Source organism: Monodon monoceros, unplaced genomic scaffold (genome assembly GCF_005190385.1).
Source record: "Monodon monoceros isolate NGI ecotype Baffin Bay Population unplaced genomic scaffold, NGI_Narwhal_1 Super_Scaffold_18, whole genome shotgun sequence".
Classification (NCBI taxonomy): domain Eukaryota; kingdom Metazoa; phylum Chordata; class Mammalia; order Artiodactyla; family Monodontidae; genus Monodon; species Monodon monoceros.
Window position 1 is genome coordinate 136,039,566 of NW_021703774.1, and position 143,365 is coordinate 136,182,930.

Consider the following 143,365-nt stretch of genomic DNA (forward strand, 5'->3'; position numbering starts at 1 on the left):
ACATTTTGTTTATCAGTTCCTCAGTTGGACGTTTGGGTTGTTGTTACTTTTGGGCTACTGTGAGTGATGCTGCTATGAACATTCATGTATGATTTTGTATGGATGAACATTTTAATTTCTCTAGGAGTGGGACTGCTGGGTCATATGGTAACTATGTTTAACCTTCTGAGGAAGTGCCAGATGGCTTTCTACAGTGGCTGCATCATATTACATTCCCACCAGTAGAGTATATACAAGGGTTCCAATTTCTCCACATCCTCACCAACACTTGCTATTGTTTCTTTCTGATTATAACCATCCTAGTGGATGTGAAGTGGTATCTCATTGTGGATTGTGATTTTGATTTGCATTTCCCTGATAATGATGTTGAGCATCTTTTTATGTGCTTATTGGCCATCTGTATATCTTGCTTAGAGAAATGTCTACTCAGATATTTTGTCCACTTGTTTTAGTAATTTAACTTTTATTGCTGAGTTGTAAGAATTCTTTATATATTCTGGATACTAGATCCTTATCAAATACATGCTTTGCAAATATTTTCTCCCATTCTGTAGGTTGTCTTTTCACTGCTGCCCATTGAAGCATAAAAGATTTTAGCTTTGATGTAGTCTAACCTGTCTTCTTTATCTTTTACTTTTGGTCGACTGTGCTTTTGGTGTCATACCTAAGAAGACTTTGCCTAACCCAAGGTCATGAAGATTTATGCCTATATACTCATCCAAGAGTTTTACAGTTTTAGCCCTTACATTAAGGTCTATGATCCATTTTTCATTAAATTTTGTATATGGTATGAGGAAAGATCTAACTTTCTTCTTTTGCTTGTGGCTATCCAGGTGCCTGACATCATTTGTAGAAAAGACTATTCTTTCCCCATTGGATTATTTTGGCACCCTTGTCAAAAATCAATTAACTGTAAATTGAGGATTTATTTCTAGACTATATATGGTAATTTTTTATTAGATACTAGACATTGTGAATTTTAATTTGCTGGGTGTTTGTTAGATATTTTTGATTTCCTATAAATATTCTTGATACTGCTCTTGGATGCAGTTAAGTTACTTGTAACACTTGATCCTTTAAGGTCTTGCTTTGAAGACTTCCTGGGCAGGACTAGAGCTGTTTAGTCTAGGCTAATTACTATTTATGACTAATTATTCTCCACTACTGAGGTAAGACTTCTCTGAATTCAATACCCATGGATAATGAGGCTCTCCAGTATTCCCAGCCCTGTGTGGCCATCAAGCACTGTTTTCTCTAATCCCTCCGGGTGGTTCTTCCCCTGGCCTGGGGTAGTTTCCTTACATGCGTGTGCTGATCAGTACCCCACTGAATACTGCAGGGGCACTCTCTGCGTATCTCCAGAGTTCTCTGTGTCTGCAGCTTTCTCCTCTCTACTACTCTGTCCTGTGAACTCTAGCTGCCTTGCTTTCCCTGAACTCTAAGTTCCAACTCCTCAACGCATGGATTCTGTTAGGCTCTGCCTGGACTCCCTGTCTTTGTGCTGCAGCCTGGGAACTCTCTCTAGGCAGTAAGCTGAAGCAGTCGTAGGGCTCACTTTGTTTCCTGTCTCTTGGGGATGACTGTCCTTTATTGCCTGATGCCCAGTGTTTTTAAACTGACGCTTCATATATTCTGCCTGGTTTTTCGGTTGTTCCAGGCAGAAAGGCAAAGCTGGTCGCATTACTGCATTGTGGCTGCTTTCTGAATCCTTTGAGCAAGGCAGAGGGAGACACTTTCCCAGAGTGTCCAGATTTGTTCTACGTCCTTCATTGAGAAGACAGAGTCCAACCATCATCATTTCATTTTAAAGGTTGGGAAACTTAGGCAATGACTCAAGTGGTGTTAAGTGGTATCTCATTGCAGATTCTATTCTCTTCTGATGGGAATGTGGGAGTGAATGAGATTAAGGCCTGCAAAACTCCATTTAGCCTGCTCAACGCCGTGGGGAAATACTGAACCTGAGAGTCAATCTGAGATTACATCTTGACTTTCCCAGCAAGCCCCAATACCTCTGAGACTAGTTTCCCATCTGCAAAGCACACTGAAATTACAGAGCACTTTACCTGGAGGATCCTTGTTACCCTCATTCCACACCTTCATTCAGTTTCTCAAAGACAGTCCTGGGATCTGCCACATCAGATTCTTGGGAGGGGTGGGGATGTGTTGCTTAATTAAAATGCATTATCTCAGTGGTTCATAATTGGCAGGGGGTGAGGGGGAAGCACACGTCTTCTCCCCTTTGAGACTGTCATGACGGCTATGGATCTACTTCACAGGGAGGGGGGAACCCACATGATCCAAACACACAGCATTTTTGCATACAATTCCAGGTTCTTAACCTGACGTCTGTTCTTCCTGTGTGACTTCATTCCCACCCCCAGCTTCTTCCCAATCTTTCTCCCAGGCCCAAAGCTCTCTTGCCCTGCAAAATAACAGATCAGTAGTCTCCTGGACAGTTTCATCTGGCTGTACCACCTCAAACTCTACAAGCTCCAAAACTGAACTCATCTGACCCACGAACTTCTTCCTGCTCCAATGCTCCCATCTCAGTGGTTACTTACTTCAGGCTAGAAACCTTGAAGTCCTCTTTGACCCCTCCTCTCCTGTAAGTCAATACCAAATCCTTTCAGTTCCACACCAAGCTCCACAGCAGCAGAGTCTGCGTCCATTATGGATCCCCATCGCCAGACCAAGTACCTGGCTCGGAACAGATGCTCAACAAGTATGTGTTGAGTGAATGATCACATCTCACGGCTGCATCCCTAACGCCTTGCCTTAGGTCTCCCTCGGCTACTCACTGGACTTCCCCTCCTGGTCAGCTTCCACCTAGTAGCCAGAGGCATCTTTCTAAAACACAGACCTCTGTCACCCTACTTTTTTTTTTTTTTTGCGGTACGCGGGCCTCTCACTGTTGTGGCCTCTCCCGTTGCGGAGCACAGGCTCCGGACGTGCAGGCTCAGCAGCCGTGGTTCACGGGCCCAGCCGCTCCGCGGCATGTGGGATCTTCCCGGACCGGCGCACGAACCCGTGTCCCCTGCATCGGCAGGCGGACTCTCAACCACTGCGCCACCAGGGAAGCCCTGTCACCCTACTTTAATCCCTGCATGGCTCCCTATGATTTTCAGGATCAAGGCTTTCCCCTAAATGGTTCCTGCTCACTGCTCTGGCTTCATCACTCAACTCTCTCCAACTCCCATTGCTCCAGCCACCCAGAACTCCTAAGGGACTCACACGTGGAAATGCTGTCACTCTTTTCCACACTCTATAGAGCCCGAAATGCCTGGTCCCTCTCTTTGATTTGCTAACTCATATTCATCCTTCAAAACTCACTCAAGCATCATTCAGGAAGCAACTCCTGCCTCACAGGTCTTGGTTACCCATTTGAGCATTCTTTCACTGTGGTCCCAAAGCTCCCAAAGCACGCCCAAATCGCAGTAATGATCACACTAAACTGTACTTGGGAAGTCACTAGTCTGCTCCCTACTTGAGGGCAGGGACCCTGTCTTATTTGCTCTAACAAAACCCACAGTAGATACCCAATAACTGTTTGCCATATGAATGAAAGAATGAATATATTAGTAAGAGTCCTCCAGAGAAACAGAACCAGTAGGGTGTGTATGTGTATATGTGTATTCCCAAACAGAGAGAGAGAGAGAGAAAATTTTATTCTAGGGAGCTCAGTCTTTTCTCTTAGGCCTACAACTCTTTGAATGAGGCTCATCCACATTATGGAGAGTGATCTCTTTTATTAAAAATCTACTGGTTTAAATGTTAATCATATCTATAAAGCACTTTCACAGTGACACCTGGACTGGTTTTGACCACACAACTTGGCATCACAGCCTAACCAACTTGACACATAAAATTAACCGCCATAATGAATAAGTTTCTTCTCTCTGAGCCCTAGCTTCCCTGTCTGTAACATGAAGAGCTGTGGTAATGTTTTAGGATTCTACAAAGAAATAAATAATTAGATAACATCTGAATTCGACTCTATAGTTTAAAGCACTTTCACTCACATTATATCATTTAATTCCTATAACAATCCTATCAAACAAGTAAGTTTATTACATTCTTTCACAGATGAGGAAATCAAGGCCCAGAGAAGGCAAGAGATTTGCTAGTAAGCGACAGAACATGGACTAGAGCCTGGGTTTTCTGACTCCTAGTCTAGAGCTGATCCTTCACAGCCCAAAGAACCATCTTTGAGAGTTGATAGAGAGAGGAAGTTGCCAGGAACAAGAGGCTGAAGCAGAAGCAGAGGGGAAATTTTTGCTACAGATACTGAGAGCAAGACCGTAACAGCAGGATGTCAAAATCATCCAGGTCAGGCCAATCTAGGAATTCCAGGATATAATTTCTCTTCTCCAATTGAGAGGATACAGGTATGGCCAGGGCTCAACACTGATATACCAAGAACTGACTTGGGTTTTAGGATAAATTTCAAAATATAAGGATGGCCAAAGACACATGGTTAAAGGTGGCCAGAAAAGCTGTGTCACTGCTCTTTACTACCCAGAAGTCATACTGCATTTAATGTTGCCAGAATATTCTCTTATAAATCTATTGCAAAGTTAGGCCTTCATGTTATCCCCAAAGGTATGGAAAAACCTTCAGTGGAAGGACTAGAAACAGAGCAAGGCCTTCTGGTAAGATGTTCTATTTATTTTGACATGGTATTACTTACAGGAATCTAGAAGATCAAAGCTAAGTTTAACACTAAAAGGCAGTGGGGAGAATCTCAAGACCAGAAAAAAAGCTGCAAGCTAACTCTGCAAGACTTGTCAGGAAGCTAAGTGTCCCAAGCACTTCCATTATTAGGAGAGCTAATTCCTTGCTCTTTAACACTCCTCACGCTTTCTCATTCTCATGTATTTTCCCTCCGTCTGGAGGCTTCAGGGGAGAATCCATTTCTCTGCCTTCTTCAGCATCTAGAGGCCACCTGTCTTCCTTGGTTTGTGACCCCTTCACTGTATCACTCCAACCTCCTGGATCCATCGTCACATCTCCTGCTTTTTACCCTGATCTTCCTGCCTCCCTCTTAGAAGGACCCCTGTGATTACATTGCCTATCTGGATGATCCAGGATAATCTCCCCATCTCCAGATCTTTAATTTGATCACATATGCAAAGTCCCCATTACCATGTAAAGTAACATATTTCCAGGGGTTATGACCTGGACATTTTTGGGGGGCTATTATACGCCTATCACAATGAGTAACAAGCATGCTCTATTCTCTCTACTTTTAAATGTTTGAATAAAAATCTACATAAGAAAATACTTCTTTGACCCCAAGACTCCAGTTACTACAAGAATTTGGAATTTATACTCCTTTACGTAGTACAGATAGAAAAGAGACATGGCCTGAGGAATTTTTTCTGTGGTTCTTATTTCCACTTCCTCATCTCCCATTCTCTTTAATCCACTCCGGTTGGGTTTTTAACGTTCACCTCTCCCCCAAACCTAATCAAAGCCACAAACAACCTCCAAATTGCCAAATCACTGTCCTCATCCAATGTGAAGTACTTGACACAACTCACCACTCCCTTCTTACCATAACATTTTCACTTCTAGGCTTATACTCTCCTGGTTTTACCTCTGTCTTCAACACCCATTCCTCTTTCGCATGATCTTAAGTGTGGGAAGGCCCCAGGCCCCGTATCTCTTTTCTATCTACACTCTCTCAAGGTGATCGTATACAGTCATGGGCTCCAAATATCAACTCTATACTGTGGAACCCCAACTTTATATCTTAGTCCTGATCACTCCCCTGACCTCGAGTCATGTGTCCAACTGCCTGTTTGTGCATCTCATTAGGCCTCTCAAACTTGTCTAAGACAGAAGTCTTGATTTCCCCACCTACCCCAAACCTACTCCTCTCCTGCATTTTACCATCCATTCAGTTGCTCAGGCAGAACCTTAAGAAGGAGTCACCTTTGATTTTACTCCCTCTGTTCCTTTACTCCCTGACACCAAATGCATCAATGGGACCTGTCAGCTCGACCTTCAAATTAGCCCCTGTATCCAACCTCTCATCATGACTACCATCGCTACTATCTAGTCCTAGCTGCCATCGTCTCTCACTTGGATTTCTTTAATGGTCCTGATTGGACCTCCCTGCTCTACTCTTGCCCCCACTGTGATCCATGCCCTACACGTTGGGCCCATAGAGCAGCAAAGGTTCACTCTTCAAAAGAGAAGTTAGATGACATGTTTTATGCTTAATCAGTGGCTTTCTGTTACACTAAGGTAAAATTCAAATGACCATGACCCACAAGGCCTAGATGATCTGCCGCTTGTCTCTCTCCTAAACTCATCTTTTACGACTTGTTCACTATGCACAACCCACCTGGCTTTCACTCTTTTTCTTCTTTCTATCCCTAGAATGTGTCAAGCGTTTCCCATCTCAGGCTTTGCACTGGTTCTTTCCTTTCCTCAGACCCAGATGTTTGCATGACTATCTCCTTCTTGTCATACTCTCAGCTCAACGTCTCTTCCTCAGAGAGGCCTTCTGCAACCCCCTAAATTAATTAAAAACCGAACTCTCCCCATCCCCGTCCCCCAGTATCTCATTACCAGCTCCACTTTTTCACTATGTGAACTTAGCTTGCTGACTTACTGTCCTGTTTACTTACATGTCTGTCTCACCTCCCTTGAATGGGAGCTCCTTGAAGGCATACATCACCTTTTGTCTTGTTCAGTGCTGAATCCCCAACACTTGGCACAGGTTAAATGTTCAATGGATACTTTTTCAAATGAACGGCTCAGCATTTTTTGGAATAAATGTATGAAAAGAAAATTTGGCTTAATGTCAGGTTATTACGTAATTCTAACAAACTAAAAGATTCTGATTCAGTAAATATGGGTGGCGTACAGGAATTTTCATTTTAACAAATACCCCAGGAGACTCTGGGGCAGGGGTCCACAGACCATACTTTTGAGTAACACTGATTTATTCATTCTTGCAAGCATTATGTAGGTAGGTGGCCTAGTTTTAAAGAGGTAAATTGAGTGTTAGCAGAACTGAGTCACTTGCCCAAAGTTCATAATGAGTCAGAAAGTGAATTCTAAGAAGAAACAAGAAATTCTAATTAAAAAAATAAAAAAGTTAATCTTACGTGTAAGTTAAACACACACACACACAGATTACCTCATCTATTTTGTACTAGTCATAATTTCTTGAACTTCATCGTTTGTTTCAATCATTAAAACAAAGACTAGACTTTCATAACTCCATCTGAATGACTACAATGAACTGTTCAGATCAAACAAGAAATATCTGCTTAAAGGACTCACCAGCAGAGGAAAATGAGAACCTTGAAAGAAAAAAAGGATTAAAGAAAATGAAATCTTAGCTTCAAAAGTATCCTGTGTTTATAAAAGAGAAGTAATCGTAAGTTGCTTTGAAGGAAGATTTGCCCTCCAAAATGATCAGAACAGGTGGGATGTTTGAAGAGTCATCAGATACCACTTTCTGACATAGCACTGCACCACAGCAACGAGGGGGTGGTGACAGTGGGGGGTGATCAAATTTGACTCAGGTTTGACTACCAATATATGCTAAGTTTGACAAGTAAGGCTGCCTGTACTAGGAATTTGGCAAGCTGTGCTCCTGTTCACCCAAATGACATTTTAAAGCTCAACCCTACTTCCACAACAAAAACCAATCTGCACTGAATCTGCTTTTTCATTGGATAAATTTCAAAAATCAGAACTTTTGAGATGATCCTGGGCAACAGGCCACACTTACAGAGTAGCACCTTGACTAGCTCTGAATAGCAAATAGAACACATATCAGATCCAAGATCTACTTTTACTAAAATCCTGGTTAAACTCCAGAGCATTTCCAGATGTCAAATCTACCACAATGATGCTCTCAATTCCTCGAGGCATTCTCTCCCTTCCTTTTACTTGCCAGTAAGTCTTGCTTTAAGTTCACCTTTTATGGATGGAATATGGTCTAGCGCAGCACTTCTCAACAGAAATATAATGCAAATCACGAATGCAAGCCATGTAAATATTGTAGTAGCCACATCAGAAAAATAAAAACAGATGAAGTTAATATTTTAACCCCCAAATTACCATTTTAACATGTAATCAATACTTAAAAATGCAAATTTTTTTGGGTTTCCCTGGTGGCGCAGTGGTTGAGAGTCTGCCTGCCGATGTAGGGGACACGGGTTCGTGCCCCGGTCCGGGAAGATCCCACATGCTGCGGAGCGGCTGGGCCCGTGAGCCATGGCCGCTGAGCCTGCGCGTCCGGGGCCTGTTGCTCCGCAATGGGAGAGGCCACAACGGTGAGAGGCCCGCGTACAGCAAAAAAAAAAAAAAAAAAAAAAAAAAAAAAAAGGAGATTTTTTTCATTCATACTTTTGGACTCTGGTATCTGATATCCAGTATGCATTTTACAGCACATCTCAATTTGGACTAGCCACATTTCATGTGTTCACGGGCCACATGTGAGTAGGGGCCACGGTACTGGACAATGAAGGTCTAGAGCCTTGCTACTCCAAATGTAGCCCACAAATTAGAAGCGCTAGCATCATCTGGAAACCTGTTAGAAATGTTCAATGTCAAGCCCAACTCCAGATTTACTGAATCAGAATCTACAGTTCAAAAAGATCACCAGGGGACTTCCCTGGGGGTCCAGTGGTTAAGACTCCTCACTTCCAATGAAGGGGGCGTGGGTTCAATCCCTGGTTGGGGAACTAAGATCCCACATGCCACGCAGCGTGGCCAAAAAAAAAAAAAAATCCCCAGGTGATCTGCATGCACAATAAAGCTTGAGAAGCACTGGTCTAAAGTGAGTCATTGGTCTCGGGTTCTTCATCTGATAAATGGAGGTGATAATCCTTACTTGGCAGGACTATCGTGAAGATTCTTGGTGGTTTACTTAATAGACCTAATATTTGAGATTTTAATGAATGGTAACTATTATTTAAGAAGGCCATGTAATAGAGTGGGCTTTACAGCTGGACAGAAAGAAATATAAATTCTGGTTCTTATAAGCTCCGGACCTTAAACAACTCACTTAACTTGAGGCTGGGCCAAACCGGAGTAGTAACAAATGACGCTAAGCTGCCCAAACTTAGGTTTGCAAACGAAGGTTTGCCCTTCGTCCCAAACCAAAGTGTTACTTCCTGTGGCTCCAGTCTATTTTTCACAAGGAGAACCTAAGGACAGCAAAAACGTTTATTTGAAAAAATTACTATGTATTGAAAATATACATTAGAAATTATTACATACTTCCATAGCATTCCCCTCCCCCACCACAAAAGCAGAACTATCCGCTTGCTATGCTAATGCCATAGGTAAATTCAAACGAAAAGGAAAACATCATCAGCCCCCTTTCCTCGTACATTAGAGCTGGAGGCGAAAATGGTCAACTTATATCCGCCAATCAATAGGAATTTAACAAGTCCCAGTCTTCCACAGCAAGACACACATATTTCTGCTTTGAAGACTGTGAAGAGTTGCTCTGTTCCTTCTCTGGCTCCTCGAAAGCTCTCTTCTTGCTCTTCTTTGACTCCTGGCCTGAGAGGGCTTCGTGTTTCAACAGTGGTCCATGGCAATCTGGGGCTTTCTCTTTATAGAACTGGAGCTTCTCAGAAGAATTCATGTGGGTGTCTGACAGGTGACACTTCACTGGGGCTTCTGTTCGAGCCCGCTTCCCATCTGTAAGGGTGACAAACGGAAGGGCAATGAGCTTTCCTATGCCACTGCTAACGGCTGCCTAAGTCCAGAAAGATGATGCAAGGGAAGTGATAAGAGGCCCAGACAGGGTGAGGTTTGGATTAATTTTATTCCCTATTGAGTGCCCTGTAAAGTAACTTACAGCAAATGCACCAGCACAGTTTGAAGGTATGTACTCACATGAGAGTATCACAGATTTGGATTTAAATCTCAGATCTGCCATTTGCTGCATAAATGACCTTGAGCAAGTGACTTGTCTGAGATTCAGTTTTCTCATCTTTAGAGGGATATAAAACCTATTTCATAAGGGTGATGTGAAGATAAAGTAACATAAGGTGCTTAGCACAATGCTTGGCACAATAGTAAAAGCTCGAAAAAACATCAGCTATTATTACTCAAAATCTGGACTTGACTCTGTCTCCTAAAAACAGCCAAGTTTGCGGCACAACTCTAGCAAATGATACAACCTTATCCTATATTTTTTGGTTTGCCCTGAATTTTTCTTATTTTTCTACCTTTATTTTTCCTTCACTTCGATTTCATCCTTTAACTCCTTACAGAAAAAAGTACGGTAAAATACACATAACATAAATTTAGCATTTTAACCATTTTTAAGTGTATAGTTCTGTGGCATTAAGTACATTCACATTGTTGTGCAAACATCACCACCATCCATCTCCAGAACTTTTTCAGCTTGGCGAAACTAAAACTTGGTATCCGGAAACTAAAACTTGGTATCTATTAAATAGTAACTCCCTACCACTCCTCACCTCAGTCCCCAGCAACCACCATTCTACTTTCTGTCTCTATGAACTTGACCACTCTAGGAATCTCATAAGAAGACTCATACAACATTCGTCTTTTTGACTGGCTTATTTCACTTAGCAGAATGTCTCTAAATTTCAGCAATGTTATAGCATGTGTTAAAACTTCCTTCCTCCTTAAGGCTGAATAATATTCCATTGTATGTAAATACTACATTTTGTTTATCCATTCATCTGTCAATGGACACTTGGGTTGCTTGTCCCTTTTGGTTACACTTTTAATTCCTTTTTAATGTTCTATATCCATCTACTTTTGTACCACTGCAAATTTTTTCTGGAACAAGATGGGATGTCAATAAGCACATATGTACATACATACATACATTTAATAAGTTATTTTCCTGGTGCTGGTACTCAAAGCTAAGTGTGAACTTATGTAAGCTGTGCTGACAGAATACAAGTCTCAGTGATCTAACTAAGTCAATACTATCGTAATTAATTTTCCCACTGAGCGAAGATGAGCTAAGTGCTTTAAGGGCAAATAACCTAAGGGCAAAACACTCCAAAAGAAAGGGAATTTCTCACAGAAATGCTGAGCAGCTGTTCCAGGCTCCGAGGTTTCTCGTGGCTTCACAGCTTCCGAAGTCACACGCTCCCACTGCAGAACAATCTAAAATGTATTTGGAAAGATTTGAATCCAAACAAAATCTCAAGCTTTCCTTGGTCCCCACCCCTCTCTTTCCATAAACACAAACCCCCACGGTAATCTTACTTCAGATGATGGGGATAAGAAAAAGAACCAAGTCAAGTCTGGATTTTCTGTTTTAAGGCATGAGTTGGTCAGAATACAAACATGCTGGATATACATACTTGCATGACTCGGAAAAAATCTACAAAGCTGACTCCCTATTTTCATCTCTATTCCAATCTAGAAATAAACTGCATATCCTTAAACTAAATACTAAAATTTAAAACCTTAGTCATAATACTTTTCACACATTCCTAGACTCACTTTCATGCCTTAAACTATACCAACTATAACCCACTCTTGTACGTGTGTGAAAGGACCATGTTTCCATATTCTCATGACACTTCATGATCAGTTTCCATTTTTTTAAACTGCTACAAATGTATTTTTATTACAAGCTACTATAAATTCTTTTGAAAATTTGGTTTAGTATAAACTACACATAAATAAAGTAAACAATTATTTCACATATAGCACAAGTAGCAAGAACTTTAAATTCAGCACTTCTCATGGTATGCAATGAAATGATCATAAAAGAAAGTCAAGACAAACATTTTCAGGTCACAGAGGCAGCACAACACATAGTTTAAGAATATTGTTCCAGAGTTAGCTAGTTCCACCACTTACTAGCCAGGGGACCCTTGGCAAGTGATTTAATTTCTGTCTTTCAATTTCTTCATCTGTAAAATCGGGATTAGTAATAGTACATAGCCCATTGGGCGGTTGTGAGGATTAAATGAGATTAACATACATGAAGGGTTTAGCAGTGTCTGGAATATAGGAAGCACTCAATAAATCTTAGTTGTCAGCCCCTCTATGATACCTCCCTGAGCATGGAAAATGGGGACAGATCTAAAAGAATGCTAAGATGAACTGAATTTGGTGGCTCAGGGGACAATAAGGAAAACTGTGCTTCTACTAACAGAAATAAGAATGTCAATTAGGAAGAGCTGTTTGGGGATGGGGAAGAAGAAGACAAGCCTGGTTCTGGACAAGCTGAATTTGAGGTGCCTGGCAGAGATTTATGGAGAATATTTAGGAACAGGTCTAACGTGTAAGAGAAGGTGATATCATTTCCGCAGGGACAGTAAAGGCTCTGAGAACAGTTCAGATCACCAGGAGAGTGGGTGGAGATAGAAGAGAAGAGGAGAAGAGGAAATGAGGAATCAGCAAGAGCTAAAGGGAGAAGCGAGAAAGTTAGGGGATACTGAGCAGGAAGGCCAGAGAGAAAAAGCATAAGGCATGCATGTTTATATCAGAGCTGCAGAAAAGCCAAGGAAGGTGAAGAATGAGATCACATGCCACCTTCAGGACGACACCTGCAGCAGAGCCGTGAGGGCCAGAACTAGCTTACAAGGGATTAAGAACTGAGTAGGCAGTGAGGACGTGGGAAGATAAGAAAAGAAAACAGCTCACAATCGCAATGGGGGATAAAGAACATGTGAGAATAGAAGTAACATGTTTATACACATAAAGAAAACGGCCAACAGAGAGTGAGATTGAAGATGTAGTGGTGGGGCAGTAGAGGGAAATAATTATTAGTAAAATATCACAGAGTAAGCTGGAGATCTCAGGGAACAGAGCTGAAAGGAAAAGAAGCCACTAAAGGGCTTATCGCTGGAATAAAGAGGCATACCTGTTCCCTTAGATAGGAGGGAAGTGGGGTATGTTGCAGAATTGTAGAAATTTTGAGACAGAGGGAAGTAAAGGAACTCCTGTTAGATGGCCTCATTTTTCTGTGTCACCTTCTGAGAATGAGGCAGGAGGAGGATGGAGTCAGCCTGAAACAGTTTCAATAAGGATCAACAAAAGATAGATAAAGCACTGCTGCCAAGTCCTAGGGCCCAGCTGAGACTGCATGGTGCTTTCAGTCCAGGCTGTTAGGTATTTTACTTCATCCTTAGCTCTGCAAGAAAGGTCCTGGTTTCTGCATTTTACAGATAAATAAACAGAGACTCAAAGTTGCCTTAAGTCATATCCCTATTGGGTTGCTGAGCCAGGATCCCATACTCAGGCCTCTGACCCTACAGCCTATGCTCTTTCCACCATGTCACCTGCTACCATAACCAAACTACATCAAGCCCTTGTAAGACCATCCCACACCTGCCCCAAGTCTACTGGATGTATCTAGGATTCTTCCAGCACTATAAACTTTGTCTGACAATGAACTGTTGTAATTATTTCAGCATGCATTTTCACAAACTTCAAAGTGCTTCTGAAACACCGATTCACCAGCACCCCTTCTTGCTTACTTATAGGGAGGTGATGCTACAATCAGGTGGTTGGATAGGTCCACAACCATGCGTTATTGCTTGGAGCCAAGGAGGGATCCAGATCAAAAAGTTTGGTGGGTCCTCTAGGCCTCCAGCAATAAACATTGGTTTAAAGTATCTGAAGGAGAAAGGCACCAGCCACAGGGAGGCTGGCATCTACTGGTGCTCTACTACTTGGTTACCTTCTGACTCTCTACTTAAGTCTGTACTTCACCAACTTAAGGAAGGCCATCAAAAAGACAAGAGAGCATCAAAGTTCAGCTAAGAAGCTGAAAATGGAAGGGCTCAGTGTGCTCAAACTAGCATAGTCTGATCTGGAAATATGGCCTCAATATGTGTCACCTGTGTTTCTGCCAGTACTTGGAGGATATCGGCTTCATTGAGTTGGACTAAGTGAACTTCCTCGAATGGTTCATCCAGGACATCTACCTTTCCAAACAGTCCTAGTTCTTTGTACATAAAATAAAAATTTTAAAACTTCAAAAAGAAAGAAGTTCTTTTTGAGAACTCAGGATAAAAAAAGATGTTTCTTCACTAAGGCTCTAAGAGTTAAGAAATTTGCCCCCAAAAAGGGAAAGAGTTAGATTTGAATTCTTATCAGTGTGACTTATTCTCTTTCCAGTATACACACACTGCTAAGAGAATCTGTCCTTGTGAAGTTGGGTCATACTGCTTTTTTGCATAGCAAGCAAGAATTCATTTATTTTCTGAGTCATTTATAAGAAGGCGTTTTCTTCCAGGTCCCATACGGATGAAGCACAATCTAGCAACCAGAGCATGAGATTTAAGGACTGGCATCTAACACCTTTTCTTAAGTAACTGGGTTAGTTACCAGGCCATCAGTATCTCGGATTCGACTGAAGATGACAATTCAGCCAAGGAATACCAAGAGGATTAACATTTGTTCAAGTGTTGTAAAAGACACTTGGAATTAAAATGAAGCCACGTTAACTGTAGGAGAAAATATCTGCCTTACCTGGTCAGCCCAGCCCTCTGTCTTGCAGTTACTGTGATCAAATTCCTTCAAAGGCACTTTGGAGTGAACGAGACCTATGTGGGTCTGAAGCTTGTGTTTGACAGCTTTGACGTCCTAGTAAGGGAAAACCAGAACACTAATGTACACACATCTGGTTAACTCCTACTTGCTTTCAGTAGGAAATAAACACCATCACAGATCCCAGTCCTTTCTAAATGCCAATTAGCAGAAGCAAAATATCAAATTGTAAGTCTGGAAAAGCAAGAGAAGGGAGTAGAAGTCTTACCTTGAGTCCCGTCCCAGAGATATCTAAGCAGTTTAGTTTTCTAAAAGAAAAGAGGTATCCAATTCCTGCATCTGTGATATCAGGGTTACCTAAATGTCAAAACATAGATAGTATTCTGTTATAGTTATAAGTATTGCTACAATGCCAACAATAAGCTCAGGAAAAAAGGCCAAACAATGATAAAATAGAAAATACTGAGTGAACAAGCTTTTCAGAGTAAACTGAATATAGAAATCTTATCTTTCCAATTGTAATGTGAAGGAGCCACGCTGGATGATCCTTAAGAGCCTTCACAGCTTTAACTTTCTAGGAGCTGGGGGTTAGCAGAAAAATTAATGAACCAGATAGTTATTCCAAAGGGTTTAATTTGGAACCACATGAAAACAACGTATGTAAACATGTATTAGAATGGTATATTAGACTTTGTTCACAGCCATTTTACCTCCAAGGTAAAAGATTTATTTTAAAAAGATTTTCAAGGATACTGAGGCACAGAGACTATTAATGTCTTACTAACCTGCATTTTAAAAAAAATCCTTTCTTACATATCACCTTCTCATATCAGAGAGTACTGCATTTAGCACTGAGTCCTAAAGACCATGAGCACAGTGCCTGGCACATTGTAGACACTCCAAAAATATTTGTTAAATGAATAGACTTCCCTGGGAGGAAGGGAGGGCATTCATTATTATCTTCGTTTCACACAAGCCAAAACCAAGGCTCAGAGAGGTTAAATAACTTGCACAAGGGCACACAGTAGCAGAGCAAGGAGTGTCCTCTGACCTCAAACCCCTGCTCCTTCTATTTTTTTGACACCATACCATCCTGCCACATATTTAATAAATGCTCAGTTAAATCATAAATGATCTTACCATCTTTCTACTACTGGAGTCAATAACTGGTTCATTCTGTGCAAGTTATCAAAACTGTGAATTTCATCCCGATTTTCACCAAGCAATTATTGATAAAAAATGACCTAGCTGACAGACACTATAGATCAGCAACTCAAAGAAAGTAAAAATGAGCCAAACGTCCTTCATATATGCTGTGAATATGATGAAAGGTTGCCCTGTCTGCAGAGAGTAAGTGGCATGGGTGAATCTGTAAGGGCTTTTACTACCTTACAGAGGTGGCACCATGCCAGGAAAGGTATTTGGCCAGGAGTCAAGAGCCTCTGGCTTTAGGTCCTGCTCTGCTATTAACTTGTGGCACCTAAGAAAGTCACCTCCCCTCAATTTTATCACCTCTCAAACAAAGAGGAAGAACTAAATGATTTCTAAGTCCATTCTTCCAACGTTAATCATCTATAACTTCTAATAAAACTTACAAGATAAATCTAATAATGTTAGATTTTCAAGGCCTCTTTTCATCACTCGAACTGGTGCCGTCATTTTCCGCACCCCGGCATCAGATAAACAATTATCCTTCAGGTGGAGTTGAGTTACACTAGAAAACAAAGTCCATAAGTAAATTACTTAAAGAGCATTTGAGAAAGTCTAGTCATGAGAACATACTTTCATAAATTTCATTCAAAAATATATCTTCTAACCTCTGCTATTTCACACATAATGCATTTAATAAAGTTAAAGATATTTTGGTGCTACTTCAGTTGCTAAGTGAGGGTTAACTTACAGATCAAAGTGTCATGTAGTACTAGTCTCAGATGGCAGAGGGCACTAAAGGTATATGATGGAATGAGGTAAACAGGGACTGCATTAAGGATATAAATACACTTGTTTATCACAAAAGCTGCATTCCTGACAAATGCCGTGTGAAAACCAAAACCACTCTAAATATACTGGGAAAGTCTGCTAAGAACTCCTATGAGAATTCTTTATGCAAAGCACAATTCTTTCATTCTAATTATTTTATAAATCCAATTCTCAGATTGGGTTTATAAGGTACAGACATAAGCCAATCCATTCAGCTAACCTGTAACTGGTGTTATTAATGTGTCCCACTGTCCCACACTCAAGAAATCCGAACCTTTACTAACCTTGTACAAAAATACCTTTGTACAAGATGAACCGGTTTGCAGGGCAGAAATAGAGACACAGATGTAGAGAAGAAACATACGGACACTGAGGCGGGGAAAGTGGCGGGGGTGCGAGTGTGGTGCTGATGCTGGGATGAATTGGGAGATGGCGACTGACATATATACACTAATATGTATAAAACAGATAACTAATAAGAACCTGTTGTATAAAAAAATAAAATTCCAAAAAAAAAAAAAACCTTTGTACAGGGCAGTAGGTAGGTGTCACTGTCCTAGGCAGGCCCCAAGAAACAGGTTAGACTCAGGTTTGTAGTACTGTTATCCTTCTGGGTGTTTATTAAACCACAAAGGAATCCATCTGGCCTTCTCTCTGCTGGCCATACTGAGATCAGTCGGACTATGTGTGAATGGTATGAACTGGATGATTTCTTTAAATTATGGTTCTTGAAAAGGATTTATTTGGCTGTCTTTTAATAGTTCACATTTTAAATAATTTATAGTTAATTAGCAGTTAAAACAGAAAATGATAATGATTGTAGAAATTGTATAACTTCTCATCTCTTGCTAGAATAAACCAGGGCAAAATCATTTTTCAACACAGGTAGCGTCAAGTATTATATGTTGAAATAAAGTTTATTTAGGTAAAGAACCTAGTGACTTACTTTCCTAAGAGTTGTCCAATCTATACTGCTTGTACCGAGTAAATGGAGATTGAATCGTTTTAGAAAAAAGAATTAGCAAATAAACACAGGATTGGGAAGTAATCAACATTCTTCAAGATGATCCCAACTGATCATCCTTTAAAAAAAGAAACAAAACAATTCATCTACAAATGGTGGCAGGTCAATACCTAGACAGGGCCTCATTGGTGAGATGTTCTAGAAGTTCATGCTCATCTCCAAGCTTGCAACAGGATAGATCCAGGCAGGTCAGCTCCCGGAAAGACTTAATCTCCTCGAGTTTTTCTGAAATCACCAGATATCTGTGGGGTGTGGAGAGCAATCAACAGCTTTTCTTTTCTTTCTTTTAAAACATCACCGTTTGTGGCTTTGTGACACATCAACATTCCATCAGGACAAGGTACTATGTAATAAGCAGACTTTACTGATTACTATGTAGGCACAGGTTGAATTTTTTAAGCTAAAAATCTTTTTAAGTGATGGTGGAATAAAAACTTTAAATAAATAAATACATACATATGAGCAAAGGCAGGACACGAGAGAAAAAATCTGCTTTGTTAGAAGTCAGACAGACCTTGGTGTCAATGCTGGGATTTTATCAGAGAGTTTCCAAACTTTAGAATACTCGAAATTTTAATCATTCATTCCTTTAAGGTTGCTTTTTATCTAATGCTCAGTATCTAGTGCTTTGAAAACTGGAACAGGCCAAGAATTCTGGGTTCTAACCAGCACATCCCCAAGAACATACCAAGATATATTTGACAGTCAGGTTTTATCTTTTCTATTCAAACACAAGTTTGAGTAGCTGCCCACGTCACTGTGCCACTGTTATCCCGCTAACTTTACTCCAAAAGTATGTGCAGCATGACTATTATAAGAACTCATTCTAAACTAGATGGTTATTAAGGCAAACCTGTGAGCACGAACACTTTAATTACACTGGGGCACCTTGCCAAACTGCTATCGGGAAGTATCAGGAGGCCTCTGGAGAGGAAAAGAAGATCAAAAAGACACTGCACAGCCCAGGCTATGGCCTCCACCCTGCTTTCTAGTTGTCCATCTATTTCATATGATGTCAGTGAGAAAAAATGAAAAGGGATTAGAAGTGACAGGAAACAGGAGAGGAGTCTAAGAGAACAGGGAAATGCTTGTGGGCAAGAGCATGCCTTTCTCATCCACTTTTCTCATGGATGCCTAGAAGTTTCCACAGCTAGATGGTAAGCTAGGATCAGTGGGGTTATACTTAAAAGTGTTCACATTTCTCTACTGTTGCCAGAATCATAATTACCAAAAACAGCACTGAATAATCCAAGGACAAGAAGGGGGTTAGATCTCTTTTCTTCCTACTTCCAATCAGAATAAGATATACTGAAGCTGATCGCTGGCCTGACTGCTGGGTACAGATGGCCTGGGGCACTGATACCCCCTCTAAGCTGCCTGGTGACTGAGCTCAGCTGGGTACACAAATGAGCCTTATTTACTCAGACATATTTTAACTGCATTGTAAATAAAGCTGCTGTTTTCCATCTTCCAATCACAGAGTTGAAGTGGGTTAATGGGAATTTGGGGAATTACTGGCAATTACAGAAAGGAAAACACACATCCTTTGATCAGTTAACCAAAAGATATTTAGTAATTCTGAAACAAGGGTTATCTGGGAAGGACACAAAAACATATAACATGATTAACAAACATTACAAAAATCAAAGCTGAGAAACAAACATGCAAAACCACAGACACTACTACATGCTTATCTAGGACGTAACTGAAGCTCTAGGGTCTCGCTCAAAATTAGTCTTACAACTTGCCCCTTAAAAAGTTCAGAAGAGTGTAGTGGAGAAGCAACAGAAACAGCACAGATATTTTAGTGTCAGACCTGAGTTTGGGTTCCAGCAATACTAATTACTTGTATGATTGTAAGAAACTTACTTAACCTCTGTGAGCCTCAATTTCTCCAGCTAGAAAATGGAGCTGATGATCACTTCCTTTAAGGACTATTAAGAAAATCAGAAAAAATGTTCCAAAAGTAAATGGCATCTCATAGGCCCTCATTAAATGGTAGCTATTATAATTACTTCGGTTACACAGGGTGATATTTTAAGGCAAATACTTGCCTCCCTGTGACCACCGGTGGGATTAAAAATCACAGGGAGGAGACAGTTTTGTAGGGTTGAAACCCAGTTGCAAAGACACTGGCTTCCCCTTTTGGCAGGCAGCTTTGTGACCCAACCCCACAAAGCAAGTGCCTGTACCTACACGATTATCTTATTTTTCAATTATTTTCTCAAGCTCTTTCCCCATGACCTGAACCCTTTCGTGCTGGTAAAACCTTTGCTGCTGCAGCTTCAGCTGAGAATTGCAAATGCAAACCCAAATCTCCTGCCTTCTTCCTATTTTCCTTTGAGGATTCAAAAGAGGGAAAGTTTTTGATCACAACTGAAAAATCTTACTCTTATATCTGAATAAGGCAGCATTGTCTTAGTTATTGTCTTATTTGTAATTGTTGCAATAAAATAGGAGCCAAAAGATTGCTAAAAATGTTTCTTATATTTTTCTGATTATAAAAGTAATACACATTCCTTGGAGAAAAAAATTAAGAAAATCTGGAAAACTATAAAGAAAATTAAAACCAATTTCAATCTCATTACCTAAATTACATTTCAGTGGCCTTCTCTTTTTTCTCCCCCCCATATATGCAATACATGTAAAATTTTCTATTTTTTTTACAAACAAAATTGGGATCATACATATAATTTTAATTCTTATTTTTTTCATTTATTCTATAATGAACATTTTACCACACCATTTTAAATGATCTTTGGATATTATCTTAAAAGTTATACACTATTTCATTATATGAATGTACCATAATTTATTTATTTAATTTCCTCTTGTTGGATATTCAGCTTTCAGATTTTCACTATTACAAATAGTACTACAATGAACACCCTTATGTAAAGTATTTGTTCTCATATCTGATTATTACATTAGAAATTAGAACAGACTCTTAATAAATGGAATTAATGGGTCAAACAAATGATATGAATATTTTTAAAGCTTTTGATACATAGTGCCAAGCTTCTTTCCAGAAATGCTACATTAATTTATGTGCTCATCAAATGTGAATGAAAGTGCTATTCTCATCCAATTTGACCACTGGAACAGTGTGCAGACATCACAAATGGATAAAAAGCATCTTCCCTATTGTGAGAAATACTTAAGGTATAATGGTACGTGGAGGAAAAAACAGAATACAATTTATAGATAGAGTATATTCCCAAATGTATAAAGATATATATAATGGTATACTATACTGCTATCTTAAAAATCTACACATATTGACGGTAAATGATTTTCAAAATATGTGAAGAAAGTAAAGTGCATACCAGTGTGAGCACTGTGTGTGTGTTGTTGTTTGTATAACAAAGGGGACAGCTATACATGCATGTATATGTACAGAATATCTCTGGAATTATGTAAAAGAAATTGATAACAGGAGTTGCCTCTGGGGAAGGGAAACAGGAGAGAGATGGGAGGGAGGCTTATGTTCCACGTTATACCTTTTTGTGCTTGTGTTTAAATTTTCTGTGTACTTTTTCAAGTTTTTCTTTTTAATTAGTAGATGCCCTGAAAGTCATTTTACACGATGGTGGTATAAAAATTTTAAATAAATCAATAAAAGTATATGAGCAAAGGCAGGTGATAAGAGAAAACATCTGCTTTGTTAGAAAATAGACAGACCTTGGTTCTGGTGTTGGGACCTTACTGAAAATTTCCAAACTTTAAGACACTTGAAATTTTAACCACTTATTCTTCTAAAGTTGCTTTTTATCTAATGCTCAATATCTAGTGGTCTGAAAACTGGAATAGAGACAGGAACTTTGGTTACTAATCTTCACATCCCCGAGAGCATACATACCAAGAGATATTTAGCAAATCACATTTTCTTTTCTATTTTCTCTTTCTAGAAAAGTTGGTAGAGGAGTATTTACTACCTAATGGAGGAGCTGTGGCAATCAACTAATCCTTGTAAAGCGTTTTCAAAATAAACCTAAGTGTTGTCTGGGAGGGTAAGGGAAGGGAGAAAGACAATGATTTTTCTCAAAATGGCCTACCACTTCGTGTATGGAAATTCTGAACTCAAGGGCTGTTTGATGGGGAAAGTGCCCAAGCCCACTAAGCCCCATAGCTTGACAGAATTCACACACCCAATAAACTACTCACTGAAGTGTAGTAAACTACGCACAGAACACCCACCTGTTTCGCAAACACAAGGAGCAAAGCACCAGGCTTCCATAGGCCTCTGTAAATTTCTGCAAAGCCCTCAGCCCTGCACCTGGCTCTGTGAATTTCTGTCTGGCTTCAGCAGCAGAGAACAGCTTTTCAGCAATCTGCTCAGGAAAGCCAATAAGGGAATCAACGTGATCAACATTGTCAGAGATGAAGCCCAGGACGAGGCTGAAGAGGGATTTGGCAGAGTACCGAAGATTCCCCTCCCGGGTGTATGTGAAGATGAAATGATCAGTCTTCTCTTTCTGTGCAGTATCATCTTCCCTGTTCATGCAAAGCTCCACCGAAAAGCCTTTGGGAAACAGTCTGAAAGGCCTTGGCTTCTGCAGGCTACTCCTGACACCATCCAAGGCCAGATTGACCATGTGCAGTTGCCCATTTTCTCGCACGTAGACGGGCCCTGGGTCCAGGTGGTTTTCTGAGTTGAGGTAGTAAGACATTGCCTTGGTCGCAACTGTAAAAGCAAGGCACAAGGAAATCAAATCCAATTAAAATGCCATTTGTAACGTGTAACTTCATCTTGCTGTGCCCAGAGCTTTATGAGCTTTCCAGGCAGGCCCTGTAGCTGATTTGGGGAACCAAAGCTTACCAGTTGCCTGTGAACTCTGGCACTGGAGGTTACCTCTATTACCTCGACCTGGAATGCCCTTTCCTATGCTTCCCCTTTTCTTGTCTATCTGGTGAACTCTTATTCATCTTTCAAAAGCCAGCTCAAATCTCATTTCTAAAATTCACTCTAAGGGAGTTATCACAGAAGTGGTCAAAGAGTCACCTACAAGGAAAGTCATGGCAGCACAGCTGATATTAGCAAAACAACTGAAAATAACCTAAATGTTCAACAAGGGTGTTATTATATAAATGATGATACATCCATACCATGGAATGCAGCCATTAAAATGATAAAATTTTTTATTGATTTGCAAGTTACAAATTGTACACGTGGAATTTACTATTTCTGGTTTTTTTTTTAAATTAATTTATTTTTATTTATTTATTTTTGGCTGCATTGGGTCTTCATTGCAGCGCGTGGGCTTTCTCTAGTTGCAGTGAGCGGGGGCTACACATCGTTGCAGTGCACGGGCTTTTCACTGCAGTGGCTTCTCTTGTTGCAGAGCATGAGCTCTAGGAGGCGAGCTTCAGTAGTTGTGGCACATGGGCTCAGTAGTTGTGGTACATGGGCTCAGTAGTTGTGGCTTGCAGGCTTTAGAGCGCAGGCTCAGTAACTGTGGCACACAGGCTCAGTTGCTCCGAGGCATGTGGGATCTTTCTGGACCAGGGCTCAAACCCGTGTCCCCCGCATTGGCAGGCGGATTCTTAACCACTGCGCCACCAGGGAAGTCCAACTATTTCTGTTTTTTAAAACATGTTTACACACAGAACAAAGGCTAGAAACTAATAATCCCTTGCTACCTTGGCACCTTCCACACATTTCTTTATTGCACTTGGCTCACAGTTCTGCTACTGATTTATTTCTGGGCGTGTTCTGCTGATTTGAGCTCCTTGAGAGCAAGGATCATGTTTAATTCATCCACCCTAACAACATAGTGCTCTGGCATGTAATAGTCCCTGAGGATAATAGTCCCTCATGGAACTAAAATTTACTCCTTTGCTAAACCTTACACAGACCACAAGCAACATGGTTTTTTGGATCCACAAATAAAGACCTCCACCACAAGAGCTAACTAAAAGCTATTAAGGTGTGATGCTTCCAAGGGCTAGAATAGCCTTTAGTTAGCTCTTGTGCCTTAACTTCTTCAGTTAGCTGGCACTTCCGAAGTAAGGCAACATATCAAAAACAGCAGGGTAAAAAAAAAAAAAAAACCAGTAGGGTATTTATGCAATCATATGGGTGACATTTTGTGTCCAAGCGCTACCTGAAATAAACACTTGCTTTCCTGAGGAACTGTGAGGTTTCAAAATATTCGAGAAATTGCCAAGTTAAATAAAATGAAAGTATATGATTATCATTGCTACAATTTTTAGGTAAAACTTAATATAACATAGGTCAAAAAACCGCTATTATCTCTAAAAGACTCTGACTGACTTTTAGAGTGAACAAACCCAGCTTCTTCTGCATCAATGCAGGGCTAGGATGTAGCTCTGAAGCCACTTAAAAGTGTCAACAATCAATCAAGTCAGTGATCAAAAATGCCGAGTCTCTGGAGATCAAACACTGATCCTGTTTGTGGGTATCAGTATGATCCATGTTTCTCCTGAGGATAATTATGTGTATAAAAGCACATCAGAAAAGAGGGCCCTGCCACGCCCGAGAGCCTCACTCTTCCCTGCTCATCTCCTTATGCCCTACTCTCTGGCTAAGCCATACGACCGAGGTAAGTTGGCTGTGTTCTCGTCTCACTGGCCCTTGCACATCCTGCTCCCTTTGGCTGGAACATCCTTCTCTGCTTCCCTGACCTAGCTAACTCCTAGTTATCATTAACACTCAGCTCAACCACCATCCCTCTCCTGAAAAAACTTCCTAACCCCTGCACTAGTGCACACATCTGTCTGGTTTTCCCAGAGCACCAATGTCTCTTTCTACACAGCACCTCGCACTGTGTACTGTCCGTTCACTTGCTAATATTCCCAAAGCTGTGAGCTCTTCGAGTACACGACACTTAACTTGATTCATCTCTCTTTTCTTTTCCAGGTCCAACACAGAGCCTAGCTTGAATAAGTCCTCAACAGATATTTGCTGAACCAAATGAAGAGGAAGGGTGAGACCTCAAAGGGACAGACTTAGTACTCTGAGCTGCAAGCCCTGCTGATACTGTTGCTAGGAGCCAGCTCCTCTACCAGGCAACAGCTGCAGACTCCTCCCCCACTCGCCAGACCCTTTTGCAGGTGGTAGAAGCAAAGAGGATGATGGGAGTATATTGCTACTGGTACTACCAGGGAGGAAAAAAAAAATCTAAAAACCAGAAAAAAAAATTGGCTAGCTCGCACAACCCATACTCTCGCCAGTATTCAGTGCCTGCTGCTGAGGAGATACTTCAGTTATTCTAAGCTTTTCTTCCAGGGGTAAGCACCTGGCCCCTTCAGTCTCACAGAGTTTAATCTTGATAAGGAGATAAAGCAGATCCCTTTCAGTCTTTATCTCTGGATTTGGACATTCAGAGTCCTACTCTACCTGTAGACCAGAACGTAGATACTAGATATGGCCCCAAACAAGAATGACTTAATTTTAAAAGTAGAAAGACAAATTCCATGGAAGATAACATATTATAAGTAATCAGCACACTTAAACTTCCTGGCAACGAAATAGGGTCTGCCTATCTGTAGTACCCCTAACCATCACCTGCAATAGTGTCTTCCATAAACTTTGGAGTAAAATGGACAAATGGATGAATGGATGGCCACTTCCGGTGAAAATCAGAAAAATCTGATTCCATCCAGCAGAGGGCACAAGCAGCTTGGGACCAAAGTGAGGACACTTACCCAGGCTGCCCCAAATCCTGGCAGCTTCGGCTTCCATGGATCATTTTCAAAAACGGCACAGTTCTGGCTATATTTTACTTTTAAATTACTCATCAAATGCTAGTTCTCTTTCTAAACGATGAAAAAAATCAAATATTTCCTGAAGAGTAAGCCCACATCATCTGTCCAGAAACCCCAAGGGCTCTCTGTTGTTCAACTGATACTTGAGGAACTGACCATGGTCAGGAAATCCTGGTGACCTTTGATTTCTACGACTAAATTTGTGCATCTTGCACTCTCACAATAAGGAGCTTCCTGAGAGTCTGTGAAGTACTATAAAATGATCTCAGAATTGAATTAATGTTTATGCCTTTCACGGTTAAGAACCATAAAGGTGAGAAAATTCCAAACAAAGCTTCTGTAACTTGCCTTTGCTTGTGCCTGGCTGTTACACAGAGTGGTCTATTATAAGGGAGCCCCTCAGGAGACAGGGCCTATTCTATACCATGGCACAAATACTACACGAACTGGAAAATTTAAGTAATTGGTATGTGAAAGAATAACAATGTCCAGTGGAGATCTGTATTAGCTATACTTCATATTAGAGCGACAGAGTAACAGGGCATTCTGATAGCCTCTAAGCCTGTCTCCAGGGAGGGAGTTTTGTAACCCATAAAACCCCATAGAAAACTATTACAATAGTGCATGTTCTAGTATTTGGTCACCACAAATGAGCCAAAGTTACCATGAAGCATGTCATTTCATCAAATGAATACTAAGATGTAGCCTTACTACATTAAAAACTCAGTGCTCTTCAGCCTCTTTGAATAAGAGGCAAGATAAAATAATTGATAACTAAACTTAACAGCTTTTTAGATCTTGAAGCCAGTTTGCCAAGCAAGACTCATGACTATCCAGTCAAGTGGACTGGAAGGACAGAGTCAGGGAAGCAGACAATTAAAATTGTGAGCTGAGTCTATGGATATCTAATTTGAAAAGAAAGAGAAGAAAACGCCTAACTTCAGTAGGTAAAGTAAGTTAACAATCCCCCAGGAATATTAATCATAGTAAGATTATGATGATAATAGTGGGTGTGAGCGACCACTGAGTTGCCAAGCACTGTTAGGCACTATATTAAATGATTCCTGTAATTCTCAACAATCCTGTGAAGTCAGGATCGCCATTTAACAGATGAAGGCGCTCAGAGACGTAAAGTAACTTACTTAAGAAACAGAACTAATAAGTGGCAGAGCCAGAATTCAATCTCAAGGCTGTATCACTCCAAAGCTCAAGCTCTTGCCACTGCATGATGCTGTCTCTCAAGAATAAAAATATGACATCAGCCTTAAGGATAAAAAAATGTTAAAAATTAATCTCACCCACCTGTCGGATCCCTCTGGTATTCACTGACTCAAGCTGGGGGGGAGGGGTGAGAGAGGGAGGAGATTAAAAAAACAGTGGACAACTGAGGAAAGAGTTGGTGGGAACAGAGCCAGGACAGAGCTACACTGAGGCCTCCCCTCCTTCCTCTGCCAGGGCAGAAATTACCCAAATCCACACACCAGGAAAACACCTGTCAATCCATGGCCGTCATCCCAAGGCTGCAGACACCCTTGGTTTATCTGAAAATGCAGTACTCTGAAGAAAGTTTCTAACAGAAAGTAGTTCCAAACCACCAATAACCAACTAACAATCTCAAGTTTATTGTTCTGGGTCACCACCATTATCCAGTTTTCAACTCATTTCTGTTGTCCTATAACTTGCACTTTCCTACCTGCCTTCTCACCCATACCTAGCTCCTTACTTCCCTCTTAGAACAGGCCAATCTCTCCTACACCCTGACATTTCACAGCTTTTCTACCTGCCAACTCTAAGCTTCTCACACAAGATCCAATCTCCACACCAAAAATCCTAATCCACCCCCTTCACCCACGCCCAGCTCCCCTGCCCCCACCTCTCAAACCTCACGCCCTTCCAATCCTTCCATCCCTTCTGAAATACGGCTCCCTGTCGCCCAGCTGCAAGCCCACCTCCACCTGGCTCTCCTTCCTTCCCCCCACACCATTCCACCCGCGCCCTCTCTAACCCCCATGCACTCTTCCTCTGTCCTTCACCATGTACTCCTCCCTTCCTCCCATTCTGAGATTCCCTCTCCCAGGACCCCAAACTCTCCATCTTTTTCCTTGTCTTCTGCCCTCAACCTTCAAAATCCTTCACGCTCACTATGCCCAACTTCACAGCCCCAACAACTTCTCCCAGCCCCCAAAACCCCACCCCTTCTCCTATTCCCATCCTAGATCCTTTCCTCCTTGCACTCCTCTAATCCCACTTTTTCCCCCTCCCCAGTACTGCAATTCTCCCTCTCTCTCTAAATTCCCACGCATGTCCCTCCCCAAATCCACCCAAGCTAATCCTGCTCCCTTTTCCCACCCAGGCCCCGAACCCCAAGTCTCACACGCCCCCATACACTACCCCAGCACCCCAACTCCACCCTTAAACCCGTCTCTGACAACCCTAGACCCTCACACCTTTCACCCAACCACACCCCAGCCCCGTCCCTCTCGGTCTTCCCCTCCCCCCATTCCACCCCTCCCTCAAACCTCACACCCGCCCCCACTCGCAGCCCCAGGCTCGGTGAGCGGCCCAGCCCGCGGCCGCCACCTACCTGTGCCCCTGCCTGGGGCAGCCAGCGGCAGCTCCTCGCAGACGGCTCCCTACTCCCGCGGCGCGGCTGAAGGGTGAAGCGGCTCCGCGCCCCCGGCACAAAGCTAGGGAGGGTGGGACAGAGAGTGTGCGGGAGAAGGGAGGGGGCTGGGGGCGACCTGCGCCTTGGGACCGCGGGGCCGTCGGGGGCGGGGGGAAGGCTGGGCAGGGGAGGCGCGCTTGCGCGATACCCGGCATGAGGGGCGGGGTCGCGCTTGGAGGCGGGGCCGGACCCGGGGCTGGCGACCTGAGGGCCTAGGGCTCTGAGCAGCGAGAGGTGGGGACTGCGCGTGCGTGCTCTTGCGAGGGCGGGTCCCGTGGGTCTCAGAAGCCCCAGGGAGCCAGCTCAGCTGGGGGAGGGTAAGCAGCGTGCGCTCAGGCGCTTGCCTAGGGAAAGGCCCTTGGGCGGGGCTGCGGAGCTCAGCCCGCGCAGTAAGGCAGAGCACGGGGGCGTGGTCTGGGGGCGGGGCCTGAGGGAGACTGGGCGCGTACAACCGGGAGTACAGCTGTGCGCGACTGGGATCTCGGAGGAGGCTGGGCGGGAGCGGGGCGGAGCTGGGGACCGGCACGCTGCGCAGGGTGGGGCGGGACGGGGCAGAGCCTGTGGGCGGGGTGGAGCGAAGATCCGGGAGTAGGATTTGAGCGCCAGAGAACTCCGCGGAGGCCTGCGGCAAGGGAAGGGGGCGGGGCGGTAGGGAGACCTCGAGGCCCGACAATCAGCGCGCTTAGAGCTAACCGGAGGCCCAGGCGAGCAGGGTGGTTCGGCGGGCTCGGCTGGTACCGGGGGAGGTGGGAGCCTGGCTGGGCGAGGCCGACGGAGGTGGGGGATGCTGGTGGAGGAGGGAGAGAGCGAGCGTGGCAGGGGTTGTGAGGAGACGCGCGGCGCGGAGGCGGACAGTGGGCGGGCGGTGAGGTGACCGGGATGGTGGAAGACTGACGCATGACGCAGGTCTGTTCCCTCCCCTGAGTCCTAGAGACACTAGTGCCAGCCCACGAACTTTCTGGAAGCCAGAAATAATGTTTTGACCCCCAAAGGGGAAAATCAGTTCCAAATAGAAACTAATAAATGTATCCAAATGTAACCTATTAACTGGAACGTAACCCATATACTTAAGAATTATATTTGATGTAGGTTCATATATTTTATGTAATTTGGGCCGGGCGTCCAAAAGTATGTGTTTAGGGCCCTTGGAGCTATTGAAATGGTCTTGAACTGAGTAGAAGGGTGTGGGACGGAGGTGAAAGGGTAGTGTCAGGGCTGGTTGCCTTTCAAGTGATACCAAGCTATAGGCCCTGGCCCTGGGGAGGCAGAGGATGGCCGTTTTCTAATTTACACAAAAGTTCCCAGTGGATGATGTTATGGGAAAGGGTTTGAGGAGTCTGGTTCTAAGAGTACCAGACGCAAGGGGTACTCTTTCCTGACCACAAGAAGAAAGTGAACTGAAGGCTTGGCACAGAAAGCTTTTTGGAAAGAAAGGTTACGTGAACTGGAGGTGAAAGGGTTGGGTAGGTGGCACTGGGTTTAGAGGAGGATAAGGCATCAGGGAAGTCCAGGGTCAGGGAGTTTTAAAAATGCAGAGGATGGCACCCCAGAGTGCACCACCTTTGATGAACTGAGGCCCTGAGTGAACACGTGTGAGTTAGGTAAGGCATCCCAGGATGGGGGGTTAGATTACATCCTGAACCTGCATTTTGGAGTTAAGGAAGCATCATATCTGTTGAGTTGTGTTATGGGTTTCTTCGGGATTGGTGTGCCTCTTTCGCATTAAGTGCAACAAAGGAACCTTAAAGTGAACCCAAATTCTGCCGCTTTTTACTTGTTATTTAAATAATTCCACCCAACACAGGAAAAAGGAAGGGTATTGGTGGCTATAGGAGGTATGAAATGAGTTTTGTATTAAAGTACATATTTGCTTCCTTCAGACAATTTAGGTGGTAAGAATGTGACGTCAGAAAAGAACTGAACACTTGGAGAATACACGCTCTTATTTATCTACCACACATCAATGCTAGATATATTTCCCTGAAACATATTACTTTTTTAAAGCAAATTCTCTCCTTAAGTCTCCAACCCCCACATTTCCACTGCCAAGTAGGTTACCACAGGGTTTTTCTACCTCTGCACTATTCACATTTTCCGTCAGATAATTATTTGATTTGGGGGACTGTCCTGTGCATTGTGGAATATTTAGCAGCATCATGAAATGCCCACTAGATGCCAATAGCACCACCCCCCCACCCCCAGTATGACAGCCAAACTGGCTCTAGACATTGACAAATGTCCCCTGGGGGGCTGAATCACCCCCAGTCCAATTGAGAACTACTGGACTACAGGCTAAAGCCTACCATCTTTACCTGGCTTTCAAGTTTCTTCATTATCTGTTCCTAATCTACCTTTTCTAGAATTTCATTCAGGCTAAAAGAACCCCAGTGCAAGAGTTCTTTCTCTGGTTTCCTCCGTAGGTTATCACCTAGTCTTCTTGGACACTTTCAGGGATGGAAAAGATTAAAAATCTTTACTTTGCTGGAAAGTTCTTACATCTATGATGTCTTCCTGCTTACAGTTCGTATTTGTTGAGTCCAGTTAAATCCTTTTTCCATCTGTGAAGACTTGTGATATTAAAACTTGTAGTCACATTTCTCTCACTAAAGTATCTCTTCTTTAAACGATAGTCTTTCAACTCCCTCCATGTAACATAGTTTATAGATAATCATGAACTTTCTGTTCTCCTCTGAACAATATCAAGCCTGATAATGTCCTACTTAAATTATACTACCTAGAACTGAACACAGTATTCTAGATGTGGATCACACTATTTGCACATAACAAATTATTAGTTTCATGTTTGTCCATTCTCCTTGACTCTGAACTTAAAGGCAAAAACAACTCTTAAGTCACCATCTTTGTCTTAGGTTTACATAGTCAAAGATTACTACGTAGTGTCTTTGCATTACTAGCACAGTGCCTGGCCCTTAGTTGGTTTTCAAAGATTTTGGTAGAATTTAGTTCCTTCTTAGCTACATTAATGTAATTTAAAATAACATTCCTTTACCTTTGGGGGCAGATATAGTACACTCTTGCCTTATAGTGACTTTGCAATCAACTAATCCTCTACATGTTATAGATGAAAGGTTGGCAAATTTTTTATGTGCTAGATAATAAATATTTTAGGTTTTATGAGCCTTATAGTCTGTCACAGCTATTCTGCTCTGTCACTATAGCACAAAAGTAGCTATAGACAATATATAAATGAATGAGTGTGGCCATTTCTAATAAAACTATTCATGGACACTGAACTGTGAATTTCATATTTCATATAATGTTCATGTGCCACAAAATATTTTGATTTTGAAAACATATTTTAAAATGTAAAAACCGTTCTTAGTTTATGGGCCATACAAAAACAGGTGTCAGGGTAGATTTGGCTCACGGGCAGTAGTTTGACAATCCCTGATCTAGGCCGTTCCTTGTGTGATTGATTTTTTAAGTCTGAGTATATTAAATATCTTACTCATTGCAACCTATCTTTCTAGCTTGCTCAGATTTTTTGTGTGCTAATTCTTTCATCCAGTATGTTAGCTGACATCACAGCTTTGTGTCATCTGCAAAACTGATAAACATATTTTTTCCTTCCTTAATTAACAATAATCTTGAATGGGATAAGGGTAGAGGTCTTACACAGTTCATTTTGTTCCATTAATCACCATTCTTTGAGTATTACCATTCCAAGAATTATAAATATCTACCTAAAGTACTGCCTGTCACCCATCCCATATTTATTCATCTCATCCACAGGGTGTCTTGGGATGCTTTGTCTGAAGTTTTGTTGAAATGTTCAGGAATATCCCTAATAGGCAGTAACTCTATCAAGCAAACAAAAAGAAATATGTAGGTTTGGTATAACTTGTGAATTAATGGTACTGTTGCTTTCCAACTTTACTACTTTCTTGTTTAGATTTTCAAAGCTATCCTTTTAATAATAATGAAATTTAGTAATTTTAGAATTTTGTTGAAAATTCACATCCAAGTACATCAGTCTCTATTTCCAGGAATTCACCGTAATTTTTTGTCTTCAAACTAAATGTTAACAGTGTTCATATAACACCTGTTCTCTGGTATCAGTCGTATTAAAAGCTGTAGTAAGATTGGCAAGAAAAAAGGCAAAATAAAAGCATATTCGAATATATGCTTTTTTCTGAACCACTGCTTTTAACACTTGACCAATCTTAGCACAGCTTTTAACACTATCAATACTAGATTTTAAAATTACAATAGAAAATGCACTTTGTGCCAATAAATATAAAATCTAGGAAGAAAGAATTTTCTCAAAATACAGATTTCAAAATTGACTCAGGAAAGTGTAGAAAGCCTGAAAAGAACTATTGAATTGAAAATAGTCAAAAATCTACGTACAAACACTTTACTAGGCTTATAGGATCCAATGACCCAGCAAATAGAAAAATAAGGGAAGCTCTCCAGCTTCTTTATGTTCAGGGTACAGTCTAAATTCCAAATCCAGACATAGACTAAATAACAACAAAAAAAATTATAGGCCAATTTCACTTAGAAATATATTTGCAAAATTTCTAAAAATAATAGCAAACTGAATCCAACTATGGATAAAAATACCAGTACACCTTGGCTGTGTAGATAGAGTTTATGCTGAGAACTGGGGATGCTATAACATTAGAAAATCTTGATTTAATTTATCACATTAACCTGTAGAAACATCTATGTGATCACCTTAGTAAATGTTAGAAGAGCATTTGATAAAATTCAACGTTCATTTGTGCTTAAAAAATAAAAGCTAACAAACTAAAGAAGGGAATTTCTATAACCCAATGAACAGTGTCTAACAAAACCTTCACTGAGCATCACATTTAATGGTGAAATGTTAGAAATATTCCTTGTAAAGAATAAGATTTTTTAAAAAATAATGTTATTTTTTTGAAGATCTCATTTATAGTAGCAATGGAAATGATGAGGTATCTAAGAGTGAATCTAATGAAAGAGGCGAAGATATGTTCCTAGAAAACTGTAAAACAATTTAGGGACTTAAAAGAAGTCTTAAGTTAATGAAAAGATACTCCAGATCCATGGATTTGAAAACTCATTATAAACATGTCACTTCTCTCCCAATTAATCTATAATGGAATTGAATTATAGTTAACATCTCAGAAAATGTTTCAATATAATTTAACAAAACTATAATAATCAAGTATAAAGCATAAAACAAAAAATTTTTGAAAATTAAGTAGGGGAATTTACCTTACCAGATATTAAGATTTATTCTATCTTATTCTATCCTTTTAGTTTCATATTTAGAGTGTGTCTCTTGAAAAGAGTACTTAGTTTTTTTTTTTTCTTCAGTCTTAAAGTGTTTAGTTTACTAACATTTAATGGAATAATCTGTGTGTTTGTGCTTAAATCTGTCTTCTGGCTATTTATTTTCAATTTGTCCTAACTGACTTAATTCTTTTTTTCTTCTTTTTCTACCTTCTTTCAAATTTACCATGTATTTTATGGTATTGCATTTTTTTCCTCTCTGTTGGCCTCCTTCCTATAACTCTTTATGTTTTTTAGTGGTTGCTTTATCCTAAGTCTAGGATTATAACATGTATCCTTGCTGTCTTTTTGTTTTTAACATCTTTATTGGAGTATAATTGCTTTACAATGATGTGTTAGTTTCTGCTTTATAACAAAGTGAATCAGCTATACATATATAAATATCCCCATATCTCCTCCCTCTTGCGTCTCCCTCCCACCCTCCCTATCTCACCACTCTAGTTGGTAACAGAGCACTGAGCTGATCTCCCTGTGCTATGCGGCTGCTTCCCACTAGCTATCTATTTTACATTTGGTAGTATATATAAGTCCATGCCACTCTCTCACTTTGTCCCAGCTTACCCTTCCCCCTCCCTGTGTCCTCAAGTGCATTCTCTACATCTGTGTCTTAATTCCTGTCCTGCCCCTAGGTTCATCAGAACCATTTTTATTTTTTAGATTCCATATATATGTGTTAGCATACGGTATTTGTTTTTCTGACTTACTTCACTGTATGACAGACTCTAGGTCCATTCACCTCACTACAAATAACTCAGCTTCATTTCTTTTTATGGCTGAGTAATATTCCATTGTATATATGTGCCACATCTTCTTTATCCATTCATCTGTCGATGGACACTTAGGTTGCTTCCATTTCCTGGCTATTGTAAATAGTGCTGCAATGAACATTGTGGTACATGACTCTTTTTGAATTATGGTTTCCTCAGGGTATATGCCCAGTAGTGGGATTGCTGGGTCATATAGTAGTTCTATTTTTAGTTTTTTAAGGAACCTCCATACTGTTCTCCCTAGTGGCTGTATCAATTTACATTCCCACCAACAGTGCAAGAGGGTTCCTTTTTTCTCCACGCCCTCTCCAGCATTTATTGTTTGTAGATTTTTTGATGATGACCATTCTGACCGGTGTGAGGTGATACCTCATTGTAGTTTTGATCTGCATTTCTCTAATGATTAGTGATGTTGAGCATTCTTTCATGTGTTTGTTGGCAATCTTCTTTGGAGAAATGTCTATTTAGGTCTTCCACCCATTTTTGGATTGGGTTGTTTGTTTTTTTGATATTGAGCTGCATGAGCTGCTTGTATATTTTGGAGATTAATCCTTTGTCAGTTACTTTGTTTGCAAATATTTTCTCCCATTCTGAGGGTTGTCTTTTGGTCTTGTTTATGGTTTCCTTTGCTGTGCAAAAGCTTTTAAGTTTCATTAGGTCCCATTTGTTTATTTTTGTTTTTATTTCCATTTCTCTAGGAGGTGGGTCAAAAAGGATCTTGCTGTGACTTACGTCATAGAGTGTTCTGCCTATGTTTTCCTCTAAGAGTTTTATAGTGTCTGCCCTTACACTTAGGTCTTTAATCCATTTTGACTTTATTTTTGTGTGTGGTGTTAGGAAGTGTTCTAATTTCATTCTTTTACATGTAGCTGTAGTTTTCCCAGCACCACTCATTGAAGAGGCTGTCTTTTCTCCATTGTATACTCTTGCCTCCTTTATCAAAGATAAAGTGACCATATGTGTGTGGATTTATCTCTGGGCTTCTATCCTGTTCCACTGATCTATATTTCTTTTTTTTGTGCCAGTACCATACTGTCTTGATTACTGTAGCTTTGTAGTGTAGTCTGAGGTCCGGAAATCTGATTCCTCCAGCTCGGTTTTTCGTTCTCAAGATTGTTTTGGCTATTCAGGGTCTTTTGTGTTTCCATACAAATTGTGCAACTTTTTGTTCTAGTTCTGTGAAAAATGCCATTGGTAGTTTGATAGGGATTGCATTGAATCTGTAGATTGCTTTGGGTAGTATAGTCATTTTTACAATGTTGATTCTTCCAATCCAAGAACATAGTGTATGTCTCCATCTGTTTGTATCATCTTTAATTTCTTTCATCAGTGTCTTACAGTTTTCTGCATAGAGGTCTTTTGTCTCCTTAGGTAGGTTTATTCCTAGGTATTTTATTCTTTTTGTTGCAGTGGTAATTGGGAGTGTTTCCTTAATTTCTCTTTCAGATTTTTCATTGTTAGTGTATAGGAATGCAAGAGATTTCTGTGCATTAATTTTGTATCCTGCTACTCTACCAAATTCGTTGATTAGCTCTAGTAGTTTTCTGGTAGCATCTTTAGGATTCTCTATGTATAGTATCATGTCATCTGCAAACAGTGACAGTTTTACTTCTTTTCTGATTTGGATTCCTTTTATTTTTTTTTTCTTTGGTTGCTGTGGCTAAAACTTCCTAACTATGTTGAATAATAGTGATGAGAGTGGGCAACCTTGTCTTGCTCCTGATCTTAGCGGAAATGGTTTCAGTTTTTCACCTTTGAGAACAATGTTGGCTGTGGGTTTGTCATATATGGCCTTTATTGTGTTGAGGTAGGTTCCCTCTATGCCTACTTTCTGGAGAGTTTTTATCATAAATGGGTATTGAGTTTTGTCAAACGCTTTTTCTGCATCTATTGCGATTATCATATGGTTTTTATCCTTCAGTTTGTTACCATGGTGTATCACATTGATTGATTTGTGTATACTGAAGAATCCTTGCATTCCTGGGATAAATCCCACTTGATCATGGTGTATGATCCTTTTAATGTGCTGTTGGATTCTGTTTGCTAGTATTTTGTTGAGGATTTTTGCATCTATGTTTATCTGTGATATTGGCCTGTAGTTTTCTTTTTTTGTGACATCTTTGTCTGGTTTTGGTATCAGGGTGATAGTGACCTCATAGAATGGGTTTGGGAGTGTTCCTCCCTCTGCTATATTTTGGAAGAGTTTGAGAAGAATAGGTGTTAGCTCTTCTCTAAGTGTTTGATAGAATCCACTTGTGAAGCCATCTGGTCCTGGGCTTTTGTTTGTTGGAATATTTTTAATCACAGGTTCAATTTCAGTGCTTGTGATTCGTCTGTTTATATTTTCTATTTCTTCCTGGTTCAGTCTCAGAAGTTTGTGCATTTCTAAGAATTTGTCCATTTCTTCCACGTTGTCCATTTTATTGGCATATAGTTGCTTGTAGTAATCTCTCATGATCCTTTGTATTTCTGCAGTGTCAGTGGTTACTTCTCCTTTTTCATTTCTAGTTCTGTTGATTTGAGTCTTCTCCCTTTTTTTCTTGATGAGTCTGGCTAATGGTTTATCAATTTTGTTTATCTTCTCAAAGAACCAGCTTTTAGTTTTATGGATCTTTGCTATTGTTTCCTTCATTTCTTTTTCATTTATTTCTGATCTTTATTATTTCTTTCCTTCTGCCAACTTTGGGGGGGTTTTGTTCTTCTTTTTCTAATTGCTTTAGGTGTAAGGTTAGGTTGTTTGTTTGAGATGTTTCTTGTTTCTTAAGGTAAGATTGTTGCTGTAAACTTCCCACTTAGAACTGCTTTTGCTGCATCCCATAGGTTTTGGGTCGTCGTGTTTTCATTGTCATTTGTTTCTAGGTATTTTTTTATTTCTTCTTTGATTTCTTCAGTGATCTCTTGGTTATTTAGTAATGTATTGTTTAGCCTCCATGTGTTTGTATGTTTTTAGTTTTTTTCCTGTAATTGATATTTAGTATCAGAGCGAGTGTTGTCGTCAGAAAAGATACTTGATACGATTTCAATTTTGTTAAATTTACCAAGGCTTGATTTGTGACCCAAGATATGGTCTACCCTGGAGAACGTTCCATGAGCACTTGAGAAGAAAGTGTATTCTGTTGTTTTTGGTTGGAATGTCCTATAAGTATCAGTTAAGTCCATCTTGTTTAATGTGTCATTTAAAGCTTGTGTTTGCTTATTTATTTTCATTTTGGATGATCTGTCCATTGGTGAAAGTGGGGTGTTGAAGTCCCCTACTATTATTGTGTTACTGTCAATTTCCCCTTTTATGGCTGTTAGCATTTGCCTTATGTATTGAGGTGCTCCTATATTGGGTGCATAAATATTTATAATTGTTATGTTTTCTTCTTGGATTGATCCCTTGATCATTATGTAGTGTCCTTACTTATCTCTTGTAACAGTCTTTATTTTATTTTTATTTTTTATTATTATTATTTTTTTGCGGTACGCGGGCCTCTCACTGTTGTGGCCTCTCCCGTTGCGGAGCACAGGCTCTGGACGTGCAGGCTGAGCAGCCATGGCTCACGGGCCCAGCTGCTCCGCAGCATGTGGGATCTTCCCAGACCGGGGCATGAACCCATGTCCCCTGCATCGGCAGGCGGACTCTCAACCACTGCGCTACCAGGGAAGCCCTAACAGTCTTTATTTTACAGTCTATTTTATCTGCTATGAGTATTGCTACTCCAGCTTTCTTGTGATTTCCATTCACATGGAATGTCTTTTTCCATCACCTCACTTTCAGTCTGGATGTGTCCCTAGGTCTGAAGTGGGTCTCTTATAGACAGCATATGTACAGGTCTTGTTTTTGTATCCATTCAGCCAGTCTGTGTCTTTTGGCTGGAGCATTTAATCCATTTACATTTAAGGTAATTATTGATATGTATGTTCCTATTACCATTTTCTTAATTGTTTTGGGTTTGTTTTTGTAGGTCTTTTCCTTCTCTTGTGTTTTCTGCCTAGAGAAGTTCCTTTATTATTTGTCTTAAAGGTGGTTTGGTGGAGCTGAATTCTCTTAACTTTTGCTTATCTGTAAAGGTTTTAATTTTTCCCTCGAATCTGAATGAGATCCTTGCTGGGTAGAGTAATCTTGGTTGTAGGTTTTTCCCTTTCATCACTTTAAATATGTCCTGCCACTCCCTTCTGGCTGCAGAGTTTCTGCTGAAAAATTAGCTGTTAACCTTATGGGGATTCCCTTGCATGTAAGTTGTTGCTTTTCCCTTGCTGCTTTTAATATTTTTTCTTTGTATTTAATTTTTTTTTTTTTTTGCGGTACGCGGGCCTCTCACTGTTGTGGCATCTCCCATTGTAGAGCACAGGCTCCAGACACGCAGGCTCAGCTGCCGTGGCTCACGGGCCTATCCATTCCGCGCCACGTGGGATCTTCCCAGACCAGGGCACGAACCCGTGTCCCCTGCATCGGTAGGCAGACTCTCAACCACTGCACCACCAGGGAATCCCTGTATTTCATTTTTGATAGTTTGATTAGTATGTGTTTCAGCATGTTTGTCTTTGGGTTTATCTTATATGGGACTCTCTATGCTTCCTGGACTTGGGTGACCATTTCTTTTCCCATGTTTGGGAAGTTTTCGACTGTAATCTCTTCAAATATTTTCTCAGAACCTTTCTTTTTCTCTTCTTCTTCTGGGATCCCTATATTTTGAATGTTTGTGAATTTAATGATGTCCCAGGTCTCTGAGACTCTCCTCAGTTCTTTTCATTCTTTTTTCTTTTTTGTGCTCCCTGGCAGTTATTTCCACCATTTTATCCTCCAGCTCACTTATCTGTTCTTCTGTCTCAGTTATTCTCTTACTCATTCCTTCTAGAGTATTTTTAATTTCAGTAATTGTGTTTTTCATTACTGTTTGTTTGCTCTTTACTTCTTCTAGATCCTTGTTAAATGTTTCTTATATTTTCTCCATTGTGTTTCTGAGATTTTGGATCATCTTTACTATCATCACTCTGAATTCATTTTCAGGTAGGTTGCCTATTTTGTCTTCATTTATTTGGTCTTGTAGGTTTTTACCTTGCTTCTTCATCTGTAACGTATTTATTTGTCATTTCATTTTTTTTGTTCTCTTGATGGGTGGTGCTGTATTCCTGTCTTACTGGTTTTTTGGCCTGAGGCATCCAGCACTGGAGTTTGCAGGCAGTTGGGTAGAGCTGGGTCTTGGTGCTGAGATGAGGACCTCAGGGAGGCCTCACTACGATTGATATTCCCTGGGGTCTGAGGTTCTCTGTTAGTCTAGCAGTTTGGACTCAGAGCTCCCACCACAGGAGCATGGGCCTGACCTCTGGCCTGGGGACCAAGATCCCGCAAGCCAGTTGCTGGGGGTTCTTCCCATCCCCTTAGGTGTCCACGGTCCCCCACCGGTGCCTGGTAAGTGCCCTAAATGTGACGAGACGCGAATTCCGTATCCTCCTAGTATGCCATCTTGACTCCGCCCCATCCTTACTATCTTACTCTACTTTGAATTAATAGCATATCACTTCATGTTCAACATAAGAACTTTGCAAAAGTACTTTACAGAAAGCACAGTGTCATTTACCTTTTTATTGCCTTTTGTGTTACTATTATATTTATTACTTCTACATCTATTAAATTTCTACCATTCATTGATATTGTTTTCACTTTAGTCAGTAGTCTTTTTTTTTTTTTTTTCTTGCCACACCACACAGCATGTGGGGTCTTAGTTCCCTGGCCAGGGATCAAACCTGTGTCTCCTGCAGTGGAAGTGCAGAGTTTTAACCACTGGACTGCCAGGGAAGTCCCCTACTCAGTAGCCTCTTAAAGAAATTTTAAGAATATTTTTTTATGTTAGCAATATATTTGCCATCTCCTGTGCTCTTCATTCCTTCCCACAGATCCAGGATTCAGCTTGGAATCATATCCCTCCAGCCTAAAGTACTTCATTTAATATTTTTTGTACTGTGGGTCTACTGGTAACAAATACTTTCAGTTTTTGTTTGTCTTTATTTTGCCTTCATCTTTTTTTTGGCCATGTCGGGTCTTCGTTGCTGCATGCGGGCTTTCACTAGTTACAGCAAGCAAGGGCTGCTCTTTGTTGCAGTGCACGGGCTTCTCATTGCAGTGGCTTCTCTTGTTGCAGAGCATGGGCTGTAGGCGCACGGGCTCAGTAGTTGTGGCAGGCAGGCCCTAGAGTGCGCGGGCTTCAGTAGTTGCAGCTCGCGGACTCTAGGGCATGTGGGCTTCATTAGTTGTGGCTCATGGGCTCTAGAGCGCAGGCTCAGTAGTTGTGGCGCACGGCCTTAGTTGCCCCATGGACATGGGATCTTCCTGGACCAGGGATCAAACCCATGTCCCCTGCATTGGCAGGCAAATTCTTAACCACTTCGCCACTAGGGAAGTCCCTGCCTTCACTTTTTAAGGATATTTTTTCTGGGTATAGGATTCTATATTTTTTCTTTCAGCATGTCAAGGACATCATTCCATTTTCTTTTGGCTTCCACTGTTAATGATAAGTCAGTTTTGATTCTTCTTGTTGTTTTTCTGCATATAAGCTGTTTTTTGCTCGACTGCTTTTAACTTTTTTCTTTAATTTTCAACAATTGACTAAGGTGTGCCTAGGTGGGATCTTCTTTGTACTTATGCAACTTATGGTTCACTGAACTTCTTGGATCTGTCGGTTTATGTCTTTCATAGATTTTGGAAAATTTTCAGCCATATCTCCTTAAATTATTCTTCCATATTATTCTCTTTCTCCTCTCCTTCTGGGATTCTAGTTACATGTATTTCAGATTAGTTTGATATTGTTTCACAGGTATATGATGCTCTGTTATTTTCATTTTTTCCCCCTCTGTTTCATTTTGGATTATTTCTATTGACCTATCTTTAAATTCACTGACCTTTTCTTGTGCTGTGTCCAATCTGATGTTAAACCCATCTAATGAATTCTTTATTTCAGATATGGTATTTTTCAGTTCTAGAATTTCTACTGTGTTCTTTTTTATAGTTTCCATTTCTCTGCTAAAATTCCCTTTCTGTTCACCCATTTTGTCCATCTTTTCACTGAATTCTTTAATCAATTTATAATTCTCGCACCTGGGTCATCTGTAGATCTGCTTCAAATGACTTTTTTTTAAGTTTTTAATTTTTAAAAAGTTTTTGTATTTAAATTTTTTATTGAACTATAGTTTCTCTACAATATTATCTTAATTTCAGGTGTACAGTATAGTGATTCAGTATTTTTACAGATTATACTCCACTAAAAGTTATTAAAAGATAATGGCTATAATTCCTTGTGCTATTCAGATGACTTTGCATGTTCGACATTGTGTTTAAAAGAATGGTAGACACTGAAGTAGATAATGTTTTTTTCCCAGAGAGAACACACCATTTTCTTTGTCTGATAGCTAGGATAAGGGGCAGATCATTTCAGTCCAACTAGGGGTTATGCTGGGATTGTAATGAGTTGTAGTTTTATTTAAATTGTTTCAGTTTACCTCTGATTTCACATATTTGAGAGTGAGATCAGTTCCTTCCTTCATCAGGGCTTTGGGATCTAAGTACCCAAGACCATAGAAATCTTTCTTTGCTTTTTAGCTCACACCCAGTTTCCTGTGAAACTCCACTTAGGGGTTGATTTCCTTCATCTGATTAAGAGTTGAGCTGGGTGGGGGCTGGGTTACTTAGTTGCACTTCAACTCTGCTATACGTAACAACATGGATAAATCTCAAACACATAATGATGAGTGAAAGAAGCCAGATACAAATGAGTATAAACTGTATTATTTTCATGTACATGAAGTTCAGGTGAAATTAATCTGTAGATTAGAAATAAGAACCGCGCTACCTTTGGGAAGGAGAGAGGGGTAGTGACTAGGAGGGGGCATAAGAAGGGCTTGTCTCAAATGCTGGTGATGTTCTGTCTCTTTACTTGGGTGGTGGTTACCTGGGTGTGTTTGCTTTGTGAAAATCTATTGCACCATATACTTATGATTTGTGTTCTTTTCTCTATGTGTATTATAGTTCAAAAACAAAAAAGAAAGTGTGTATGGTGGGGGAGGAGCTCTTGCACAAAAAAACAAAGTTAAAAAGAAAAATCAAGCTATAGAATAGAAGATATTTGCAATGCTATAACAAAGGACTTGTATACAGGTTATTTTGTTTTAAATTTTTCTACAAATCAAAAAGAAAAGGACAGAAGGAGAAAAAGCAACCCAATAGAAAATGAGCAAAGGATAAGAAAAAGCGAATAAGAGAAGAAGAGGCCTGAATAGCCCATAAACGTGAAAAGGTATTCAGCCTCACTAGTAATCCTGGAAATACAAATTAAAACCTTATTGAGGACTTCCCTGGTGGCACAGTGTTTAAGAATCCGCCTGCCAATGCAGGGGACATGGGTTTGATCCCTGGTCCAGGAAGATCTCACATGCTGCGGAGCAAGTAAGCCCATGCACTACAACTACTAAGCCTGCACTCTAGAGCCCACAAGCCACAACTACTGAGCCCACGTGCTGCAACTACTGAAGCCCGTGTGCCTAGAGCTTGTGCTCCACAACAAGAGAAGCCACCACAATGAGAAGCCCACACACCACAATGAAGAGTAGCCCCCACTTGCCGCGACTAGAGAAAGCCTGCATGCAGCAATGAAGACCCAACACAGCCAAAACTAAATAAATAAATTTATTTAAAAAAAAAAAAAACACCTTATTGCGATACCATTTCACACCAATGAGATTGGCTAAAGCTAAAATGTCTAACAATACCAAGTTGGTGAGAGTATGAGGGAGCAGAAAGTTTCATACACTGCTAATGGTAATTTAAATTGTTATAATTTAGAGATCAAATAGATCAATTATTGACTTGGAGATACATTGATTCTAAATTTTTACAGTTCTACAAAGAAAGATACTCTTTATTATAAAGATCTCCCACATTTGCCAATGGATACATGCACAAGGATGTGCATTGCAAATTTGTTTATAATAGCAAAAAATTGGAAACAGACCTAAATATCCATCATTAGAGAAATGGAGAAATACCTTACAGCAGTTAAAATGAATAAAGTAGATTTACATGTATCAACATAGTAAAATCTTGAAAACATAATATTGAATGAAAAAAGCAAGTAGCAAGGGGTATATATACTGTGAAAACATCTAAGTTTTAAAAGAACAGTACATATTGATACATATATGGTAAAAGTATAAAACTATAGTCAGGGACTTCCCTGGCTGTCCAGTGGTTAAGACTCTGCACTTCTGCTGCAGTGGGTGGGTTCAATCCCTGGTTGGGGAACTAAAATCCCACATGCTGCGTGACTTGGCCAATAAATAAATAAATAAATATATAGGAAGGTTATTCACCAATTTCAGAATAGCTGTTACCACTGGGCAAGGAAGAGAATAACGACAGTAAGGGGCTACTTATTACTTAAAAAAAAAGTACCTATGGAAAAATGTTAACATCAAATCTGGGAAGTCAGTACATAGCTGTTTAATAAGTGTAATATTCGCTCTACCTTGTTTGTTTATTTGAAATAGTTTTTTGCTTTTTTTTTAAGTTAGACTGGGGCTAGGCTATGAGGTGTATTAAAAGCCTTCCTTCCTTTTCCAAACACTCTTCATCTTTTAATTCTTTACAGATACAGCTTTCCCCATCACTTTGTATCTATATTTTGGTTTGTGCCTTATCACCAGTAGATCAAGGAGAAGGGTGAGTTCTGATGTAATCTTCTATGGTCTTCCTTGTGTCTTACCCTCCAGGGTTCATAGTAGAGCTCAGCAATATCTTTTCATATGCTTTTTATCAGACTTAAAATATTACTCTCCAACAGAAATGTGTTTAAGTTCATGAACCAAGTGATTGATATAGACTTTAAAAATAAGTGAAAAGTTATCTTCTCTCATTTCACATTTCTGCTCAAAAAAAAAAATACCGATCATAAAGTATTTTTTAAGATTTAAATAATATTGCTTGCTATTTCAATTGATAAGTGTATGGATAAATAGTTACAAAGCGTCTGTTTTTATACTCTTCATTTTTTTAAATTTCTGAATTATAACTATATAAACACTTTTTTAAAACTTACCTACTAAGTCATGTCACTCTAGCGTATTAACTGTTTCCATATAATTGTTGAGGGTTTTAATTTTAGAAACAGAAAAATTATGTTGGTGTCAGGGACTTCTTTTGTGGAGTAGAGTAGTGCAAATACTCATATCTCACAGATTATCCCTGGGAGAGGTCAGAAGTTTACCTAAGTAAATATGTTAAGAGTCCCTCCCACTTGTTGAATAATTTGGTTGGTAAGCTTTGTGCTAGGCAACAGGCTTTCTCTCTCTTCCTTTGCTCAAGATAAAATTCAGAGAATAAAAAGGTTGCTTTTGTTGTTTTGTTTTGTTTTCCTTGCAGGTTAAATACTTTAAGATGAGAAACATTGATGTTTGTTTGAGCTCTGAAGGGACTGAAGTGATTTTAGCTACATCAAGTGATGAAAAACACCCACCTGAAAATATAATTGATGGGTAAGAATTACTGTTCTTTCTTCCTTAAAGTCTTAATATTAAGTCAGTGAACTCCCTGAGTACTGAGATTATGTGTTTTACAACAGCTAGCACTGTTAAACATAGTTTAATAAATGTCTGGTGAACTAAATTACCTGACTACCCACTTTAGTACCATCCCTGGAGCTAATTCAGTTGTGTATATTTAGGGTTTTGATCCTTTTTTTTTTAAATTTCTTTATTTAATTTCTTTATTTTTGGCTGTGTTGGGTCTTCATTGCTGCGCGCGGGCTTTCTCTAGTTGTGACGAGCGGGGGCTACTCTTAGTTGCGGTGCACAGGCTTCTCATTGCGGTGGCTTCTCTCATTATGGAGCACGGGCTCTAGGTGTGTGGGCTTCAGTAGTTGTGGCACGCGGGTTCAGTAGTTGTGGTGTGTGGGCTCTAGAGCGCAGGCTCAGTAGTTGTGGTGCACGGGCTTAGTTGCTCCACGGCATGTGGGATCTTCCCTGACCAGGGCTCGAGCCCATGTACCCTGCATTGGCAGGTGGATTCTTAACCACTGTGCCAACAGGGAAGTCCCTGATCCTTTTCTTTATGAATCCCTAAACTGAACTTTTTAGAAAAATAGTTTTTAAAGATGTGGTCTAACAAGGCAAAACTTCAAACAACAGCTACCTTATTTTATGGAAGTATACATTTTAATATCTGGTTATGGGTTTATTCCAAGTTTTTCTTGGTAAATAGGAATATAAACAGTATGACTTACTATGTACTGCCTATTTTCTTTCTGGTCTAAGCAACATCTTTGCTGAACTGAATGCTTCACTTCTTGCTATCCACCTGCATTGTTTGGTTCTCAGCTTCTTGATATCATTCCAGTTGCCACTCTTCACTGTGCTAGAGCTTATTCTAGGTAGGGATAGATATCATTCTCAGACTTTTAAATTCCAGGAAAAAAGTAGTTAATGGAAGAACTTCTTTTTTTAAAAAATTGAGGTATATGGGACTTACCTGGTGGTCCAGTGGTTAAGACTCTACACTTCCGTTACAGGGGGCGCGGGTTCAATCCCTGGTTGGGGAAATAAGTTCCCGCATGCCGCAGCCAAAAAATTTTTTTAAAAAATTGAAGTATAGTTGCTTTAGTTTAGTACCATTCCTGGAGCTAATTCAGTTGTGTATATTTAGGGTTTTGATCCTTTTTTTTTTTTAATTTCTTTATTTAATTTCTTTACTTTTGGCTGTGTTGGGTCTTCATTGCTGCACGTGGGCTTTCTTAAATATTATGTAAGTTTCAGGTGTACACTGTAGCAATACACAATTTTTAAAGGTTATACTCCATTTATAGTTATTATAAAATATTGGCTATAATTCCTGTGTTGTACAATATATCCTTGTAGCTTAATTATTTTATACATAGTAGTTTGTACCTCTTAGTCCCCCAGCCCTATCTTGCCCCTCTCCACTTCCCTCTCCCCACTAGTTTTTTCCCCTTATCTGTAAGTCTCTTTCTTTTTTATTATATTCACTAGTTTTATTTTTTAGATTCTACATATAAGTGGTATACAGTATTTGTCTTTCTCTGTCTGACTTATTTCATTAAGCAAATACCCTCCAAGTCCACCCAAGAAAAACTCCTTTTTTAATAGTTCTTTTATTACCCTCCTGAATTCTCTTTCTTGGTATTTGTACAGTGATCTGAGTTTGACTCATAGAATCATATAATTTTAGAGCTGGAAGGACTTATGAGTTCATCTTATTGAAACCTTTCATTTAGACTTGTGGTAAGAGAGATCTAAAGAGGTCAGGTACTAGTTTTAACTATTGAAGGCAGAGCCAGTTGTAACATAGATCTCGTGGCTCTTTGTGTTCTATTGTGAGGTCCATGTATCTGTATAAAATTCTAGCAATTGGACCTGTTCCTTTAAGCCCAGTTCTTACCTCCTCTCTGAGTGACATCTGTCCCTTTCCCTCAGGTAGGATAGTTTCCCTTTTTGGTGGGCTCCAGTAGAATTTGATATATATACCTCTATTATCTTATTTATTCCTTTATTATATAATTATTTATTTTTAATGTATGTCTCCCCTTTCAACTGGAAATTTCTAGAAGTCAGAGACTATGACTTCATCTTTGACTCCACAGTGTCTTAAAATATTTGTGGAGTAGCTTGTGAATTAGACCATCAAAGATTAGTCATACATACACTCAAACATGTACACATATACATACATACATACTTACATATATGCATCTGTTAACATATATTTGCATAGGGCTTTATAGTTTTATAGATGTTATGTCATGTGACCCTCAAAGTAAGCTTGGGGAGTAAGAGGCCAAAAAAAAAGTATTTTCACCCTCATTATAAAGATGATGAAAAGAATGATTAGAGGTAAAATGACTTACTCAAAATCATACAGATAAGCAAGTGTCAGAATCAAAACTAACACTCAAAAAAAAAAAAAAAAAAACTAACACTCATGTCTTCTAACTCCCAGTTTCTAAAACTTAAGGTTTGAATAAAAAACTTAATATATGTGCCTCTTAATCCTTCTTAGTTTTTTATTTCCTGAAATTCAGGTAATAGTTATTTATCTCACTCTGCCTTAGAGTAGAGATATAAATGTGGGAACTGCTATGAGGATCACAGACCTGTAGAGATGTCCCTTAAATCATTTGCCAGAAATAGAGATCTTTCCAAAAATATTCCTTGTCTTTGATTGGAGATAAATCAAATTTTCAAGGCAAGATCAATTTACCTTAACACCCTTTTGGTGACCTTTCTTTCAAGGGAATATGTTTATAGATCATTAAAATTGGCTGTTATATGTAACATAATACTTCAGACTTTATCAGTCCATACTAATGAATAAGTACATAATATTTTTTAGATTAGACAAAGACCCTTAATACAGAAAACTATATGGAGTAAAGTAGTTACTGACCCGATAAACTGAACAGAGCACATCAGAGACTTTTAATTCATATGCATTCCCAACAAACACAATTAGATTTTATATAGTAGATAGTAAAATTTATTCTTTGCTCATAAGTTGATTTATCTAAATGGAAATAACAATAGAATTATTTGGAGAAAACAGTGCTATAAATTAGTCCCTAATGGATAGTGCTCCCAATTCTCAATTTCCTCAGAAATAGAGTTTTAAAAAGTGATTATATTTCTACTTCCTCTTGACTCTACTTTTGACCCCTGGTATTTAACATGTCAATGAAAAAGGAGAAAAATTTTACACAAAAGAAATGAGTTAGAAAAAGTAGAAGAGAGAGAGAATTGGTTCCTTTGGCATAATGTAAAAGAATGAGAGATTTACAGTTAAAATTCCTGGGTAAGTGAACTATGTGTGTTACTTTGGGCTAAGAATATATGTGTTATTCTTTGAGCCTCAGTTTCCTGGTCTGAAAAGTGGGGATAATACCACCTTCCCTGACTACCTCAGAGTTGTGAAAAAATTACGTGACTTTTTTTATTATCACATAAGATGATAGATGTTGAACAGTCAATGGCTATAAGGCCTTGTTTTAAAGGAAACTACTATTTTGATGACTTCATTTTACTTAATTATAGGAATTCAGTTATTTTAAAATCCAAGTGCATCTCTATATATCTTTATGTTATTACTTTGATCATGTTCATTAAAAGCACCCAAGAAAAAACATAGGGCAAGTAAAAATTGTTTAATTTATTTAAATAAATAAAATTTTAAACCATATAAATATAAATAAAAAGAAATTGTGAAATAGTAAGCATAGTATAAAAAAATCAAGAATTGTGAGTTAGAGACCTGGATTCTGTTTTTTTCTTTTTTGTAACACCTTTATTGACATATTATTCTCATACCATAAAATTCAACCATTTAAGATATACAATTCAGTGGCTTCTAGCATATTCAGAGTTATGCAGCCATTTGCACAATCCATTTCAGCACCCCAAAAAGAAACCTCACACACTTTCATTGTCATCCCCTATCCCCATGAGCCCTAGGCAACCACAGATCTACTTTCTGTCCCTACAGATTTGCTTATCCAGACATTCATATCAATAGAATAATACATATGTTGTCTTTGGACTGCCTTCCTTCACTTACATGTTTTCAAGGCTTATCCATGTTGTAGTATGTATCAGTGCTCCATTCATTTTTTATTGCCAAATAATTCCATTGTATGTATATGGCAAATTTTATTTACCCATTCATCAGCTGATGGATATCGGAATTGTTTCTACTTTTTGGCTGAATTTTCCCCAGTTTTATTAAAGAATACCAACTCACAGATCCAAGGAACTCAGCAAACCCCAAGCAAAATGAATAACAGACCATATCATAGCCAAACTGCTGAAAAACAAAGATAGAGAAAAAAATTTTTAAACAACTGGAGCAAAAAAATACATTACATACAGGGGTACAGTGGTACCAGTGACAGCCAACTTTGCATCACAAGCAATGGAATTCAGGTGACAATGGAATCATATCTTTAAAATGCTGGAGAAAAAAGAGAAACAAACAAATAAACCTGTCAACCCAGAATTCTGTGTCTAGTTAAAATATCACTAAAAAATATAGGATATAAGAAAGACTTTTCACTTACCACAAACAGACTTGCATCACAGGAAATGCTAAAGAAAGTTCTGCAGGTTAAAATGATAAAATACTAGATAGAAATTCAAACATTCAGGAAGAAAGTAAGTGCATTGGAAATGGTAAATATTTCAGTAAATATAAAAGACTATCTTTTCTTTTAATAATTTTTTTTAAATTTTTTGCGGTACGCGGGCCTCTCACCGCTGCAGCCTCTCCCATCGCGGAGCACAGGCTCCGGATGCGCAGGCCCAACGGCCACGGCTCACGGGCCCAGCCGCTCCGCGGCACGTGGGATCCTCCCGTACCGGGGCATGAACCCGCGCCCCCTGCATCAGCAGGCGGACTCTCAACCACTGCACCACCAGAGAAGCCCTCTTTTAATAATTTTGAAAGACAGCTAACCACTTAATGGGAAAAAACATTTTGTATTGTGGGATTTATTATATATGTGTGTATAAAATATATTAAAACAATGGCACAAAAGTGGAGTTCAGTGCAAATTGACTGTCATGAGGTTTGATAACCTTGAGAGCAGCCACTAAAAATAAGAGGTATAGTTAAATAACTAATAAAGGAATTAAGCAGCATTAAAACTTTTGTTGATTCACTCAAAAGTAGATAGGAAAGGAGGGAATTCCCTGGTGGTCCAGTGGGTAAGACCCCACGCTCGCAATACAGGGGGCCTGGGTTCGATCCCTGGTTGGGGAACTAGATCCCGCATGTGTGCTGCAACTAAGAGTTCACATGCTGCAACAAAGAATTCTGCATGCCGCACCTAAGAAGTCTGCATGCTGCAACTATAAGCCCACGTGCTGCAACTAAGAGCTGGTGCAGCCAAAATAAATAAATAAATAAATAAATATATTTTAAAGTAGGTAGGAAAGGAGAAATGGTACAAGAAAAAATAGATGGGAGAGACAAATAAAAATGAATAGCAAGACTTAAACCCAACCATATCAATAATTATATTAAATGCCAGTATTCTAAACACTTCAATTAAATGGCAGAGAGGGTTATACTGGGTAAAAATGAAAGACCCAAGTATATGGTGTCTGCAAGAGATGTACTTTAAATATAAAGTCATGAATAGTTTGAAAAAAGAAGGATGAAAAAGATGCACCCTATCAATAGGAAGCATGAGAAGGTGGCTGTGGCTATAGTCATATCAGACAAAGTAAAATATAAGGAGTATTTCCAGATATAAAGGGGACATTTTATAATGTCAAAATATCAATTCCTCAAGAAGAAATAATCTAAATGTATGTTGACCTCATAATCGTTATTAAAAATACATAAAGCAAAAACTGACAGATGGGAACTTCCCTGGTAGTCCAGTAGCTAAGACTCCACGCTCCCAGTTCAGGGGGCCCGGGTTTTATCCCTCGTCAGGGAACTAGATCCCACATGCTGCAACTGAGTGTTCACATGCCACAACTAAAGATCCCACATGCCACAACTAAGGATCCTGCATGCCACAACAAAGACCTGGCACAGCCAAATAAATAAATAAATATTCTGACTTCCCTGGTGGCACAGTGGTTAAGAATCCACCTGCCAACACAGGGGACATGGGTTCAATCCCTGGTCAGGAAGGTCCCACATGCCGCAGAGCTACTGAGCCCCCGTGCCACCACTGCTGAGCCCACACACCGCAACTACTGAAGCCTGCGTGCCCTAGAGACCGTTGCCACAAGTACTGAGCCCACGTGCTGCAACTGCTGAAGCCCACACGCCTAGAGCTGATGTGGAGCAACAAGAGAAGCCACTGCAGTGAGAAGCCCACGCACCACAATGAAGAGTAGACCCTGCTCGCTGCAACTAGAGAAATCCCACACGCAGCAACGAAAACACAACACAGCCAAAAAAAAAAAAAAAAGAATGTTTTAAAACCAATAATTAGGGCTTCCCTGGTGGCACAGTGGTTGGGGGTCCGCCTGCCAGTGCAGGGGACGCTGGTTCGTGTCCCAGTCCGGGAGGATCCCACACGCCGCGGAGCAGCTGGGCCCGTGAGCCATGGCCGCTGAGCCTGCGCGTTCAGAGCCTGTGCTCTACAATGGGAGAGGCCACAACAGTGAGAGACCCGCGTACCGCAGACAAAACAAAAACAAAAAACAATAATTAAATTTCTCCCTTAGGAAGCTAGATAACAAAGAACAAATTTTACCAAAAGAAAGTAGAGGACAATAAATAACAAAGGTAAGAGCAGAAATCAATGAAATAGAAAATAGACAGAAAAAATTATCAAAGCCAAAAGTTGACTATGTGAAAAGGTTTATAAAAGTTATAAACCTCTAGCAAGACTGACTAAAATAAAAAGAGAAAATGCAAGCTACTAGTACCAGAAATGAAAGAAGCAATATCACTACAGATTCTAAAACAATAGTAAGTCAGTATCAAGAACAGATTTAGGCTAATCAGTTTGACAACTTAGATGAAATGGACAGATGCCTTGAAAAACTCAACCTATAAAAATGGCACAAGAAGAAATTTAATAATTTGAATAGTTTATATCAATTATAGAAATTATGTAAAATATTTAGAGAAAAAATAGTACCAGTCTTTTAGAAACCCTTTCAAAAATAGAGGAGAAACATTTCCCAGATTGTTTTATGAGAACAGCATAACCCTGATACCAAAGCCTGACAAAGACTTTACAAGAAAGGACAATTAAAGAACAGTATCCTTTGTAAACATAGACCCAAAAAACCTTATAAATTGAATTCAGCTAATGGAGTTTATCATAAGAATGCAAGATTGGCATATTTACCACATTATCACAGGAATACAGATTGAGTGTAATTTACCATATTGCCAGAACAAGGGAGAAAAAAAATCATATGATCATTCCAAAAAATCATTTGACAAAATTCAGCATCCATTCATGATAACAACTCTCAAAAAATTAAAAAGAGAAGGGAATTTTCTCAGTTTGATAAAGGTATCTACTAAAAATTTTCAGCTTAATGATGAAATAATAAATGCTTTCCCAATAGAACAAATGAGTATATATAACAAAACAGAAACAGACTCACAGATACAGAAGACAAACTCGTGGATATCAGTGGGGAGAGGGAAATGGGGAGGGGCAAGATAGGGGTATGAGATTAAGAGATACAAACTGCTACATACAAAATAGATAAGCAACAAAGATATATTGTACAGCAGCAGTCCCCAGCCTTTTTGGCACTAGGGACCAGTTTTGTGGAAGACAATTTTTCCATGGACCAGGGGGTGGGGGTGGGGTGGTTCAGGCAGTAACAAGCGATGGGGAGTGGCAGGTGAAGCTCCACTCACTTGACCACTGCTCACCTCCTGCTGGGCGGCCTGGTTCCTAAAAAGCTGCAGACCAGTACTGGTCCGTGGTCCAGGGGTTGGGGACCCCTGTTGTACAACACAGGGAAATATAACAATTATTTTGTAATAACCTTAAATGGAGTATAATCTATAAAAATAGTGAATCACTGTGCTGTACACCTGAAACTAATATAATATTGTAAATCAACTATGTTCGGTTAAAAAAAATGCTTCCCCTTCAGTATTGGAAACAAATCAAGGATGTTTGTTCTCACCATTTCTATTCAGTATTGTCCTGGAGGTCTTAAACAATGCAATAAGGCAAGAAAAGACATAGAAGTCATAAAGATTGGAAAGAGAGCAAAATTATCTTTGTTCAGTATAGTATGATATCACTTACGTGTGGAATCTAAAAGACACAACAAACTAATGAATATAACAAAAAATGAAGCAGACTTACAGATCTAGGGAACAAACTAGTGTTTACCAGTGGGGAGAGGAGAGGGGGAAACTATTGGGTGTAAGATAGGCTCAAGGATGTATTGTACAACATGGGGAATATAGCCAATATTTTGTAATAACTGTAAATGCAAAGTAACCTTTAAAATTATATTAAATTAAAAAAAATTTTTTTAAGAAAATTATTAGACATAATGAGGATAATGATCAAAATGCACCCTTGTGGTATTTCCCCAAAGAGCCTCCCCCTTCCAGATGGCAACAAGGAAAAATAAGCTTTAGAATGAGTCCTCTTTACATATCTTGTAACCAAGTAGCCTTTTGAACTATTCATAATATATATTTGAGTTTCAGTTTCTCCAGGTGTGTGTGTGTGTGTGTGTGTGTGTGTGTGTGTGTGTATAAAGCAAGAGCTATTGGCCACTAAAAAAATATTGCCTTTGTTCGCAGATTATGTGAATCTACATAACCCTAAGGAATCTGCAAAAAACTGCTAGAGCTAATAAGTAAATTTAGCGAGGTCAATACACAAAAATCAATTGTATTACTATATACTAGTAGGAAGCATTTAGAAAATGAAATTTTTAGAAATTCCAATTACATTAGCATTTAAGACGTGAAATAGTTAAAAATAAATTTAATAAGACATGCAAGACCTTTACACTCAAAACTATAAAACGTTGCTGAGAGAAATGAAAGAACTAAGTAAATGAAAAGATATACTGCATTCATGATTGGAAAACTCAATATTGTTACAGTGGCTGTTTCTCCCTTAAATGACCTATAGATTCAGTAAATCTCGATAGACTTTTACATAGAAATTAACAAGTTGATTCTGAAATGTGTATAGAAATGCAAACTAATCTTGTCAGACTAATTTTGAAAAGAAGAAATCTTAAATTATCTGATTTCAAGATTTAAAATAAATACACAGTAATCAAAACAACATGGCATTTTTGTAAAGATAGATCTATATAGATCAGTGGAACAGACTAGAGAGCCCAGAAATAGACCCACACATATAAAGTCAATTACTTTTTGACAAAAGGCTAAGGATACAGAAACAGATCAATGGAATAAAATGGAGGGGCAGAAGTACATACACCCATAGACAGTTCATTAATTTTAGGAAAAGACACTTAGGTGATTCAGTAGGAAAAGGAAAGTCTTTCTTTTTTTTTTTGGCAGCATTGGGTCTCCATTGCTGTGTGCAGGCTTTCTCTAGCCGTGGTGAGCAGGGGCTACTCTTCATTGTGGTACACTGTCTTCGCATTGTGGTGGCTTCTCTTGTTGCGGAGCACGGACTTTAGGTGCACGGGCTTCAGTAGTTGCAGCACACAGGCTCAGTAGTTATGGCATGTGGACTCTAGGGCCCACGGACTTTAATAGTTGTGGTGCGCAGGCTCAGTAGTTGGGCTTAGTTGCTCCGCGGCATGTGGGATCTTCCTGGACCAGGAATCAAACCTGTGGCCCCTGCATTGGCAGTCAGATTCTTAACCACTGCGCCACCAGGGAAGTCCAAGGAAAGTCTTTTTAACGTGGTGCTGGAATAAACATGTGGATTAAAAAAAACCCTCAACCCCTGCCTCATACTAAACACAAAAATTAATTCAATATGGATAATAGAACTCAATTCAAAGCTAAAATAATTAAGTTTCTAAAAGAAAATACAAGAAAGTACTTTTGTGACAATGAAGTAGGCAAAGGTTTCTTAATAAAGACACAGGGCTTCCCTGATGGTGCAGTGGTTAAGAATCCTCCTGCCAATGCAGGGGACATGGGTTCGAGCCCTGGTCCGGGAAGATCCCACATGCCGTGGAGCAACTAAGCCCGTGCACCACAACTGCTGAGCCTGCACTCTAGAGCCTGCGAGCCACAACTACTGAAGCCTGCACACCTAGAGCCCATGATTGGCAACAAGAGAAGCCACCGCAGTGAGAAGCCCGTGCACTGCAACGAAGAGAGTAGCCCCCACTCACCGCATCTAGAGGAAGACCACGCACAGCAACGAAGACCCAATGCAGCCAAAAATAAAGAGAGGGAGGGAGGAAAGAAGGAAGGCAGGCACAAAAATTACTAAGCATAAAAGAAAAGAGTAATAAAACTGGACTTCACCAAAAATAAAACTAATGCTCATTGAAAGACACAATTAAGGGCTTCCCTGGTGGCACAGTGGTTGAGAGTCCACCAGCCGATGCGGGGGACGCGGGTTTGTGCCCCGGTCCGGGAGGATCCCACATGCCGCGGAGCGGCTGGGCCCATGGGCCATAGCCGCTGAGGCTGTGCGTCCGGAGCCTGTGCTCCGCAACGGGAGAGGCGACAACAGTGAGAGGCCCGCGTACCGCAAAAAAAAAAAAAAGTTTTTTAAAATAAATTTATTATTTATTTTTGGCTGTGTTGCATCTTCATTGCTGTGCGGGCTTTCTCTAGTTGTGGCGAGCGGGGGTTACTCTTCGATGCAGTGCACGGGCTTCTCCATGCGGTGGGTTCTCTTGTTGTGGAGCATGGGCTCTAGGTGCATGGGCTTCAGTAGTTGTGGCGCACGGGCTCAGTAATTGTGGTTCGTGGGCTCTAGAGCACAGGCTCAGCAGTTGTGGCACACGGGCTTAGTTGCTGTGTCGCATGTGGGATCTTTCTGGGCAAGGGCTCGAACCCATGTCCCCTGCATTGGCAGGCAGATTCTTAACCACTGCGCCACCAGGGAAGTCCAAAAGAGCTTTTTTAAAAATGAGAAAATACTTAACAGACACTTCACGAAAGAAAATATATGAATGGCCAAAAACACATGTAAAAGGGCTTAGAATAATTTGTCATCAGGGAAATGCAAATTAATAACATAGTCAGATATCATTTCACATCCACTAGAATGGCTAAAAAGCCTGACAACAGCAAATGTTGTCAAGGATGTGGAGCAACTAGAACTCCATCACATTTCTGTTAGGAATGGAAAATGGCACAACCACTTTGGAAGTCTGACATCATCTTATAAAATTAAACATACCTTTACCTTATGACTCAGCAATTTCACTCCTAGTAATTATCCAAGAGAAATGAAAACATCCACAAAAACACCTGTACAAGAATGTTTATAGAAGTTTTACTCATAATAGTAAAAAATTGGAAGCAATTCAAATATTCAACAAAAATATCAAACAAAAAATGAATAAACAAACTATAGCATAGTCTGTGGTGATAGGAATCAGAGCAGTGGTTGCATAAGGGAGGTTGTTTGGAGGGAAGTTTCTAGAGTGATGGAAACGTTCTTTATCTTGATTAGGGTATTGGTTACCTTGAGATATTGGTTACATAAGCATATACATTTATCAAAACTTTGAATTGCACTTAAGAGAAATTCCACTGTAGGTAAATTTTACCTCCAAAAGAGAAAGAAAAACCTTATATAATTAAAATAGAAGTGATTATTTCTGTAGTCAATACTATATATGTGTGTGTGTGTCTAGGTATATATGTAATTTTACATAGTATATGACCAACATTGAGTGCATGTTTTAATCTTTTTCGACAAACATCTGTTGTGTATCTGCTGTGGGTCAGCCATTGTGATCGTTGCTGGGGATATAAAGGTGACTAAGAGAAAGTGGCTGGACTTACAGAGGGTGTAGCTGGAGCAATAAAAACACAAGAGAAAAGTGCTAATGTAAAAATGGATGCTGTGTGTGAGGTGAGTGCAAAGGAGGGAGAAAGTTACTGTGATTTGTTGGGGTTGGAGAGATGTGACCAAAAAGTGAATAAACTTTTGCACAGGAAGAAGGGCTTTTTAGGTCAAGAGAACCTCATGAATTAAGGCACAGAGGCATGAGCCTACATGACGTGTTTGCAGAATTTTAATTGGTCCAACGTGACTACAATAATGGGAGATGATGTCACGATGGGGGACGATATACTTAATGATGGGACCAGATTGTACAGGGTCATAAAATGCCATACTAAGAAAGAAAGAAAGAAAGAGGGGTTGCAAGAATCCGGTGGTCGTTTATTTTTTTAAATAGTTATTCACTAGAATTTTGTGATTAAACATTTCTAAACATTTGGCTATTTTTTTCTCTTTTTCTTTAAAATTAACAATAGAAATCCAGAAACATTTTGGACCACAACAGGAATGTTTCCCCAAGAGTTCATTATTTGTTTTCACAAACATGTAAGGATTGAAAGGCTTTTAATCCAGAGTTACTTTGGTAAGCATGATATTTTCATTTCATTAATTTTCATCATCTTTCAGTTTTTCCATAGGCAGAAGGCACATATGTAAACTTTTGGCAAAACACTGATTTTTTTTTACCGCATGGAATCCAGTTTTCTTGGTGGGGTTGATGGGTGGGGAGTATGGGTTAACTGCCTTGAGCACAGTTAGCCTCTCTGAAACTGCAAATTTGAAACCCTTCCAAAGCACATAATAATTTCCATGCAATTTACTACGTGAAAGCCTTTGGCAAAAGACCGTGTTATGAATATAAGAAGCCAGCTTGCCAGAACACTAGGTTTCTTGACATCTTTATTCCAGATTCTTTTGGCTAGGGGTTCTCTGTCAAATTCTTTCTGAAAATCTGATAACCCTGATTATTTGCATTTGATAATTTTGATTCTTTTATTAATAATGGCATTTTCTGAGGGATTCAGGAAGACTATCTCCCACTGGAACATCATCCTAATCCTGTCTTATGTTTATTTAAGGATAAAGTATGTCAGACAAAATCATGGCAGGAAACAGGATATACCCCAGATGACTCAGATGAAGAGACATTATTGATGGGACTACTTACAGAATTATGGCCTGGGTTAAGGGAACAACTAGGGATGGTGAGACACCCAGAAAGTGGCTACAGCAGTAAGCCATTACCTCCCCTGGGCCAAGGGAAGGAAATAGTATTGCTGGAGCCCAGTGAGTGCTGGAGCCCATGCATAAGAGCCTGCCCAACAGGAGCTGTAACCATGAACGGACATAACAACTGTCAGACACGGCACTGAAATGGGAAGGGCGCAGAGAAAATACAACCTGATGTCACTTCCCCACTGCTCTTCAGTTTCCTTCCAGTGCCTCCAGTTGGCCAAATCCAACCAGTAGTCAGTGGGCAAGTGAGTCCAGGTGATGCAGTCCCCAGGGGTCCTCCCCACAGGGCACAGAACACAGAAGGGGAAGAATGGATTTGGGGTGAAGGGAACTGATTTAGGGGTAAAGGAAAAAAAACAGTGCAGAAGGAAGATGACTGCATTTTCTCTTCTGTCATTAATTGCGAAGGCTCTGGAGTCAGACCTAAAGTCTGAATTCCAGTTCTAGCACTTACTAGCTCTATATCATTGAACACTTCACCTGGCTTCTCTAAGCTGCCTGATTTCTTTAAGCCTGTTTCCTCATCAGTAAAGTAAGTTAATAATAGCTTTCTCCTAAGATTGAAGTCAAGAGTCAATGAATATGTCTGACTCATAGTAGTTTCTCCATAAAGTTTTATGATCAAGACCACTAATGGTATTATTTACCAGTGTACAAAAAACCAAAAATCTAGATAATTCCAAATGCAGAAAGACCCTACTAGCTTTGTGTTGTATGCTTGCAAACACTTGTAAGATTACAGTTACACAGTCTGCATTTACTGTAGGGACTTACGGACAAACGGAGGGAGGGAGTGATTTTCAGAACATGTTGTTCCTGATGCCAGTACTTTGTGCAGTCCCACCAATGCCTGACGGTCTCAGACAAAGGAAAAAAGGAATACAGGGACAGCGACATAGAATTAGATAGATATTAACACTTTATTTTGTTTATTTACAATGTCAGTACGGACCTTGAGGATTGAAAAGAGCACTTCTAAAGAGCCAGTTGATTTTGAGCAGTGGATTGAAAGAGGTATGTGCTGTTTCACCAACATTGTTCTGATCATGAAGAAGTAGAGAATTGTCCTTTACTCTGTATTTCCAACTGGGCTGCATTTTGGTGAAAAAAGATGACTTGAATGATACTTGTGACACACACATATATATATATATTAAAAAGGACCCTAGGTACCTTCTCCCCTATAAAGCTAGTGACCAGTCTTTCCTCCCACAAACCACCCCCAAGAGGTGACTAGGAACATTGAATGTTGAGGCTCAGGACTCAAGGAGACGAGGCATAGTAAAGAGAGTGAATGAGACATGGAGTAGAAAACAAGGGATTTAAGTGGAAGCGTACATATTGAGTGGTGGGAACTCCAGCCTCCTTCCTGTGCTCTGCTCAGCAACCAGGAATATAGCCCCAGCCAGGAGATTGGAGGATTCATCTTTGGAGAAACTGAATGGTCCCAGAAGATCGATGGATACTGACACAGGCTAGCTCATTCCTGGTCACCCTATCAAAGTCCAGTAGTCAACGAGTCTGGCTCATGCACATTTTTCAAATGATCTATTCATGAGTAACAGAAGCCAAAAATCACCAGACATATGATGAGGGCCTTAAAACCTCAATATAATCAAGCCTTTAGCTCGAATTCCAATCTATAGGAAAAGGGGATAGAGAACAAATTAAATGAAACCACGAGGAGGCAATATGAGAAAATGAGGGACATTTACAGGACAACTGACCTGCTCTCTTCAGTAAGTCAGTGGTGTGGGGAAAAAATGTGTGTGGGGGGGAAAAAATGTGTGTGGGAGAGAAAGCAGTTCAAGATTGAAAGAGACTTAATTCTGATTTGAATAAACCAACTATAAAAAGACGGGGACAATGGGGAAATTTGAATATGGACTGGATATTAAAGCATTTTTTATTGTAATATGATAATGGCATTGTAGTTATATAAGAAAATATTCTTATTTAGAGATAGATAACCAAATATTTAAAGGTGAAATGTAATTATGTCTTAGACTTTCTTTAAAATACTTTAGCAAAAAAAATTAGATAAATCAAGTATGGTGAAATTTTAGTAATTGCAAATTCAAGATTATGGGTATATATAGGAGTTATATCCTGTCTTTTTTATGTATGTTTGAGATTTTCCAATTTTTCATAATTTAAAAAAATGAAGCAAATGAAAGAAGAGGTTATTATTAACTTCTAGTAGAGGAGGAGTTGTCTAAGAAAGAAAATGTGTCACAATTTATTACTTATTTCAGCAGTAAATAATGTTTATATAGATAATAGTATAACCATCAAGTATTGATTTCAAAATTGAGAGGATGGCAGGAGGGAAAATTTGCAGGAGGAGGAGGAAGAGGATATTGGTCCAAGAGACATAAATTTTACCTACCATAATATAAAGTCAGTAAAAAATTGATAAATCAAGAAAAGGAGTATAAAACATAATTCCAGGAAAAACAGCTTAAAGTGTTGAAAACATTTGCCTTTAGGGAGCAGGACTGGAGGAAAAGGGGTCAAGCAGGGCATTACTATTTTTCATTACTTCAGAGAAAGGTTAGGAAACAGAAAGTCATACATAATCTTACTTCCCAGAAACTTCCCTTTTTGTACTACATGCCTTTTAAAATTATGTACACTATTTTGATACAAACAAAATTAATTTCTAAATAATGTCGACATTATTATATCAATTAAATATTTCTTGTTTCCAAAAGAATGTTTGATGTGATTAACTCATGACCAAATAAGATAATCTGTCCTAAAATTACACAATTAAAGATTTTCTAAAGCTGGACACCAGAAAAGATCAATTCATGGGTGGCATAACTCAGCATAATTCATTGTGAGAAACTGAGCCCTAGTCTGTACCCATGAGAATGGTAAGATGGCTCCTTTCAGGCCTGCAATTACTCTTAGTAACTTGATCCTTAAAAAGGACTTTCACATTTTATCAATTCTTCACTTTATATTCCTTTACTGTAATTTACATTTACTTTTATTTATACTCACTAGAGATATTTTATAGCTCATAGTTTATCTTTCATACCTTTTATATCAAATATCTCTATTTTTATATTGAATTTTAACCCCAAAACACTGGTAAATCTGGTCTGACTATAGTTTACCAGACATCATGTGTTGCTGAATATAAATTTCAATATGTCCTCATGCATTTTGAGCCCTACCCCAATTCTGTTGAATTTGTGTTTTAGATCTGGTACATACAGAGGGGCAGCTTCAAAATGAAGAAATTATGGTAAGTAAATATACTTTGAAGAGATAAACATTATCTTTAGCCAGCACAGCATATTTAAATTTTACACCTATCTCCATAGTCATAAAGTTAATAAATACCCTCATAATATTATAGGTTCTGTGTCTCATCAACCAATAGAGACGGTTATTCTCAATAATATATGACAGCATAATAATAATATGACAGCAAGGATAGAACAGAATTCACTTGTTTTTGTTTTGTTTATTCATTTATTTTGGAGTATGTACTTGCTTTCCTTTCATTTGATTCTGTGGGCCTTATAGAATAGGAATCAAAAAAGGTTGAGATGCCAAAATCGGATGTTAATTTAAGTATGAAAGGACAAGGGAGATTCAGATAAGGGAACTGGAGCATAGGATCAGCAACAAATAAGCCAAAGAGAGATGAGGTGAAAAGAGAACCAGCAGTTTCCAACAACATTCCATTGGGCTTTGCTTGTCAAGTGGAATGAATGCCCGTTGGTGAGGAAGCTGCTGCCTCATCAGGAGTTTCTCTGTTCCTGCTAGTTTGTCAGGCCCTGGTTTTAGACAAACACAAAAAGCCAAACAACTGTGAATATGTGTTTTTTAGGTAGTAGTGTTTATTTAACTAAGGTGTCTCTAAATAAGGATTAAAGAGGTACCTTGTCCATTAGGTTTCCTTCTTCACAACTTACTGGCAGCTGCTATGAAATCGGTGTTTCAAATGATTCTCTAGGAGTTTTTGAATCCTGTTAATTATCTTCTCTACCACCTAAGTGTGCCCAATGACTGGGGAGGCCAGTGGGGACCAGAAAATGATTAATTAGACTGAATTTTATCTTCCTGTTTTTCTCCATCTTTATTAATGGGTTATGGTTAGTAAGCCTCTGCTGAGTATTTTGTTTCAGGACTCACTGTGGATCAGGGAGGGTTGCAGCATCATAGAGCATTTGGAGAAAAGTAAGGGGGAATGGAAGGCTGTAAATCACCCAAAGTTTAGTACCGTCTCATAACAGCTTTTACTATACTTATTTTCTTCTAGTTGTTAACCAAATGCATTACATAGTTATAATAGTATGTATGAAAAATTTTGTATCTTTTAAAAATTTAATAATGTATCAAAAGCTTCATAATTATAATTTTAAAATTAAATGTATGCAGATAGATGTTAACTGATTTCCTTTTTCCTCTCTCTGTCATTATAACTAATACTACAGGGGACATCTTATGCCTGTTCCTGCTACCACAATGTTCACCTTTTTAATTATTTTCTAAAATTAAATTTCAGGGAATGGAATTACTGGGTCCATGGGTATAGACATATTTATAGCTTCTTATATATACTGCCAAATTGCTTTTCGGAGACTTTTTTTACATTTTTATATAAATGTAAAAGTATAGTAATATTCAGGGTAGTGTATTCTGAGGCATCATCCAACAAATGAAATCTCTTATTATGAAAAATACTTCAGAAAAACACTTAAAAAAAATTAATCAGGGCTTCCCTGGTGGCACAGTGGTTAAGATCCACCTACCAGTGCAGGGGACACAGGTTCGAGCCCCGGTCCAGGAAGATCCCACATGCCACGGAGCAGCTAAGCCCGTGTGCCACAATTATTGAGCCTGCACTCTAGAGCCTGTGAGCCACAACTACTGAGCCCTTGTGCCACAACTACTGAAGTCCGTGTGCCTAGAGCCCGTGTTCCGCAATAAGAGAAGCCACAGCAATGAGAAGCCTGCACACCGCAACAAAGAGTAGCCCCCACTCGCCGCAACTAGAGAAAGCCCATGCGCAGCAACAAAGACCCAATGCAGCCAAAAATAAATAAAATAAATTACTTTAAAAAATTTAATCAGAATTGTACAGTGCAATTTTTAACTCCACCTGCTATTCTTCCTCAAACCAAGGCTGATATTTGGCTGCTACATATCAGAATAACTGTACTGTTACGTGTGGCTGGCTTCTCTTCTGAACATTATATCTTATAAATCATTATATATTTAGAATATTATTCTTGCATCAAACACTTTCTTCTGCTAACTGCTTGTTTAACAGTTAACTAGAATTCTAAATCATCTATATTGATTTTTCCCCTACAGGTACATGATGGCCACGCCACTTACTTGAGATTCATTATTGTATCAGCCTTTGATCATTTTGCATCTGTGCATAGTGTTTCTGCAGAGGGAATAGCAGTCTCAAATCTTTCTTAATAATTATAACAAAATACTCTTGCACTATTTTTTAACAATATATTTATTTAAACATGAAGTTGTTATTATTAAAGGTATTTGTATCAATCTGTTTCAGTTTTTATTTATTTTCTCTTCAACATTTTGTAGGAATTTGGTTCATCAGACAGCAGTGACGGCCACCATGTAGGTCATAAGAAAGCTTTTGCTTCGGTATACAGCTTAATCAAGGACGTGACTATACATGAAAACAACTGATAATACATTGTGTCCCCACAGTATCTAACATAGTACCCTTCAGATATCAGTGCATTAATTTTTAAATTTATTGATTGATTGATGCAAAGGGCTAAGGGCGCAATATGGAAAATAAACAACGTACGAGTTCAAAAAAGAGACAGTATTTATGGGATGGTTTCTTTGAGGTCATGGAACTTGAACTGGGCCCTGTAGGACAAATCATTTTATTTTTTTCTCTTTATTTTGTTTTGATTTCAAGACCTCAGAGAAGAGTTAGGAAACATAATCTTACTTCCCAGAGACAACCATTATTGATATTATTTGATTTTCTTTATATTTTGGGAAGGAAAGGAACAGGATAGGACAGATTCGGGTGGGGATATAAGACTTCTCTGAATATATCTTATACAACTTGAATTTGAAAACATAAATAATATAGCCAAAAGTTAAAGAGCAATTCCAAAATGTTGAAAACAACAGAAATGCATGAACCTAACTCTGTTACAATTGATAAACCCACAGGGGAAAAAAATGGCATTAGAATATAGTATTTTATCTATGCAGTCTATGTTAGTCTCTTTTTTTTTTTTTTTTTTAATTTATTTTTGGCTGTGTTGGGTCCTCGTTTCTGTGCGAGGGTGTTCTCTAGTTGCGGCAAATGGGGGCCACTCTTAATCGCGGTGCGCGGGTATGTTAGTTTCTTATAGCTGCTGTAACAAAGTACCACAAACTTGGTAGCTTAAAACAATAGAAATCTATTTTCTCAGTTCTGGAGGCTAGAAGTTGGAAATCAAGGTATTGGCAGGGTTTGTTCCTATCAGAGTTCTGAGGGAGAATGTGTTCCATGCCTTTCTTTTAGCTTCTGGTGTTTCTGGCAGTCCTTGGCATTCCGTGACTTGTGGCACCATAGCCCCAGTTTCTGCCTCCATCGTCATATGGCATTCTTTCTGTGTTTCTCCACATCATCTTCCCTCAATGCATATTCTGTGTCTTCTCCTCTTCTTATAAGGACACTGTCATATTGAATTAAAGGTGCACCCTACTCCAGTATTATCTCATCTTAACTAATTACATCTGCAATGATCCTGTTTCCAAGTAAGGCTGCATTCACAGGTACCAGGGGTTAAGATTTCATCATATCTTTTGGGAGACGCAGTTCAAGCCACAACACAGTCTTAGTGAAATATATATGTGATAGTTAATTTTATGTATCATATTGACTGGGTCACAGTGCCCAGATATTTGTTCAGACATTATTCTGTGTAGGTATCTTTTAGATGACAGTAACATTGGTGGACATTGAGTAAAGCAGACTGCACTCCATAATGTGGGTGAGCCTTATCCATCAGTTGAAGACCTTAGTAGAACAAAGACTGACCTCCCCTGGGCAAGAAAGAATTCTGCCAGCAGATGGGCCTTCAGACTTGTATTGCAACATCAGCTCTTCCCTGGGTCACTGACCAACCCTACAAATTTTGGATTTGCCAGCTTTCTTGTTATCACATGATACTTTCTTACCAGTCTCAGCATTCTAAAAAAGTAGCAAAAGAGGGACAGCCACAAAGTGCCAACGCTTTGAGTCTCTGCTTGTATCATATTTGCTATTGTCCTGTTTCCCAAATCATGTTATATGGCCAAGCCCAGAGTCAGAACAAGAGGGGTCTACCCAAGGGAATGGATATAAGGAGGTGTGACTAAATTGGGAGTGGGGAGGAAGTGGTAGCCACTACTGCTAGAATCTACTACAATTAAACATGGTGCCTCCTGATATGATGCAATGTGAAGCATATAGACCAACCTATGAAGTGCTCGTGCCAAAATTACTGAGCCTGAATCAAATCAAGTTCTAGAGTTATCTTTCAGGAAGTTCAAGAGAGAGAGGAACAAGTAAAATGACACCACAAGGAAGCAAAGAGACTTGTAGCCATTAATGCAGCACAGTGAAATGCCCAGATCTGTGCCTTCTCTGCCCATGGTAAGATATACTTCCTGGCCTTCTTTGGGTAGGGCCATGAGACCAATTCTGGCCAATGAGATGAAGGGTAGTTGAATTCCAGGCTGAGCATTTAATTGCCTTCAAGAGACCCTTCAAAGCTCTTTTCTCTCTCCCACAATGACCAGCAATGTTATTCTCCACAGTAACTACTTCATCATTCTAGGTCTGGGAGTGAGACTGATGATATCAGGTAGCAGAGGTCCCAGTCAATCTGAGGTACACATAGAGGAGAAATAAAGCTTCATTGTTTTTTTTGTTTGTTTTGTGTGTGTGTGTGTGTGTTTTGGCCATGTGCGGGATCTTAGTTCCCCAACCAGGGATCAAACCTGGGCCCCCTGCAGTGGAAGTGCAGAGTCCTAATCACTGGACCACTGGGGAATTCCCAAGTCACTGATACTTTGGAGCTGCTTGTTACCCCAGCATAACCTGGCGTATCCTGGCTGATACACAGACAAATCTAGAATATGGCTTATCCTACAGGACAAGTGACCTGGTTTCTTCAACAAGTCAGTGGCATGAAAAATGCTAATTAAGGAAGGGGATCCACTCTAGATTCAGAGAGATGTAAGAGCCCCAAAAAGCACATGCTATGTGTGGATTTTATTTGGATGCTGATTTGAGCGAACCAACCGAAAAAAAGACATTTTAAAGATAATTGGGGAAATCTGCCTATGGACTGGGTTTTATTGTTCATTTTGCTAGGTGTGATACTGGCATTAAGCTTATCTAAGAAAAGGCCCATATTTTTCAGAGATGCATTTAGAAGTATGTAGGGTAAAACAACATGGTATTTGGGATTTGCTTTAAAATACTTGAACATATTTTTTTAAAGGAAAAATTGTTCGTTGAAGTAAATATAACAATAAATTGTTGGACCCAGGTTATGGATATATGGGGCTTCATTGTACTAGTCTTTCTACTTTAATATATGCTTGAAATTCTTCATAATAGACAACAATAAATAATGCTACAGAGGATATCTTTGTGCATAAATCTTTGCCTACCCCTCAGATGATTTTTTTTTTTTTTTTTTTTTTTTTTTTGGCCATGCTGCGGCATGTGGGATCTTAGTTCCCCAACCAGGGATCGAACCCATGCCCCCTGCAATGGAAGCACAGAGCCTTAACCACTGAACCACCAGGGAAGTCCCTCTGATGATTGTTTTAGAAGAGATTCCCAGAAGGGAATTAGACAAAGTTAGGAACAGTTTTAAGGCTTTTGATACTTTCTGATAATTTGCTTAACAAGATTTGTTGCACAAATTTACTTACTCTCAGAAACGTAAGTTTTAAATAAATGGAGGAGAGTAGAAAAGCTACTTCAAGAGTAACGTTGGTGCCATCAAAGATATGAAGGTGAGTACTCTCATAAAACATATTTAGGGAGTGATGAATACATACTTCTGACTAGGGCAAAGGAGAAGACTAAAACCAGACATTGCAGCCAGATCAGAAAGAGCCTTTAATGCTTTCAGATATTTTCCCATAACGCTGGAGCCATTTAAGGTTTTTGAAAAGGAAGGTGACTTAGAGCAATTGTGTTCATGTTCAATAAAATCAAACACTGAGGATTTTCCTTTCGCCAGCTTCCTAAACTGGAATGTCAGTAATTCTTTGTTTAAGAAACACTGTGTTAATTTGTATGGAAACACAAAAGACCCCGAATAGCCAAAGCAATCTTGAGAAAGAAAAACGGTGCTGGAGGAATCAGGCTCCCGGACTTCAGACTATACTACAAAGCTACAGTAATCAAGACAGTATGGTACTGGCACAAAAACAGAAATATAGATCGATGAAACAGGATAGAAAGCCCAGAGATAAATCCACGCACATATGGTCACCTTATCTTTGATAAAGGAGGCAAGAATATACAGTGGAGAAAAGACAGCCTCTTCAATAAGTGGTGCTGGGAAAACTGGACAGCTACAGGTAAAAGAATGAAATTAGAGCACTCTCGAACACCATACACAAAAATAAACTCAAAATGGATTAAAGACCTAAATGTAAGGCCAGACACTATAAAACTCTTAGAGGAAAACATAGGCAGAACACTCTATGACATAAATCACAGCAAGATCCTTTTTGACCCACCTCCTGGAGAAATGGAAATAAAAACAAAAATAAATGGGACCTAATGAAACTTAAAAGCTTTTGCACAGCAAAGGAAAACATAAGACGAAAAGACAACCCTCAGAATGGGAGAAAATACTTGCAAATGAAACAATTGACAAAGGATTAATCTCCAAAATAAACAAAGCTCATGCAGCTCAATATCAAAAAAACAAACAACCCAATCCAAAAATGGGTGGAAGACCTAAATAGACATTTCTCCAAAGAAAATTGCCAACAAACACATGAAAGAATGCTCAACATCACTAATCATTAGAGAAATGCAGATCAAAACTACAATGAAGCATCACCGCACACCAGTCAGAATGGCCATATCAAAAAATCTACAAACAATAAATGCTGGAGAGGGTGTGGAGAAAAGGGAACCCTCTTGTACTGTTGGTGGGAATGTAAATTGATACAGCCACTATGGAAAACAGTATGGCGCTTCCTTAGAAAACTAAACATAGAACTACCATATGACCCAGCAATCCCACTACTGGGCACATACCCTGAGAAAACCATAATTCAGAAAGAGACATGTACCACAGTGTTCATTGCAGCTCTATTTACAATAGCCAGGAAATGGAAGCAATCTAAGTGTCCATCGACAGATGAATGGATAAAGAAGATGTGGCACATATATACAATGGAATATTAGTCAGCCATAAAAAGAAACAAAATTGAGTGATTTGTAGTGAGGTGGATGGACCTAGAGTCTGTCATACAGAGTGAAGTAAGTGAAGTCAGAAAGAGAAAAACAAATACCGTATGCTAACACATACATATGGAATCTTAAAAAAAAAAAAGGTTATGAAGAACCTAGGGGTAGGACAGGAATAAAGATGCAGACATAGAGAATGGACTTGACGACATGGGGAGGGGGAAGGGTAAGCTGGGACGAAGTGAGAGAGTGGCATGGACTTATATACACTACCAAATGTAAAATAGATAGCTAGTGGGAAGCAACCCCATAGCACAGGGAGATCAGCTCAGTGCTCTGTGACCACCTAGAGGGATGAGATAGGGAGGGTGGGAGGGAGACCCAAAAGGGAGGAGATATGGGGATTATATGTATATATGTGTGTGTGTGTGTGTGTATAGCTGATTCACTTTGTTATAAAGCAGAAACGAACACACCATTGTAAAGCAATTATACTCCAATAAAGATGTTAAAAAAAATAAATAACAACAAAAAAAAGAAATACTGTGTTACACTGTGTTAGGCTTACAGATTGCTGGAAGGGATTTCCAGAGGTTATCTGATTGATCTCTTTGGCACAAGCCTAGTAAATTATCTTTAAGTCTTTTTCTCTGTCTCTCTCTTCTGTGAAGGCAGAGAAGAAGTTCTCAGTGCAGTGCTTGTAATACCACATTATGATATTTGAAAACAGCATCCTTTCACCTTCATTTTCCTAGGCTTTAAAAACTCATTTTCACTTGATAAAACCACTCTAAGTCTCAAGCAATAGATACAATAATATGTGGCTTTACCTTTTGTTTTTCACTGCTGAACCCATCATCTTTTTAAAGTCTCATTTGTCCCCAGTTGGCTTGCTTCTATCCCCCTCATTTGGCCTTGTCTCCACCTGCCCACCAACTCCTGACTGCGATTCAGACCTTTGTGGGGGGTTTTTTAATTTATTTTTTTGGCTGCGTCGGGTCTTAGTTGCGGCATGCGGGATCATTGTTGCGGCGCGCGGGCTTCTCTCTAGTTGTGGCATGTGGGTTTTCTCTCTCTAGTTGTGGCGCACGGGCTCCAGAGCTAGTGGGCTCTGTAGTTTGAGGCGTGGGGCTCTCTGGCTGAGGCGCCTGAGCTCAGTAGTTGTGATGCACGGGCTTAGTTGCCCCACAGCATGTGGGATCTTATTTCCCTGACCAGGGATTCAACCTGCTTCCCCTGCTTTGGAAGGCGGATTCTTTACCACTGGACCACCAGGGAACTCCTGATTCAGACCTTTGAGTTTGCTGTTTCCTCTGCCTGGAAAGCTCTTTCCTTAGGTATCTATACAGCTAGCTTCCTCATTTATTTCAGATCCTTACTCAAAATCTTCTTCTCAGTGAGGCCTTCCTCACAAATTACGGAGCCTCCCTACCCTCACCACCAGACTCCCACCCCCAACCCTGCCCCCCTGCCCATGGGTTTAGGCAGCTGAGGTAGCCAGCCTGTGTCATGTGCTTCAAGCGTTCTTGTACCTTATTCCTCTTTTCTCACTACTTCTAAAATTCAACTTAGATTCTTTTTCCTTTAATGATATCCCAAGCATACTATGAAAGAGGGCAGTGCAGCCTCCTTTCAAGCGTGAATATCTTGGGTCAGGGGCTCAACTGAATGAATTGCCCTTGGCTTCCATACCCTTTTAGGGACAGCCCTGCTCATCACTATCTATTTTGTCTTACTTATCCTGTATATCATGTTTATTGTCTCTCTGCTTCACTAGAATGTAAGTTCCACAGGGCAGGGAGTTTTGTTGCTTTTGATCATGACTGTATCCTCAGGACGTAGAAAAGTGCCTGGCACATAGCAGATTTTCAATAAATATTTGTCGACTAAATGAACATTGTTCATTTATTTGCATGTCTATATCTCTTTATACTTTAAAATCCTTGAGGAATTTTTAATAAAGCTAGCTAATAATATATACATGTTTGGATCACTTACTGTGGGCCAGTGCCTGTCACAATGCCTTGCATAAAGTTATACAACCAATCAGTATTTATTTAAAGGATTGGATAAAAAAGTAAAAATCTAATAACTTTTTAACCATGTACTCAAGCAAGGCAAAGAAATATTATACAGAGGAAAATTGTGTCTATCACTTACTTATACAGACTTTTTTAAAAAGCACTGTGCTGTGAGTTGTATCTCAGGAATGCCTCTCTGTGTGAGGCATCTTTTGGGATCTTCCCCTTCTAGGTGATGTTCCAACAGCCGTTTGTAGCTTGACCCCGGTAACAAGCCTTCTAAAATCTAATGTGTGGCAGAATGCATCAAAGTTTTAAACATGTGTATAGTCTTTGACACAGAAATTCCATTTCTAGGAATCTATTCTAATAAAATAATCAGATAAGTGACAAATGGACAAAGGTGTCTAGCAATGTTGTTTATAAAATGGGAATCTGGAAACGACTCTGCATCCATACATTAGTAAGTATGATATGTACAGATATCATATATCATACTTTATAATGGGATATAAATCATATATAAATATAGAATGGTTACTTCTGGTTAAAGATGGTAGAGTAAAGGGATTTTTACTCCACTCTTCCTCAAAAGTCATTCACAACAAAAAAGATTATAAAGAGGAAGAAAAAATTTTCTCTTCAAGGAAGTAGGTACAACCTCTAACTGGGAAGCATACTCGCTAAGTATTGTGAAATCAGGATTCAGTGAAGGAGGAAGATGAGACTTGACATGCTCTCCCAGAGCTAGACACTTTCTTAAACGTATCACAGTTCTGAAAGATTTATCCAACAATCCTTTGATTAGATTGAAGCGATCTTGGTCTGTAGGCAGCTTCAGGATGGAGAATGTCCCCACAGGGCTCAGGTTAATCATTCAAAATGGCGGAGGAGGTGGAGCTGAAGGAGGAGCCAGGCAAGATACACCAGCGGAGGCTGCTGGAGGTACCGCATGGTGAAGGAAGGCGTCTTAGATAGCTCGGGCTGCCGTAAAAAATACCATAGACTGAGCAGCTTAACACACCTTTATTTTCTCACAGTTCTGGAGGCTGAAAGTCTAAGATCGGGGTGTCAGCATGGTGGATTTCTCGTGAGATGTCTCTTCCTGGCTTGTAGATGGCCACTATCTTGCTGTGTGCTCATATGACCTCTTCTTGGAGCAAATGCAGAGGGAGGGAGGGAGGGAAGGAGGGAGGGAGAGAGAGGGAAAGAGAGCACTTTCTGGTATCATTTTTAATGTTTATTTTATTTTTGGCTGCATTGAGTCTCAGTTGTGGCACGTGGGATCTTTCATTGTGGCATGCGGGCTTCTCTCCTGCTGTGGCGCAGGCTCAGTAGTTGCAGTGCACAGCCTCTCTAGTTGTGACGTGCAGGCTCCAGAGCACGTGGGCTCTGTAGTTGTGGTGCCTGGGCTCCAGAGGATGTGGGCTCTGTAGCATGTGGGTTGCAGCATGTGGGTTCTCCAGTTGTGACCCACGTTCTCAGTGGTTGCGGCATGTGGGATCTTAGTTCCCAGACCAGGAATCAAACCTGCGTCCCCTGCACTGGAAGGTGGATTCTCAACTACTGGACCACCAGGGAAGTCCCTCTGGTGTCTCTTCTTATAATGACTAATCCTATCATATCAGCCTCCCCCCCACCCCATGAACTCATTTGACCTTGAATGAGTCCTACCTCCAAATAAAGTCACATTGGGGCTTAGGGCTTTAACATATGAATGGGGGTGGGGGGAGGGCACAATTAAGTCCAGATCAGGTGGTGAGAAGGCAGCTCACCTTGGCTCTATGGGCCCCATTGCAAAGGAAATAACGAGAGTATTCAAGACAGCCAATCTAAATCAAAGTTGCAGATTGCCCTAGCTTACAGTTCCTCTTTCTATATTATGTTTCAGCAAATAACAAGCCCTATTAAAAAAGAGCAATCAGAAAAGATCCCGAAGAGGATTGCTTTAGGTCAGGGTCTCTAGAAACAGAGCTTTAGAGAGGAATGGTTGTAAGAGTGATTTACTGAGGGAGTGCTCTCCGGAAGCAGAATAGGTCAGGGGAGAAAGTTAATCAAAGATGGCTTCAGCTGAAGTCTGGCCTCAGCCTGATGCCACAGGGAGCTTTGGAGCATGAACGACACCAGAGAGGTATGCTCTCCAACTTGGAGGCAAGGGACCAGGCCTTTGTGCTCTCAAATCCATCAGTCATCGGCCATGGGCCACCCTCAGGGGAACATAACCTCTCAGGCATTGTAGCTCCTGTCACTTAGAGCAATTCTCAGGAGAAAAGACACTTGTGAACCATTAGCAGCCAACACTCACAGCAGCTGGCAGATGGATGCACTGATGTGGAAAAAGGATCTGGGCAGAACACTGACGGCATCTATAGTAACAATAGTTCTCAAAGTGTGGTCCCTGGAACAGCAACCTCCTCCTCATCGGAGAACTTGTTAGAAATGCAAATTCCCTAGCCCAACGCCAGATCTATTGAATCAGAAATTCTGGCGGGGGAAACCCATGAATCTGTTTTAACAATCCCTCCAGGTGATTTTGATGCATGTCAAAGTTTGAGAACCATTGTGCTATAGGGACCTATGACTAGAAACTATAAGACAAAAAGATGGGAGGGGGGCCCAGAAAAATAAGGCAGTTACAGGACACTCATTGCAACAGAAATTACACAAAGAACACATCAAGAATGGAGACCCAATAGTTATCTCTCAAAAAGTCAAAAAGAGGGACGTCCCTGGTGGTCCAGTGCAGGGAATGAGAGTTCAATCCCTGGTCGGGGAACTAAGATCCCACATGCTGCAGGGCAACTAAGCCCACGTGCTGCAACTACTGAACCTGCCCGCTCTGGAGCCCATTCGCCACAACTAGAGAGCCTACGTGCCACAACTACTGAGCCCGCATTCTCTAGAGCCCACGTGCCACAACTAGAGAGAAGCCTGCCTGCCGCAACAAACAGCCGTGAGCCGCAACGAAAGATCCCCCATGCTGCAACTAAGACCCAACACAGCCAAATAAATTAATTAATTTAAAAAAAAAAAAGACAGAGAGCTCAAAGAGGTGCGAAGATTTAAAGAAAAAGAAGACGCAGAAGATGAAAATTGAGCTGGCAGAGCTGAGAAAAGAAATGGAAGAGAAAAATAAACCGTTTCAGAGGTGAAAGCCACATAAGAAGCAAAGGGATGGTGATGATAATTGTAGCAGTCAGCAATGAGTTAGGAAAACTGAAATCAATCTAGATATTTAGTTAAAGCTGGGAAGGAAATAATGCAGGCAATTTGTTACAAAGTGTTGAAAAGTCTGGGAAAATAAACAGAAGATGAGAATGTAACCCAGAGCTGAAGCCCATGGGCCACGCTCACTGTTGATCAATGGAAGCACCATTACTGCCTCTGAACAGAAGCCACTCCACCACCATGGCTGGTGATCCTAAAGCAGCTACCATGCACAGTCTCCTGCAATCCCTACAGCCAGAGATGGAGAAAATGACTTCTGCCTTCTGCCCACCTTTAATCTCCACCAGTGCTTCGCATTGGCAGAACCTAACCAGAATGCAGCGTTCAGGCTTCTACCTCCTGAAACCCAGAGGAGAGTGTGGAAGAGTAGGAAAGAGTGAGAACCAACAAGCCGTACCTGGAACAATAACAAACCCAACTTAAGAAGAATCAGGATCAGAGGAAAAATTTTGAGAAAAATCACAACATGGAATTGAAAAGAACAAAGATTTTAAAAGTTATGGAGAAGATAATAGTTATGGAAGAAAAAAGGATACAACATACCCATAATTGTAGTCCGTGAGTAAGATAATAGAACAAAAGCAACAGAGAAGATGTTCAAGGCAACAAAAAATGTCCTTGAAATTTAAAAAAAAAAAAGAAATCTTAAGATCAAAAGAGGATATTGTATTTACCTTAGTCCTTTAGGTCTACTATAACAAAAATAACATAGACTGGGTGACCTATAGATGACAGAAACATTTCCTACAGTTCTGACGGCTGGAAATCTGAGATCAGGGTATCAGCAAGGTCAGGTGAGGGCCCTTTTACAGGGTTACAGACTTCTTGTATCCTCAGATGGTGGAAGAGGGCAAGCCAGCTCTAATCCCATTCATGAAGACTCCACCCTCATGACCTAATCACCTCCCAAAGGCCCCACCTCCTGACACTATCACACTGGGCTTTAAGATTTAGCATATGAATTCTGAGGGGACACAAACATTCAGACCACAGCAGTAAATTGTGACATAGAACAACCAGCACTAGACTACGTCTTGGTGAAGTTACTGAACTTCAAATATGAAGAAAGAATCTGACAAGTTTCCAGGCAGAATAGAAGCAAGTAAATGCCTGGGGAAATAAATGAGGCTGGCCTCAGACTTTTCCTCTCATGACAGCTAGGCAACAGTGGAACAATGTCCACAGATCTCTGAGGTAGAGACTGAAACATAAGAATCTGAAACCCAGCCAGATATCCTTCAGGCTTAAGGACAACAGCTGGTCGTTAGAAGCATGTAAGACTTCAGGGAATACAGGATCCACGAGCCCTTCTTCAAAAAACTGCATACTTGAGACTTTCAATGATGTAATCTATATGGCCAATTGGATATCCTGGAATCGAACATCTAACGATGCTGGATAAAATATTTTAATACACCTTTTGAAGTTAATGGCTGAACTTACCAGAAATAAAGTTTTCTGTGGCCAGGAACCAGTTGAGAGCCTGACTCTGGGGAGTTGAACAAGCATTAAAGTCACTGGCCCACTCCGAGGGCATCTGCCAATTTCTGAGAGTCAGAGCCTGAGTTTCCTGGGCCTCCTGCCAGGCACATAAGGCAATGTCTTGCATCAGCTAGAATGGGGTGTAGGCTCAGAGTCCCACATAAAGCCAGGTACCACAAAGGTCATCACCCTTAGAGAACAAGTGAACTAAAAACGTAAACCCTCCCACTGAAAGCAGACCGGCATGGTATTTTGAAGAAGATTCTTCAAATCAGTTGAAGTTCTGAATGCAAACTGTACTCAGAGTGGGACAAGACATTTTAACAAGCTTCTTTTACTTCCTCTGGATAACAAGATCATTCTTGTTATCCAGACCCAGAGAGGTCACCTTCAAATAGAAAAGCCCTTTCTTGATCATGAATTAGAACTGAATTCAAACCTCTTGCAGTCTCCTGGGCAGGTCTTTTCCCACCTTTGCCCATGCTGTTTAGCCCACTTGAATGCTCTTCCTCCTTCCCATACTCTTCAGGCTCCCATCCCAGATTACAGAAGTCCTAGGGATCCTAGAAGGCCAAGCCCAGAGGCTCCCACCCCCACAAAGCTTTCCTAGACGCACCTAGCTCAGAAGGGCTGCTCCCTCCTCTGTGCTCTCTGAGCTTTAGTCTTCACTCTAACCCATCACAGTCCAGCTTGAATTATGGTTATTGCAGTGCATGTCCACCCCCATCCCCCCTGCCCTAGGAGGTTAAACTGCTGGAGGACCAAAGCTGGACTTTGTCATCTTTGCATCATCGCTCAGCACCCAGAAAGGAATCAGTGCTCAATTAATGTCTGAAGCATTACATTGAATAGAATTGAATTGGAATGTCTGGGATCTATTTTAGCTTTCTGAAAACTCCTCAGTTCCAGCTACTATTATTTGTTTAAAACCGGGATATTTCTATGCACTTATAGACGTGAATTGAAGGGGGCCCAAAGAGGCAGTTGTGGAACAATAATGATGGTAACCATAAGAGCCAACACTTCGATGGCATTTTCTCCAAGTCAGGCACAGTTCTGAGTGCTTTATTTATGAGTCCTCTGTGGGGTAGGCCCTATTGATACCCTGTTTTGTAATAGTTCAAGATACAAAAGCAGCTTAACCAAAGTCACACAGCCAACAGAGAGCACAGCTAGGACTCTGGTTTGAAGTTAGAGATGGGGTTTGAATCTCAGCTTGTTACTTACTGGTTCTGAGACCTTCCACAAGTTACTTAACCCTGAGCCTTGGTTTCCTCATCTGTAAAACGGGGCTAATAATCTCCTCTTTGCAATATACAGAGGTTAAATAAGACTACGTATCTGAAAGTGCCTGTGCCTGATAGATGATTAACGACTATTTTTTAAAAAGTAAAATAACGACATTAATAATAACATGTAGCAACTAAGGCAGAGCCAAGGAGAATGTGTTTTCATGTTAGAAAAAATGCTTCCCAAGTCCATTCTATTATGTCATGTTGTGAACGTAATATGGCTCCCATATGGATGTTCTCTGGCAAGGAGCTCACAAGACAAAACCATGTTAGACAGGTAACACATAGAGACTGAGTGTTCTTCCCTCCAAAGGAGGGCCTTCCAACATATGTTATTTTTGCTGATCAGATTACATTGGTCTATAATAAAAGCTAGAACAAGCTGACACACATTAGAAAAGACAGTGTAAATATCACACTGAAGCCATCTAAAATAGCCTGATGTTTTTTAATCATTCTGTATTAGCTTGCTGCATCTGAAAACATTTTCTTTCACATCAAGTCACAGCTGTGTGTACTTTAGGCTGTGGCCGTCATAAACAAATATGAAAAGAGGCAGAGTTAAAACAGATCAATACCAATGGTTATCCATTAGTCTGATGTAATCTAACACAAATGACCATTAGGAGACTTGTGAAGAAATCAGAGAAGCAGAATTTCAGATTTGAGCTTCTGCATAACTGAATGACAGCTCTGTAGTGCCTATGGTCTAGTTGGGTCAAGGTTATAATGTTTTTAGGAAGCCAGTCCTCCCCACAAGTAGCTCTTGGTAAGTGAAGATAGTAGAAGATTCCCGGGTATGGAGAGCCAGACTTCTATGAAATATATTCAAAGATGGTAAAGTGAGTACCCGCCTCTTCTACAGTAGAATTGAAGACATATTACCAGGGAAACTCACCTCTCATCACGCCCACCACTTTCTGGTTTAAATCTTTTGGCAAGGGAAGCGTTCCCATTTGTACTGTCTGCTCCCATTCCTACTCCTTTCTCTTTAAATTCCTCATCTCTCTCTAAACACCTGGAGTTATCCCCATGCTTAGTTCTAAAAACCAATCTAGTTATTAAATTATCAATTCCATAAATGGCAAATTTGGTAAAATGAAGTTACTTCATTTAAGGAATGCCATAGTGGAGTGGCTGGATGTTCAGAAGGAAGCCCAGGGAGTGCGCCTGCTCTCACGCTGAGACGTTGTGCAATGAACAAGGTCTCCACGGTGGGGGCAGTGTGGAGTTGTACCTTCTTTAACACTCAGCTCACTTGCAGCTTCATTTTCTCATTGTAACAGTTGTTTGCTTGGATAAGAAAAATCTGGGCTAGTGATTCCGCTGGGGACACAGGTCAAGAGGTAAATGTCAGCTGGGATGGGGGGCAAGCCAAGCCTTGAGAAGACCTCTTGTTGAGCACCTAGAACTGGGGGATCTGTCCAGATTAACTGTGGAGCTTTTCCAGAACAGCACGAACTTCTTCTGGATGGTAGTTCCAAGGGCCAGGTTTACCCTGCAAGAAAAATGAGTCAGCATTTCCAGATTTCCACCTTGCAGGAATATGTAGGTCTGGAGCTTAACTGAGAAATCTGGGCTGGTGATATACATGTGGGAGTTGTCAGGATGGTGTAGTCAAGGCAGGCACCCATGAGGTGGTTGAGATCACCCGTGTGGAGTGGCACCAACACTTAATGGGAAGACTGGACAGAGAAGCAGGAGGAAAACCAGAGCAGGTAAAGTGAATAGTTTTAAAAGGAGAAAGGGGTCTATACAAATAAGCTTCTCTTCCACAGTCAGACCTTCAGACCAGCCTTATCTACTTCTCCACCTCTCATCAAGTTCTGCCCACTCTACATCAAACTACCTCTGCCTCTCCAGTCCCACAGCCCCAGTTCAGCCCTCTTCATCTTCTGTTTGGGCAGCTACCACACCTCCCCCCACCCCCACAGCCCCAGTTCAGCCCTCTTCATCTTCTGTTTGGGCAGCTGCCACACCTCCCCCCACCCCCAGTCCTCAGCCCCTGCTCTCTCCAGTCCATTCTTCACCCAATAGGCCATGATCTTTCTAAAGTACCGATCTGATTGTGCCTCTCCCCTGCTCAAAACTCTTCAGTGGCTCTCTTTTGCCCTAAGAAGTAGGCCAAACTCCTTGGTCCAGAATGAACCCTTTGTAACAGAAGTGCTGCCGATTCTCCACTCACACCCTTCCCTAACGTGTCTCAGTGCCTCTCCCCACCCTCTCCCCTATATTTGCAATGGTTTTCACTCACCATGTTCACGTGGCTGGCTTCAGTTTTCACCTCCTCTGAAAGGCCTACCTTTCCCCGACATTCAGAAAATTTATAGTCTGAGAGCTAAATCTGTCCTGATGTCTCACACCCTTTCATTTACATATTGTCTTTGCTGGTTTTGTGCTATAACAGCAGAACTGAACCATGTCGACAGGGATTATTTGGCCCACAAAGTTGAAAATATTTACTCTCTGACCCTTTACAGAAAAGCTTTGCTGATCCCTGTTCTGGAGTCTCACAGCACTCGGGCCAAGTTAACGTTCTATTTGTGTCTTCCTTATCACCTCAACTGTGAGCACCTTGAAGTAAGATGTGGGCCATTTTAAATTTGTGTTTGTGTTTACAGCGCTTTCCAGGGTAGGGACTCGGTACCTAGCTTGCCTCAATCGTGCCACTTTACTACCATGTCACAGGAGAGAGGAAAGGAAGAAGGACCTGAATCCTCGTCCTGTGACCCTTAGCACCCTGAGGATACATCTGCAGGTTGTTGCTTGTTTCACCTGTGTGAGTAGGGCCTGCCTGACCACGTGAACATGGTGAGTGAAAACAGTTGCACTGCGGCATGATAGCGAAGGGTGTGAATGGAGAATCGGGGGCACTTCCATTACAAAGGGCAGAGGAGCATCCACATGGCTGGGCTTCATGTGCTTGCCAAGGCTTGAATCCCTTCAGCAGCTATAAAACTTAATTTCCATCCTCTCAGGGGAGGCTACCAGTGCCCACGGGGTTGGAGGCTATGCTTACTCCCCTCACCCTCGCCAGGCTGGAAGCACTGAAGGGTGGTGACACAATCACCAGAAAAGAAGCCTGGACGTAATGCCTGTCTCGAATTCCTGCTTCAGCATTTCCAGCTCCTAACTGCAGAGTTGGTTCTCTTCTGGCCTCTACACCCCCTTCCACGTTCAGGCCTGTCTCAGGGATTAGCAGCTTCAAACCCTGCCACTCCTATCCCATCCCAGAGGATTTGGAATTGAAATCAGAGCCTGTGCAGTGTGGCCTTGGGCAAGGCAGTTTCCTTCTCTGAGCGTTGATACAAAGTCCTGTCTTTGTCCTCGCCCTCCCTGGCGCCCTGCCCCAGGTCACCACCTTGTACAGGATCCTGCCATCCTGGAGCACGTACAGCCTCTCAGGCAGCGCTGCGTAGAGCTGACTGCTCTGGTTCTTCATTGTGTCCACCACCACGGGGCACTGGGGGCTCCTGTCCAGCAGCAGGCGGGCTGCCCGCAGGCGGTCCTGGAGATGCTGGTGATTCTTGATGTCCACGTTGTTCTTAAAAGCCCAGCCATCTGTAAGAGAAAGGCCGGACAGCAGCCCCACAGGCATGGCACCTACTTCCTGCCGGCCAAATACACCCCCACCACACACACTTTTAACTGAGGGTTGCAGATGGAGGACTTCTCCAGTTTGGCACTATTGACAACTTGGGCTAGATAATTCTTTGATACGGGGGCTGTCCTGTGTGTTGTAAGGCACTGAGCATCATCTCTGGCCTCTACTCACTAGATGTCAGTAGCGTCCCCCTGCCTTCAATTCGTGACAACCAAAAATGTCTCATACATTACCAAATACCCCTGCAGGACAAATATTACCCTCAGTTGAGAACCACTGCTGTAACACCATCTCCTCCAGGAAGCCTTCCCTGACACACCCAGCTGTGTGATATTGGGCGAGCTCTTTAAATTCTCAGTTTTCCCATCTGTTAAATGGGATTAACAGAACCTACGTTGCAGATGGCTGTGAGGCTTACATGAGAGAACATTGCAGAATTCCCAGTACTCTGCCTGGTTCATAGTAGGTGCTTGAAAGATATTGGTTTGTTTTGCCTGACTGCCCCCAAATAGCAGACAGGTGGGAAAGAAGCCGGTTTTCTTTTTTTTTTTTTTTTTTTTTTTTTGCAGTTTTCATTCTATACTGCAGGTATTCTACTACTTTGCTCTGGAGATGCCCCACCCCCACCCCCAAACCAAACCCATTTAAGCTGCTTCATTTTAAATGGAAGGGGATTTTCAATTGGCCTCGTTTGCGAGGTGCCCATCTGCCTACTTAAAGAGAGGGTACTCATTAGCTAATGGGCCCACAGGTTGAAAAAATAACCATAAACTGCTACTGGCCTTGCCCTTCTACTTGGGTAGAAGGTTCTTTCAGAAGCCACGTGGCTTGCATTTATACTAATAGTTGCCTCCCAGGGTAATATAAGTTGCTGAACTCCATCAGCAGAACTGGCCCCACCTGCTCCATGCTTCAGAGTCCTCTCTGCTCAGTACCTTTCCCCTAGGAAACCCAGCTTTCAGGAGAAATTTCTCAGTGGCTTGAGGTGGACAGCCCTGGGTCCAGGAAAGGGTTAAACCTGCTAGTCTGATTCCAGGAGAATGGGGGAGGAGACAGGTATCAGGACCAGAAACAATTTCTGGGAGGATCCAACCCCTTTTGTTGCAATGTGTACCTTTAGAGCTCAAAGCAGGATCCTCTACCACCTTATTACTCCAAGTGTGGTCCCTGCGCTAGCAGCCTCAGCACCACCTGGGGAGCTGCGTAAAAATGCCAAGTCTCAGGCCCCTCCGCAGCCCCACTGAGCCAGAAGCTGCATCTTTATAAGATCACCAGGTGACTTGAGTGCACTTTAAAGACTGAGCAGCGCTGACCCCACAGGTAAATCAGCTTCGGCAGCGCTTTGGCCATCAGCTATGAGAACATCAAGGCATCGCCTCTTCTCAACGGTGGAGACCACAGACACCTGTAGGTGCCCAAGTTCTCTTTCTTTAATTGACGGCAGCTGCTCTCCCGAAGGGTCTTTAACAAAGAGACACATTGTGCTTGCCTTTGCTCTCCTGATACCTATGCTGTTTGTTTTGAATTTTATTTTGGAAATGTTCAAATATATGTAAAAGTAGAGAGAACAGTTTAATGAATCTCCATGTACCTGTTACCCTACGCTAATATTTTAAGTTGCCCCAAAGCCTTACATGAGGATAGAAATGGCCAGCTAAATGAACACAGTGTTAGGTTGAAAGCAGTTCTCCAACCTCTGGGTGCACATGAATTAAGATGCAGTGGGCCTAGGGTGGGGCCCTGAAATATGCATTTTCAACAAGCAACCCAGATGGATCAGACATGAGGGATCTAAGGACCACACTGGGGAAAGGGCTGCTGGACCAGCTTTGCTGAAAACTAATCAATAGCAGTGTCTACGCTTACAACACATGGATAAGCCAGCAAGGCTAATACTGGCCTAAATGCTCACTTATTCACCCAACTATTACTGAGCACTGACTCTGTGACATGCACTGTGCCAGGTGCTGGGTGACAGATGATCAAAACAGCCTCTCATCTTGTGGGGAGATGGGTGAGTAAAGGACTCGTCCCACTTAGCCACATGAGCCTTCTTGCCTTCTCCAATCTCTGGGTTTGAGACTTGGGCCAAACTCATGTGTTCAGTCCACATGAAAATCAGGGAGACAGGGATGTGTCTGACCATCTTATAAAGTTCAAGGGGCTTAGACCAAGCTGTAGAAGTTTCAGGAAGGGACATGTCTGCCCATTGTAAGGAAGGACTTTCTCACAAACAGAGCTGTGCAGCAAAGGAGCAAGATTTCTCATGAGGTAATGAAGATGCGTCATCACCTATTAGGGGCTGAAGAAAGGATCCCAGCCCCAGGTAGAAGCTGGCCCAGAGCAGTGGTCCTCAAATTGTGGTCCCCAGTCCGCAGCTTCAGCGTCACCCGGAGCTGGTTAGAAATGGAAATTCCCAGGCCCCACCCCAGATCTAACTCAGACTCTGGGGTGGGGTCCGGAAGTCTGCTTTAACAAGCCCTCCAGGCGCTTCTGGTGCTCACTGACGCTTGGGAACCACTGTCTGAGATGAACCACAAAGTCCCTTTGAGCTTGGAGAGGCTTGGAATGGATTTCACAGGTTGCTATAGAGCCGCCATTTCACTTGTGACATTTCAGGTCTAAATTCCTTGTGACTGTGCTCATATTAGCTCCTCTCCCTTGGTTTCCCTATTTATCCATTCAGAATGTTAGATGCTCTCCCAGCTAGACCTGTCGCTCCAGGTTTTCTGCTCTGTGTGCCTAGTTGAGAGCACAGACTGTGGAGTTAGCGAGTGGTGGGTAAACCTAGCAGGGACTGGGAGATGGTAGGTCCTCAACAAATAGCGGCTCTTTCTCTCTCTCCTCCTCTTCTCCCTACCCCCAACCTTGAGCAAAGGTGGGAGAGAGAGAGGGAAGAGATGGAGGCAGGAAATCTTTTTTTTTTTTTACCTGATGCATGTGCTTCTTCAATGTAAATGATGAGAAAATCTGCTATGGAACTAAAATCTTCAATAAGTCTCTTGAATTGGTCAAACTTGAAAATAAATGAAGGTCAGGTGCAACTTCCAAAATTCAGCACCAGTGGCCTGTTGCCTGAAACAAATAGAATCACGATCAACCAATAATCGACACACAGCATTTCTTTTGCAAGCACCATCTTCACTCCTGCTTTCATTCTGTTACCTCTATTTCCCCTCTAAGATGGAGCCAGGGCACAGTGCGGGATGGAAGCCTAGAGCGCGTGATTTAGCAGAGGCTGGAGCCAGTTGACTCCACTCCAGAATGAGGGGATTCTATCAGGGGGTCTCAGCAGACCACCTGCACTCACTGGGTGGTAATTAAAATAATGACAAGGAGAGTCCCTTTCATGCAGTTTATAAGGCAGGCACACATCTATTCTCTCATTGATGTAATTGGTGTACTACAAGGTGGGTGATTTTTCCCCCCTGGTTTATAGGCTGGCTCCATGTCACACAGCAGGTCAATGATGGAATTAAAATTAACATTGTGGCTTCTAGATTCTCAATTTGGTGCTCTTTCCGTTCAAAGCACCTCAGTTTCCTCACCCACAAATGGACATAATACCAATACTTGCCTTATAGGATTGTTCTAAGGATTAAATAAGTTAAAACAGAAAAGGGCTTAAAATGGTGCCTGCCCATAGTAGGTGCCCAATAAATGTAAGCTCTTATGTTCTTAGCTCTCATCTTCTCCCTGTGAAGTGGGGAGCAGTGGAGGAGACTCCACAAAGGGGAGTGAAGCGTGGGGACTGGCCACATAATCGGCTGGGCCAGGGCAAAATGAAAATGCAGGGTCCCTTGTTCAAAAAGTGGGAGAAAGTGCCGTTAAATACATTAAAATATAAAGTTTTCTTGTGCAGTATCTCTCTTGCCCTGGCATGCTGCTTTTCAGTTGCTGTTTAATGTCATGCTCCCCTGGACACAGGGATATTCATAGGGCGAATGCAGACTCTCACAGTCACCCAGGAGCCCCCAAACTCTGTGCACATGTGTATGTGTGCTTGTGGCTGCTGGCTACCAGCTCTCCTTTCCCTCCAGCCACCAGACCAATACACCATGCCCCAGCCAGGAGCACAGAAACTGAGCCAGACATATCATCTTCCTACCTGCCATCACCCCAACCCACAGACTATTGCAACCTCCATGCAGGGACATGCTAGGTACCTTGATGAGGGGAGAGGGGGCAAAAAGCTTCTCCCGCCAAGTCACCCCCAGTCACTTGCCAAGTTGCTTCATGGCGCTGTCAGCCCAGGCTAGGGATAACCACCTCCACGCCCTAGTATGAGATGCGGTGGGATGCCCACACCTGACCCTAACCTTTCCCATACCTTGGTCCAGGCCCTCTCTGGGGCCAGAAGGTGGTAGCAGTCACTGGGTGGGAGCAGGAATGAGGCTGGATAGGCTGGGGCACTGGGAGTGGAGGAGTGGGCCTTAGAGAACATGTTGGGGGCAGGGAGGCTGTGGGAAGCAGGAGCCTGTGTGAGCCAAGGCTCCAGGTGTCCAGGGCATGTTCCATTGTGGAAAAGTCTTCTCTTACAAAATGCAAATTAAAGATAAAACTATTGGACTTCCCTGGTGGCGCAGTGGTTAAGAATCTGCCTGCCAATGCAGGGGACACGGGTTTGAGCCCTGGTCCGGGAAGATCCCACATGCCACGGAGCAACTAAGCCCGTGCGCCACAACTATTGAGCCTGTGCTCTAGAGCCCGTGAGCCACAACTACTGAGCCTGCATGCCGCAACAAGAGAAGCCACTGCAATGAGAAGCCTGTGCACCGCAACAAAGAGTAGCCCCCGCTCGCTGCAACTAGAGAAAGCCCGCACGCAGCAACAAAGACCCAACACAGCCAAAAATAAATGAATAAAAAAATAATAAATAAATACATTAAAAAAAAAAGATAAAGCTATTAAGAATTTCAAGACAGCTACTGCAGAGCATTCAGCCCAAGCTCAGGGCCCTTCTGAACATGGCACCCTGTATGATTCATTAGTCCCGCGCCCATGAAGTCAGCCCTGGTGGGAGTCTTCTGTAACTCCCCCAGTCTAGACTGGGGATAACTCTAGGGAGCTGCTAGCACCCCGTGGCTACTTATGACCAGAGCTGACATCGCTGAACCCTTACCGTGCACCTATTAGATAGAGCATGGCAGGTCCCGCACTGTGACATGGCTGGTTTGTGTCTGTATCCCCCAGGCTACTCATTGCACCTGAGGGTAGGGCCTGTCCCTCATTCTTCTTCATATCCCCAACATCAAGCACACTCTCATTCCATTACAAGCATTTATTCAGCGCTCATAACGCGCAAGGTTCTCTGCCACACACTGGGGATTCAGCAGAGAGCGAGAGCAGCAGGTCTCTGCCTGCATGCACTTGGAGTTCTGTTTAATGGGGAGACAGGCAGGAAGCAAGCAAAAGCATCAATGAAGTAATTTCAAGTTGTGATAAGTGACACAAAAGAGACTATAAAGGAGTGACCTCCTTGAAGACAGGTGGGTCAGGGGAGGACTCTGAGGAGATGCCATTTATCCTGAGAAACAGGAAGGAGCCAGCTACATATGGGCAAAGGGAGGAGAAGAGCATTCCAGGCAAAGGGGCTCCATGTCCAAAGGTCCAAAGAAGAGCAGAGCTTGGTGTGTTCAAGGACCTGCAAGGCCACTGTGACTGGAACCAGGCCAGGGGCAATGAGAGACATGACTGGAGAGGTAGGTATGGGCCAAAGCAGGCAAGCTCCTATGCCTTGTATAGCAGCTGGATTTTCTTCCAGGTACAAGGGGACATCATGGAGATAAAGTAAGGATGCTGGATATTTGTTACAATTTTGGCTGCTCAGTCTCTAGCCCTCCTTCCTCCTTGGAATTTATATTTTGTGTACTATTAATGGGGGAGCGCGCCCAGCCTTGCTCTGTAGAAGGCAGGGGGGCCAGGTCCATTCTCGCTCCCAGCAGCTAGGGCACAGGCAGTGACCCAGGCCGATTGGACTCTCTCACATAGCTCTTTGATTCTGGAGTCATTGAGATGGTAGAATTCATCCACGGCCCAGTGGTAGTGCCCCGTCAGGGATGGTGGAGTCCTATAGTGGTGACGAATTCCCATGGCAATCACAGTGACAGCAGCTTCCAGGCCCAACTGTTGATGCTAAAAGATGGTCCAGGCCCAGTGCTCCAGCTGTGGTTGATTCTGGGGAGCCTGCAACATCTTTCTAATACACTTTGTACGTGTGTAAATGTGTATGACTAAGAAAATCAGAGTGAGTTTCTGTTGCTTGCAAGGCAGAACTCTGACTGCTACAGTAGGCTGTGAGATGGAAAGTTGTCAGCTTACACTTGAAGATCATTCTGGTTGCTCAGTGGCAAAAGGACTGAGGGTGAGAATGGAGGCAGTTAGGGGGGGTTGGTGGAATCCACATGAGAAATAATGTGAGTCTGGGCTAGTTTGTGTGCAGTGGGGAAGGGGAAAAGGTAGAACTGACAGGACTTGTTGATGGATGGGGAGTAGAGGGCATCTTAACTCACTTGTGGCTTATTGTGTTAGTTATTCCCTCACCTCGTTCTGCAAAGGATTTGAAGCAGCTTATACATATAATAAATAAAAGTATTATTTATACATATGATAATAAAATATCAAAAGTTAAAAAAAACCATGGCGCTCTGAGAGGCACAGAACAGGTCTCATGCATTCATTATAACTGAGCTAATATTTGACTCTGAGTTTCCAGGTGGCCAAGGAAAAGGAGAAACATGATTACTTATATATTCCTCATTTTTCAGTACCTGAGGAGGAAGCAGGCCAGTTTCTCTGGAGATACAAAGTTCTCCTCGTCCTTGTCTCACAGATTTCCTCATAGGAGGCCCTAGGAGGCATTGAGAGGGCCTCAGTTGGTCGCATCCGCACCCATGTGAAGGGTTTGCCCAGGTCACAGCAGGAGAGGCTCAGAGGCCAGTCATGGCCAAGTGGCCGGCCACTGGCCTCCAGTGACCCCAGGGAGTTACCCTTCAGATAAGAACAGAGGAGATTTAAGGTCAGGACCTGTGCAAAACGTGAGCTGTCTGGAATTTTGTTCTCAATTGGATAAAAAAATTTCACCATCCACTGGTTAGGACACTGGAAGAAGCAGAGCCATTGGTTTAATTATTTATAGTGTGTCTGGGTGCAGTGACCCGTAGTGAGGGCAAAGTTTAAACTTAGTTCCCTGCTTTCCTGCTAGCAGAGAGGGGAAGGATGGGCGCAAGAGGGTGGCTGTATGGGGGGCTGGCAGCCTGCCCGTGTCCACAGGCCGCAGTGCAGGGGACACCAGTTCAAGAACATCAGGCAAGACTGTCAAGTCCAGTTTGTTTGTGTAAGTGGGAAAACGGCTCTGTGGTAGCACTAGACTCGAACCCACTGTTGGTTAACTTACTGGTTGACCCCCAAACCAGTAAATCAACTCTCTACGCCAGGCTCTCTCAGCAGAGAAAGCTAGTTTATAGTTGACCCCTCATAAGTATACCTGGAGAGACTCTAGAAGATTTTAAATGGGGCTGAAATAAATCCTGTTTCAGATTAACTGCTAGGTTCCAAGAAAAGAAATCATCCGGACTTGCCTTCTACCCCAACATGCCAGTTAATCAATGTTTTGCGGTACATGTGTGTCTGAGAGTGTGTGTATGTCTTGTGTGTGCACGTACATGCAGAGGATAAGAGGTGGCTGGGAATTGCTCTGCGCCTCTGTTGTTTTATCCAACAACAGAATGTACACTAGTTGAGAGTCCTAAGGCTCAAGGCTGGTTCTCACTCTACAAGAACTCTCTGTGTGACTCTGAGCAAGTCCTTTACCTTCCTGGGCCTTTGCATCTGAAAAATGTAAAGGTTGCTTTAGATTATCTGTAAAGAGTTTTCCAGACTTTCCAGTCTGTGACTCTCAAATGAGTTCATATTTATACCCAAAGCATACAACAGAGCTTTTTAGTGAACTGATGGGTTTCCAAAACACTTACAGGATGTCTTTCTAATAAGCAGAACTGATCATGTTAACTTCCTGCTTGAAAATCTTTCTAGAACTCACCAATACAGGATAAAGGATACCCTCTTTGCTAAGACGCATGAGGCCCCACAAGCTCTGATCCCTGATGATGTCTCCAGCCTCATTCTTCACCCCTTCATACCTCCCACACCCCACTTCTGCCAAACTGACTGAAGCCCCTCCACATATCAGACCTCTGCTGCTCCTCCCCTCTGCGCGGCTCCGGTCACCACTCTCCTCTTCCTCACCCACCTCAAGGCTTCGGTCCCTAGACCAGCAGCTCACCATCCTCTTCTCCAGGAAAACTTCCCCTGGCCACCTTCCTACCCCACCTGACTCCTCCCAGAACTGCTGGGTCCCCTCTCGCGCTCCATCATCTCCCTCTGTGAGTTATGAGATCTTCCAGTTGTGTTGATTTCTGTGTCGTCAGTATCTATTATTTCAGGGGACTCTGGGCCAATGTGCTGAAAGCCAACTCTATTTTATAAATAGAGTTTTCTTTTGTCTCTCAAACTCCTTCTCTCTCCATCTTCAGTTTCAGGTGTAGCAGCAGGGAGCAGAGACAAATAGAACAGTCTTTAAAATGTACACTGGCTCACTGGAAAGTAAACAGTTAAAATAAGCAAGTGAATGCTGTGAATTGGCCATGAGGCAAGTTGGCTTTCATGGAACTGATCACTAGACCATCAAAAGTCAGCAAATTGGCCTGGTTCTATCACAGTGCTTGGCACGAGGTAGACGCACAGTAAAGATTAGCTATTACTCTCATTGCTCTTATTATCAGTGGTCACTTAGTGAATGTTTATTGAATAAATAGAGGTCATTTCAGCACAATGGTTTAAAGTCATGAGCAAAAAACTCTTCCCCTTCCGTCTGATTGCAACACTCTTTTCAAGCTATAAAAATCTTACTCATTCTTCAAGGCCTAACTCCAAAGCCACTTCCTCCAGGAAATCTTCCAAGCCCTGTAGGCAAAGTTCATACCTTTGTCTGCCCGCCTCACGGAACTGTACGGATTTGTTTATTACATCTGTCTGTTCCGTGGAACCATACATTCCTCAAGCAAAACAGCAAGCTCTTTCCTAGCTCTGAGTCCCTGGCATCTAGCTAAGGGTCTGGCTCATAGGGAACACTCACAAATGTCTGTTGAGGTGTATTGAAAAAACAGGGTGAAGAAGCCCTGATTCTGGGTCTGACTTGGTCTCTCACCGGCCCTGTAACCTTTGCTCTCAGTTTCCTCCATTTCCGTTTTAAAATGAAAACATTGGATCAGGTCAGCCTTTCCCAGAGGTTGTCCTTTGGAACCAGTATGATGATGATAAGATTTTCCTCTGGTGGAGAGTGGGGAGTTGTATGTGTATGTTAGGAAAAGTAGTCAGTGCTGTGTCAAAGTTTTTTCAAGTTTTGTTTGTTTTTAAGCTTCAGCGTGTCTTGGAGCCTTTTATATGTTCATGTGCACGATGAACTTCCAGGAGGAGAGTATAGTATGCAGTGTTTCCCAAACTATTTTGACCAGGGAACTCTATGTAGTAAAGCACATGTGTGGGATTTGGGTTCCAAAAAACATGCTTTGAAAATCACTAGATTAGCCAGCTGCCTCAGGGGCCTTCTCTACTCTGCTGTGTCTGTACCCTGAGAATTCAGAGATGAATCAGACACAGCCCTGTCCCAAGCCTCCCCACTGGGCAGAAGGATGACACTTGAGCTTCGGTAGCCGGGTGCTGGGTAGGAAGGATCAATGTCCAGGAGAGGTGCAGGCAGAGATCCATGAGTTCAGAAGGGAGGGAGAGCGGGCCTCAGTGTAGGGATCTGAGCTGGCTTCACAGGGGGAGGCACGAGAGCAGGACCCTGACGATGAGGAATGTTGGTGACAGAGGGGAAGGGCCAACAACACCAGCAAAGGCAAAGAGAAGGGAAAGCACAAAGGATGTACAAGAACCAGCAGTTCATCTGGAGGCAGTGGGCCTGAGGGGAAGCCTGCAGATGAAGTTGGGAAGAAAAACTGGAGTCAGATCAGGGAGGACCTTCAGCACAAGGCTGAGCCTGGGTTTCATCCCAAATGCAGATGGGGGCTGCTGAAGGTTGGTGAGCTGGGGTACCAGTCATCCAGGGATGTGCTTGTGGAAGGGGAATCTGGCAGCCATCCACAAGTTCAGTGGGAAGAGATGGCAAGACGGGGAGGAGGAAGGACAAAAAGGGAAAACTGACCAGAGAGGCCTTTAAGAACCCAAATAGAGCTGGTTTGCCTGGAAGAGAGAGAGAGAGAGAGAGAGAGAGAGAGAGAGAGAGAGAGAAAGAGAGAGAGAGAAAGAGAGAGAGAGAATCTTCAACAATCTTCAACAAATATTTACTGAGCAACTACCATGAGCCAGCAGCAGCCAGGGGGACCTAATAGTGAGTTAGAGGCATGATCTCCACCTGCACAGAGCTTGCAGGCTAGTGAAGGGGACAGACATTAATCAAATACCCACACATAATTACAAACCACAATGGGTGTGATAAAGAAAAGTTTAGGATGTTAAGCATAGAAGAGGGAGTAGGCCAGGGGACCGGGGGTTGGCTTGTCTCAGGAAGTGTCACTGGGCAAGAGTGGACCAGGTGTGGGGTGGGGGGTAGGGTGGGGCGGCAGTGAAGAGCATCCCAGGCAGAGTGACTGTGCAGTAAGAGAGGTGCCGAAGGAGCTGACAGCCAGTGTGGATGGTTTGTGGTTTGATTGCCCGGGAAGGGGACGATGCCACTTAGAAGAACAGAACCCAGGAGAGGTGCTAGTTTCAGGAAGTGGGAAGAGGACAAGAAGCCAAAAAAGAAGCAGCTGGATTAGTAGCATTCAGGCTTTCCAACCCACCTGCCCACCCCCATCAAGCACCCCCATCCAAGCACCTCTCAAGCTTGGACCAGCTTCCTGACCTTGCATGAAGTCCCAGATGTTGCACCTCTGTCCTGACAGGCGGACCACGGGGCAGTTTGGGGCTAGACCCCCTTGCTCCGTCATGTCCTCCAGTCGCTGCCAACGGACCTTCAGGATGAACCAGAAATACTGGGCACTGAAGAAAGTGGGTATCCAGTTTTCATAGGAGAAGTGGGGATTCTTGGCCATGCCAGTCTTCTCACTCATGGCCAGGATGTTCTGCTTGACTCTTCTGGGAAACAGTGTCAGAAGCACTTTGCCCATGGCCACGTGCAGGCCCACCTGAAAGAGCACCCAGAGCCTCTTCAGCCACAGCCCTGGCAGGGGCAGCCCCATTATGGCAGAGCCAGAGCTGGCTCTGAGACTGGTGGGCAGAGCGGAAACCGCCGGGCCACAAGGGGTGGAGCTGAACAAAGGTGCAGGGTAGCAGCAGCCAACCCGGATATGAAGAAGGTGCCAGGACAGAAGGTGTTTGCCTTCCTGTCAGTGGAATGGAAAATTCCAAGCCAGGTGCTAAAGGTCTGTTCTAATGATCATTTCTGATTCTTTGCCTTAGCCTTTGAGAGATACTTGGACTGGGAAACTTCAGATCTTAAATTCTCCCTCTGATAAATTTTAAACACAAAAACTTTAAAAGGTCACACTTAGAGGGACTCTGTGTTTCTTTAGAAAGGCTCTGCTGTAAGTAAGTTCTAATGTTAAGTAGTCTTTTAATAACGTAAATTGTTCTTTCCTACTGAAGGATGCTTTTCCCACTCACAGCTTCTAGCTGGTGGTTGAGAGTTTCTGGAGGCACAACCCTTCCCAGAGGATGTGGGTCTGGAAGCTCTCCAGGTAGACAGAACTGGGAAATCTGGAACTGCGCCTCCACTTAGCACTGGGGGTAGAGTAATGAATACAACACTCTGCTCTCGGCAGGGTGCAGTGCAGAGCAGGGAAGCGTCAAGTAAACAGAAAATTACCATTTAGTGTATTAAGTACAGAGACGGAGGTTGAGTGGGGGCTATGGGAGCATGGAGAAGGGGCAGCTTATTCTGTTTAGAGAGGTCAAGAGGAATTCCCCAAGGAAGTGATGTCTATGCTGAAACCAGAAAGACAGAAGAGCAAGCAGTAAACCAGGCAAGTGGGGTCAGTGGTCCTGGTGGAAGGAGCCACACGTCCAAAGAACTACAAGCTAGAGAGAGCCTGGCTCATTGGAGAAACTGAGAGAAGAATCACAGAAGCTCAGAGAGGGAAAGTGTCTTAGAAAACATCGAAAACCACTTTCTTTTTTAAGCAGGGAAACTGAGGCCCAGAGAGGGGAAGTGGCCTCAGGCCAGTTCTGCCATTAATAATTTCTAAGGAGTTAATTCACAAAGCTTAAGTTTACCCCTCCTGAGACATTTACATACCTGTGTGTTAGGGCAGAAGGAAGAATGACAGGAAAGTGGCTGTCACCTCTAAAAAGTGTCAACCTTGGCCTCTAGCACACAAACTTTATTTAGAGAAAGAAAACCCGGCTCCGAAAGATGTTCTCTTTCTGAGCATATCAATGCAAATGCCACATGCTGTGCCCACAAAGTGCAGGCACCTGCCTCTTCAAGCCATAATAACCCTCATGTGTATGTAGCATTTTGCCAGGTACAAAGCAATCTTATATCCCTGGTGTCAGTTGTTTTTTCCTGTTTTTGTTTGTTTTTAAATAGGCTATTTTTTGAGCAGTTTTAGATTCACAGCAAATTAAAGAGAAAGTACAGTGAGTTCCCATATACCTCCTGCCCCTGCACATGCACAGCCTCCCGCACTATCCATATCCCACCGGAGTAGTACATCTGCTACAACTGATGAACCTATGTTAACAAATCATTATCACCCAAAGTCCATAGCTTACATTAGAGTTCACTCTCGGTGGTGTACAATCTATGGGTTTTGACAAATATGTGATATATACGTATCCACCATTATGGTATCATAAAGAATAGTTTTGCTGCCCTAAAATCCTCTATGCTCCACCTGTTCATCCCTCCCTCTCCCCTGGCAACCATTCATCTTTTCAGTGTTTCCATAGTTTTACCTTTTCTGGAATATCTTATTGTTGGAATCATACAGTATGTAGCCTTTTCAGATTGGTTTCTTACACTTAGTAATATGCATTTAAGAAACCTCCATGGTTTTTTTTGGTTTTTTTTTGCAGCACGCGGGCCTGTCACTGTTGTGGCCTCTCCCGTTGCGGAGCACAGGCTCCAGACGCGCAGGCTCAGCGGCCATGGCTCACAGGCCCAGCCGCTCCGCGGCACGTGGGATCTTCCCAGACCGGGGCACGAACCCGAGTCCCCTGCATCGGCAGGCGGACTCTCAACCACCGCGCCACCAGGGAAGCCCACCTCCATGTTTTTTCATGACTTGATAGCTCATTTCTTTTTATCATTGAATAATATTCCATTGTCTGGATGTACCACAGTTCATCTATTCACCTAATAAAGGACATCTTGTTTCCAAATTTGGGCAATTACGAATAAAGCTGCTGCTATAGCCTGAATGCTTGTATCTCCCCAAAATTCATATGTTGAAACTTAATCCCTAAAGATGGTATTTGGAGGTGGGGTCTTTGTGAGGTGATTAGGTAATTAGAGTAGAGCCCTAGTGAGTGGGATTAGTGCCCTTATAAGAGAGACCCCAGAGAGCTCCCTTGCCCCTTCACCATGTGAGGAGGCAACAAGAAGGTGGCTGCCTAGGAACCAGGAGGTGGACACTCACTAGATACCAAATCTACTGATCCCTTGATGTTGGACTTCCCAGCCTCCAAAGCTGTGAGAAATAAATTTCTGTTGTTTATAATCTACCCAGTCTATGTATGGTATTCTGTTATAGCAGCCTGAATGGACTAAGACAGCTGCCATAAATATCTGTGTGAGGTTTTTTCGTGGACATAAGTTTTCAACTCATGTGGGTAAATAGCAAGGAACACAATTGCTGGATCTTATGGTAAGAGTATGGTTAGTTTTGTAAAAAATTGCCAAACTGTCTTCTAAAGTGGATACACCAGTCTATATTCCCACCATCAATGAATGAGAGTTCCTGTTGCTCCACATCCTCACCAGCATTTGATGGTGTCTGTGTTCTGAAATTTGGCCATTCTAAGAGGTACGTAATGGTATCTCACTTGTTTTAATTTGCAATTCCCTAATGGCATATGATGTTAAGCATCTTTTTATATATTTATTTGCCATCTGTATATCTTCTTTGGTGAAGTGTCTGTTCCAATCTTTTGCTCATTTTTAAATCAGATTATTCTTTTTTTAATCGTTGAGTTTTAAGAGTTCTTTGTTTACATTAGATAGCAGTCCTTTATCAGCTATGTCTTTTGCAAATATTTTCTCCCAGTCTGTAGCTTGTCTTCTCAGCCTCTTGACAGTGTCTTTTTCAGAGCAGATGTTTTTAATTTTAATGAAGTCCAACTTATCAATTCTTTTTGCATGAATTGTGACTTTGGTGTTGTATCTAAAAGTCATCACCAAACTCAAGGTCATCTAGTTTTTCTCCTGTGTTATCTGTAAGTTTTATGGTTTTGTGTTTTATATTTAGGTCTAAGATCCATTTCAAGTTAATATTTATGAAAGGTGTAAGGTCTGTGCCTAGATTCATTTTTCTTGCATGTGGCTGTCTGGTTGCTCCAGAACCATTTGTCAGAGACTTTCTTTTCTCCTTTGTATTGCCTTTGTTCCTTTGTCAAAGATTACATGGCTATATTTGTGTGGGTCTGTTTCTGGACTCTCTCTTCTTTCCATTGATCTATTTGTCTATTCTTTTGCCAATATCACACTCTCTTGATTACTATATCTTTAAATTAAGTCTTGAAGTCAAGTAGTGTCAGTCTTTCAGCTTTGTTCTTCTTCTTCAATATTGTGCTAGCTATTCTGGGTCTTTTGCCTCTTTGTATAAACTTTGAAGTCAGTTTGTCAATATCCACAAAATAACTTGCTTGGATTTCGGTCAGTATTGTGTTGACTCTATAGATTAAGTTAGGAAGAACTGGCACCTTGACAATATTGAGTCTTCCTATTCATGAACATGGAATATCTCTCCATTTATTTAGCTCTTCCTAGATTTCTTTTATCAGAGTTTTATAGGTGTCCTTGTATAGATCTTCTACATATTTTGTTAGATTTATACCTAAGTATTTCATTTGGGGGGGTGCTAATGTAAATGGTATTATAATTTTTAATTTCAGATTCCAATTGTTCATTGCTAGTATATAGGAAAGCAATTGACTTTTGTGCATTAGTCTTCTATCATGCAAACTTGCTATAATCACTTATTAGTTCCAGTAGTTTTTTGGTCAATTCATTCAGATTTTCTTTTTTCTTTTTTTAAAATTTATTTATTTTATTTATTTTTGGCTGTGTTGGGTCTTCGTTGCTGCGCGCGGGCTTTCTCTAATTGCGGCGAGTGGGGGCTACTCTTCGTTGCGGTGCGCAGGCTTTTCATTGTGGTGGTTTCTCTTGTTGCGGAGCACGGGTTCTAGGCACGCCGGCTTCAGTACTTGCAGCATGTGGGCACAGTAGTTGTGGCTCGCCAGTTCTAGAGCACAGGCTCAGTAGTTGTGGCGCACGGGGTTAGTTGCTCCGCTGCATGTGGGATCTTCCTGGACCAGGGCTCAAACTTGTGTCCCCTGCATTGGCAGGTGGATTCTCAACCACTGCACCACCAGGGAAGCCCCATTCATATTTTCTACATAAACAATTGTGTATTCTATGAGCAAAGAAAGCTTTATTTATTTCTTCCTGATCTGTATACACTTATTTCCTTTTCTTTTATTGCATTAGCTAGGACTTCCAGTATGATGTTGAAAGAGTGGTGAGAGGGGATATTGGAAGAGATTACTGAGAGGACATGACCACTGGTTAACCTGTAAGCTGGACTTGGGCAATCAGAAGCTCCTCACCTCCTCCCCTGTCTTTGGAATGTGTGTTCTGCTTGCCTTCCCCATGCTAGAAGCTACCCAAGTATGCAGCCTGAGATAGTAATGTGATGTTGAGACCATCTGGATGGTATATATGACTGAACCCAGTTAAGTCCTCTGTATAAACTTTTAAGATAATGGTGGGTGTGTTCAGAGATCTACTTGTCTTGTGGCTGCCCAAGACAAGCCTCGTAAATCCCCTTGCTTATTTAAAATGCCATCCTGCCACCTACCAATCTGGAGTGATCTGCCTCTTTCTTTGGTCTCTCCCTGCCTTCTATAAAAGGGGGCCAGTTTGCAAACCATCAGGGTATATTCTTGCCTTATTCCTGATCTTAGCAGGAGAGCTTCTAGTTGTAACGTCATTAAGTATGATGTTAGCTGTAGGTTTTTTGTAGATGTTCTTTATCAACTTGAGGAAGTTCCCCCTTTATTCCTAGTTTGCTGAGAATTTTTATAATTAAGCGGTGTTGAATTTTGTCAAATGCTTTTTCTGCATGTATTGATATGATAATGTGATTCTTATTCTTTAGGCTTTTTATGTAATGGATTACAGTAATTGATTTTTTAATGTTGAGCCAGTTTTATATATCTGGAATAAATCTCACTTGGTCATGATGTATAGTTTTTTTTTATTATTGTTGGATTCAATTTGCTAATATTTTGTTGAAGATGTTTGCATCCATATTCATGAAAGATATTGGCCTCTAATTTTCTTTTCTTATAATGTCTTTGTCTGGTTTTGGTATTAGGGTAATGCTGGCTTCATAGAATGAGTTAGGAAGTATTCCCTCTCCTTCTAATTTCTGGATGAGATTGTAGAAAATTGGCATAATTTCTTCCTTAATTGTCTGGTAGAATTCACCAGTGAACCTATACTTTTTCTGTTTTGGAAGGTTATCAATTATTTATTCAAATTCTTTAATTAAGATACAGGCCTGTTCAGATTGTTTATTTCTTCTGGTGTAAGTTTACACAGATTGTGTCTTTCAAAGAATTGGTCCATTTTACTATGTTATCACATGTGTGGGTATAGAATTATTAGTATCCCTTTATTATCCTTTTAATATCCATGGGATCAGTAGTGATGTCCCTTCTTTCATTTCTGATACTAGAAACTTGCATCTTCTTTCTTTTTTCTTACTTAGCCTGGTTTATCAATTTTATTGATCTTTTCAAAGAACCAGCTTTTGGTTCATGGATCTTCCCTATTGATTTCCTATTTTCAGTTTCATTGATTTCTGCTCTAATTTTAATTTATTTTCTTCTGACTACTTTGAATTTAATTTTCTCTTCTTTTTCCAAATTGCTAAGGTGGAAGCTTAGATTATTGATGTAGATTTCTCTCTCTTTCTTCTTCTTTTTTTTTTTTTTCCTGCGGTACGCGCGCCTCTCACTGTTGGGGCCTCTCCCGTTGCGGAGCACAGGCTCCGGACACGCAGGCTCAGCGGCCATGGCTCACGGGCCCAGCCGCTCCGCGGCATGTGGGATCTTCCCGGACCGCCGCCAGGGAAGCCCTCTTTTTTTTTTTTTTTTTTTTTGGCCACGCTGCACTTTTCATGGGATCTCAGTTCCCCGACCAGGATTGAACCCGGGCCTTTCTTTTCTAATATATGCTTTAAATGCTATTAATTTCCTTGTAGGTTCTACTTCTGCTGCATCTCACAAATGTTGTTAAGTTGTATTTTCATTTAGTTCAAAATATTTCTTAATTTCTCTTGAGGTTTCTTATCTGGCCCTGTGTTATTTAGAAGTGTTTTCTTTGATCTACAAGTATTCTGGAGTTTTCCAAGTATTTTTCTGTTATTGATTTCTAGTTTGATTCCACTGTGGTCTGACAGCATATATTGTATGATTTCTGTTTTATGTTTGTTTTGTTAAGGTATGCTTTATGGCTTCAAATGTTGTCTATCTTGGTGAATGTTCCATGTAAGCTCGAGAAGAATGTGTATTCCACTGTTGTTGGGTGAAGTGGTCTATAGATGTTAATTACATCCAGTTGACCAATGGTGCTGTTGAATTCTCCTATGTCCTTTCTGATTTTCTGCCTGCTAGATCCATCCATTTCTGACAGAGGGGTATTAAAGTCTCCAGCTATAAGAGTGGATTTGTCTATTTCTCCTTTCAGTTCTATCCGTTTTTGCCTCATGTATTTTGATGCTCTGTTGTTAGGCACATACACATTAAAGCTTATGCCTTCTTGGAGAATTGACCCCTTTATCATTATAAAATGTCTTTATCCCCGACAATTTTCCTTGCTCTGAAGTTTGCTCTGTCTGAAAGTAATATAGTCATTCCGGCTCTCTTTTGATTAGTGCTAGCGTAGTGTATCTTCTTCTATTCCCTTACCTTTGTTTTTGGAAAGAGTTGTTATGTAAAGTTATTAGAACTATATGATCTACATCTGCAATCACTGGCCCTATTACTTTTTTATTTTTGTTCTTTTATTGTGATAAAATACACATAACATAAAATTCACCATTATAACCATTTTTAAGTGTATAGTTCAGTGGCATTAAGAACATCCACATTGTTGTGCGGCCATCACCATAACTCTTTTCATCTTGTAAAACTGAAATGATACTCATTAAACAATAATCCTCCATTCCCTCCTCCTGCTAGCTCCTAGCAACCACAATTACATTTTCTGTCTTTATGATTTTTGACTACTGTAAATACTTAATATAAGTGGAATGATACAGTACTTGTCTGTTTATGACTGTCTTATTTCACTTAGCATAGGCCTCAAGTTTCTTCCATGTGGTAGCATACTGTGAAATTTCCTTTTTTCTTAAGGATGAATAATATTCCATTGTATGTATATAAAACAGTTTGCTTATCCCTTCATCTGTTGATGGACATTTGGGTTCCTTTCGCATTTTAGCTACCGTGAAAACCTGCTTTCCTTCTGGGAATTTGGAATTTAGGTACATGCTAGACAGAGGATGACTATGTGACCAGCCCCCAGTAGAAACCTTGGGCATTGTTCTCTGATGAGATTCCCTGGTAGAGGATATTTCACCCATGTTGTCACAGCTTGTTGCTGGAAGAGTTAAGTGTATCCTGTGTGACTCCACTGGGAGAGAACTCTTGGAAGCTTATGCCAGGTTTTCCCTGGACTTTGGCCCCATGTGCCTTTTCCCTTTGCTGATTTTCTCTTGTATCCTTTCACTGTTAAAGCATAGCTATGAGTATGACTATATGATAAGTTCTCTGAGACCTCCTACAAATCATTGGACCTTGGGGTGGACCTCTGATACACCATGTTACACAGGCTTCCCGTAAATATTTCAAAACTCCAGTAATTCTGTTATTTTCAGCAGTACATCAACCATCACTTTGGAAGCTGACAATTGTTTAGAATACAAAGTAGTTATAAATATGTATAACTGAAATCTAAAAAGTGGTTAAATATGTTTTGCCCTTCCTTTCCAATTGCAGATATGTGTTGGGAGTTGGGATTCTTGGTGCTATAACATCAAAACCAAAAGACAGAATCATTTTATTATTCTAGAAAATAATCCTTATTTTAAATGAAGAGGCAATGAGTTTAATATACATATCTTCATTACTGATTGATCATAAGTTATTCCTTTATTCTCACTGGAAAACTATTCAGGTATGTATTTGTATAAATCAATGCATTATTACTTTTATATCTTATTGTTTATTTTCTTAATTTTTAATAACTTTGATTTTCATTTTATTTATTATTATAGTTACATTCTATTACTGGCAAGAGATCATGGTTTTCCATTTCATGGAGTCAATAGAAGTTTCTCTTCAAAACAAATGTGTTTAAGTTTTAAAAGTGACCTCACAAAACCATAAAAAGAAAGAAGGAAAAGGGGGATCAATAGCAAAATTGCAATAAGTAAATATACATGATGGTATACAGGATTTCATTATATTGTTCGTTACTTTTTTGTGCATGCTTGGAATTCTGAGTACCAGAAAGGTTAGTTGAGAATTTCATTTCTGGCAGTACGTCAAACTTTTGCTCACTAAACAGTTAGCTTTTCCATGAAATAACTATTTAATGTACTGCTTTCATAAGAGTTAAGGGAATACCTCCAAGCATTCACACATATGTATATACATAAACATAAATAATATCATTGGGTAAAACCAAAGTAGGGAACTGGGCAAAATAGTCCTGGGCAAATAGAAAAGTTAGAGCAGGCCTGAGAGGCGCCAGTATCAGCTCTGTGGTTGTGAAACTAAGCCCTGAACCAGCTGTAGAATAGGAGAGCTGACTCTGAGATTCCTGTATTAAGATGGAAACTCCTCAAAGGATATGGAAGTGGTCCCCTATCAGCAGTGACTCCTGGCTTCTGGAAGATGCAATAGCAACTCCTCTATGAAGAGGTATCGCCTGTATCTTGGTGTCAAAAATGACCATGTACTTTTGATAAAAGAGCCAAATAGGACTTTTTAGAAAAGACAAAATATTTAGATATTGAGGATTCACATAGATTAGGGTGAAACTAATATGAGCTCACAAAGATTATCAACACACAAAGAAACAAACCACCATGAGTGAGAATCAGCAGAAATAACAACGTTTAGATCCTCAAGAATTTCAGACATTGGAATTATCAATAAGATTATTTAAATAGCTATAACTGCGTATTAAAGGTTTAAAGCACTCATAGGCGCCAGGGCACCCTGACAGCAAAGATCAGCTTCCACCAGTAAGCTATTAAATCATTTGCCTTCCTGGATTAAAAAAAAAAAAAGCATTAATAGGCTACCCAAAATGATTTTTAAAAGAGTCAAATAGAAGTTTTAGGAAACAAATACACAATTGTTGAATTAAAGACTGGGGGGAGGGCATCCTGGTGGCACAGTGGTTAAGAATCCGCCTGCCAATGCAGGGGACACAGTTTCGAGTCCTGGTCTGGGAAGATCCCACATGCCGCTGGGCAACGGAGCCCATGTGCCACAACTACTGAGCCTGCGCTCTAGAGCCTGTGAGCCACAACTACTGAAACCTGCATGCCTAGAGCCTGTGCTCCACAACAAGAGGAGCCACAGCAATGAGAAACCCACACACCACAATGAAAAGTAGCCCCCGCTCGCCGCAACTAGAGGAAGCCTGCGTGCAGCAACAAAGACCCAACGCAGCCAAAAATATATTTTAAAAATTAAAATAAAATAAAATAAAATAAATAAAGATGGGGAGAATGTGTTAAATAACAGATTAGGAGCCACTTGTTCAATAGAGTATTTTATATATATATATACATATATAAATATATATAAATAAGCTTAAAAAGCAGACAGGAAAAAATAAATAAAATGAGTTAAAAGCAACAACCAAAATAAAATGGATATATAACTTTGAACTAGCAAGAAAAAAATAGCTAGTGAAAGAAGGGAAAGAACATGAAAAGATGCTCAACATCACTAATAATTAGAGAAATGCAAATCAAAACCACAATGAGGTATCACCTCACACCAGTCAGAATGGCCATCATCAAAACATCTACAAACAATAAATGCTGGAGAGGGTGTGGAGAAAAGGGAACCCTCTTGCACTGTTGGTGGGAATGTAAATTGATACAGCCACTAGGGAGAACAGTATGGAGCTTCCTTAGAAAACTAAACATAGAACTACCATATGACCCAGCAATCCCACTACTGGGCATATACCCTGAGAAAACCATAATTCAGAAAGAGTCATGTACCACAATGTTCATTGCAGCTCTATTTACAATAGCCCGGAGATGGAAACAACCTAAGTGTCCATCGACAGATGAATGGATAAAGAAGATGTGGCACATATATACAATGGAATATTACTCAGCCATAAAAAGAAATGAAATTGAGTTATTTGTAGTGAGGTGGATGGACCTACATTTTGTCATACAGAGTGAAGCAAGTCAGAAAGAAAAACAAATACCATATGCTAACACATATATATGGAATCTAAAAAAGTAGTACTGGTGAACCTAGTGGTGGCGCAGGAATAAAGACACAGAGTAGAGAACGGACTTGAGGACAGGTGGCGGGGGGAGAGGGGAAGCTGGGACGAAGTGAGAGAGTAGCACTGACATATATACACTTCCAAATGTAAAATGGATGGCTAGTGGGAAGCTGCTGCATAGCACAGGGAGATCAGCTCGGTGCTTTGTGACCACCTAGAGGGGTGGGATAAAGGAGGCTCAAGAGGGAGGAGAAATGGGGATATATGTATACATATAGTTTATTCACTTTGTTGTACAGCAGAAACTAACACAACAATGTAAAACAATTATACTCCAATAAAGATACAAAAAAAAGGTAAAGAAGATATAAAGAAGTAATTAATGTGAAAAAGATGACTGAAATATCTATATATAAAAATAAATGCATTTAATGTAAGTGAATTAGCAGCACTTCTGGAATGGAAGAATAAGAATCTCTGAAAACCCACTCCTTCATAAAAGCATGAGAACACTGTCAAAAATTGTCAAAATCAGCTTCTTTCGGTATTCTGTAAATTAATCAAAGAAAGGTTTGTGATAATCAGAGAAGTGTCTATTCAATAAAAACAGCTGAATCTTAGTAAGAACAGTGAGCTTTGTGGTGTTTTAACTTGCTCTAGCCCCATTCCCCTCTCCCCGCTCCAAGGTAGCCTTGAAAAACAACAGTTTCACAGCCATGGTTGTTGCAAAAATTAGCAATTTAGTAACCACTGGAAGGGGAAGAATAGGTTTGGAGCTCTTCAAAAAGTCCCATTCACAGACAATTGTCATTATGTGACTTGTCTGACATCTCCTTTGGAAAGCTCCATTCTCAGGTCTTGGTTTTATTTGACCTGACTCAGAGCTCGCGCTATAAAAACAGGGCATTTGCCAAAATAATCAGTGGCAGTTCTCTAACATTGCACCTGAGACGATGATGCAAAGGCCAGCAGCCTGCTCCCTGGTTGGGCGTCACTCAGCAGGTGTTGGAGACACTTTCTGGAGCATGGCTCAGCTGTGGGGTCACCAGCTTTCCCCTGCGGAAAGCCAGGGGACTCTGTCAGGATCACATGCAGCATCTAACAAGGCTCATACTTTTCAGACCGCCCCCTCCACCCCCATCCCTGTCCATCAAAGCAAGCCTTGCTCCTCTGCTTCTCTTCCTCCCGCATTCTTCCCCCATTCTATCTAGGTGAGGGTGGGGTGGGTTCTCTCTCACTGGTTTATTCCCCTCTCAGAGCAGTTAGAGCTCTAATTAGTATCATCAGCTGGGCTCACCTTCCTTACCATAGTTGGACAGATGAGTTAAGGAAATATGAACATTTTGAGCTCAGAGTTTTTCAACCTTGACACCATCGACATTTTCAACTAGATAATTCTTTGTTGAGAAGGGCTATCCTGTGCATTGCAGGACGTTTAGAAGCACCCTGGCCAGTAGCACCTCACAAGTCATGACAATCAAAAATGCCTTCATAAGTCAGGCAGAGAAAGACAAATATCATGATATCACTCATCTGTGGACTCTAAAAAAATGGTATAAACAGACTTATTTACAAAACAGAAACAGACTCACAGATTTTGAAAACAACCTTATGGTTACCAAAGGGGAAACGTGCAGGGGAGGGATAAATTAGGAGCTTGGGATTAACATACACACACTACTATATATAAAATAGATAACCAACAAGGACCTACTGTATAGCACAGGGAACTCTACTCAATATTCTGTAATAACCTATATGGGAAAAGAATCTGAAAAAGATGAATATATATATATATATATATATATATGTAGCTGAATCACTTTGCTGTACACCTGAAACTAACACAACATTGTAAATCAACTATACTCCAATAAAATTATTTTTTTTAGAGTGAATGATGGTTTTTATTTTTTTTTGCTGCTTTGTGTCTTCGCTGATGCACGTGGGCCTTCTCTAGTTGCCGTGAGTGGGGGCTACTCTTCGCTGCAGTGCGTGGGATTCTCATCCTGCAGAGCGTGGGCCCTAGAGGGTACAGGCTTCAGCAGTTGCGGCGTGTGGGCTCTAGAGTGCAGGCTCAGTAGTTGTGGCGCACGGGTTTTGTTGCTCCACAGCATGTGGGATCTTCCCCGACCAGGGATCGAACCGTGTCCCCTGCATTGGCAGGCGGATTCCTAACCACTGCGCCACCAGGGAAATCCCAATAAAATTCTTTAAAAAAAATTGTCTTCACATATTGCCAAATATCCCTGGGAGCAAAATAGTCCCCAGTTGAGAATTGCTGTTTTAGTTAAACTGGTGTAGTTATCTTTGATTCTTGTCTTGTTTTGAGCCAAAACTTACATATCATTATAATTAATATATCAATAAAACTTTTACTTCTGTTTCCAAGAGAAGAAATATATAGTCTAGGTGTTATCACTGCCCCGCCCCCCCGGCCTGACACACACACACTTATCACTAGCAATGGGGTTGTTGTTGCCATCTGACTGGTGAGGAGTCCGGTTCCAAAATTCCATCCTGAGGGCTGCTTTCTGGGGCCACTCTTGACCAACATGACAGTGTGGGTTCCTCATCTCATGTGAGTACTTTATTGGCAAGTGTGAGTCCAAGGATCAGGAGTGAAGGACAGGAGCTGTAAAACAGAGGAGAAAGGAGAGCTATTGCAAGGGTGAATTGCAATGCAATGGCAGAGGGGAGGAAGGAGAACCAGTGCAAGGGTGCAATTCTTTGTTGAGGGTGCTCTACAAAGAATTATCTAGTCAAATTGGCCACTTCCAAAGGCATTTGGTTGTTTGATCCTGCAAGACAGTTTGAAAGCTGTATGAAATATCGGAGGAGAGTCTGAGGGGAAAAAGAGAGAAGCATGTATTCATCAGTTACTGACTCCATTGGTCCAAGATTTGTCCCATGAGGCATTGACTGCTCCCCACTTCCGCACTTCTGGCTTGCACCTGTCCCAGTGCTGAACAGTTCCAGCAGTCCCATAATCCCAAGGTATCAAGACACAAGCCCTGATGCAGAAAGCAAGAAGCCCGAGTTATGGGCTTGAGGTGAAGCTCACTTAGGTTACAGCTGCTGACGCTGGAATAAGACCAGTGGTGGTGAACTAAGCAGTTGATGAAGCCAAGAGGATCTGCCATGGGGCATGAGAAGTGTTTGATGCATTTGCACAACGAATTCGTGTGTTGCAATTCATTCCTGGTACACATTCAACCGAAGTACCCTGCACATACATACGCTAACTTGAGCTTTCTCTTTTTTTTTTTTTTTTTTTTCTCTCCCGTTGCGGAGCACAGGCTCCGCCCATGGCTCACGGGCCTAGCCACTCTGTGGCACGTGGGATCTTCCCGGACCGGGGCACGAACCCATGTCCCCTGCATTGGCAGGCGGACTCTCAACCACTGCGCCACCAGGGAAGCCCCAGCTTTCTCTTTATAAAATGAGGATAATCACCTCAACCTTGCTGGATTGTTCTGAGAATTAGAGATCTGCATGTATAAAGCCTGACCACAATGTCAGTTCAATAAATACGCTCCGTATGTGTGTAACTATTTTATTAGTCAGGTGTAATAAGCCATTCCGATTGACCATAAGGGCCCAGTGTAGTGAGGCCAAAGTCAAAGGTTCCACCTTGTGTAGGCAGTGAATTTGGCTTATGCTGCTCAGCCAGCCAGAACTTGATCGCTCTACAGTTAACCTTCAGTGAGCAACTATCGTGTCCCTGGTTCTGGGCTGCCTTGAGGACCTGGAGACCAGAGTCATTCCTGATCCTTCCCCCCAAAGCACTCCCACGCTGGCAAAGATAGGCAAACAATAACAACTGCCATGGTTTAAGCAAGCACAGGGGACTATGGGCGCAAAAGAAGTCCTGGGAGGCGAAGGCAGGCTTTCCCTAGGAGGAGGAAAGGGTACCGACATCTGGAGGGCTGTGTAGGTGATAACCAAGCAAAGACTGGCGGCGGGGCAAAATGTTTCTCACCGGCTTACTCAGTGCAACTTCACCGTCGTTTACTGGGCCCCTGCTATAGTCAAGGTGGTGGTCAGATGCCGAGGCGGGGACAGAGCGGGGAGTGAGGCCAATCTCCAGTCACCCCTCACTGCTCCAAGGGCATAAGGTAGACCGTCGCAGGAGTGAAGGAACAAATTACCACACTTACGGGGGTGTCCCTAGGAACAGACATCATCCTTCCCTAGATCACTGACTCAACACTCAAAAACTAATTGTCTCGTTCTCCCTCACTGGTTAATTAAATTTTTATGGCCAAAAAAGAATGGGGGGATTGATGACATTTTTTTCTTTTCACAATCGTCTTCCGTTACGCTACTTTATATTTCAATAAGAAAAGAGGTATAACCAAACATAAAGTAAACCCCACTCTCCAGAGAATTCTCTGCGCCCCCCACCCCCGGAGCGAGGTGAGCCGAGGCGGACCCTCTCACGTCCCCACCGGTCCGCCCAGCGCCACCTGCCTCTTTAAGAGCCGAAGCCTAGCCCTTCGAGGGGCCGCAGCGGGAGCGAGCTTTGGTACAGTTGCCCGCAGAGGTCTCGGGAAGCGGCGCCTCCGGGAGGTGCTGTCTTTTTAAGGAGGCGGGGCTCTGCCCGGAGGAGGTGGAGAAGGTCTGCCCCCCGGATCTCCGGTTTCCGGCAACTCGGCGGGACCAGAGCCTGCGCGCAGAATCTGAGGCCCGAGACTTCCTCGCACCAGCTGGACGTCGAGCCCCGCGAGGTGAGGTGGCGGGGTCTGTGGGGCCGGCCCGGGACTGAGGGAGCTCGGGATCTCCTGCCCACCCGGGCCGCTGCGGCCCAGCTTCTCCTCCTAAAACACTATCCGTGCTTCTTGGGTAGCTCTTTCCCAGACCGTCCTGGGCTCACGGTGCCCCAGGCTGTAGGGTCCCCATCACTCCAGCGCCTACTAATTGCTTCGCTATGCACTAAGCGCCTTACACTTACTTGCCTCAGTTAATGGCACCCAGTATCGTGTAAGTACAATTATGAACCCATTTTACAGATGAGAAAATTGAGGCCCCCCAGGAGCCCACAGTCTTACGGCCAGAAGCAGCAGAATCGGGAATCAAACCCAGGTCTGTTCGACTCCAGAGCCTGTGCCCTTAACCACTGGCTAGGCTGACAGCCTTTGCTCTCCACTGCCCTCATAGCCACCTCTCTCAAACCCCAGCCTCCCCTTCCTCATTCTTCCATCTCCAGGCTGCACCTGGCCCTTAAACACCCACACAGTGAGATTGCATGGAACCAATGGAGCCCCCCACCATTAGTTTTTTTTAATAACAGTTTTAATAGTATCTGATGCTAAATGGTTATCTTTATATAAACCTATCGGATCCCACTAAAAAAGGACGCAAGGAAAAGCAATACCATTTCTAATGCTGAAATAAGATTCGTTTGTAGATTTTTTAATGTTATCATATGAAATTTATTTATTTTTCCTTTTTAGACCTCTGTAAATTATCTTCCTAATAATTGGGAGAAGACCCTTGGCTGAATGGCAGCTGTAGATGACTTGCAGTTTGAAGGTACATCCGTTGGGTGCCTACCTTTTATGATCAGTATTTCTGCAGTCACAGCAGAATTTCCGTTGCTATGCTGGTGCATGTATTAAAGAAGATTATTTCAGACATCTTGGTAAAAGAATGTTTGCCACACTCAGGTTATTCTGTTTGTTCACATCAGCTGTTCTTTTTTGCCAAACAGCCCTTCAGATTGATAATATCATACATTTAGTGCAGTGATTACAGAAAATGTTTATAGAGTTCTTGCTTTAGTGCAACACGCATTTATTGAGCACCTATTTTGCGCTTAGAATTCTACTAGATACAGGAGATCAAAAGATAAAGGAGAAGATTTTTACACTGGTAGAGTAGATAAAAGTGTAAAAAGATAATTATAGTGAAATGTGATCAGGTCATTCCTTCACTGACTCGGTAAATCTCTCATGAGTGTGACCATGAACCAGGGAATTGTTCTAGTTACCAGGGTAGAAGAGTGAACAGTTTCTTCCCTTATGAAGCTCTCAGTGTAGTGAGGGAGACATTTATTTGTTAAATGATCATTTAAATATATATCTATAAACTATGAAAGTGCTGGAGGAAAAGTTCATAACTCATAACCCAGAGCCTGACCTAAGCTGGGGATTGACGAACGCTCTTTTGCCTTGTAAACACTTGTATAGTATTTCCTAAATGGCAGGCAGTGTTCTAAGTGCTTTACAAATATTTACTCATTTACTCCTTATGTCAACTTTATGAAATAGTTATTTTATTCTCCCTATTTTACCAATGAGGAAACTGAAGCACAGGAAAATTAAGTCATTTGCTTAAAGGTTATAGTAAGTGGTAAAGCTGGGTTTGAACCCAGGCATCACAACATACGCTATCTTACTACTATCTAAGGAAGAGATACGATGTTTAAAGAGAAATCCATTTCATCGGCCAATACTGTCAGTTCCATCTGCAAAATACAACCAGCATCTGACAACTTCTCGCCACCTCTACCGCTGTCCCACCGTGCTCAAGGTCACCATCACCTTATGTCTGGATTATAGCCCTTACCTTCCTTCAGGTCTTCCTGCATCCTCCCTTACCCCCCTACAGTCTGTATTTTGCAGCCAGAGTAGACCTTTAAAACCAAGTCAGATCACGTCATTCCTTCTAAAACTTCCAGTGGCTCCCATCTCACTAGGAGTGGAAGGCAGAGCCCTTTCTGTGCTTAGGAGGCCCTACATGATCCAGGCCTCCACTGCCTCTGATTTCATCTCCTGCTACTCTAGCCCTTTCTCTCTGCCTACCCACATGGGCCTCATCACTGTCCCTCCTAGATGCCAGGTACACTAACAGCTTAGGGCCTTTGAGCCATCCTTCTGTTTGGGACATTCTTAGTCCAGATAGCCACATGGCTTGTTCCCTTGCTCTGCTTAAATCTCACTTCATTCCAGAGGCCTTCCTTGGTCATCCTATCTGGGAGTACAGTGCAAGAAAGTTCAAGTGTAAAGAACAGCACGTGCAGAGTACTTGAGAAGGGAGGAAGTCTGTTTCATTTTCTTTCCCAAGGAATTAAAAGAAGGCCAGAGTACCAGAGCACAGTTGGTGGGGGAGGCCTGTCACAAGGTGAGGTTTGAGAGGAAGCAGGAGCCAAGTCACGCAGGACTTTCTCCACCATGTTAAAGACTTGGCTCTTTAGAAAAGAACACAGGGTGCTGTGGGGGTCATGGAAAGCTTCTCCGGGGAAAAATGGTAGTGTTAAATGAAAACGTGAAGGTCAGGGCCCTGCAGGTGGGAGACATTGTGTCAGGAAAGGAACAGAGGCAAAACACAACGTCTTGCCCTCAAGGCACTGAGATGGACAAGAATAACTAATACAGAGCAGAATATGTGAATAGTCACGTGCGAGGTACACACATCCTACATTAAAATCAGACTTTCCATCTGGTGTTCTTCACACACGGAACACATTTTCTGTCTTCTGGGTCTTGCTCATCCCATACTCTTTGCCTGAGATGCCATCCCCACTGCTTCTGGCCATCCTTCTCATACGGCACCTTTTCCAAGTAGCCTTTCCTAATCCCATCAACTAGATGAATTATCATCTCTCGAACCTCTTTGGACTTGATACCTCTAAAGTGACACTCTCTGTTCCTCCTTCTGGCATGTCATGTCCCCTGGTAAACTACTGTTTTTAAAATATGAAACTTAAATATATCTTCCTTGGACTGATTCCCTCAGGCAAAGTTATAACCATCTTTTTAAATGTCAGTGCCCTGTCCAGTCAGTAAATGATAGCAATAACAGTATTTATTATCTCATATCATCCTCAAAATCTCTCTGCGAGATAAGTATTTTCTACTTTTTATAGTTGAAGAAACAGAGACTCAGAGATACGGAGTGATTTGCCCAAGGTCATGGAGTGCTAGAGTCTTAAACAGAGGGCCCTCTCATTCCAGAGCCTCATGCTGCCAGAACATGGGACACTGAAGCTTGAGTAGTTGTTACGGATCAGCCACCTTATTAACTTCAGTCACTTTAATTCTCTCCATAAAACTATTTGCGTAGCTGAAAGGCAGTAAGATTGGGCTCGATTATCCAAGAGCCCCATCCTGCTGCCATGATTGTTGTGTTACATTGGTGCCCTGCTGGCCTCCTTCCTGAGTCCTGCCAAATTCCACAGCTGCCCTAAATTTTATCTAAGAGCAGCTAAATAAAGTTTGTTGGGATGCCCAGAGACAGAAGTCACAATCATTGCTGGTGGACATGAATAGGTGAGGTTCTTTTGGAGAACAGTTTAGCAGTATGGCTCAAGAGCCTTCAAAATGGTCTGCACCCTTTGACCTGGTGATCACACTGATAGTGTTCATACTAAGGCAATAACCCCAAAAGCTTTCTCCTCACAGATGCCCCTTACTGTGTTATTTGTACTAACGAAAAACGAAAAGCACCCAAACATCCAATAACAGTGGAATAATTGTGTTAACTTGGGGTGTCTCTCTCCTACTATTCCCACCTCCAGCTGATGAACTGTTATGTAGCCACGTAACTGGTCATTTTAAAGACCGATATAATATGAAAAAAATAATTTTTTATATAATCCCTGGCAGATGGAGCAGGGTACAACATTGTTTACATAGTACTGTCACATCCTAAATCAGTACTTGGTACACTGTAGGCACGCAGTAAATATTTGTTGAGTGAACAATCATCACTGGCATGAATCTACTCTATAGAGAAAAGGAAATATACCAAAAGTTAATAGTGTTTGCTTTTATGTGGATGGGACTAAGAGTGATTTTTATTCTGTTGTTTCTATTTTCTTTTTTTTTTTTTTGCGGTACGCGGCCCTCTCACTGTTGTGGCCTCTCCCGTTGCGGAGCGCAGGCTCAGCAGCCATGGCTCACGGGCCTAGCTGCTCTGCGGCATGTGGGATCTTCCCGGACCGGGGCACGAACCCGCGTCCCCTGCATCGGCAGGCGGACTCTCAACCACTGCGCCACCAGGGAAGCCTTCTACTTTCATTTTTGTCCTTGTGTTTTCTGTAGTGATTACATAGGACTTATTGGAAAAAGTAACTTCCATTAAGTTTTTTTGAACTTGAATCAAAGAAGAGAGGGTTAGATTGGTTACTTGCTACGGGCCAGGCACTCTGCTAAGGGCTTTACTTAAGTAATATTCCTAACTTTCCCAAAATTCCTGAAAATAAATATTATTCTCCCCATCGTATAGATGAGAACACTGAAGCTTATAGAGGTTAAGTTACTTACTCAGGCTTAAATACTTAGTAAGTAACTGAGCCAGGACTAAAATTCTGGTCTGACTTCAAATTCTGTTGTTTTCATAATCATTTTTCTTTGTCAGCTTGATTTCTAGATGAGATTTTTTTCAGAGCCTTTTGCCACTTGTCTCAGATAGGGTCTGTAGCAAAGCTGAGGTTGTAACAGCTTGTCTTTAAATTAAAAGTATGGCATGGGCTTCCCTGGTGGCGCAGTGGTTGAGAGTCCGCCTGCCGATGCAGGGGACACGGGTTCGTGCCCCGGTCCGGGAAGATCCCACATGCCGCGGAGCGGCTGGGCCCGTGAGCCATGGCCGCTGAGCCTGCGCTCCGCAACGGGAGAGGCGACAACAGTGAGAGGCCCGCGTACCAGAAAAAAAAAAAAAAAGTATGGCATTTCCAGTGTGGGTAAGGTCACTGATACCCTTGTACGCTAATTGATTTCAGAATTTGGTGATACAGCCACTTCTCTAGCAGCAAACCCAGATGCCACCACAATAAGCATCGAGGATCCTGGTGAAACCCCAGAACACCAGCCAGGACCCCCAGGAGGCTCAGGGAGAGAAGAGGATGATGAGTTACTAGGAAATGATGACTCTGATAAAACTGAGGTTTGAACTTGTCTTTTAAATTGTTTCTTTCTTTTAACTTTTTTTTTAACATCTTTATTGGAGTATAACTGCTTTACAATGGTGTGTTAGTTTCTGCTTTATAACAAAGTGAATCAGCTATACACATACATATATCCCCATATCTCCTCCCTCTTGCATCTCCCTCCCACCCTCCCTATCCCATCCCTCTAGGTGGTCACAAAGCACCAAGCTGATCTCCCTGTGCTATGCAGCTGCTTCCCACTAGCTATCTATTTTACATTTGGTAGTGTATATAAGTCTATGCCACTATCTCACTTCGTCCCAGCTTACTCTTTTAACTTTTAAAAACCTCGCTCATGCATTTATTCACTGTCTCCTGTGTGCCAGGTAGAATGCCAAGCAGTGACGACACGAAGGTAAATCATGTAAATCGAGGTAAATCTGCCTTGGGGGAGAAACAGACAAGCGAACAGACCATTGTTACCCATGGGGAGCATGCTGGGGTTGTGGGAGCAGAGACAAGGGGGTTACAGAAGGCTTCCTGGAGGCAGTGACATTTAAACTGAATCTTGTTGAAAGAATAGGAGAACCCAGGAAGAGGGTGTGGAAGGTGATCTGGGCAAAGGGAACAGTTTTGGTGAAGTCACAGAGGCATGAAGGAACATGGTACAGAAAGCACATCTTCCATCTTCATGTACATTGGGAGCAAAATATAGGTGGAGACAGGAGATGAGGCTCACAGATAGGCAAGGACTCAACCCTTCTGAAAACTGTTGGGAGCCATTGAAAGATTTTAAACAATATGACCAGATACGTTTAAAGATGTTTAAGATACAGTGGCGCTGTGGAGTATGAGCTGGTGGGAGACGGACTAGAGGCCAGAAAACCAGGTAGGAGACTGGTGAAGTGGCCTGAACTAGAACTGGATACAGATGTTTAGCAGATGGGCTCACTAGGACTTGGTGGAAAAGGGGTGAGGAAGAGAGGGAGGATTCTATGGAGAGTTCTAGGTTTCTGCATCCGGTTGAATTTCGAATATCAGAGCTGTTTTTGATCACAAAAATTTACTTCCATGTACACTGTCGGTGCATTCCAGAAAAACAGTATTTCTAGTAATATTTTATAAATGGATCATGATCGTGATTCACTAGAGGAGTACTCAATTTATAGCAGTGTGTTCACAGGCTCATGAAATAGTGGAGTGGCAAGTGCTCTTCGTGGAACTCCATGAAATATCAAAATAAGTACCAAAGTATCTGTCAAATTAAATAGCATTGTGTACTAGATATTGTGGCAAGAGCTCAGACTTAGGAGCCTGAGTTTGAATCCAGGTCTGGCCAGTAGTAATAGCTCTGTGGTCTTGGATAAGGTACTTTAATTTCCCTAAACCTGATTTCCTCATTGGAAATATAAGAAAATAGTATACTGACTATTGTCGTCATTACCATCACAACAGCTAATATTTATTCAGTGTTTAATAGCTGCCAGGTACCATTTAAAGTTCCTTACTTGGATCATCTCATTTAATGCTTAAAACAACCCTATGCAAGGAACTATTCTCAGCTTCATTTTGTAAATGAGAAACCGGAGGCACAGAATTTAAGTGACTTTTGCCCCAGGACACACAACTGGCAGGTGCAGATGGAACTTTAAAGCAAGGCACTCTGAGTCCCTCTGTATTAGAGTAGTGTATGGTAAGTGCTTATCAAAATTGTTGGCACCCTCAGGATACAGGAATGATTTTTAGTATAACTGAGCGTATTAATTAGTTGCGGTTCTTCAGAGAAATAGATCAATAGGATATGTATATGTAGAGAAAGAGATTTACTTTTTTTTAAAATTGGTTCACGTGATTGTGGATGCTTGGTGAGTCCAAAATCTGATGGAGGATGCTGGCAGGCTGGAGACTCAGGAAAGAGAATTTGAATCCAAAGGCATTGTGCTGGAGAAGTAGGAAGAGCTGATATTGCAGTTGAAGTCTGAGGGCATCTGCTGGAGGAGTCCCTCTTGCTCAGGGGGTCACAGCCTTTGGTTCTATTCAGGCCTTCACCTGATTGGCTGTGGTCCACCCATATTATGGAGGGCAATCTGCTTTATTCAAAAAGTCCACCAATTTAAATGTAAAGCTCATTCAAAAACACCCTTACAGAAACATCCAGAACAATGTTTGATCAAATATCTGGCATCATGGCCCAGCCAAGTTGACACATAAAATTTACCATCACACGGAACAACAGCAGCCATCAAAAGTTTAAGAAGAAATGTATGGGGGAAAAAATCTTAAAACTGAAAACATTATATCCATTATCTCAATTTTGTCAGGGAATCGGGAAGAGGTTACCAATATTCTATGATAGTGACAGAATTTCTTGACCTAGCTTATGGAACATGGGTCTCTGGTGTTCAGTATCTTGCAATATTAGAGTTGGAAAGAATCTACAGTTTCCTCTACAATAAGTCCCCTACATACGAACCTTCAAGCTGCAAACTTTCAAAGATTCGAACGTGTGTTCGCATGTCCAGTCATGTAAGTTCATGTGTCTGGCGTACATTGTCACATGTGTGCATCCTCTACAAGTGTTTGTGCTTTTGTGAACTTTACTGTACAGTACTGTATAGAGTACAGTATCTTTATTTCAAGCCCAGGATGTCCACAAGCAAGCGTAAAAGCAGCGGTGATATAGCTTGTACAGTACTACCCAGACATCACTGGATCGTTTTTTTAAGAGGGTAGATAGAATTGAATCCAGCAAGGAACCAGAACCTGTGCCATCAGTGGCAGGAGTGAGTGAAATTGCACCTTGCCCTCCGTGTCCTGTTGCTGAAGATCCTTCAGCTCTACCATCTCCCACCTCTCCCTCCTCCAGTCAGTAACTCTTCTTGCCTCTTCACCCAGTGCCAGCCCCTGTATGCCAGCTGTTGTACTGCACTACTGTACTTTTCAAGGTACTGTACTGTAAGATTAAAAATGTTTTCTTGGGCTTCCCTGGTGGCGCAGTGGTTGAGAGTCCGCCTGCCGATGCAGGGGACACGGGTTCGTGCCCCCGTCTGGGAAGGTCCCACGTGCCGCGGAGCGGCTGGGCCCGTGAGCCATGGCCGCTGAGCCTGCGCGTCCGGAGCCTGTGCTCCGCAACGGGAGAGGCCACAACAGTGAGAGCCCCGTGTACCGCAAAAAAAAAAAAAAGTTTTATTTTTTGTGTTTGTTTTTCATGTATTTGTGTGAAAAGTATTATAAACCTATTACAGTGCAGTACTGTATAGCCGACTGTGTTCGTTGGGCACCTAGGCTAACTTTGTTGGACTTAGGAACAAATTGGATTTCCAAACGCACTCTTGGCATGGAACTTGTTCGTATACAGGGGACTTACTGTATTTCAGCTTCCCTCTCAAGATATTAATGCTCTCCGTGGCGTGTCAGAAAGACAACACCTGAATACCTCTAGGAGCAGGCTGCTCATGACCGTGTAAAGCAGCCCCTACCACTTTTGGAAAACTTCAATGGTGGAAGATTTTTCCTTTCTAGTGAACAAAAAATATCTGCCTATAGCACCTTCCCTCGTCTTGCAAAGGTCCTTAGGGTGCATCTGTACTTTTTGCTGTATGAATTCTCTTCAGATATCCGAGGACGGCAGTCACACTTCCTGGCATGGGGCGTGTATTCTTCTGTAGAGAGCTGTGCTCTTGGTACGGGCGTGGCCCTCCTAGCGCGCCTCTTCTAAATAGGAATTTTGGTTTTTTGTTAGAGCAGTTTATTTTAAGTTTTTAATTCTTTAGAGCGAGTCAGTATATCAGATTTTTGAGAATTCAGGTGGTGATAGTAGTGAGGATGTTGAAGCGGAGGAAGGGGAAAAGATATTTACACTGACTGCCTTCTGTAGGTACATGTTTGTGTGTGTGTATATACATATATATGTTGTTTTGCATAGTAATTAAGCTAGTCCTTCCTATTATCCTATAAGGTAGATCTTGTTACCTGCACTTTTTATTTTTTTAATTATTTTATATATTTTTTTGCGGTACACGGGCCTCTCCTTGTTGTGGCCTCTCCCGTTGCGGAGCGCAGGCTCAGCGGCCATGGCTCACAGGCGGCACGTGGGATCCTCCCGGACCGGGGCACGAACCCGCGTCCCCTGCGTCGGCAGGCGGACTCTCAACCACTGCGCCACCAGGGAAGCCCACCTGTACTTTTTGGATAAGGAAGACTGAGATGAGTCTAGTGATTTGATGAAGCCATCCCCTAGTGAAGGGACCAGGATTTGAAACCTTTTGGTGTGTCTTCAGAACTGATGCTTTTATGTCAGGCTGAGAATTGGGCATGGCTGTGGTAAAATTGATTGATGAATGCAGAAGAGTTTTGTCTTTCGTACATCTTGATTTTCCATTAGACCCTCTCTCTTTCTCTGGGTAGCTAGAATAAGGAAATTGCTTCTGTGTTCATTACGTTTTTTATTTTACCTCTGACAGTTACTTGCTGGACAGAAGAAAAGCTCCCCCTTCTGGACATTTGAATACTATCAAACATTCTTTGATGTAGACACTTACCAGGTTTGTAATCCAGATTTACCTTTCTTTTGTCGTATAATGCAGACTTGTTCCTTCTATGGTTAAACAATCGAGTAACGTGAAAGGTTTTGTATACTGGATATGGTCTTCAAAAGTAAAAGGTCAATTAGCATTTGAAAATACTAAATGAAATAATAAAAAAAATACTAAATAAATAATAAAGCTCTAATCACTGAGTTTCAGTTTTGCAGTGCAAACTTATTAAACTTTAAGAAAAAAAATCTTCAGTAGACTTAACTGCTGTGCTGTTTTGCAGGTCTTTGACAGAATAAAGGGGTCTCTTTTGCCAATACCAGGAAAAAACTTTGTGAGGTTGTATATCCGCAGCAACCCAGATCTCTATGGTATGTGTAGTGCTGTTTTGATTCTTTTCCATGTCCCAGCTAAGCCCAGGTGAGTGTGCGGGTTGCCTGGAAAGTCGGAGAAGTGCACTGTTGGTGGGGCATGTGGTGTTTTATTTGACTCTTCTGAGCTTTGGTAGCAACTGTTGCAAAGAATTTGGAGAAAATGCAATTGTATTTCTATTAATGCGCTGATGACAAGTAATAGTATGTCCTTTGAAAGTCTTCAAATGACATTACAAATTCAAGACAAATTAAGTCACTTGTGTAAGAGGAGATCGTTGATTTTAATTTTAGAGGATTTCGTGGTGGGGGTGAGTGTGGAGGAGCTTCTCTCATGCTTATTCATGATGTGCTGAGTTCCAGCTCTGCACAGGCTGGCTTCCCCTTGAAAGTCTGTAAGAGGATGGGCCAGGGGATAATGTGATTCCGACCTCCCTGCTATCCGAGAAGGGATCAGAGGTCCATCCAGTGATCCTGAAGGAAAGGGTTCCAACAACGGTGGCCTGTGTTTGAGGGGAGAAGAGAGCCGGCGGCTCTGAGTGCTTCTGTTTGCAGGTGCTGTACGAAAGACTTGGTGCACACGGGCACACTTAATTCTTGCATCAACCTTTGGGTAGGTATTATTATCCCCGTTTTTCAAAAGAGGAAGCTGGTGCTCAGTGGGGTTCAGTAATATATATGCTCAATCCTAAACATTAAGTTTTAGAGTGATTATACTTGTTGATTATAAGAGGAAAAGGAGTTCAGGAGAATCTATTGTGTGCCAATCACTACATACACTCTTTAATCCTTTTCAACAAGACTATGTATTAAGTACTCTTATCCCTGTTTTCCATGTGAGAAAAACTAAAACTGGGATTTGAGACATCATGGATGAACTTGGAGGGTGTTAATGCTTAGTGAGATATGTCAGACAGAGAAAGACAAATGCTATATGGTATCACTTATATGTGGAATCTAAACACTAAAACAAACTAGTGAATCTAACAAAAAAGATACAGACTCACAGATATAGAGAACAAACTAGTAGTCTCCAGTGGGTAGAGGGAAGGGAGGAGGGGCAAGATAAGGGGTAGGGGATTAAGAGGTACAAACTAGTTAAGTATAAAATAAATAAGCTATAAGGATATACTATGCAGCACAGGGAATATAGCAAATATTTTATAATAACTATAAATGGAATGTAACCTTTAAAAATTGTGACTCACTGTGTTGTACACTTGAAACTTATGTAATATTGTAAATCAACTATACATCAGTTAAAAAGTAAAAGTAGGGAATTCCCTGGTGGTCCAGTGGTTAGGACTCTGAGCTTCCACTGCAGGGGCCACGGGTTCAGTTCCTGGAACTAAGATCCCGCAAATTGCACAGCATGGCCCAAAAAAAAAAAAAAAGTAGAACTAGCTCCTAGTTCAGTTTTATGTAAAAGCCCCCATTTATTCTATTAGACCGGTGTTTTTAAGCTACAGAACCTTTTCATCAAATGGCACAGATGTCCAATATTTAAAACCAGTCAAAGTGGAGCAGCTCTGATGGAGGTTGAGGAAAGTCTCCCTTCCACTCAGCTTCCTCCCTCAGGGACAGACACAGAAGTTCCATCCAGATGTCCATGGAATTGCTGGAGCTCCAGTGAGCATAGTGTGAAAACCATTGCCTTGGCCCAGGCCTCTCAGTTAAAGGTTGCCAAGGTGGCATTTCTTTCTAGCTCTCATTCATCCTTACTTCTAGCCTGAGAACTTCTTGAGAAGCAGATTCTGTGTCTGAGGAATCCACGTCGTCAGCACCTGGCAGAGGGCTTGGTGCAGAGTAGGTACTCAGACAGTTTTTGAGCACCTTATTTTGTGCTAGAGACTGAGGATTCAAAGATAAAGTCATGATCTCCATCCCCAAGGAGAAAGAAGAGAGGGACCCAGCGTTTGCTGAGCACCTAACAGGTGCCAAGCATGGAGTTCGGCACTGTTTTACTGTGTTACACTGTTTTATTTCCCACGCTCCAAGGTAGCCTTATCTTACAAAAGAGAAAAATTGAGGTTTGGGGAGGACAGCCTGCCCATAATCACAGAGTTAGCAACAACAACAACAGCAACAGTAAGAGCAAACACACATAGAATGCTTGATATATTCCAGACACTGTCATTAGGGAACAACCTGTATTAACTCATGTAATCCTCATAATAGCCCCAACTTTATGAGGTAGGTACTATTATTATCCCCACTGTATACATGAGGACACTGTGTCGCATAGAAGTCTAACAACTGGCCTAAGATCACGCAGCTAGTAAGTGGCGGAGGATTCAAATCAGTACTGTAGCTCGTAATCCATATTCTTCATCACTGTGTTTGGCTGTCTCTCGTGACAAGGCCAGGATACAAACCCAAAGCATCCTTCTTCCCACAGCACTACTAATCTCATGAGCCCATAGACATGGTTAAAAAAAGAAGGTACAATCTCGGTAAAGTGTTTTCTAGCAGAGAGGGCTGGGCCTCGTGGGGTGGGTTGGAGGAAAATGGTCAGGAACAAGATGACAGAAGAGCCAGTCTGCAGAATCTGAGGGAAAGACTGATGAATTTGACTACATTTAAACTAAAATTTAAAATTTCTGGGCTTCCCTGGTAGTGCAGTGGTTAAGAATCTGCCTGCCGATGCAAGGGACACGGGTTCGAGCCCTGGCCCGGGAAGATCCCACATGCCGCGGAGCAGCTAAGCCCGTGCGCCACAGCTACTGAGCCTGAGCTCTAGAGCCCGCAAGCCACAACTACTGAGCCCACCTGCCACAACTACTGAAGCCTGCACGCCTAGAGCCCATGCTCCGCAACAAGAGAAGCCACTGCAATGAGAAGCCCGCGCACCACATCGAAGAGTAGCCCCCGCTCACTGCAACTAAAGCCCGTGCACAGCAACGAAGATCTAACACAGCCAAAAAAATAAATAAAAATTTCTACACCACAAAATAAACCATAAGCAAGGTAAAAAATAAATAAATAAACCACAGACCAGAGATAATATTTCAATGCACATAACCCACAAAGGATGCAAAGCAAGTGTACATGTAGGATGCCTACCGATTATGAGAATAAAACCAAGTATAAGTTCTGGGGGAAAATGAGCAATTCACAGAAAAGGAAACCCAAATGGCCAATAAATATAGGAAAAGATAGTTATCCCTACCTGAAGTAAAAAATTAAACAGGATATTATTTATGTCCATTATTTTAGGAAGCATACAAATTGGCTTGTCTTCATTCATTCATTCAATTAATTCAACAAACACGGAACACTTACTCTTCTAGGCACTGGAGGTACAGTAGTAAATAACACACAAAAATCCCTGCCCTGAGGGAGTTTATAATCTAAGTTTAACAATAGACAAAGAAAATAGGTAAAATATCAACACATAGTGTGCTAGTGATAAATGCTAAGGTGAACATTTAAAAGCAGAGAAGAAAGACAGTAAATGTTTGTGTAGGTGGGTGGATTTGAAATTTAAAAACTTTAAAAATTTATTTGAGTAAATACCTGAAGGAATTGGGAGCAATACATATAGGTATCTCAGGGAAGAGCATTTGAAACAGAGAGCTCAGCACGTGCAAAGGCCCTGGGGCAGGAACTTGCCTCATGTGCTCAAAGAACAGTGAAGAGTCTAGTGTGACTGGGCCAAAGTGAACAAGGGTGTCTAGTGGCTGAGGTCAGAGGGACAGTGTGGAGGGGGGCACGTCATGTAGGGTCTTGTAAGCAAGTGAAGACTTTGGCTTTTGCTTGAGTGAGATGCCATCGAAGGGTCTGAACAGAGGAATGACCTACTCTAAGTCAGCTTTTCATAAACATTGATACCAACTATTGCCAAGAATGTGGAGCAAGGGGAACTTTTGTATAATGTGGGTGGGTATGTAACTGGTGCCACAAATTGGAGCAGTTTGAAGATGCTCATACCCTACAACTTAGCAGTTCTACTCCTAGATGAATAGTCTTAGTGAAACTCACATATATACAAGAAGGCATGTAGAGGAATATTATTATTCATTACCTCAGCATTGCTTGTAATAGCAAATATTTAGAAATGACCAAAATATTCATCAGCAGGAGCATGGATCGGTAAATGATGGTGTGTTCATGTACAGAATTTTGTAGGTTTTAGAAATGAATGTGATCTATAAGCATCAACGTGGATACATCTCAGAACGATAGTCAATTAAAAAAAAAGCATGTTGTAAAAGGATATAAGTAGTATGACAGCATTAGAAAGATTTGAAAAAGAGGCATGATGGGTATACCAGTGTTTGTTTTATCATTTTTGGGCTTTTCTGTATGTTAGAAATATTTTATAACATAAAATGCACAATACAAACTAAATTAACACTCCCTCCCACCCCACCCCATAATTAGAGTAGGAATTTGGCAGGAACAAGGAAGAAAGAAGACAGAATGAAGCATTGTGGCAGGCCTGGTGGTTGTGTTTCTCTAGAGGCCAAGCAGGTGGTTGTGTTTCTCTAGAGGCCAAGCTTCCTTTGTGCCTGAGTGCACCAGAGGCAGCAACTGTGTCTGTCACACATCACTGTGTCCCCAGCACCAGCCCAGGGCCCAGAGGATAGTAGGTATTTAGTAAATAATGGCTAACAGGATCCGATAGTCTCTGCTTTCTAGTTATGGGTACTATATAATATTTTGACCGCTTGTGGTCGCATGCTTTGATGGTCTCAGCCCATCAACAGCACGTCAGTTTTGTTCATTTGTTCAGTAAAGCTTTTGGGGATTTTTAAATTATTGTTGTTGGTTGTAGGGTTTTTTTTTTTTTGTTGTTGTTAAATATTTTATGTGTTAGTCACTCAGAATAATATCAGAATAATACAGTGAACAGGATCAAATCCTTGGCTATATCAGAGCGCCTGCAGGCTAGTGAGTAAATGGCACTCCTTGGGAAGCTGATGTTGGTGGCTCTCTGGAGCCTCCCAGTCAAGTGCTTGCGCTCCCTTTCCCACCTTAAGGAAGCAACTTGACTTCGAAAAGTGCTCACGCATTTCTGCTAGTCATCTCCCCCAACACAATAATTTTCTTAATTTTATATGTCAAGGTGCCTGCAGTTATCCCAAAAGATATTGCAGAATATTAGTGAAATTGAAAAATGAAATTCATAAAATGTATTAAAATCTCTAAATTTAAAAATTGTATTTGTTCTAATAGTCCTTTTTCTAGATGGGGAGAAACAAGGATGGTGTTCATGAAATCAAGCGAAATAATGAAAGGGATTTACAAAGCATGGTGCACTCATCCACTTAGCGGAATTTTTTATAATCACTAAAAAAGAATTAGTTGATTTTTATGTATAGCTATAGTAGAATCTCCAGAACATAATAAGGTGGAAATACATATGCTTGTTAGCGTTTGTATAAAGTGTGTGCGCGCACACACACACACACACACACACACACACATACACAAATATGCATTTGCTTATATGTGTATAGGAATCTCTGGCAGGATTCACCAGAAACTGGTTACAGCGGTGAGCTCTGTGGAAGCAAAATGCATAGCTAGGGAACAGAGAGGAAAGGAATCTTACTTTTCTCTATATTCCCTTTTCGTGCCTTTTGAACACTGAACTATGTGCATGTATTACTTTTTGATTAAAACAAGAAAGAAAAAAATAAAGACGCACATACACATACACGGTGATTTGTTAGATTAAATGAACCCTTTCCTAAAGTGTTCTGCTTGCCCTACTCTTCCATTTAGACAACAAAGGACCTATCTGATTTAAAATATTTTTCTCTGGCATTAACATTTGGTACTTATGTAAAGGAAATAACCTTTGCTTCCTGTATCCTGATGGTGAAGGTTTAACAAAATGTCCATAAATTTTTTTTGATGATCCTCCAATAAAAGAAACTATAAGCAAATCAGTGTCTTTATTCATCTAATCATGGAAGGTGTTTTGGTCTGTGCATTTCAATCCCCCTTGTCTTTAAGGCAGCTAATTACTGAGTTGCATGTTTGACCTTTTAAAAAAGAAAATCTCCACTAAACGAGTACTGATTCCATCTAAAATTCCTTTTCCCTTCCCTTTAGATTCCATCTAAAATTCATATTCACCTCACATGAATAGGGTGAGGGAGATAAGAAATTATTTTGTGAGAGCCTAAAAGCTGGCTCTTCATTTACTTGTCTGAATTTTCTGGTTTGCTTTGCAGGCCCCTTTTGGATATGTGCCACGTTGGTCTTTGCCATAGCAATTAGTGGGAATCTTTCCAACTTCTTAATCCATCTGGGAAGGAAGACATACCATTATGTGCCCGAATTCCGAAAAGGTTGGTGAATAGCTTGACTCATTTGGAATGCTGTTCGTTGGTAACCGTGAGTTCTTTCTACCCACTGAGCTCTTAGACCCCTGTCTGTAGGTCCTGCAGCCCTTTTTTTTCTGTATTTAAGGGCTCAAAATTAATCACCCGTCTATATAAATCCACATAGTCGTTTTATTTTCTATTGTGGTAAAATATATATAACCTACAATGTACCATTTTAACCATTTTTAAGTGTATAGTTCAGTGGCATTAAGTATATTCAATATTGTGAATCCATATACTCTTGGAAAACGGTAAGGCAAGACCCCATAGCAATCGGAATTTATCCAAAGAAAAATGTACAAAATAAGTAAAAAGCAGTGTGCATGAAAGTCTCCACTGTAGCATTATTTGTATTATCCAAATGTTGGAAACAATAGGGGCATTGTTATTTAAGGCATCATGACTCAGCTAGCTGGGTCTGTAGCCATTAATTATGAAGCACTTAGAGCAACATGGAAAACTCATAATCCACACTTAGGCCGGGGGCTTCCCTGGTGGCACAGTGGTTGAGAGTCCGTCTGCTGATGCAGGGGACACGGGTTTGTGCCCTGGTCTGGGAAGATCCCACATGCCGCGGAGCGGCTGGGCCCGTGAGCCATGGCCGCTGAGCCTGCGTGTCCGGTGCCCGTGCTCCGCAACGGGAGAGACCACAACAGTGAGAGGCCCGCGTACCACACACAAAATAAAAAAACAAACTTAGGCCAGTGCTGTTAGCAGCTTTGTTAAAGAGAAGTTTACAAATGGTCAGGGCCCAGGAGGGAGAATGCAGAAGTGAATGTGTCCTAGTGATGGGCTTGTGGATGACGTGCTTATTTTAAAACGTCCTTTCTTGTGGCAGTATTGGATAGCTGGGGAAAAAAAACCAAACAGCTTTGAGGGATTTGCAGATGTCAGCCACCCCAAGTTGGAGGTGTTTGGCTCTGCAGGAGATTGGCCTGTGCCACTTTCTCCATTCTCTCCTTCCCTCCCTCCGTCCCTTCTGGCCTGCTCTCCTGTTGAAAGGCTGTATAAGAGCATGGGCTCGGGAACCAGGCCATCGGCTTCAGGTCCCAGCTCCACCATTCACTAGCTTCTACCTTGCTGGGCAAATTATTTCATCTCTCTTGGCCTCAGATTCCTTATCAGCGAAATGCGAATAAGAATACCTGTATTATAGCGCTCTTGTAAGAATAAAGAAGTGATGTATGTAAAGAGGTTAGAATAGTGCCTTGTACAAAAAGAGTTCAGTAAAATTAACTATTGCTATATATGTATGTACACATATCTGTGTGTCTGTAGAGAAATGTATTTACCTGTGTGTATGTCCATGTAGCCTTCCTTTCGTCCCGTCTACCCTCCATACCCATTTTCCCTTCTTCTCTCCTCCATTATGGAGTCAGACCTGGATTCAGTCCCAACTCCATTTGTCAAGTAACCTTGGTTTAAATTTAACTCAATAAATGTTATCCATGAACTATCAATATGCCTTCAAGTAGCTCAGTGGTTAAGTAAAGAAAAACAGGTAAATGGATATTGCTGTAATAAATGGTATGTGTTAATTTCTATATCAGAAGTCTGTAGAGGTATATTGACAGAGAAGAGGAGTGAATCACCCTACCTGAGGGTGTGGAAGCTGTGGGGGGAGCGGGGAGGGCAGAGGTCAGGGGTCCTTGTCTGTTCTTATCCTGTTTGGCTGGGCATCCCAGTGGGAGTCATGGGATGTATGTGCCAGTAAGATAGTCGTTGACTCGATCAATAAATATTTTTCCATTTGATGTAAAGATTATAAGTCACACATCCAAGGTCATGTCCCGCTTCTACCACTTATTAATTATTTGACCCTAACCAAACCACTTAGTTCTCTGATCCTGTTTCCTCATCTCTAAAGTAAAGATATAGATTATATGAAATAATGTGTTTATATACAAGTTAACAATATAAAAAGGTTATTCTTGATTGGGCATTTATTATTTATCAATCAGTGTTCTAAATATACGTGTTTTTACTCATTGAATTCTCCTAGTAATCTTATAAGGTAGTGTACTATTATTATTCCCATTTTACAGATGAGAGGCAGGAAGTTTAAGTAACTCACCACCCAGGTCTACTCAACTGTAATTGGCAGAGCTAGGATAAGAGTCTGCATATACAGTCTGTAGCTCTGACTGTTGAACAACGTTACCTCTCAGTAAAGCACTCAGTGTAATGCCTGACACCCAGTGGACAGCTGTAGTCACTGTAGCAGTTCCCTTCCCCTCCCTTTAGTTATTCAAGAAAAAGGCAGTATATCAGCAGAATTACATTTGGCTTAATGCTGGAGTTCCCCATGTGAAAAAAACTGCTCTGGGAGCTGAAAATGTTTTGGACAGTCACATATCTTACCCAGAGTCTGACTGTAGTTGCTAGGAGTGCCTTTGTTCTTGCCAAGAGCGTTCAGTGGATTACCTGGTGACTTTCATCTGGGAAGGGCTGGTGTTGCGGACTGAGCCGCTTATGATCCTCCACTCCAGAAGAGGGAGGACGAATCCTCTAGGGCGTGCTGCTAGAGGAGGGGGAGGGAGGGACAGTAAGTAATACACTGAGCATTGCTCCTCTGAGGAGCCGCTAAGTAGCATTTCCACCACAGAGACCGAACTATTTAAAGAAGAAAGTGGAACTGGAGACTATTCCAAGCAATTCATCGGTGAGCTGGAACTCCCTGTTTCAGAGACAGAAGGAACTCTGAGTAGCACGTAGAACAAGTTAATCTGAACCCAGGTCATTTTCGTAAATTTGCTAAAGAAATCAGTGTCAGCTCTTGTTATATTAGGAAGGAAGATGTGTTCTTCCAAGGGGATAGTTGACTTGTATTTGATTGAAATGTTCTGTGTATTTAAACACTTGCAGTGTGGCCCTCGGAAGTATTTCAGTTGCATAATTCAGTTGTTTAATACTATTAGTTGTTAGTAATTAAGTGAATTATAGAAGCCATAGGAGAGACTACTGGTCATCACCACAAACACAAATGCTAAAGGGGCATGGATTCAGCACATTTATAGAGCACCTACTGCTTGTTGGGTACTGTGCCAGGCTCAGGGGTTGAGACCAGTAAGACACAATCCCCTGATCCAGTGAGGCAGGTGGACACTCCTGCAGGGAGTAAGTCCAGCAGGTACCAGAAGTGCCGTGACACTGCATTAAAGGCATGGTGGAATTAAAACTTGTGTCCTCTCGCCCTCAGTGTCCATCGCAGCCACAATCATCTATGCCTATGCCTGGCTGGTTCCTCTTGCACTCTGGGGTTTCCTTGTGTGGAGAAACAGTAAAGTTATGAACATCGTTTCCTATTCATTCTTGGAGATTGTGTGCGTCTATGGATATTCACTCTTCATTTATATCCCCACAGCGGTAAGTACCACGCTGATTCTGAGTGAGGCCCTGTTCTTAGTGGAAAATTCAACCAGCATCATTATTTCTAGCCTAACACTGATGTGCATCTGAAAAATACCCCTTGAATTTAGAAGTTTAGTGGGAATGGAGGCCGGGGAGCCAAGTGCTTTCCCTGGATCTTGAGCCCTTTGTTAGGAAAGCGTTCCCCTCAGTCTGCACGCTGGTGGCGTTTCTCTGGGCTGTTCTGGGAAACCCGAGTGGCAGTGAAGGCCCAGCTGCTGACAGGCTCCTGGGCCTTTATGAACACGTGTGCCTGGAACGAACAAATGCCTCGCTGAGTGCCTCCCCCAAGCCCTCCCCGCCCTCCTTTTCTTTCAGATACTGTGGATCATCCCCCAGAAAGTGGTCCGCTGGATTCTAGTTATGATTGCCCTGGGCATCTCAGGCTCTGTCTTGGCAATGACATTTTGGCCAGCAGTTCGTGAGGACAACCGACGCATCGCATTGGCCACAATTGTGACGATTGTGTTGCTTCACATGCTGCTTTCTGTGGGCTGCCTGGTATGGTCTCATTCCGATGCTCTTCCGGTGCACTTTAGATGCAAATGCTAAGACCTCAAACTGTTAGGCACCTCGGCTCTTTAAAAATTGGCTCCATGAAATAAATATCGTTTTAAATAGACTGTCCTAGATGAGAAATAATAGTCATGAGAATTTGATTATAATCTCTGACTTCACCTAACTTCTGAAGTTTGGTTGAGATTTGGTGTCTGGCCAGAGGAAGTAGGGGTGGATGAGTGTCTACATATAGAGCTGGGGAGGGGAGGGTCCGGGGGGGCGGGGGTTCCGCCTCTGGATGCTTTTACTGGTTTTCTGCACAGACTCAGAAAGAGTTTTGAAATTCAGCGTTTCATAGGTAGAAAGCTCGAGAATGAAGTCAAAATAGGAAAAAGTTATCTTTAAGATGAACAACATTTAAAACAATGTTTGAATTAATGTGTTTAGGTATCTTTTTAGGGAAACCATGTGCGTTTGAGTCAGACAGGCCCAGATTGAAGACCAGCTGTGTCACTCACTGGCTGTATGAGCTTGGGCAGGGAACCTAACTTCTCTGAATCTGAATTTCTTAATCTGCAACGTGGGTGTAATAGTTCTTGCCACAGAGGGTTGTTCTGAGGATAAAATAAAATAATACATATAAAGCACTTAACATGGAATTTGTCCCATAAATACCCATAAATTAGATCCCTTTCCTTTGATCCTAAGGAGACATGTTCTTTGTAATTTCTGTACACATTGTGTGTAAAACTTGCTGCCCATGGCCTTAACAAGGCCTGGTATAGGTTTTTAAAAAAATCCAAATCCAAGAATGTTAAGGTCATGGCTGCCCACAGGAAGATGTTCACATAGCACATGGCCAGACCCTTGGTCAGACTTTGCAGTTACAGGAGTAAAGATTTCTTTGGCACTGTTTGATCTTGAATATTTTCTGTAGACAACCATGGTCTCATTGAGTGCTTGAATAAGATCCCAATACTTTATCATTGAACAAGTCTCACAAAAAGTGCCGAGTTCTTGGTTGACATGCATTTTACATATGCCTCAACTTTAACCCCTTGAGACAGCAGAGTGACACTGTTAATGTCTGGCACTTGGAATCTCTGGGCTGATGCCTAGAAATGCTGCTGTGACCTTCCTGTGACCCTCCTGTCTGCTGAGAAAGAAGGTGCTTTGCACTGTGACACTCTCTCGCTATAATGCCTCTCACTGGTGTCTTCCCATCTCTCTTTTGAATTTTGTGTGTGTGTGTGTGTGTTATGACCTTGTTAAGAAGTTGGTGAGGGGAAGGAGGCAGGAGAAAGGCGTTGCCGTGTTCTGTTCTGTAAAGAGTAGAGAGGCGCAAGGCAGATGGGGCTATGGAGCAGGGAGGTGTTGTTGTTATTAACACGTTTAATTTGGTACCTGTGGCCAGGATCTTTTACCTCCTAGGCCTGCTCCTCCCTTTTCGGGGTAAATGACACTGAAGTTAGGGTTTACCTGCCCATCTTGCTACTCAGGAAGTTTCTAAAAGAGAGCATCATAACGAAGCAGAAAGAGCACTCAGTGCTGCTTAGCACTGAGAGCCTAGGCTCTCAGAACTCAGAACCTGGGTTTCCTCACCTGTCAGGGAGATTCATATTTCGTGGGCTTTGGTGAGACTCCGTGAAATGGCTGTGAAAGCGCTTCGTATGCTGTGATAGTTCCTTCAGATGTAAAGAAGTTATTGAACGAGCCCTGTGTCATCAGAAACTGCCAGGGCCACTCTGCTGCCTGTTCCTCCGAGTGCCCCAGTAAGAGCGGTCCCAGGCCACAACTCTAGGGACAGTGCCCTTCCATTGGTGCCCCTCCCTGGCATCTTCCCATCTCTCTCCTGAACTTCTTACACACGCACACACGGTTGAGAAGTTGGACGAGAGAAGGAGGCAGGAGAAAAGACATTGCCCTGTTCAGTTTTAAGGGACTCAGGGGAGCGGGGCAGATTGGATGGTGGAGCAGGTAGCTAATTGCAGGTGTAGGACCGCTTCTTGGACGGGAGGCACAGTTTTCTTTCCTCGAGGAAGGGAACCATTTGTTTAGCCAGGGGCCCACTGGGTCTGGGGTTTTGTTGTCTCAACTCCATCACTGCCTGCTTTTTTGCTTATTAGTTCACCCCTCTGGACCCCCACCTCCTCACTTAGAAAAAGAAGTAAAGATGTTACCACAAGGATGAATGATATGTACGATTACTATCACTGCAAAGGCAGGGAGAGGAAATGACAGGGGAGTTACTTGAGCTGAGGGGCACTGGCTGAACCAGACAGCTTGGCCTTCTCACTGTCCCCTGGGGAACACGAATTGGTGTTTTCGCCTTAGTGCAGTGAAGCATATGACAGCCCAGCACCTGCTGTGGGTCCCTCGGTGCTTGTACTTGTACACGATCTCTAAGTTGGTCCTGGAACACACCTGGCAGGGAGACTAAGGAGGCACTAGAGGTTGCATCCTTGGCTGGTATGTTTGGAGATGCACAAAACCTGTGTTTGAGGTGGTACTGCTCCGAGTAGAGGGTCTGTGCCCTAGTGTTTGTGGAATTAATTATTTTTATTTTCGTGGATTATTTTTTCCAATCCTTTCATTTAACAGATAAGACTTGGCCAAAGTCATAGTGCGAGTTCCTAGCAGAGCCAGGTTTAGAAGCTGGGCTTCCTGGCTTATTCCGTCTGGTGAGGGTTTCCTCCAGGACCCTGGAAGATAGTCGTTGTTCTTGCATCCTGGGGGCTTCTTGGCTCAGTGCACCCGCAAGATAACTGGAGGGGCCCAACGCTAGTAGCCTGGCCCCTGCCCCTGCTCGGGTTAGGGGCCATTCTTCTCCTTCCTTGGAAAACAGCTGCTGGAAGGGGCCTTGGGGAGGAAGGCTTTTAAAACTACTAGAATTGCCCAGGGCATGTGACAAACTAGAGGGAGTCTGCAGCTAGGAACTTTTTGAAATGGATTGTTGAAGACTTAACTCGAAATAGGAATTATGTTGGGGGAAACTCCAGCGTGTTGTGTTGGCGCCCCCTTCTGGCTGATAGAGAGCAGAGCTGGTGAGATGGCTCTTGACTTGGTGGCTTTTTATCTTTTTTACCTTCCTGAGGCCCCGGCTCCAGGGGCGAGTCATGCGCAGGCAGTGGTCCCTGATTTACTAACGGGTTCACCTGTCCTTCGAACAACCCGAGTTCTAGGCTAGTGAGATTGGTATTTTCCTGGGCTCACGTTAGGCTTCTCAGACCCCGAAACAGGTGGGAAGATCCTCCCTGATGTTTTTCCGTTTTCCACCTCCTTCTGATTTTTGATAGTTAAATTGTCGATGGTGAGTGGAAGCACTTATCAAACCTTTCATTTCCAAGTTGAAGAATTAAGAGGTGAAGCCTGCCTAGCACTTTCTGTGAAGGCTCTTTACGGGGAGCCGACTGGTTTGGCAGCAGTCTACCTTGGTTCAGTTCATTAAGTATTGATTGTTTACACGGTGTGCCCGGCCCTGTGTGAGGGGCTGGTGACGCAGAGACAAGAAAGACACGGTCTTTGGAGGAGAGACTGTGGTGATTAACAGCTTGAGCTTTGCAGTCGGAAAGACCAAGCATTGAGTCCTGGCTGCACCACTTGCTGCCACGTGCACCTAATCGAATGGCAGCCTCTCTGAGCCTCAGTTTCTCCATCTGTCAGATGAGGGTAGTGATAACAACCGCACCGAGTTGTTATGAAGGTTAAGTCATAGGTAGCAAGTGCGTAATAAATGGTAGCAAAGTTTAAAAAGGCAGTCTCAGTCGAGTAAGAGACAGAAACAGGGACAGTTCAGTGATGACCAGTGCAGTGGGGGAAGTGTAGGGGCCACGAGAGCCCAGAGGTACTGTCAGCGTGGAGTCTAGGACACGCACCTGGACCATTATTTGTTAACCACCCTCACGGGTCTCCTTTTCCTGCAGGCGTACTTTTTTGACGCACCAGAGATGGACCATCTCCCAACAAGCACAGCTGCTCCAAACCAAACAGCTGCAGCAGCCAAGTCCAGCTAAAGGGGAAAGTGAGCGATTATCTTTTCATCTTCTCGCTATGAGGTACAGTAAAAATGGGCAGGGGCATCGGTCCTGCTGCTGTTAGCATGAAGCACTGAGAGGGCCAGGCCCTTCTATCTGTCTGCATGGTTCAGTGTGGTGTGTGTGCACACGCATGTCCCTGTGTGTGTCCCTCTTGCTGAGGCTTCAGTTGGGAAGTAGACTCATCTGGCTTTATACATTTGGGAAACACGAGCTCTCAGATTCTTCTGTAAGAGGAGTTCCTGCCTTTTGGCCCCAGCATCCCCTTTCTCTACTCCCTGTCCCCTTCCCAGCAGCACAGCATGGGTTTGTTCCATTTGATTATAGTCTAGTGGTTTTCTCCAGTTTCTCTGTGACTTCTCAGGCTGGCCTCAGACCCTGAGTGTGACCGCTCTTGAATTACTCATGCAGTTCTCCGAAGCTTACCAGTTCTCATGCCCAGTTTGTTCTTGGGCCTCTTTGATGATTCCACTGTTGGTGGTTAGCTCAGAGGGTCAGAGTACAGGAAAAAGACCCTGTTCCTCCATGGCTAGTCTCTCGCCTCCCCGTTCCACCTCCTCTGTGTTCTGAGCCTGCAGCCATGCTGAGCTGCTTGCCATCTCCAGAACACATCCTGCCTTTGCACTTGCTGATCCAGTTGTCTGAAATGTTCCTTCCCTTCCAGCAGTCATCACTTACCTGTGAACCCATTAAACCCTACATTATACATCATTTTATTAGTGGTGCTCGAAACACCAGTCACTCACTGTCAGTGTGTCCATCTGCTTATCCATTTGTTCACGCATTTATTCGTCTATTTGTCCTCCATGTACTAGAGTGTCTCCCCATAAGAACAAGGAATGGGTATTTCTCTGTTTCTTCATTGCCCACCACATGCCGTGGTATATACAGTGGGTGCTCAGTAAATGTTTGTGGAATGAATGAATGAAGCCACACTCTGCACATGATCTCATTGTGGGCCAGGAACCTTTACTCTATGTTGTAATCATGGGCTGACCTTTCTGCCCAGGCTGCTATCTCCCAGAGCAACAGGGTGTGGTTGACCAGGGCCTTCAGAGTCGAACAGAATGAAAATCCCTGCCCTACCACGTACTAGCAGTGTGCCTGGGGCAAGGGGCTGACTCTCTCTGAGCCTCAGCTAACTTACTATGAAATGAAGATGATACAGTCTACAGGCATACCTCGGAGATATTGTGGGTTCAGTTCCAGACCACCACAGTAAAGTGAGTATTGCAGTAAAGCAAGTCACATGAATTTTCTGGTTTCCTAGTGCATATACAAGTTATATTTACACTATGCTGTAGCCTATTAAGTATGCAACAGTATTATGTCTAGAAAAGCAATGCACATACCTTAATTAGAAAGTATCAATACTTCATTGCTTAAAAAAATGCTAACCATCATCTGAGCCCTCTTTGAGTCCTAGTAGTAGTGACATCAGAGATCACTGATCAGAGATCCCCATAACAAATAGGATAATAATGAAAAAGTTTGAAATATTTCAAGAATTACCAAAACGTGACACAGAGATGAATGCTCTTGGGAAACGTGCCAATAGACTCGCTCGATGTGGAGCTGCCACAAACCTTCAATTTGTAAAAAACAACCATATCTGCACAGTGCAATAAAGTGACGAACAGTGAAATGAGGTGTGTGTGTGTATTATGTGCTAAGATTGTAGTGAAAGTAGAGACCGTGTTTATAAAAGCTCCTGGCACGTAGTTGGTGCTCAGTAATAGAATCAAGCTGCGGCCCCTCTGAAAGGGGTTAGTCATCTGTGCTGAAATTTGGTGGTTCTTACTCACTTTACTGTCACCCTTTATTTCCTTTTTGTAAAACAAATGGAGATTTTCCCTCTTAGTTGAGGAATTTAGGTTGCCGACCCTGCAAGGTGACAAGATGTGATTGGTCAAACAGAGGCCTCTCCGGTTGCCTTGTTGGTGCGACAGTCATCCTGGCCAATGACGTGACTGGGAAACCACTGTAAATGTCAGAGCCTGATTTCCCCGCTTCCTCTCTTCACATTATAGGTGATGCTAGAATCAGAGAAGGTCAGAGCCCTTGGAGATGGGATGTGCTTCCCTCTTCTTTGTACAATAAGGAAGCTGAGGCCAAGAGAGGACAGTGCCCTGCCCAAGGCCAGGTTTGGTAGCAAACTAACGTGTATATCACATTCTATGTTACAAAACGCTGTCCAGGTCACTCTCATTGGCCTCTCTTACCAGGCTTGTTGTCCCCCATTATATGGATGAGGGAAGCTGGGCTTTAGTAAGTCTGAGTTGACTAAGATCACCCCTCTCTCAGAGGCAGAGCTGGGAATCAAACCCAGGTCTTCGGGAACCAATTCCTGAGATTTTTTCCACTTTCCCACTTTTTAGGCTGATGTTCTTTTTACCACGAAAACTTGCAGGCTCCCCTGCTGACCTTTGGCTCTTTTGGGGGTGGGGAACGCCTACTTTGCTAATCTAGAGGTCTCCACACTACTTTGATTGCACAACCTGTCAGTTAAGAATTTGAGGACTGTATTATCTATTTCTGCCTAACAATATTGCCACAAACCTAGCAGCTCAAAAAACACACATTCATTATCTCACTGTCTCTGTGAGTCAGGAATCCGGGCATAGCTTTGCTTAGTTCTCTCCTTCTCCTTCTCCTTCTCCTTCTCCTTGCTTAGTACTCTCACAAGGCTGCACTCAAAAGTGCTGCCTGCGCCCGGGGTCTCAGCTGAAAACTGGGCTGGGGAAGGATCTTCTTCTGAGCTCACATAGTTCTTGGCAGGATTCAGTGCCTTGTGGCCTGCCAGACCAATGGCCTCCTTGCTGATGGTCAGCTGGAGGCTGCCCTCAGTTCCTTGCCACATAGGCCCCTCCATATGAGGACTTTTACTTCATCAAAGCCACAAATGGAGATAATCAACAGAGACTCTGTTAGGAAGATGCAAGTTACCGTCTATGTAATGTAATCACAGAAATGACATCCATCACCTTTGCCGTATTCTTTGGATTAGAGGCAAGTCGCAAGTCTTGCCCACACTCCAGGGGACAGGACACATCAGGGCATAAATACCGGATCATTAGAGGCCATTTTTATTTTTTAATTTAATTTAATTTAATTTTTCAGCTTTATTGAGGATGAACTGACAAAATTGTAAGATATTTAAAGTGCACGTTGTGATGATTTGCTGTACATATACATCATGTGGATGCGTATATGTGTATATACATCACATATACATCATGTGGAGGCCATTTTAGAGTCTCTGCCACAAGCACACACCTTCAGTGACACGTTTATATTTGAAGCATTTACAAAGACTGTTGTCAATCCATATAGTAACTATTAAAGCTTAATTCCTTATTTTTTGATGAAAAATAAATATTGATAGAAGTTCTAATATTTTGCTTCCACTACCTCAGTGGGTTGTTTTTGGAGCCCACTGCCTTAGAATGAGCACGTGGTAGGTGGTTTGCATTACTGTTGAATTGTCTGCACATTTGTCCAGCTCATCCTGCAAATGGACTCCATTGACTGTTAGCAGAGAAGGCCCCAGAGCAGGATGGATCTTCATCTGAAGTCCATGGGGAAGGGACTCTTATTTCACTTGGACTCCCCGGTCTTGGCCTAATACCCGCCTAGCACAGACAGGGCGAGTGCTTCGTTAATTGCGTGGGTGGAGGTGACTTTGTAAGATTCAGGCAAGAGTCAGGATGTGGGCTTTTACCAGAAGTGCCTTGGCTCACTGAGTCCTGGATCATAATTTACTTCCTCACTCAATGTTTATTTGAGGCCACTTTGTGGCCTCTGTGAGCTGGGCACCGGGGACCTGCAAAATCGGATAGAGTCTGCCTCAAGGCGCCTTGGTCCATGGGTAAAACAGCTCACCAGATAAGGACCAGGCGGTGGGCCAGGCTGTGTGAGAAGTGCCATGGCCAAGTTGTGAGTTGATGGGCACTGTGGGAGCACAGAAACACTGACTCATTTGGCCTGGGGGAAGGCTTCACAGAGGGGGTCTTGCGTGAGCAGAAAGCAATTAGTTACCCGTTTTTCTGAAAAGAGTAGTCAACTTCCCGTGGCTTTTGGGAAAGTAAAGACGTAGGCTGTTCATTGAGACACAGTGATGCGCTGTGGGCTCACATCACCTAGAACAAGAAAGCCTGAGCTCAGCTGCAGAGGGACAGAGGTGGAGGACACAGTGGCCACAGCTGCCTGGCTCTCTGCCTTGCCCCAGAATACCTGACATCAACCTGGAGAGGGGCTCTCTCAGCCTGCTCCTGGGCTGAGACTTCATACATACAGTTCCTTTCATACATTTTGGTTATGAAGTCTCCAGACCAAGTGTCCCAGGTGCTATACACCTTCAGAGAGTCAGAAGCTGGCATCTTGGAAGATCCTGGCCCTTAGGGCCCTTGCAGACCTCCCATCCTGATTTACACAAATTTGGTACCTATGGGCTTTGCTCAGATCTATAAACTTGGGTGTCAGTGTCTCCATTTGGGTATCAAGTCTCTAAATGAGATAGTGATGAACAGTTTCCTCGGAGCCTCCCTGGCAGAAGCATCAATCGCTTTGCCCATCAGAGGGCTGTCCAGAGCCCTGAGCGCTGCAGATTTATGACCTGGCTGTGCCTCCCACTGTAAGCTGTGGACTGCCAGCTTTCACTGGAAAAGAATGACTTCTAATCTCACAGATAACTTTCCTCATGTAAATCTGTGCAGTGGAGGGCTTAGCCTGGAAGGGATTACTGGGAGAGCATTAACCCCTTCTTTCCCTAGAACTTCAGGATCACGAGGGAGCCTCCAATTACTAGTAATCAGGGAAGCTACCTCTACATAAGTCATTGAGACATTATAAAGAACATCTGGCTTTCTTCTTGCCTTCCTTCCTTCGTTCTTTCTGTTTTATATTAACTTATCGCCTGAGGGCCAATGCCAGTTCTTCTCTGAGCCAGGACCCTGGTGCACCTAGGGAGTCTTACTTTGGCTTGAGGGATGGAGTATCTGAAGGACTGTATTCAGACTGGGGCTACCTTCCCAGGGGCAATGACACGTGGCTCTGTCCAGAGGAGGACGGCCAGCAGGTAAATATACCGCAGTGTGATAAGGGCTTTAACAAGGGATGGGCAGAGGGCTTCAGGAGACTCCTTTGTAATTAAAACCCTCCTGATTCGATACACAGGGTTTATATGCAATTATCCTTTCACTCACTCATGTCAAGAGTTCATTTTATAAGCCAAAACTTCAAATGTTCTTACTAGGTTTATACACATCAGTTCTTTTATTCTGAAATCAGCTTTAACTCAATGAATGCTGTAATCCCCTTTAACACAGTGTCCAAACCGCATGATCTCACACCATAGCTAACACTGTTTTCTACAGCCCCTTATTCTTTTCCACACCATGTCGGGAAATGTCCCTTCCCAGAGAATCCATTTTCAGTTCCTGGGCTATTTCTTTTTCAGTTTTCTTCTTTGTTCCCTTTCTTTGAGGAAAATTGGGAGAACCTGGGATGGTAAGTGGGTCAACACAATAACTTTTTATTCTTTTATTTGACTTATTTAGTGGAAACTTTTAAACATAGACAAAAGTAGAGTGAATATTATAGTGAATCCCTATGTACCCCTCCCCTCTTTCACTTTCAACAGTTGTCAACTCATGGCCAGTCTTGTCTCATCCACATACCCATATATTCCCCAACTCTTTCTCCTGTATTATTTGGAAGCAAATATAGAACATCCTATTATTTCATCCATAAACACTTAAATTCTGTATCTATAAAAGATACTCTTTTCAGGGACTTCCCTGGCGGTCCAGTGGTTAGGACTCTGCACTTTTCACTGCCATGGGCCCGGGTTCAATCCCCAGTCGGGAAATAAGATCCCACAAGCCGGGGGCTTCCCTGGTGGTGCAGTGGTTGAGAGTCCACCTGCCAATGCAGGGGACACGGGTTCGTGCCCCGGTCTGGGAAGATTCCACATGCCGCGGAGCGGCTAGGCCCGTCAGCCATGGCCGCTGAGCCTGCGCGTCCGGACCCTGTGCTCCACAATGGGAGAGACCACAACAGTGAGAGGCCCGCGTACCGAAAAAAAAAAAAAACCCACAAGCCATGAGGAATAGCCAAAAATAAATAAATATTTGAAATAAGAGGCTAAAACAACCTTTAAAAAAAAAAAGAAAGATACTCTTCAAAACCTAACCATAGTGCCATAATCACATCTTAAGAAATAATAACTCTTGGGGCTTCCCTGGTGGACCAGTGGGTAACACTCCATGCTCCCAATTCAGGGGGCCCAGGTTCGATCCCTGGTCGGGGAACTAGATCCCGCATACATGCTGCAACTAAGAGTTCACGTGCCGCAACTAAGAGTTTGCATGGCGCAGCTAAGAGTTTGCGTGCCACAACTAAGGGTCCGCATGCCGCAACTAAGAGTCCACATGCTGCAGCTAAAAGATCCCCTGTGCCACAACTAAGACCCAGTGCAGCCAAAATAAAAAAATAAAAAATAAATAAATATTTTAAAAAAAGAAATAACTAATATCAAATGCATTTCAGTGTTTGAGTTTCATATTGCAATTGGGTGTTGTACCTCTTAAATGCCTTTTAAATTATGGAGTCCTACTCCATCTTTCTCTTTCCCTTTGCCACTTATTTGTTGAAAAATCATTTATCCTATAGTTTTTAACTGTCTGGATTTTGCTGATTGTTTCTCCATGGTATCATTTAACATATAGCTCTGTCCTCTGTTTTCTGTGAATTGCTGGTTGTATCTAAAGGTTTGATCAGATTCAGATTGATTTTTTGGGGGGCAAGATTACTTGATATGTGCCATAAAACCCTTCCATCCATAAACTCATAATGTCTAATTAACTCTCTGTCTTTTTGGTATTAGTAGCCATTAATAAGCAATGCCTAGACCCATTAATTCAGTAGGGGTTTCAAAATGGTGATATTTCAGTTCTATCTTTCCTTCTTTATTTATTTACTAGAATACTTCTTTACTAAAAATTTCCCTTCATCTGTGTGCTTCCGGTGATACAGTTTATATTAGAAAAGCAAGATAAATTATTTTTTTCTCTTTATTTACCTGCTTTCAAAATAGTAGTTGGCTCACTAGGATCTGCAGCAATGACCAATTAGTTTCAGTCCATTGCAAATACTATGCTTATTGATGCTCAAATTGTCCTGTATTTGGCCACCGGGAGCCTCTTCAGGATGGTCCCCGAGTCCTGTCGGCACAACCCTAGGAGTCTCTGGTAACTGCCTTGTTATCTGTTATGACCAAATGTTCTAGGCTCATTTTGGACTTTTCCTGTCCCAGACCCAGACTGAGCCATTTCTCTAAGGAGCCCTGGTCCATTCAGGGAAATAGTATTTCCAGGTCACAATTTGGATGCTAGTGGTGCTCACTGCAACTGGCTTAGTCATTGTTTTCAGGCCTTTTCAATGTTCAGAGCTAGGAAATAGGATTGTTGTTTGCTTGATAGAACATGTGTTGTGCGTTCATACTGATACTTCCAATTCCTGTTTAGTGCAGTACTAAACTGCTTGTATCTTATATTCATATCTCCTTTCTCTTGTACTGAGGATCTCATTTCTCACTGACACCATCAATGATAGAATTGGGCTATCACATAAGTACTTACTTGTTTTATCCCACTGTGCACTCACTGGGATCTAGTAGGAAAAGTACCAAACTACCTCTAACTACTGGAAATGTTACTTTAAAATCTTTGAAGGGAATTCCCTAGTGGTCCAGTAGTTAGGACTTTGCACTTTCACTGCCATGACCCAGGTTCAATCCCCAGTCGGGGAACTAAGATCCCGCAAGCCGTGAGGCGCAGCATAAAAAATAAATAAAAAATAAATAAATAAAATCTTTCAAGATTTTTTTTTTTAAGTTCTGGAATATGCTTTTCCCTCCCTTGTCTGCTTGGAAACTTCCTATTTATTCTTCAGGGCCTACTTCAGATACTCTGTCCTTGGTGAAGTTTTGCTTTACTTCTCCAGGTAATATTACTTACTTATTTCTCTGGGCTATGCTACAGTTCTTTGTATGTTTCTCTATTGTGGCCATTTTCTTATGAACCATAACTTCATAGACTGAGGGTTCCTTGAGGTCAGAGATTTATTTACCAATATAGCCCCAGCACTCAGCAGGCATTTGGGGAAAGCTTGATTTTGAACAAGCAAGGGTTATATACATACCATGTGGCACTCAAAACTTTCCTGGGATCATTTGCCAAGCTATTTGGAAACTCTTGTTCATTCATTGAGGACCTACTCTGTGCTAGGTGCTGGGCTACTGGTGAACAATGGAGATAGGTTCTTACCTTCCCAGATTTTACAGCCCAACTTTATATCTGCTGCATCACACAGACTAGCAGACCTTGCTGAGTTAAAAAGAAAATCATGAGTTTGGGAACTTCTGATTGGAACATCCCAGATCAGGCAATGGTGATACTGTCCAGGCTTGGTTGCAGGGATGGGGCCAGGAAGGGAGTAGGGCATGCCACAGGGGGCCACCGTGGTGGGGAGCTAGAAGTGGCCAGGGAGGCCTTACCCAGGTCTTAGGCCTGGAAGTGGCGCGGGAGCCCTGGCTGATGGTGACATTGTGGGCCAAATCTTTCCATATTTATGAAAATAAACCTTTAGTGCCTGCCCTGTGGGCTGGTTTGTCCCTACCTTTACTTAGCATTTCAGAAACCGGAGCCCATGTTTACCAGAAGGCCAATCAGGACTTTAGGTTCTTTCACTCCAGCAAATTACAGCGTCCACCCTTCTCCAACCACTTTTCACAGCTATTTTGTTGGCAACTTTTCCCTTTTCTAGAGCCAGTGGATTTAGGCAGATCTCCCCTGCCTCAGCCTCACCTTCATGGTATGCTTAAATGCTGACACTGGTTGTGATATTTCCCCCGATGAGGTCGCCAGGGAGGCCTGGCTTATTCTCTTAGGGGGAAGGCCATGCATTAGGGACCCCTCTCTGCCACATTCCTTAATCTCCCCTGGATTTCACCGTATCTCTAGCCTCTTTTTCCAAGTTCCCGTCTCTTGCAAATCCTCAACTAGGTGTACCAACAGATGCCTCAAATTCATTATGTTCAAAACTAAACTCATCCCCCCAACAACCAGATCCTCGTTCATTTTCCTGTCTCAGTGAATGGCACTACCATCCACACCGCCCCTGATTTCAGACTAGGTTAGATTCTTTATCATACCCTCTCATGGTACCTTATAATCGTAATTACATAAGTAATGTTTTATGTATTTGTTTACTCTGTAGTTTCCCTTGCTGGACTGTAAGTTTCTTGAGAGTTAGAACCATGATTGCCTTATTCATTGTATCTGGTGCCTGGCTTGTGAGTCCTCCATCAATATTTGTTGGATGAATTAAGAAATCTACCTGGTCACCCAAGCTAGAAACCTCAGCATCAGTGTAGATTCCTCCCTCTTATCTTCCACATCTTATCTGTCAGCAAGACTTGTCTGTGCTACCTCTGAAATATTTCTCAAATCTGTCCTATCAGTACCATACCCAGCATTCAGGACCTGATCATCTCACATTTAGACTATGGTAAGAGCTTGATGGGTTTCTCTGTCTCTCTTCTCCTCCTCCTTCTGATCCATCCTATATGTAGCCATAGGGGTCTTTGAAAATCTATAAATCTGATTGTGCTTTTGACTGCATCACTCTTCTACTTAAAAACTTTTTTTTGGCCTCCTGTTGTCTAAAGAAAACCCAAACTCCCTGGATTGCCATGATCCATCCCTAATCTGTTTGTCCTGCCTCATATCCTGCCGTTGTCCCCTGTATAACCATATGTTTCAGCAACCACAGACAGCTCTCACTTTCCAAATCTTTTTATGCCTTTTTATGTAAAAAGATATTTACTTTTGTCTTTCCTCCTCTAGCACCAAACACAGATCAGTCACAAAGAAGAGAGAAAGGAGGATGGCTGAAGGTAGCTTTGGGATGTGTATCAGAGAAAGTCATTGGGTTTCCAAAGAAATAGAGGAAAACTTTTTAAAATGTCATTTTCTTCTGTGGAGCCTATAAATCAGGGCTCAAGGCTCTAGGTTTAGGGAGCTGGTGGAGGCAGACTGCTCTGGTGTTGAAGTTATATCTCTAAATCCTTTCTGTACGGGGGCAACTTGATCTTGAAAGTTACTCTTTTTGTTTTTCAGTTCTCTTCAGTGGGTTTTGGAGTATGGTTCTTTCGGACATGGCATCCACTGCAGGAAAGCAGAACGACCAAAGCGCAGGAAAACGGATGGAATGGCCCCAACCCCCAACATCTGGGGGGTGCCACACTGAAGCCTAATCACCTATTTAACAAAAAACAATTAAATGTTGTTGAGTTGAGACGTGTCATTCAGCTCTTCTCTCTCACTGTCACTTGTCATTGTGACTGTGCACTGGTTTGGAGAGAAATACGAGGGGATGGGTGAGGCTGCTCAAGTGCCCTGCGTTTGCCTCTCATGGTCACGTGGTGTGCTTCACGTTAGGTACACCCTTAATCCCTGGAATGGATCCATCCTAACTTGGGTGTCTTTTCTCTGGATCGTGTACAGATTACCTAGGTGAGCCTCTGCTCCCCTTGCCATCCTAAAGTGCCCAAACAGCATGAACTTTGGTTGGGATTCATTGGGAGGCTGAAAATTTGTCTTTGGTGACCTGACTCTGGGCAACTGAACCTAATGGTTGCAAAATAAATACAAAATACAATAATAATAATAATAACGTCTGTGTCTGCACTTCGTGACTTTGCTTTGCGCTCAGGTTCTTACTTGACGTTTTATCTTCAGCCTGCCGGAGGTTGCTGGGAGTCTGATTTAATGTGCTAGCTGTTGGAGTGCGGGGGTTAAAATGGACATCCGAATTTTTCTTCCTCTAAGCATGGAACAGTGTGTTTAAAGGACATGCTTACCTGTAACCTATTTTGACATACAGATTTTAGAAAATTCTTTTAGTGCCCTTTGAGTGCCTCTTCAAGGTGGTGTGGCTTCCTGGCTAGAGACCATGAAAGGGAGAAACCAGTGACACCTCACAGATACTTGTTTATACTTTGTGTTCAAAATATACACCATCTGGGGCTTCCCTGGTGGCACAGTGGTTGAGAGTCCGCCTGCTGATGCAGGGGACACGGGTTCGTGCCCCGGTCCGGGAAGATCCCACATGCCGCGGAGTGGTTAGGCCCGTGAGCCATGGCCGCTGAGCCTGCGCGTCCGGAGCCTGTGCTCCGCAACGGGAGAGGCCACAACAGTGAGAGGCCCACGTACCACAAAAAAAATAAATAAATAAAATATATACACCATCTGGGAGGCTTAGCTTCTTCTAGGTCAGGATTGCTGATTTCCCACTGTTTCTGTTGTCCTCTTCAGGACAGGAGTTCCCCGTGTATTTCTGAGACAACTACAAAGACACATTTGGACTTAAAAGGATGATCATGCAGATAAAGGAAGCGGCACAGAAATTCAGGCTACAGTGACTTAAGGTCACCATGGCAAACTTCCCATTGAATGCTGACTGTCACCCCCATTACCTTATTCAACAAATATATATTGTGCACCTACTATGCGCTGATCACCTTTCTAGGTACTGGGGCAGCGAACAAAACAGACAATGTCCCTGTTCCCATGGATCTGACAGTCCAGTGATCCCTGCTAAGGGATCACCAGCCTCAGCCTCACCAAGGCAGCCATTCCTCCTGAACCGCTCCTGCTGTTAGAAGCGCCTCTGCGGTTTTCACTGATTGGTCCGAGCTCCAACCCTGGGCTCTCAGATCAAAGTCTGAACTCCTTTCCCTTTGTTAACTTCTGATGTTTGAAAGCAACTGTTCTGCACCCCCTGAGTCCTCTCCAGCTAAATATTTCTTTTGTCTTTAAGGACTCTTCAAAGAACTTGGTGTTCATACTTTCCAATCACCATCTGAACTGGTGCCCTGGCTCTCTCTTTCTTTAATACTTAACTCCTGCTGCCCGAGGCAGTGATTCTTATACATGTGCATCTGTGCATTCCCCTGTACAAGCCATCTGCAACCTCCCATTCTTATCTCTTACCGAAAGTGACAGGATTTTTCTCCTATTGAAGAATAGAAGCATATTGTGAAATTATATATATATATATATATATCTCAATATATAAGGTTTCTGCCCCAGTTCAGTTTCTGACACAAAGCCCCTAAAGCCCTTGTAAATAGGGGTGCTAGAGAATCTTTTGTTCTAATATTTGGTCTTTGACCCCACTTCCTGACAGAGAGCCCTTAAGACCCCGAGTGATAGAAGTGACTGACAGTACCTTGGAATTTCCTGGATAGTGGAGCATTTTCGGTTCTAATTAGGAGACTCTTGGGGGCTCCTGGATGGGGCTGGTCACCCGAAAGACCAAGCCATGATTAGAAGCTTGGAACTTTCATCCCCAGCCCCTATTCTCCAGAGAGAGGAGAGGGACTGGAATGGAGTTACTAGTCAGTCATGCCTATGTGATGAATTCTCCATAAAAATCCCCAAAGAACGGGGTTTGGAGAGTTTCTGGTTTGGTGAATACATCCATGTGCTGGGAGGGTGGTACACCCCCAACTCCAGATGGACACAAGCTCCTGCACTTGGGACCCTCCCAGACCTCACCCTATGTATCTCTTCATCTGGCTGTTCATTTGTATCCTTTAAAATGTCTTTTGTAATTAACCAGCAGTAGTAAGTTAACTATTTTCCTGGGTTCTGTGAGCAAATTATCAAACCCAAGGGGGTGGGGTCGTGGGAACCTCCAATTTATAAGCCAAGTCAGACAGAAGTCATGGGTAACCTGGGGACCCACTGCTTGCAATTAGCATTAAGACCCCTTAAC

The 143,365-nt window shown here is 42.0% G+C and overlaps 5 protein-coding genes and 1 non-coding gene across 17 annotated transcripts; 2 read left to right on the forward strand and 4 right to left on the reverse strand.

Annotated features, from left to right (window-relative positions):
• Positions 1-9,174: 9,174 nt before the first annotated feature.
• LRRC42 (leucine rich repeat containing 42) lies at positions 9,175-28,013 on the reverse strand. The gene is made up of 8 exons (XM_029226998.1): positions 27,789-28,013; positions 21,674-22,160; positions 17,587-17,718; positions 16,068-16,186; positions 14,741-14,829; positions 14,455-14,568; positions 11,043-11,127; positions 9,175-9,675 (listed from the first exon to the last, which is right to left on the reverse strand). Exons 2-8 carry the CDS (start codon positions 22,144-22,146, stop codon positions 9,401-9,403), a joined length of 1,287 nt encoding a protein of 428 aa, XP_029082831.1. The 5' UTR covers positions 22,147-22,160; positions 27,789-28,013; the 3' UTR covers positions 9,175-9,400.
• LOC114897972 (vegetative cell wall protein gp1-like) lies at positions 27,892-28,768 on the reverse strand. The gene is made up of 2 exons (XM_029227002.1): positions 28,528-28,768; positions 27,892-28,427 (listed from the first exon to the last, which is right to left on the reverse strand). Exons 1-2 carry the CDS (start codon positions 28,766-28,768, stop codon positions 27,892-27,894), a joined length of 777 nt encoding a protein of 258 aa, XP_029082835.1.
• On the forward strand, positions 28,067-63,164 carry HSPB11 (heat shock protein family B (small) member 11). 8 transcript variants are annotated; one of them, XM_029229943.1, is made up of 8 exons: positions 28,584-28,615; positions 42,111-42,213; positions 43,564-43,634; positions 44,334-44,446; positions 56,865-56,971; positions 58,570-58,638; positions 60,837-60,880; positions 62,962-63,164. In XM_029229943.1, exons 4-8 carry the CDS (start codon positions 44,349-44,351, stop codon positions 63,073-63,075), a joined length of 432 nt encoding a protein of 143 aa, XP_029085776.1. In that variant the 5' UTR covers positions 28,584-28,615; positions 42,111-42,213; positions 43,564-43,634; positions 44,334-44,348; the 3' UTR covers positions 63,076-63,164. The 8 variants fall into 8 exon arrangements, with proteins under 8 accessions (XP_029085782.1, XP_029085778.1, XP_029085780.1 ...); XM_029229942.1 differs by lacking the exon at positions 28,584-28,615 and adding an exon at positions 28,632-29,470; XM_029229944.1 differs by lacking the exon at positions 28,584-28,615 and adding an exon at positions 38,354-38,377.
• Positions 63,165-65,595: 2,431 nt separating this feature from the next.
• On the reverse strand, positions 65,596-65,668 carry TRNAG-UCC. The gene has a single exon. It is a non-coding gene; the product is annotated as a tRNA-Gly (tRNA).
• Positions 65,669-76,517: 10,849 nt separating this feature from the next.
• DIO1 (iodothyronine deiodinase 1) lies at positions 76,518-90,951 on the reverse strand. 3 transcript variants are annotated; one of them, XM_029230650.1, is made up of 4 exons: positions 90,596-90,951; positions 82,621-82,764; positions 79,447-79,646; positions 76,518-77,583 (listed from the first exon to the last, which is right to left on the reverse strand). In XM_029230650.1, exons 1-4 carry the CDS (start codon positions 90,930-90,932, stop codon positions 77,515-77,517), a joined length of 750 nt encoding a protein of 249 aa, XP_029086483.1. In that variant the 5' UTR covers positions 90,933-90,951; the 3' UTR covers positions 76,518-77,514. The 3 variants fall into 3 exon arrangements, with proteins under 3 accessions (XP_029086483.1, XP_029086482.1, XP_029086484.1); XM_029230649.1 differs by lacking the exon at positions 76,518-77,583 and having other exon boundaries at positions 78,097-79,646; XM_029230651.1 differs by lacking the exons at positions 76,518-77,583; positions 79,447-79,646; positions 82,621-82,764 and adding an exon at positions 86,481-86,679.
• A 15,139-nt stretch (positions 90,952-106,090) lies between these two features.
• Positions 106,091-141,237, forward strand: YIPF1 (Yip1 domain family member 1). Of its 3 annotated transcripts, none has more exons than XM_029229681.1 (11): positions 106,120-106,197; positions 106,480-106,552; positions 106,924-107,002; positions 111,192-111,355; positions 115,802-115,882; positions 116,157-116,244; positions 122,430-122,546; positions 125,782-125,948; positions 126,309-126,491; positions 130,412-130,543; positions 140,704-141,237. In XM_029229681.1, the coding sequence occupies exons 3-10, from the start codon at positions 106,972-106,974 to the stop codon at positions 130,499-130,501; spliced, it is 921 nt and encodes a 306-aa protein (XP_029085514.1). In that variant the 5' UTR covers positions 106,120-106,197; positions 106,480-106,552; positions 106,924-106,971; the 3' UTR covers positions 130,502-130,543; positions 140,704-141,237. The 3 variants fall into 3 exon arrangements, with proteins under 3 accessions (XP_029085515.1, XP_029085514.1, XP_029085516.1); XM_029229683.1 differs by having other exon boundaries at positions 130,412-130,509; XM_029229682.1 differs by lacking the exon at positions 106,480-106,552 and having other exon boundaries at positions 106,091-106,197.
• The last annotated feature ends 2,128 nt before the right edge of the window (positions 141,238-143,365 follow it).

Bases quoted from the DNA above. Each gene is read 5' to 3' on its own strand.
- LRRC42 (XM_029226998.1), bottom strand. From the start codon at position 22,146: ATGTCTTACTACCTCAACTCAGAAAACCACCTGGACCCAGGGCCCGTC. The intron at 14,830-16,067 runs GTAAGTTTTATT...TTTGACATTTAG, and splicing joins AACATTATTAGATTTATCTT to GTAACCCTGATATCACAGAT. The intron at 11,128-14,454 runs GTAAGGCAGATA...AATACATTTTAG, and splicing joins CAGAGGGCTGGGCTGACCAG to ATTGTTCTGCAGTGGGAGCG.
- LOC114897972 (XM_029227002.1), bottom strand. From the start codon at position 28,768: ATGCGTCAGTCTTCCACCATCCCGGTCACCTCACCGCCCGCCCACTGT. The intron at 28,428-28,527 runs GTCTCCCTACCG...CCCCGCCCACAG, and splicing joins GCTGATTGTCGGGCCTCGAG to GCTCTGCCCCGTCCCGCCCC.
- HSPB11 (XM_029229949.1), top strand. From the start codon at position 44,349: ATGAGAAACATTGATGTTTGTTTGAGCTCTGAAGGGACTGAAGTGATT. The intron at 44,447-56,864 runs GTAAGAATTACT...AATTAACAATAG, and splicing joins CCTGAAAATATAATTGATGG to AAATCCAGAAACATTTTGGA. The intron at 60,881-62,961 runs GTAAGTAAATAT...TTTCCCCTACAG, and splicing joins TTCAAAATGAAGAAATTATG to GTACATGATGGCCACGCCAC.
- DIO1 (XM_029230651.1), bottom strand. From the start codon at position 90,932: ATGGGGCTGCCCCTGCCAGGGCTGTGGCTGAAGAGGCTCTGGGTGCTC.
- YIPF1 (XM_029229682.1), top strand. From the start codon at position 106,972: ATGGCAGCTGTAGATGACTTGCAGTTTGAAG. The intron at 122,547-125,781 runs GTTGGTGAATAG...TCTCGCCCTCAG, and splicing joins TGTGCCCGAATTCCGAAAAG to TGTCCATCGCAGCCACAATC. The intron at 126,492-130,411 runs GTATGGTCTCAT...CTTTTCCTGCAG, and splicing joins TGCTTTCTGTGGGCTGCCTG to GCGTACTTTTTTGACGCACC.